The following is a 144179-nucleotide window of genomic DNA, read 5'->3' as shown; positions in this document are numbered from 1 at the left end:
ACAGGAGCAGATCTGTGGTTACAGAGGCTGGCTGGGGGAGAGGGTTTGCTAGAAAGGTAGAGGGATGGGTTTGGGGTGATGGAACTGTTATATGACTTGACTATGGCTATGGATACACAAAACATATAGTCAGAGGGTAAAAATTATTGCGTGTAAATTATACATTAATAAAAATTTTGGGAAAGGAGAAGTGGAAGAAAGGGAACAGGCAATTGATTGTACAAGCTTGGTGGAGATCCAGCATGGTGCCACAAAGAGAAGACATGGCTGTGTGTAGAAGTACGGGCAGCTGGACATGGTGATCTCATAAAGGCCTTTGGTCACCTCCTTTGGAAAGTCTTTCCAGAACCTTTCTTTTGTTTTTGTGACACTTTTCATACCAACTGTTAAACTTACTACATTGTATTCTGATTACCTGGTAGATATGTCAATTCCCCTCCTTATATGATGGATTATTGGAAGATGGGAATTAAGACCTGACTTCTACCTGGTTGTGGGTCCTGAGGTCCACCAGGTACCATGATGCCTCATACTAAGTTGGTGGCCAACAGCAATTCCAAGGGGGAATAATAAGTGAATGAGGTTAAGGGAGGCTGAGGTTAGTGTGAAGCTAGACAATCTACCTGGATACTGACCATGACAGTGTGATGGCCAGTGTGGTCACTCAATTATCTGCACAGACACCCTGGCAATGGTCAAAGTTGGTGGTGCTGGGAGGTAATCACGGGTGCAGGTGCATAAGGCTCAGTGAGAGTAGGGACGTGCCTGGAAGGTATGTAGGTGATCAAAACAAGAGGCAGAACTTTTTGTGTGATGGGGAAGAATCAGGAAAAAAATAAGGAACTTAGAGAATGAACAGTGTAAGAGAAGGAGAAGCTTTGAACTGAGGACAATAAGAGAAACAGTACATGAGAGAAAACCTGCCTGTTAACACACAGATCATCATGAAAAGGTAGTGGTCAGTATTAGGGACTTTTTTCATAATATTGCTAGAGTTCTCTGGAAGCGTATCAATGATGAAATGATTCAAAGGGAAACAACTCAAGTGGAATAAGAATGACCTTGTGGGAAGGTAAAGAAAAAATGTCATGTTGCCTGTTTTTATTTTTCTCCGTATAGAACTTCCACAAATGAAACACCTGCTTTCCTTCCAAATTATACATTTTGAAAAAAAAAATAATTATACATTTTGCTCTTAGAGACAGATGCTTTTTCAAAGATGCAGTTATATTTTGGGTTGAATATAGGAAAATAATAACTCCTTACTCATAAAGGGGAATTGATTAAGGATTTGAAAATTTTCAGCTGTTTTGGTAAGAGGAAGATATAATTTCACCTTGATTTGCATAGCAGTCATTGAGAAAGCACTGCATAAATTATTTATATGCCAAATCATGGTTTCCATGCACGACTGTAATAGTATTTCTTTAAAACCACTTGTGTGTGGGGAGAGTTAAGACGGTGGAGAAGTAGGAGAATCCTGGGCGTTCCTTGTCCCACAAACGCAGTTATATTGAGGTCCAAACACTTGGAACACCCAGGAAATCAATCTGTAGAGGAACAGAAAGATCTTCAAGGTTGGAAGGAGACAGTGTGGCAGGTATGAGGTGCCTGGATGTGAATTGGGGGAGAGAAAAACCAGTGGTGCTGTGGAGGGGAGGGAACTCTTTCCACGGAGAGACAAAAGGGAGAGAAAGACAAAGGGCTTGTGAAAGTGCAGTGTTGGGTTCACAGAGGAGTAAAACCTCTCTGGACCAAGGAGTAGGGAGCAAGAAGTACTGAGTATCAGATTTTTTTTGAAAACAGCGTTTGGAGCTGAAACTGTGAGATTTTGGAAGTGTGTGACTTTCTTCATTGCTGAGCTACAGTTTGCACTCCTGGGCAGGAGAAAAGAGCTGGCCCTGGAGTGCATAGTGTGGTGTAGGATATCTGGGATGCACTAGAGAAAACAGTCCCCATCCTGGAGTACTTTTGGAAGAGGATACATTGCCTCTCCAAGGACAAAAGAGCCTGCAGGTGCCATCAAGGACCTTTCATCAGCAGGGGACAGAGGCACGTACAGAGGACAGATAACCTGGTTGTGTTTTTCTCAGTGCTATGCCAGAGATTCCAAACACTGCTGCAGGTGCAGGACTGTTTTTCTGGGACTAAAGACATCAAACACAGTGAACATCCTACTAAAGAATGAATAAGTTAACCAGGAAATTAAAAGAGAAATCAAAAATATGTGAAAGCAAATGAAAATGAAAACACGACAGTCCAAACCCTTTGGGATGCAGCAAAGGCAGTCCTAAGAGGAAAGTATATTCCAATTCAGACCTAACTCAAGAAGCAAGAAAAGTCCCATGTACACAACCTAATCTTACACCTAAAGGAGCTAGAAAAGGAGCAGCAAATAAAGGCCAAGCCAGAAGAAGGGAAATAATACCAATTAGAGCAGAAATAAATGATACAGAATCCAAAAAAAAAAAAAACAAAAACAAAAAAGTAGAACAGATCAATGAAAGGGCTAGTTCTTTGAAAGAATAAACAAAACTAATAAACTCCTAGCCAGACTAATCAAAAAGAAGAGAGGACCCAAATAGATAAAATTATGAATGAAAGAGGAGAGATCACAACCAACACAACAGAAATACAAACAATTATTAAAGAATACTATGAAAAAATACATGCCAACAAACTGAGCAATCTGGAAGAAACAGACAAATTCCTAGAAACATACAAACTATCAAAACTGAAACAGGAATAAATAGAAAATTTGAATAGACCCATAACCAGCAAATAAATGGAATCAGCTGTCAAAAATCTCCCAACGAACAAGAGTCCTGGGCCAGATGGCTTCCCAGGGGAATTCTACCAGACATTTAAAGAAGAGTTAATACCTATTCTCCTCAAAAACTTCCAAAAAGTATAAATTGAGGGAAAGCTTCCAAATTCATACCATGAAGCTAGCAATACCTTGATTCCCAAACCAAACAAAGACCACACTAAATAGGAGAATTGCAGACCAATATCCCTTATGAAACTGGATGCAAAAATTCTCAACAAGATATGAGAAAATTGAATTTAACAGTACATTAGAAGAATTATTCACCATGATCAAGTGGGATTTATTCCTGGGCTACAGGGGTGATTTAATATCCACAAACCAATCAACATGATATATCACATTAATAAAAGAAAGGATAAGAACCTTATAAACCTGTCAATAGATGTAGAAAAATATATGACAAAATACAGCATCCATTCTTGATAAAAACCCTCAACAAAGTAGGGATAGATGGAGCATACCCTAACATCATAAAGGCCATATAGAAAAGGCACACAGCTAATATCCTTGATGGGGAAAAACTGAGAGCCTTTCTGCTATGGTCAGGAACAGGACAACAGGAACAGGAACAGCAAGGAAGAAGTCAGACTTTCACTATTTGTAGATGACATACTTTATGTAGAGAACCTGAAAGATTCCACCAAAAATTTATTAGAACTAATACATGAATTCAGCAAAGTTGTAGAATATAAAATCAACATGTCAAAATCAGTTGTATTTCTATACACCAATAATGAAGCAGCAGAAAAAGAAATCAAAGAATCTATCCCATTTACCACTGACCCAAAAGTAAGATACCTAGGGATAAACCTAACTGAAGAACTACAAGACCTGTCCTCTGAAAACTATAGAACACTTATAAAGAAATTGAAGAGGACACAAAGAAATGGAAAACCATCTCACGTGTATGGATTGGAAGAACATACATTGTTAAAACGTCAATACTTCTATTTTTAAAAAAATTTTTTAATGTTTTATTTATTTTTAAGACAGAGAGAGCAGAGCATGACTGGGGATGGGGCAGAGAGAGAGGGAGACACAGAATCTGAAGCAGGCTCCAGGCTCCGAGCTGTCAGCACAGAGCCCGAAGTGGGGCTCAAACTCACGAACTGTCAGATCATGACCTGAGCTGAAGTTGGTCGCTCAACCGACTGAGCCACCCAGGCGCCCCAAAATGTCAATACTTCTAAAAGCAATCTACACATTTAATGCAATACCTATCAAAATACCACCAGCATTCTTCACAAGCTAGAACAAACAATCCTAAAATTTTATGGAACCATGAAAGACCCCAAATAGCCAAAGCAATCCTGAAAAAGAAAAAACTGGAGGAATCACGATTCTAGATTTCAAGCTCTACTGCAAAGTTGTAATAACCAAGATAGTATGGTATTGGCACAAAAAACAGACATATAGATCAATGGAATAGAACAGAGACTCCAGAACTGGACCTACAACTATACGGTCAACTCATCTTCAACAAAACAGGAAAGAATATACAATGCAAAAGACGGTCTCTTCAACAAATGGTGTTGAGAAAACTGGAAGGTGACATGCAGAAGAATGAAACTGGACCACTCTCTTACACCATACATAAAAATAAATTCAAAATGGATGAATGACCTAAATGTGAGACAAGAAACTATCAAAATCCTAGAGGAGAACACATGCAGCAACATCTTGGAAATCAGCCAGAGCAACTTGTTACAAGACACATCACCAGAGCCATGGAAACAAAAGCAAACATGAACTACTGGGACCTCATCAACATAAAAACTTCTGCACAGTGAAGGAAACAATCAACAAAACTAAAAGGAAGCCTAAGGAATGGGAGAAGATATTTGCAAATGACATATAGATAAAGGGTTAGTATCCAAAATCTATAAAGAACTATCAAACTCAAGACCCAAAAAAACAAATAACCCAGTTAAGAAAAGGGCAGAAGACATGAATAGACACCTTTCTAAAGAACACATCCAGATGGCTAACAGACACATGAAAAAATGCTCAATATCACTCATCATCAGGGAAATACAAATCAAAACCATGATGAGATACCACCTCACATCTGTCAGAATGGCTAAAATTAACAACTCAGGCAACCACAGATGTTGGTGAGGATGCAAATAAAGAGGAACCCTCTTGTACTGTTGGGAATGAAAATGGGTGCAGCCACTCTGGAAAACAGTATGGAGTTTCCTCAACAAATAAAAAATAGAACTACACTATGATCCAGTAATTGAACTATTAGGTATTTACACAAAAAATCAAACATACTGATTCAAAGGGACACACACACCCCAATGTTTATAGCAGTACTATTTATAAAGGCCAAATTATGGAAAGAGCCTAAATGTCCATCAATTAACAAATGGATAAGAAAGATGTGGAATATTACTCAGCGATCAAAAAGAATGAAATCCTGCCATTTGCAATGATGTGGATGGAACTAGAGTGTATTATGCTAAGCAAAATAAGTCAGAAAAAGATACCATGTGAGTTTACTCATCTGTGGAATTTAAAAAACAAATGAATATATGGAAAGGTTGGGGGGGAGAGGTGAGAGGGGAAAACACCACAAGAGACTCATAATCATAGAGAACAAACTGAGGGTTGGTGGAGGGATGTGGGTGGGGGGTGAGCTATGTGGGGTATGGGCATTGAGGAGGGCACTTGTTATGATGGGCACTGGGTGTTGTATGTAAGTGATGAATCACTGAATTCTACTCCTGAAACCAATATCGCACTGTATGTTAGCTGCCTAAAATTCATATTAAAAAAGTAAAACATAAAGAAAGAAATAAACTCTTTTCTAAACCATTTCATAAAATAAAAAAGGAGATCATTTTGTATCAGATGCTTCCTTCAGATAATAAAGAGAAAATGTAATGTTTCCCCCAAGATATGTTTAACAGGATCATAAAATTAACTTTCACACATCAAATTCTGTTAGGGTGATTCCTGGCAGGATCAAACTAAGGCACAGATCACTGGAACTTGTGCTGCATATTGATATAATTATTCCAAAAGAAGGATTAAGGTGAGGTTTTCTAAAAAAGACAACCTTTGAGCAGACAAGAGAGAAACATTATGGTTGTGTGAACTGGTGTTTTGAAGATCTTCACTCAAATTTCACTTGATTGTATTTTCAAACGAAAAATTGCAGTACTGTTCTGCATAACATTGTTTGGAAATGCACAGGGGTCATGGATTTGGGCTCAGGTCCCTGCACTCATGACCCATGCTTCTACCTGACGTGTATTCTCATCTGATATGAATTTGCAGTTGGATCTGAGTGAGGCTGGAAGGGGACAATCATGGGAATAGTTCTGAAATGTGAGACTAAAGAAAAAATTGTGTTTCTTTAAGTAAAAAATTAGTTTCCAAATCAGCCTTAAAGCAGGATTTAACCATTGGTGATATTTTTGTGTATATATATAAACACTCAAATATGTTAATAAAAGTCAGTAAGTTGGTGGTTTAATTAGAACTTTGAATATAGTGGATCATTGTCACAATAATTGAGTTCATCAGAATAATTAATGGAATGAAATAAGTGAATAAGTGAATGAAGGGTTGCATGGATACACAGAGATGATATGAACAAGGACCAGATCTCCTTCATTCTGGGTATTGAAGATCTTAGAGAAAAACAAATACTCAAGCTTTCTTGTAGTGTCTTCCTTTCCAATCATAAGAACGCTTTCCATGTCACAGGGGAGGGTGTGTTGTGTGCAGTTACTGATCTCTCCTTTCCCTGAGGAGGCCTTAGACTTGGAAGAAAGTTCATGCCAATGTTGTTGGCTAAGTGGCCTGCCCCAGAGGCCTCTTCCAGGAGTCAAATTGGGAAGATGTTAAAACTGTGAGGAAAACTGAATTAGAAGTGCCAATGGCCAAGCAAAGGCAGCTGCTGGGAAACAACCTTGGACACAGTTGGAATGCATGCCTTGATGAGGCGTCTTGCTCTTCAGGGATAAACAATTACATACTTACTGACTTTGTGAAAACATTCACAACATTTTAATAATATAATTATCTGTATGCTTTCCAATGAGCTCCCAAGTGATCTTGGTAAAACAAGACCTTGCTTGACAACAGCAATTTCCAAGGAGACCATTTTAATTGCTTGGAAACTCAAACGGATGGCTTTAGCAGTTGCTGTTTGCTCTGTGTTGAAATGGGTGGGCTCCTTTCTGATACAGGTCCTGATGAGCACACAGATTGAGTACAGATTAGCAGTTTCCATGATCTGGAGTCTCAGAAAGAAGATAAACACTGTCCGGGTCTCCAGAGCTGCTCTAGTTACCTACTGTCTGTATCAGAAGAAAGAATTCAGACTCCCAAATTTCAAATCCTTCTTTGTTTTGTGATTAAGTGAACTGGAATAATCTAATGAAATGCTCCAAACAGAGTGATTCAATCCCTCATTTTTCTTTTTACCTATTTCATGAAAACAATAAACCATGCAGCTAAGTCTCAATGTAGCATGTACATCAGTTAAGAGTACAGCTTTTAAAACTAGATCCTTTGAGTTTCAATTGTTAGATAAGTGACCTCAGAAAGCTTGTTAGCAATTCTGTGGCTCAACTGCTTATCCGTAAAATGGTGGTAATAGTATCTCTCTATGTGGTTGGTGTGAAAATCCAGTAGGTTAATATATGCTTATCCTATTAAATAGTTACACATAATCTTTCTACCACCCAAAAAACAATGTTATTTTCTACAGTTACTTAGTTCAAATATTATTTTTGCAATTATGTTTTTAAAAATTACACTATTTATTGTACAGAAAAAAAATGAAATTAAGAGGGACACCTGGGTGACTCAGTCAGTTAAGTGTCTGACTATTAATTTCCGTTCAGGTCATGATCTCACGGTTTGTGGGTTCAAGCTCTGCAGTAGGCTCCGTGCTGACAGCGTGAAGCCTGCTTGGTATTCTCTCTCTCTCTCTCTCTCTCTCTCTCTCTCAAAATAGATAAATTAAAAAAAAACTTTAAAAAATAAAATTAAGAAAACCATAATGATCTTGACTAAGATTGTACTGGTAGCAGTAATGCCCGACCTCAGACTCCAATCTTTTGACAAGAAGTCTGAGGACACTTCCAGCACCTCACAGCTATTTCCATGCGCAGCCATAATTGCTGCTACAGCCAATTCTTCCAGGGCTGCCAGGGTTGAAACAGAATGGAAAGCTGCATCTGGAAAAAATAAGCATTGACTATTTTGTTTCACTTAATGTTAATCAAATTACAAAATATAGGATCAGGTTCACGGTCTGGCAGCACAAGCCCACTCACCCCATCTCTTCCACTAAATGCTGAGAAAAAAAAAATACCTGACATTTGAGAAGCTATTAAGATAGCTAAAAACTAAATATTAACAGGGGGGTTAGGGAAGAATACTAGAATTCAAAGAACTACCAAATTGGCAGTGTTGACCATATTTTCCTCCAGAATTCCCAATCTGAGTTCAACACAATCAGAAACAGAAGTAACACAGCACCACAGCCCAGTCAGAGAAAGCTCTAGAAGCCCTCTGTCTCTGGCTCAAGGAGGTGAAGAGCAATTCCTAATGCTGACAAGGAGGAATACCAAAAGCTCTCCTAGTCCAGGCTCTTGAGAGAACATAACCAATAGGAAGAACAGAGAGAGAAATTCATTTAAATCCCTGGCAGGCTGGACTCCCAGGGAGAGCTGAGGCTGCAGACCAAGCCTCCCACGACAGCTGAAGTTACAAATGAGCCTGTCCTGATGTGATGCCCAGCCCATTCTGTGGCAGCAGTGGGAACAGAATCCACAAGAGTAAAATTTCTGATAGAGGGGAAGCTACCTCCCCACCCCTCGCACCGGCGGCCCGGTGAGAGCGAAGCCAGCACGCCCCCTCCCTCGCACTGCACCGGCTGTCCCGCGAGAGCGGAGCCAGCCCCCCATGCACCTGCGGTCCTGCAAGAGCCGAGCCAGCCCCCTCGCACTGGCGGTCCCCACGAGAGCTCCGCTGATGTTCTCTCTTCCTGCTGCTCCTCAAGCCAAGTGTAGTGGAGGAAGTTCACGGCAGAGCAGCGTAATTAGAGGTCTAGATCTCCATCCAGAGGACCAAAACGGGACCCCACAGAATCAGATATTACAGGGAGATAAAAGAGAGAGAACAAGTTTTGCATGTGTGAATCTGATACTAAATAGCAGAGCAAAAACTTGGAGAAGTAAACTTGATGGGACACTCAGTGGGACTGATCTGAAGAACACTTACAGTTTTGAAGATTGAACCAACATTACAACCATAGCCCAGAGAGGTGGGCTGGAACCCAAGGCTTGAACTGACCCGGATTAATTGCCTGCTAAGGCATCTGTACTCTCCTAGGATTGAAACAAGACCCAGAGTCTTGTAATATTCAAAACAATTGGAATATAATCCAAAATATTCAGCATACAAAGAACAAAAGAATCTCAACTTCCAGGGAAAGACAATCAACAGATGCCAATACTGAGAAGACAGAGATGTTGGACTATCTGACAAAGAATTTAAAGCAGATGTAAAGATGCTTAAGCAAGCGATTGAAAACACTCATAAAAAAATATGGAGTAATAGAGTGTCTTAGCAAAAAAAAGAAAAGACAAATGGGAATTTTAGAACTGAACTACAATCACGAAAATAAATACTGTTGGATGGACTCAGTGGCAGAATGGAGATGAAAAAACAGAGGGAATAAACTTAAATTTGGGTCAGCAAAAATGATCCAACATGAGGAAAAGACAGAAAATACTAGGAAAAAATTAACAGAGCGTTGGAAATCTGTAAGACAATAACAAAAGGTGGCATTTCTGTCACCAGAGTCCTGGTAGGAAGGAAAAAAAATGTGTGATATTGAAAAAAATATATTGGAATAAATAATAATGAAAAACTTCCTAAGTTTGGTAAAAGATATAATTCTACAGATTCAAGAAGCTGAGACAACTCTAAACAAGATTAATGCTCCCAAAACAATCTACAACCAGAAATAATAATGAAAATTAAAGAGGAAATACTATAAACAGCCAGACAAAAACAAAAGATAAACTATAGACTAGTTTTTGAATAACTGCAGATTACTCAATAGAAATTATGAAGGCAAGGGGTGCCTGGGTGGCTCTGTTGGTTAAGTGTCTGACTTCAGGTCAGGTCATAATCTCATAGTTCATGAGTTCAAGCCTGGTGTCAGGCTCTGTGCTGACCAGAGCCTGGAGACTTCTTCAGATTTTGTGTGTCCCTCTCTCTCTGCCTTTCCTCCACTTGCTTTCCCTCTCGCTCAAAAAAATAAACTTAAAAAAAAAAAGTTAGAAACAATGAAGACCAGAAGAAAGTGGAATGATTGTACAGTGCTTTTGCTTAAGGAATGATGTCAGATAAAAATATTCTCAGATTAGTGAAAACCCAAAGGGGTGATATCCACAAGAACATCACTGAAAGACTTACTAAAGGAAGTTATTCAGACAGAAGGGAAATAATACCAGAGGAAATTTGTAAAATCAGGAGTGAAGGAAGGGGACAGCAATAGTAAACATAGTAGGTTATCTTTCTTCTACAAAGTTTAAAGAATTCTCTTGATCAAAGAGAAAGTCTCAAGGGAAATCAATGAATACTTGAATTAGATCAAAATCAAAATGTAATTGTAAGATGTGTGAAATGTAGCTCAGGTTGTGCTTAAATGCTTCTATTAGAAAATAAGGAAGTTCTCAAATTAATAATTTAAACTTCAACCTTAAGAAAATGGAAAAAGAATAGAAAAGGAACCCAAATCATGTAGATGAATGAAAATAAGAAAGAATAGTAATCAATGAAATTGAAAATAGAAAAGCAAGATAGAAAAATCAATGTAACCAAATGCTAGTTCTTTAAAAAATAATTAAAATAATAGGCCTCTAGCAATATTGACAAAGAAAACTAAAGGGAAGATAGAAATTAGAAATATAAATAATAAAATATCAGAAGCAAAAGATGTCAGCTCTTACCATTTCTATTCAACATTTTATTGACAGTCTTAGTGCAAAAAAGAAAAAAAAAGGTTGAAAAGGAAGAAGTAAAACTTTCTTTATATTTGAAACATAATGTTGCCATAAAAATGCCTTTGGAATCTACCAAAACAAAACAAAACCTACTTGAAATATGCTGTGAGGTAACTCAATCAGAAGACAAATACCATACAATTTCACTCATATGTGGAATTTAAGAAACAAAACAGAAGATATGGAGAGGGGGAAGAGAAATGAGAAGGGAAATAAACCACAAGAGGCTCTTAACAGAGAACAAACTGAAGGTTGATGGAAGAAGGTGTGTGGGGGAGGGGCTAGATGGGGAATGGACATTAAGGAGGGCACCTGTTCAGATGAGAACTAGCTGTTGCATGTAAGTGATGGATCACTGGACTCTATTCCTGAAGCCATACTGCACTGTATGTTACTAACAAGAAATAAAAAGACAAGACAAGAAGGAAAGGAAGGAAGGAAGAAGGAAGGAAGAAAGGAAGAAGGAAGGAAGGAAGGAAGGAAGGAAGGAAGGAAGGAAGGAAGGAAGGGGAAAAGGAAGAAAGGCAGACACTAGTAAGAAAAATTAACAAGAGGACACCCAAAGAAAGTTGCTTAGGTCATACAGACAAACTGTATTTGGAACTGATGTCTTTGAGAGATAAGACTTCCATTGATAGTCTGAAAATTTTGATGTTGGTGAATCTTCACAAGAAGGACAAGTGAAAAGAGCTACATGCACCCTCATGTTAGATGCGTTAACTGATGGATGCCAGGAACTGTGGCATTTCTTAACTGTATGCAGAAAGGCACACATTCTCTATTTCTAAGAGTTGGAGAGGTGTTTTTTTTTTAATCTAACCAGAAAATAAGATGTTCTCATCTTAAAACTCGAGGTTTGGTGAGATAATACACAAATTCATTGATTCCCTTCTTCCAGACCCCACACCTTATGCTGTAGGTAAAGGAGTAGACTATGGGCTCACTTCCAGGAAGTTGTGAACTTGGTTAGGCAAAGAGCCTAAACCCCTGACCAACTAAATAACATATGTTGCATACCTGTATTGTTTTATTTTTTAAACTTTTTTTAACTCATTTTTTGAGAAACAGACACAGAGTGCAAATGGGAGAGGGGGGAAAAGAGGAGAGAGAGAATCCCAAGCAGGCTCCTCACTGACAGCACAGAGCCTGAGGTGGGGCTCGAACCCACAAACCGCCAGATCATGACCTGAGCCAAAGTCAGACACTTAACTGACTGAGCCACTCAGGCACCCCTGTATTGTTATCTTTTAAATGTATGTGCTTGAGACTAATACAAAATTAGTTCATTAAAATATGTTACTGGGGAAAAAAAGAAAAATTAACAAGCTTTCAGTAGATAATATTATTACACAAAATCATTTATGTTCCTATATTTCTATACACCAGCAACAAACAGCTGCGAAATCAAATTTAAAGAAGAGAACCAGAAGCAAGAGCATAAACACAAACCATAAAATATTTTGGAATGAATTTCACCAAAACGACACGGAAGGATCTCCACACTGAAGACTAGAAATCAGTGCTGAAGAATTTAAAAAGCACAAGTAAATGGAGAGATAAAACATGCTAATGTGCATCACGTAACCTAAACTGGGATGACGTGGATCCCAAGGGGGTAGACATTGGCTCTTGGGATACAAAAAAATTCTTAGATGTCACAATGACTCATGTCCCTCCAAAGGCCACAGTCCATGAACAACTACACAGTATATCTGAGATATGAAAATGTCATGGGGATGGGATGATTAGGGGGGAATAGGGTAAAGCCACCTTAGGGGGATAATTTCAAAAGATCAGCAAACACTGCTCTATATAAAGTCTCTCCAAATTGATCTATACTTTCAATGCTTATAAAACTCCAGCAGGCTTTTGAGTAGAAATTGATAAATTGGTTTTAAAATTGATTTGTAAATACAAAGATACTTGGAATGACCCAAACATTCTTGGAAAAGAACAAATTGGAGTATTTAAACACCTACCTCAAGACTAACTACAGAGCTACAGTAAGCCTGACCTGACTATGTGGGGTCAGTAGATGAATAGATCATGGGGCCAAAAATAGAAGAACTTGTGTGGGAGAGAAAGAGTGAAAATCAGCTTGAAATGATGAAGGAGAAAGCAGCCTTGCCATTATTCATGCCGAAGGGCAGACACGGATATGCCACCTGCAAAGTCAGCAGGGCATACAGGAGCATTTCAGGGGACGGCTGCTTTCTTCTCAGGAGCACCCAGATTTACTATGCCATCTCTGGCTGGGGCACCTAACTGCTAAACAGGCCTGGCCACAGGAGAGCACCGAGCCTCTTGTAAATTCCTGCTTCTCCCAAACCCTTCTCCACAGCCACCCCATTTAGAAATCACCCCCGCTTCCCGTAGACCCTGCTCAGATTTCTTCAGATGGGAACCACATCTTACCAATGACACTTGCTTCCTTTCTGTGGTCAAGTGTGATGCATACTGGTTGCTCTGGAGGGCCCTCCCTCACTGCAAATCAGTAAATCTGATTTTTGTCAGACTACAGGTTACACCTGGTGGTCTTTGGCTGGCTAAGCTTAAATAGAACAACATAAAGCATCCACATAGAACAAGATATATGTGCCTGATTAACTTTTACCAAGGTGTCAAGATAATGCAAGGTGGAAATGGTAGTCTTTTCTGCAAGGTGTGTGGCAATAACGCAACAAAACACGGGTATGTTTTCAGAACAAAAATAACCCTCAACATTACATCAACAATTAATTTGAGTTGGATCATAGACCTAAATATAAAAGCTACAGGAAAGTACTTTGTGGTTCTATGGTGGGTGAAGATGTCTTAGAGTACAAAAACCCAAAGAACTAACAGTCAAGGAAAGAAAAATATGATGACCAATTGGAATTCATCAAAAGTAAACATCTTTGCTTTTTAAAAGACACTATAAAGGAAAATGGAAAGCAAGCCATAGATGAGGAATTGGATGAAATAACTGGGAATATGAATCCTGAGCCCTGAGTGGGGAAGGGTTATTCAGAGTTTCTAAAGGAGATAAGGTTGTAAGAAGACAGTTGCTAGAACACCAAACACACAGGCTGCAGACAGTCATCAGATGAAGACAGGGGGTCTGCACAGAGGCTCGGTAGGAGAGGGCCGCAGAAGGGAGAGGTGCGCAGGGACAGGTGGCCAGCACAGGCACTCCACCAACACCAGACAGGACACAGATGGGGAATCAGGACACCGGCTAGAGGCGTGAGCCACTCATAGGAGCAGGAGAAAGGTGAGGGATGGTGGCCCCTCCACCCTGAGCCTCTTCTCCCCACCTGCCAGCCCCCTACTCCCTACGTTGCAAGTGGCTTCTTCTCCCCACCTCCAAGCCTCTGTCCTTATCTGTCATTTTCTCTCCCTTTCCTGTATTTCTTTCCTGCACCATTTTGCCTGCCCACGTGTCTTGCCTTCATGTCTGTCCCCTACGTGGTGATAACACAGAAAAAGCAGAAAGTTAGTACCTTCACTTTTAACACATGTAATTCCTACTCTCTTGTCTAACTATAGCTACTATGCAGCAAAGAGTTTCTATTCCCCCCAAAATCTGCAGTTACCTTTCTGTATACTTTTCTCTGATTCCGTGTTCTAAACTTTAGATAAAGATTTCCTGAATTCAAAGTACCTTACAATATAGCGAACTGCTGTGGGGGCTTATTTCTAGAAAAAATCCTTTAGCATATCCCGCTTCTGGGACAGAGTAAGGAATGTAAACTGGAATTGAGAAACCATGACTATCTTCTTTCCAGCATGAATATGAATGGTCACGGACCCATGCAGCTGGTGGCTCACACAGCACTGTCAAAACCGCTGTAATGTGAACTCGGTGCCCTGGTTACAACGCTTTCTTAAGAAGAACCTAATACAGAAAGAAGAGCCAAAAGCATGACTTAAGTAATAGGAAGGGAAATATAACGAACACATAAGGAGCATTAGGAGAAAGTGTTTCACATTCCTCAACATGTAAGAGGTCGTACCAAAAGGAAGGAAGTAACAGGACGTGATGTCCACCAAGCACATATTGCGTGAAAGAGTGGCATCGTCTTTAGGATGAAGGATTTGGGAATGGACAGTCTCACGAAGAAGAAAAGATCTAAAAAGAGCAACATCTATGTCTCTCCCACAGGACTAGCTGAAGCTCAAGAATATGGTCACTAAGGCTTCAGTGTGTCAGCTGGTCACTCTCTGTCCCCAGGCTGCAGTGAACTTGTAGGTTGAGTTTCAGTACAGACAGCTGCTGGGAAAAGCTAATTATCTGATACAAGAATATTGGTTACAGGTGAGTGAAAGTTACATCTCAAAAGAAGGGATCGGTGGCTTCCACCTTCTCCCCAACACCTTCACGGCCCCTTTGATGTCCTTATTCCTCAGTGTGTAAATTACAGGGTTTAGCATGGGGGTAATGACACTGTATAACACAGAGATTAGTCTGTCTTTCTCCAGTGAGTATGTTGAGATGGGCCGCACGTATGTGAAGATGGCACTGCCATAGTACAGAAGGACAATGACCAGGTGCGAGGCACAGGTGGCAAATGCCTTTTGCCTCCCCTCTGAGGAGCGGATCCTCAAGATGGTAGAGATAATATAGAGGTAGGAGAGGACGATACCCAAGAAAGGCGCCCACCCAATGAAGACCCCAATGGACAGCAATGCCAACTCATTGACAGAAGTGTCCCCACAAGACAACAGCAGCAAAGGGGGGATGTCACAGAAGAAATACTGAATCTGGTTGTTGCCACAGAAGGGCAGGTGGAAGGTCAGTGCTGTGTGCACCACTGAGTTGAGGAAACCCCCAGTCCAACACGAGGCGGCTAAGCGGCCATACTGGGCCCTGTTCATAATCACTGAGTACCGTAGAGGTTTGCAGATTGCAATGTAACGGTCATACGCCATGGCTGCCAGGAGGAGACACTCTGATCCCACGAAGAAAATAAATGCAAAAAGCTGTGCCATGCAACCTAAATAGGAAATGCTCTTCTTCGCTGACAGGAGATGCACCATCATCTGGGGGACGTTGGTGGTGGTGTAGCAGATGTCAAGAAAGGCCAAATTCCTCAGAAAATGATACATGGGGGTGTGTAGATGTGGATCAGCCACAGTCACCAGGATAATGAAGATATTTCCTCCCAAAGTACACATATAGGTCAGAAAGAAGATGGTAAAAAGTAAAAATTGTAAATCAGTTAGATCAGAGAATCCCAAAATGATGAATTCAAAGAGAACTGTTTGATTCTTTCCTTCCATGCCGCTGCCTGGTTTCCTTTTGGGGATTGGGCAAAAAGAAACACTGACTGCAGTAATCATGTACTGCAGCAGCAATGGTCTGCAAAACAAGAGAAGGGTGTTACAGAGGACAGTCAGCCTAATGACTTCAGATTCCAGCCCAGAACGGCAGCGTCCTCCAGAGCTCAAACCTACCACCACACACAGACATAAGTGTATCCAGTGTTTCCCTTGTAAATAAAACCTCAAACATACACAACACAGACAGCATTTAATTAGAAAGAAACACCATAAGGGGCACCATACATCTTAAGAGCCCTGTGTTAACAGTAACGGGTCAGGTCCACCTGCATCGTCTCAGTGAGCTGTGAACACAGTGTGTGCAAGTCTCCAGACAAAACCCTTCATTTCTCCACTAAAACCCTTTACTGGTGATTTGGGTTGTGTCCTCCTAAGCAATTTTCGGTGCATAAATATTTTTTAAAATCATTTATTAATTTTGAGAGACGGAGACAGAGCATGAGTGGGTGAGGGGCAGAGAGAGGGACATAGAATCCAAAGCAGGCTCCAGGCTCTGAGCTTTCAGCACAGAGCCTGATGCGGGGCTCAAACCCACAACCTTGAGATCGTGACCTGAGCCGAAGTCAGACGCCTACCCAACTGAGCCAGCCAGGCGGCCCACGGTGCATAAATATTTAAAACAAGGCTCAGAAAGTACATGTTCTAACCTGCTTTTTCCTCAAACGCCATATTGTCATGACTTCCCAGGAGTATAAATATTGTCCCGAATCATGATATTTGAGTTATATACAGGTCTTCATATAAGTACAGCAAGCTTTTCATATATCCACCCTTATTAATGGATATTTATATTGTTTTCTTTATTTAATTTGTTATGATAAGTTTAGTAATAACCACATTGAATTAGAATCCCTGAATTTTGGGTTAGGTTACCTATATTTTAAAAAACTTTCCAAGAGATTCATTCCAATAAATTAGAGACTGAGTAATCTGAAAATTTGAAGAGCCATTTGGCTAATGCAGGATTCAGCGTCCATATGGACAGTCACCACAGGAGCCACATGGAGAGGGTCTTGTGTCCATGTGGACAGTCACAGCAGAACCCACACAGAGGGGGCACTCGTGTCCACACGGACAGTCACGTTCCAGTTTCTAGATGAAAACACTGAGTCTCAGCGAAATAAATGTCTGACAGAGTTATATAGCCATTGGGTGGAGAAGAAAGACAGTTTTATCTTTCTCGAGCTAATATACTTTCAACTGAGTGTCTAAAAATTAATTTCCCTTAACTGATGAGAACAGAATATTCTCTAAAAATACTTTTAATGTGGTTTATATTCATACACTTGGATTATTTTCATTAGTTTCAAACTTTTTATGGCTTATATCTCTATTAATGGTGATATACTATCTGTAGTGTCTTGATGATTGAATCTAACTGGTACTAATCGTCTGGTCTTTTACTTGAATATGTTTATTTGAACACTGGCTCTCAGTAGAGTTGTTATTTCCTGGCCCAGCTGTACATTAATTGAATGTTTGTAATCATGCTATTAAAGAATACTGTTCTAGACTTTGTCAGTTAATAAAAGCCCTTGGTAAAATTCAAATGGTTACACAAAGAATCCCTTAGTTCAAAAGGCTCAAGTTCTAATTCAAGAATTAGTTTTGCAGTTTGATATCAGAAGCAAATTATAGGATCTAAAGAGAGAAGTAAACTGTTGAGGAGTGAAGGGGGTACTGGGTCTTTATTCAAACAGCACTGCTTTGGCCATCCTGTGCCCGCGTGCCAGGTTGCTGGTGCTATTGTTTTCACTGCAGGCTCCTCTCCCTGTGAACTACTCTGGACATTTCCACAAGAGTGAGAACATGCCGGATAAAGGCTTAAATTTCCCTGAAGTCTCCAGGACAACTTTGTTCCATCAACAAAAGAATCCCTAAGCCCTGGTCCCTAGTCTGTCTTTTCTCTCATCCCTAAACTCTGCCTACACTTATTTTTGTAGCCCTGCCTCCTACTTCTGAGGATAAATTAGGCCAACCTGCTAGGCTAACCCACCCTGCTCATTTTATTCAACAACTATGTTTTGAGAAACTACTCTCTGCCGGGCCTGGTGGTTTGTGCTAAAAATGAAAAGATGAACAAAGCGGAATTTGACCATACCTTCAGGAGAATGCATATTGGGGTTATAAATTTACCAAAGAGTTTTTTTTTAAATATAGTAAAAACTGTAATAATTGATTCAAAGGAAAACAGCATAAGGTCCACCCTGGTCCAGAGATGTCATCAAAAAACTTCCCTGACAAAACATGGATTGAAATGTCAGGTATGAGCAGGGGTTAGGCAGGTCAAGGTGACTTGGGTGTGAAGTCTGGAGGCTGGAGGCAGCATGAAGCTGGGAGGCCCAGGAGCCCAGAATGAGGAGGAGGGCCAGGAGGGCCAGGAGGCGCTCGGGTGGGGTTGGAGTCATTCAGGATCTAACGGCAGAAGGAGAATAATTCAGGGACCAGAGATGTCCATGTTCCGGAAGGCCCTTCTGGCCGCTGAATGGACAATGGACTGGAAGGGGGAGTAGTGGACAGAACAAGGTCACTGTTTCAGTTGTCCAGATAGGAGGTGATAGTATTTCAGACTATAGTGGTAAGGACTGAGTCAGAGGGAAAAGAGGCAATGGAGGGATATTAGGAGACACAATTTGTGAATTTGGGATACAAAGACAGTGAATTAGGAACAATAATCGCCATGGACATACACGGACTGACCAGTGGCTCCACAAGCCTTAAAGCCTCTCATTCTGACACCAAACACAAAAGCCCATGAAATAGCACATCATGCCCATGTTACAAGCCCATATTTTAAAAAAAAATAAGCTTCAGAGAGATTAAATAATTTGCCTAAAGTTACACAGATATACATTTCAGTTAGCGACCTTGAGGACTGTGCTGTGCTGACCTAGGTTCCTGGTTTGAGCGACTACATGGGTGGCAGGGTCAGTGACCAGCACAAGGAAAGCTGGAAGGGGCCTGGCTCCAAGGGAAAATCGTGGGTTCAGTGTCAGCTGTGTGGTGTTTGAGGAAACTTTGAGATAATGCACGGAAATACGTCAGAGAAATAGTGATTGTCTTGGACAAAAGGAAAAGTGGTCCTAGAGGGACAAGCTCTAATAGGTCAGTATGACACGGTTGGTGTGGATGGGACAGCGGGGAGCAGGGAGTGAGCACTGGCTTCCAGAACTCATGGGCTGGATAAAGCAGCAGCAAACCGGGATGGGGAGGAAGGAGGAGAAAGACAGGAAGAAATACAGGCAGTTCCTTGATTTCAGTTAATGCATGACAACGGCACTGCCATCACAGGACCAACTTTCCTGCCAGACCAGCCTTCGAGGAAGGTTTCCCTGCTGGAAACCCACATCCCACACAGCACAGGTCTAGGGAGGGAACAGGAGTCAGCAGACAGAAGGGCTTGCACCACCCCAGCCCCTTCCCCAGGTCTTCTCCCTCACCACCCTGTCATCTGGGTCCCCAGGCTTGTCTGCCCCACAATCATCTGGTCCCCCAACCATGTCCTTCCCAGCCCCATGTGCTGGGTGAGCTGTCCTGCAGGGGCGGGTGACATAATTCACACAGTGCTCCGCCCTGACAGGACCACCTGGAAACCACAGTATCTTTTCTTTAGTTTTTCAGGATCCACCCTTTTCATCATTTGCATCTACTGAGCCCAGCTGTCCTTCCTCCTGCCCCATTTCTATCCGCCAATCTTCATTTCCTCAAAGCTCAGCTCAAAGGTGACTGTTTCCTTCCACTGAAAATTATATTTCCCCCTTCCTGAGAACTACGGGCTTCTGTTAAGATCTCAACTACACCCTGAGTGTATTTGTGTGATTTATGTCATCTACATGGCCATAATCCTGGGGGACACTTGTCCTGTTTTACTCATCTGTTTCCTCACAGGTTACTTGGGGATGCAGTGGTTTCACATTGGGTAATGGATCACCACTGTGGGAATGCCAGGCACTCCAGCAGAATTTCCAAGAAAAAAAAAAGAGAGAGAGAGAGAGTTCCTTCTCTTCCTTACATATTCATAAAGCTGTAGAACTTAGAAAAAAGGTTTCACATCTGCCAAATCATTTTATTCCCATATAGTCATGAGTTATTGTTGAGGAAACTAAAAATGACAGAAGATAACTAATGCTTTTAAGCTCACACAGTTAGCAAACTAGAAAAAAAAAGAATTACCCTTCCTCCAAATCTGGAACAATGTCCCCTGGGTGGCACTCAAGTCACTTTGCAGGTGACACCGTGGGTGTGGATCGGCCCCAGCACGGACGAGACCACGGGTCATAATTCTCCAGGTGGAGCACAGATATTTCACACAGACTTACAGGAAAACATCTCTTCCCTCTCTTATCCAAGACGAAGAAATCTGGCATAATACAAGAAAAAAAAATAAACGTTTCAGGGGTTCACAGCACACCAAGGTCTCAAGGATGACCACTGAGGACCCATAAAGAATTGCCCTCAGAAAATCCATGAGAAAGTCCCGACTCCCTTGCTTCCTTCTAACGGACTCGGTGCGTCTTCATTAGACAGAGTTCTCAAAACAGGAACCTTAGAAATACAGTGTTAACTGGCCAGAATTATCAAAGTATATTATCCGATCCCTTACTTACAACTGATATCACACAGCAAACACAGAAACTGCTGAGCACTGCGAGGGCCTCAGAAATAATACCCAGCACGCAGGGACACGTGAGAGAGTCTGCTTGTGATGAACCCAGGCAGGGCGTGTTTCTGACACTTGTCCACAGTACGTGGCACTTTAGTCTCTTCTCTATTTTCGCAGAATAAAGACACTACCTTTTATTTAATAAGGAAGCAGCAAACCAGTAGAGGGACCTTCTGAGTGATATCAAGTCACCCGAAAGGAAGGAAGCCCCTGGTTCGCACACAGTCAGCCTCTGTCCTCCCTGGGCTCATCACACTCCCCTTTCCACCGTCTCTCACCCCAGAGCAAGGCATGGGGGAGCGTGTCTTCAACAGAAGAGGAGATCTAGGTGGGGAATTAGAGAACACTTACTCGCCCGTGATGGAAAACACGCCAAAGGAGTGAAGGTTACCATTCAGACTCAGAATGTGCCATGGACCTGCTTTTATGAGCACAAGGAGTGGCGATAATGATGGCCCCGGGAGACCGAATGAGGGGTCTTGTACCTGAGTGTCTCCTCGGTCCCCGAGGGCCAGTGCAGCGCGCGGGAGCGGATGCGCAAGCCTGTGACCCTTGATGCAGAAGATCCCATATCTTGCGGGGCCCCTTCCAGAGCCTTGGAGATACACCACCGGGACCTCTGGGCACAAGTCCTGAGACACACTCGCGGTGATTCCTGCCGCGGAGGCTCCATCCAGCAGCTCTGCTTCCGTCATAGGCCTGCTTCAGGACATCTCATGAGGAATCAGAACGCTCCTCTCGGCCCCAGCTGACCAGTGAGAAGTTTCTTGCATCCCTTCCCCACCAGCCGAGGATATGCAGCTCGCTACTTCCTTGTCACTTTGCCACAGCGCAGAATATCAGCCTCGGGCACTAAGATCCCAGGCAGATAATACAATCTTTTTCTCTGCTGACTTAAGGAGAAGCAGCCTCATTTCCTTCTGGAGCTGGGGAGGCTTATACAGCACACCCAGTCTCACCAAGGAAAGTTAACACACAGATGAACTCTGCAGCCACTGAATCAGTTCATTAAATATCCACTTCTTTGCAAGTTGGGCAAAAGTTGGTGATGTAGAACTTTACTTTTGGTAGATTTGCTCGTTGGCTTTGAGATCCCAGCTGAAACAGAGACGTCACACCCTAACATCTTGTAAGACACACAGCACATTGTGCTAAAAAGCTTTTTTAATAAAATTGATTGAGGAACAAAAATGTCTGGAGACCACTTCTCCCTCCCAATCCACATGTTATGATGTTAAGCCATTTTCAAAGCAATTAGGTTCCTGACACCACCATGATGACTGTAGAATATAATCCCATCATTCCGAAATCTGTCCCATCATTATGTATCACACACTTTATCACTCTGGGAAGCTAGAGACCATCATCTGGCCCGGACTCACCTCGTGCGAAGGGAAGTGCCCTGACAGCACAGTGAAGCTTTCAGGAAAGTGTAAATTGCACAGAATTGGTCTTCACAACTCTACCATTTCCCCCAGAGATACGTGTGCCGTCCACAGCAGCACACCAGGCTCCGTACACGTCCTTGTTGTGACCTGCCTTACTCAGGTCACCAGCAGTCTTGAACATCTCCGTGAAGACATTGCTTCCTCAGCCATTCAGGTTTTCTCTCCTCTCAACCTGCCTCTGTTTACCCTTCCTACATATTCTTGATTAAGTTTCCCACCTTTTCTTATTCCCTTGTAGGACTTCCTTATTTGTATAGGACATCATCAGTCACTTATAAATCTTAGTGTTTGCAAATAACTTCTAGTCATCTACTATCTGTGTGTTAACTGTATAATGTCTTTAATAGAAACAAACCTTTGATTGGGTCACGATAAAATCTGTGATTTCTCAGGTTCTGGGTTGTGCATTTTGAGGCTTGTTTAGGAAGTTTTTCCTCATGCTAGGTCACAAATATATTCTCTTATACTTTTATATTAACTTCATAGTTTTCAAATTTAAATTTTTGTTTTTAACCCATTCTTCTTACACAGTTCATCTTTTTTTTACAGACTGGAAGTTAGAAATCTAATTTTAGTTTTCTGCATTTAGTGATCTGGTTTTTCCAAAGTCCTCCCAAACTTTCTCCATTTGTTGTAGTTCCATGATTAGTATTCATTCTGTCTCCACACAGATACCTGGCTGTCTCTGAGATCTCTGCCCCACGGGACTTTTGTTTCTGAACCAAGAACATGATTTTCTATTAATAGGCCTTATAATATGTCTTACTGTCAGGTTGGACAATTCTTCCTTTAATTTTTTTTTTCATATTCAAAAATTACCCTCATACAATATTTAGAAGTTTAAGTTCATTGTATCAACTTATAAATTATGTAGGAGAAAACTGACATATTTTAATGTGTCTCTAGCCAAAGACACATAGTAACTTAATTTATGTAAATATTTTTTAAAGTTTTAATTAGATTCCAGTTAGTTAACATACAGTGTAATATCAGTTTCAGGTATAGAATTTAGTGATTCAACACTTCCATACAACACTCAGTGCTCATCCCAGCAAGCGCTCTCCTTAATCTCCATTACCTATTTCATCCCATCCCCTACCTCCCCTCTGGAAACCACCAGTGTGTTCTCTGTAGTTAAGAATCTCTTTCTTGGTTTCTCTCTTTTTCCCACTTTGCTTGTTTCTTTTGTTTCTTAAATTCAAGATATGAGTGAAATCTTGTGATATTTGGCTTTCTCTGAGTTTTTTCATTTAGCATAATATACTCCAGTTCCATCTACATTGTGGAAAAGATTTCATTCTTTTTCAACACCAAGTAATATTCCATTATATATCTAATGGAATACACACACACACACACACACACACACACATACACACACACCATGTCTTTATCCATTCATCAGTCAATGGGCATTTGGGCTGTTTCCATAATTTGGCTGTTGTCAGTAGTGCTGCTATAAACATTGGGGTGCCTGTGCCCCTCAAACAGGCACTCCTATATCCTTTGGATAAATATATAGTAGTGCAATTGCTGTGTTGTAGGATAGTTCTATTTTAATTTTTTGAGGAACCTCCACACTGTTCTCCAGAGTGGCTGTATCAGTTTGCATTCCCATCAGCAGTGCAAAAGGGTTCCTCTTTCTCCACATCCTTGCTAACATCTGTTGTTGTTTGAGTTGTTAATTTTAGCCACTCTGCCAGGTGTGAGGTGGTATCTCATCCTCGTTTTGATTTGTATTTCCATGATGAGTGATTTTGAGCATTTTTTCATGTTTCTGTTAGCCATCTGGATGTCTTCTTTGGAAAAGTGTCTGTTCATGTCTTCTGCCCATTTCTTAACTGGATATTTGTTTTTTGGGTGTTGAGTTTGGTAAGTTCCTTATAGATTTTGTATACTAACCCTTTATCAGATTTGCTATTTGCAAATATCTTCTCCTATTCCATCGGTTGTATTTTAGTTTTCATTGTTAATTTGCTGTGCAGAAGCTTTTTATCATGATGAGGTCCCAATAGTTAATGTTTGCTTTTGTTTCCCTTGCCTCATAAGAACTATCTAATAAAGCTGCTGTGGCTGAGATCAAAGAAGTTACTGCCTATTTTCTCCTCCAAGATTTTGATGGTTTCCTCTCTCACATTAGGTCTTCATCCATTTTGAATTTATTTTTGTGTATGGTGTAAAAAAAACTGGTCCATTTTTATTCCTTTTATACAAATCTTTCCTCATGCCAGTTCAAACAGTTTAATACTTTGTCCATAGAATTCTATGTATCTCTAATAAATTAATTCTGTATGCTATATAGATTTTATTGCTAATATCAGTTGCATCTTCTCTCTACTATATCATTATCCAGAAATTTTGGTGAACTCTCTTCTTAGTCTATTGATTCTCTTTGATTTCTAGAGAGTTCATGGCACATATAAAGTCTCATCTCTTTTTCATCATTACATAACAAGTTTCTGGATCTCGCCTGATAGGATGGACTAATATTGGCAAAGAAACAGCAATGGTAGTGAACACCTAACCCTACAGGAAAGCATCTGTAGTTTCTCCATTACAGGTGATTGCTCTGGTTTGTTCACATGTAACACTTAGTAACTGTATGAAATTCCCTTTTATTATTACTTTGGTAGAGTTTTGGAGTCATAAACACATGCTGACCTTTATCAAATGCTTTTTGTGTGACAAGTAAAACAACTGTAACTTTTGTTCTTTGCAGGCTACTGATGTGTTGATTGACACTGACAGATTCTAATGTTGAGCACAGATCCCCTCTGCTGAAGTATTACTCTCATTAGAAAGTGAGCCATCCTCTCTTTCCAGAGCAGCCAGAGGCCAGTGACTGACTGACCTAGGATGGCAAAGGCTGGCTCCCTGCCTTGATGTGAAACTGATGCTACCATGAAATTTGTATGCAGGTCTCCTCAGGGACAAGACCAATGCTTGCATCACCCTTGCTTAGCTTTCCTACTCTGCCTTGCCTCCCTCACTCCACTCCTGCTAAGAGCTCATGTCAGAATCTGCTTCTGGGAGACTGACTGAAGATGGTGTATGGGAAGGAGCCAAGATGCAGAACAGCATGGAAGCTTTTTGTCTGTCTTGTGTCCATGAAATACAGCCAGACCAACACTGAACCATCCTACACACCTAGAAAACTGATTGCAGGATTAACACAACAATCTGCACAACCTGAACCACAGAATTCAGCAGGTACGCAGCGTGGAGAGCTGAACTTGAGAAGCGAGAAGCCACGAAAGGTAGGGAACTACTTTTGCAGGTGGAGAGAGGACGGAGACTGGGGGGTGGGAGAAGGAGCATACGGGAAAGGCACCCATCCCCAAAAACAGCTGGAGAGAAAGTGGAAAACTGGAAACAGCTGCAGGGACTAAACTAAAAAGGGACAAAGGAGAACGGAGAAATGAGAGGGTTTAAATTCCATTAAGACTGTAAGCAAGGGGAGGACAAAGGAAGCAATTCCACAGCTCAATACCTGGAGGTGCTCTGGTGGGAAGGGCGAATCCCCAGAAACAGAGTGGGGTCTGGGAGGATATGGGGCCACACGAGGTAAAGCAGTTCCACTGCTGGAAGGACATTTGGTAGAGACTGTTGAAGCCAGCCGGTCCCAGCAGACCCCAGAAGGCGGCCACATTTGCTGGTGCTGGGGCAAGGTAGTTAAGGGTGAAGCCTGGTGCCTGATGTGTGTTATCATTTTCCATAATCCCTGAAACACTGATGCTACACTGTCTCGTGAACATTTTCTGGGATGGGCTGGCACCTGGCTGCAGTCTCAGGGCACCGGCAACAATCCAGGGTGTACCCTGGGTGCAGCCAATATTTGGCCATTGCTCACTCAGCCATTGCTCAGTGAGACCCTCCCACAGAGGGGCAGAATGGGTCAAAGCCGCAGCCCTTCAGAAGTAAGGGGCTGGGGAAAATAGCCACATCTGAGACAAAACTTGGGAGAGAGGTACTACCTGGGGCCTGGTCACAGAGAGTGAAAAAGCAGGAAGTGTATGAGAGCTGAAGACAGAGGATGGGTGCACGATTGCCAATCAGGGAGAACAGACTGGGTAGCAGGGTGGCACCATTTTCACCACTCCCACACATGCGCATACACACCTACGGGCACTGCAACAATCCACCCCAGTGGTCTAGCAGGGCCATATAGTAGAAAGCAGAGCTGTTACACTGAGCCCTGCCCAACTGGGCCAACTTCACTCTTCAAGAACACAAGTCTCACTGCCGACTTAATTTATGGACTATAAAGAGCTACGTAGACTGACTTCTAGAGGAAAAAGAAACAATTTCAGTCCTACTTCAATCTGTTAGCAGGTTCATCTATTCAATTTTCTTTCTTTTTTTTTCTTTTTCTCTTTTACAATTCTTTTCTTTTTCTTGAATACAGAAAGAGAAAAAATTCATTTTTATTTTCAAATTTATTAAAAATATCTTTCTTTAATTTTATTACTATATTTTTTACTTTTGTGTAAATTTTTAAAACTTCTACTTTACTTCCATCATTTTATTTTAGTCTACTTCAGTGTATTCACCTTTTCAAATTTTCAAACAATTTCCTTTTTTTTTTCTTTTCCTTTCTTTTCCTTTTTTTCTCTTTTCCATTTCCTTTCTTTTTTGTGAATACAGTAAGAGAAAAACTTCATTTTTACTTTCAATTTCTATTAAAAATATTATTTAATTTTCATTACTATATTTTTTGCTTTTATGTAATTTTTTTGAAATTCTAATTTACTTCCGTCATTCTATTTTAGTCTACTACAATGTATTCACTTTTTAAAATTTTCAAACAATTTCTTTTTTATTTTTTTATCTTTTTCTCTTTTTCGTTTATTTTTTACTAAATACAGAAAAAGAAAAATTCACATTTATTAACTTTTATTTAAAATGTTTTCCTTTAATTTTTTTCTACTATATTCTTTACTTTTGTGTATATTTTTTCAAGTTCTATTTAATCCCCATAATCACATTTTAGTCTACTTCAGGGTATTCATTTTTTCAAATTCTCAAATGGTTTTCTTTTGTTTTTCTCTGCCTCCGTTTTTTTTTTCTCTAATCTATGAAACCACTTTTACCACCCAGACCAAAACACACCTAGGATCTAGCATCATCTATTCGATTTGTGTGTGTGTGTATGTGTGTGTGTGTGTGTGTTTAATTTTTAATTTTAATATTTTTTCATTTTAATTTTTTTAATTTCAATTTTTCTACCTCATTAATTCCTTTTCTCCCTTCAAAATGACAAAACAAAGGAATTCACCCCAAAAGAAAGAGCATGAAGAAACGACAGCCAGGGATTTAACCAACACAGACACAAGCAAGATGTCTAAACCAGAATTTAGAATCATGGTAATAAGAATACTAGCTGGAGTCGAAAATAGATTAGAATCCCTTTCTGCAGAGATAAAAGAAGTCAAAAATAGCCACAATGAAATTAAAAATGCTATAACTGAGCTGCAATCACAGATGGCTGCAGTGGCAGCAAGGATGGACGAGGCAGAACAGAGAATCAGCGACATAGAGGACAAACTTGTAGAGAATAATGAAGCAGAAAAAAAGAGGGAGATTAAGGCAAAAAGACATGATTTAAGAATTAGAAAAATCAGTGACTCATTAAAAAGGAACAACATCAGAAACATAGGGGTCCCAGAGGAGGAAGAGAGAGAAATAGGGGTAGAAGGGTTATGGGAGCAAATCATAGCAGAAAACTTTCCTAACCTGGGGAAAGACACAGACATCAAAATCCAGGAAGCACAGAGGACCCCCATTAGATTCAACAAAAACCGACATCAACAAGGCATATCATAGTCAAGTTCACAAAATACTCGGGCAAGGAGAGAATCGTGAAAGCAGCAAGGGGAAAAGAGTCCCTAACCTACAAGGGAAGACAGATCAGGTTTGCAGCAGATCTACCCACAGAAACTTGACAGGCCAGAAAGGAGTGGCAGGATATATTCAGTGTGCTGAATCAGAAAAACAGACAGCCAAGAATTCTTTATCCAGTAAGGCTGTCATTCAAAATAGAAGGAGAGATAAAAAAAAGTTTCCCAGACAAACAAAAATTAAAGGAGTTTGTGACCACTAAACCAGCCCTGCAAGAAATTTTAAGGGGGGATTTCTGAGGGGAGAAAAGATGAAAATATAAATATATATATATATATATATACATATATACATATACATAAATAAATAAATATCAGAAGCAACAAAAGATTAGAAAGGACCAGAAAACACCACCAGAAACTCCAACTCTACAAGCATCATAATGGCAATAAATTCATATCTTTCAGTACTCACTCTAAACATCAATGGACTCAATCCTCCAATCAAAAGACATACGGTAACAGAATGGATAAGAAAACAAGATCCATCTATATGCTGTTTACAAGAGACCCACTTTAGACCTAAAGACACCTTCAGATTGAAAATAAGGGGATGGGGAACCATATATCATGCTAATGGTCAACAAAAGAGAGCTGGAGTGGCCATACTTATATCAGACAATCTAGACTTTAAAATAAAGACCATATCAAGAGATGCAGAAGGGCATTATATCATAATCAAGGGGTCTATAGACCAAGAAGACCTAACAATTGTAAGCATTTCTGTGCCAAATGTGGCAGCACCCAAATATATAAATCAATTAATCACAAACATAAAGAAACTCATTGATAGTAATACCATTATAGAAGGAGACTTCAACACCCCACTCACAACAATGGACACATCATCTAATCAAAAAATCAACAAGAAAACAATGGCTTTGAATGACACACTGGATCAGATGGACTTCACAGATATATTCAGAACATTTCATCCTAAAGCAGCAGAATATACATTCTTCTCCAGTGCACATGGAACGTTCTCCAGAATAGACAACGTAGTGGGACACAAATCAGCCCTAAGTAATTACAAAAAGATCGAGATCATACCGTGCATATTTTCAAACCACAATGCTATGAAACTCAAAATCAACCACAAGAAAAAATTTGGAAAGGTAGGAAATACTTGGAGACTGAAGACTATCCCACTAAAGAATGAATGGGCTAACCAAGCAGTTAAAGAGGAAATGAAAAAGTATATGGAAGTCAATGAAAACAATAACACCACAACCCAAAACCTCTGGGACGCAGCAAAGGCGGTCATAAGAGGAAAGTATATACCAATCCAGGCCTTCCTAAAGAAGGAAGAGAGATCTCAGATACACAACCTAACCTTATGCCTTAAGGAGCTGGAAAAAGAACAAATAACACCCAAACCAGCAGAGGACAGGAAATAATACACATTCAAGCAGAAATTAATGCTATCGAAACCAAAAAAAACAGTAAAACAGATCAATGAAACCAGAAGCTGGTTCTTTGAAAGAATTAACAAAATTGATAAACCACTAGCCAGTTTGATCAAGAAGAAAAAGGAAAGGACCCAAATAAGTAAAATCAAGAATGAAAGAGGAGAAATCACAAACAACACAACAGAAATAAAAACAATAATAAGAGAATATTATGAGCAATTATATGCCAATAACATGGGCAATCTGGAAGAAATGGACAAATTCCTAGAAATGTATACACTACCAAAAGTGAAACAGGAAGAAATAGAAAATTTGAACAGACCCATAACCAGTAAGGAAATCGAATTAGTGATCAAGAATCTCTCAAAAAACAAGAGTCCAGGGCCAGACAGCTTTCCAGGGGAATTCTACCAAACATTTAAGGAAGAGTTAACACCTATTCTCTTGAAGGTGTTCCAAAAAATAGAAATGGAAGAAAAACATCCAAACTCTTTCTATGAAGCCAGCATTACCTTGATTCCAAAACCAGACAGAGACCCCACTAAAAAGGAGAACTATAGACCAATTTCCCTGATGAACATGGATGCAAAAATCCTCAACAAGATATTAGCCAACCAGATCCAACAATACATTAAAAAAATTATTCACCATGACGAAGAGGGATTTATACCTGGGATGCAGGGCTGGTTCAATATCCACAAAACAATTAACGAGATTCATCGCATCAAAAAGAAAGGACAAGAACCCTATGATCCTCTCAATAGATGCAGAAAAAGCATTTGACAAAATACAGCACCCTTGCTTGATAAAAACCCTCAAGAAAGTAGGGATAGAAGGATCATACCTCGAGATCATAAAAGCCATATATGAATGACCCAACGCTAATATCATCCTCAATGGGGAAAAACTGAGAGCTTTCCCCCTAAGGTCAGAACAAGACAGGGATGTCCACTCTCGCCACTGATATTCAACATAGTATTGGAAGTCTTAGCCTCTGCAATCAGACAACACAAAGAAATAAAAGGCATCCAAATCAGCCAGGAGGAGGTCAAATTTTCACTCTTTGCAGATGACATGATAACTCTATATGGAAAACCCTAAGATCCCACCAAAAAAAAAAAAAAACCTGCTAGAATTGATTCATGAATTCAGCAAAGTTGCAAGATATAAACTCAATGCACAGAAATCGGTTGCATTCCTATACATCAACAATGAAGTGATAGAAAGAGAAATCAAGGAATCGATCCCATTTACATGCACCAAAAACCACAAAATACCTAGGAATAAATCTAACCAAAGAGGTGAAAAATCTATACACTGAAAACTATAGAAAGCTTATGAAAGAAATGGAAGAAGACACAAAACAATGGAAAAACATTCCATGCTCTTGGGTAGGAAGAACAAATAATATTAAAATGTTGATAGTACCCAAAGCAATCTACATATTCAACTCAATCACTATCAAAGTAACACCAGCATTCTTCACAGAGCTAGAACAAATAATCCTAAAATTTGTATGGAACCAGAAAAGACCCCAAATAGTCAAAGCAATCTGGGGAAAAAAAAAAAAAAAACAAAGCAGGAGGCATCACAATCCCAGACTTTGAGCTATACTAAAAAGCTATAATCATCAAGACAGTATAGTACTGGCACAAGAACAGACACTCAGATCTATGGAACAGAATAGAGAACCCAGAAATGGACCCACAAACGTATGACCAACTAACCTTTGACAAAGCAGGAAAGAATATCCAATGGAATAAAGACAATCTCTTCAACAAGTGGTGCTGGGAAAACTGGACAGCGACATGCAGAAGAATGAACCTGGACCACTTTCTTACACCATACACACACACACACACAAAATTCAAAATGGATGAAAGACTTCAATGTAAGACAAGAAGCCATCCAAATCCTCGAGGAGAAAGCAGGCAAAAACCTCTTTGATCTTGGCTGCAGCAACTTACTAAATATGTCTCCAGAGGCAAGTGAAACAAAAGCAAAAATGAATATTGGGACCTCATGAAAATCACAAGTTTCTGCACAGCAAAGGAAACAGTCAGGAAAACTAAAAGGCACCCGACAGAATAGGAGAAGATATTTGCAAATGGCATATCAGATAAAGGGTTAGTATCCAAAGTCTATAAAGAACTTACCAAACTCAACACCAAAAAAACAAATAATCCAGTGAAGAAATGGGCAAAATACATGAATAGACACTTCTCCAAGGAAGACATCCAGATGGCCAACAGACACAGGAAAAGATGCTCTACATCACTCATCATCAGGGAAATACAAATCAAAACCACAATGAGATAGCACCTCACACCTGTCAGAATGGCTAACATTAACAACTCAGGCAACAACAGATGTTGGTGAGGATGCAGAGAAAGAGGATCTCTTTTGCACTGTTGGTGTCAATGCAAGCTGGTGCAGCCACTCTGGAAAACAGTATGGAAGTTTCTCAAAAAATTAAAAGTAGAACTACCCTACGACCCAGGGATTACACTACTAGGCATTTATCCATGGGATACAGGTGTGCTGTTTTGAAGGGACACATGCATCCCAATGTTCACAGCAGCACTATCAACAATAGCCAAAGTATGGAAAGAGCCCAAATGTCCATCGATGGATGAATGGATAAAGAAAATGTGGTATATGTATACAATGGAGTATTACTCAACAATCAAAAAGAATGAAATCTTGCCATTTGCAACTGCGTGGATAGAACTGGAGGGTATTATGCCAAGTAAAATTAGTCAGTCAGAGAAAGAAAAAAATCATGACTTCACTCACATGAAGACTTTAAGAGACAAAACAGATGAACATAAGGGAAGGGAAACAAAAATAATATAAAAACAGGGAGGAGGACAAAACAGAAGAGACACAAATATGGAGAACAAACTGAGGGTTGCTGGAGGGGTTATGGGAGGGGGGATGGGCTAAATGGGTAAGGGGTATTAAGGTATCTACTCCTGAAATCATTGTTTCACTATATGCTAACTAATTTGGATGTAAATTTAAAAAAACGTTAAATTAAATTAAAAATAATAACAATAAATAAACATTAAAAAAATAGATGGTGTATGGTATGTGCTGGAAGGTTGGCTTGTGCATGCACACCCTGAATGTATTACTCATGACCTTGAAAATGTAGACATCCTGACCTCTCTCTATAGTCCCGTGAAGCAGAATGTGCAGTACTGCTGTTCAGCATTCAAGGTCAGGGTCTGCAGGTGTGTCCAGCCCAGAGGGTCTCCTTTGTAACCATGAGTAAATGAGTGGCCAGCCTTGATCTTCTGGGGGTGCTGGTCATGTGAGGAGAGGACAATCTACAGATGGCTGCTGGGCTAAGTTTCTATGCTATAAAAGTTTGCTGTACATAGATCCCAGCAGCTTGATGTTTTGTCCAGCCAGCTGCTCCTGAACTTCCTGCACAAAAGTTCCCCCAATACACCTGGGTCTCTTCACTGTCTGAGTTTTTTCTGTGGCTTCACCAGACCATCTCCCACCCTAAGTACAGAGTCTGCTGGGATGCAGTTAAACGTGGTAACATTCTATATCCAAGAGTAAGAACAAATTCCAGATATCTCATCCTTATCCTGTGGTTTGACAATTAACACAAAGTCCCCTGATCCCCCCAAGTCAATACCTAGGGCCTCTTGGTCTCATGAGCCCACTGTGTTCTTCTCCTCAAGTATCATTTGGCATTAGTGTAGACCACAATGTTAACACAGCATGTCTCTTTGGGCAGAGCCTGATATTTGTTACTGGAGGAGCAAAGGACAATACAAAGAAGATAGAAGTCACAGCTCCTGCCCTTGGAAAGTTTGAACAGTAATGAGCAGACAGACACAGCAGAAAGCAGCATCATCTATGAAAAACATAGGCAATACTAAAGTGCAATTATATAGACACAGAAAAATGTCTGATTTGATTAAAGTGACTTAAGTCAGGCATCTCTGCATAGAGTTTGTTAACTTACATTTAAGGGCTAACCATGGATATGTAGGCTGAAAGTCTAGAAATTTTCGCTTTCATGGAATTGATATTCAGTTAAATGATTTTTGGTGAATCCAACCACTTTCCCATCACAACTCATCCTATGCATTACTTTGGCCCTGATTAACATAAAATGTCCTTCTACAAATTAATACATTTAGAAAAAAATTAAAGAATCATATAATTTGCCACACAGCATATAACTGGCTTTAACATCCAGTGAGGACTTGAGGATCCTGGCAGCTGGCCACGTGAGCCCAGAGATGGCTGAGCTGTGGCTGACACATCTTTATTGCAGCTGGCTGATTCCCAGGCAGTCAGCTAAGCTGTACTCAGATTTTTGATCCCTAGAAATCTTAAGGTTAATAACTATTTCTTATTTTAAGCTGCTAAATTTTAGGGTAACTTGTTGCTCATGAGTATAACTAATAAAAGTAACATTCGAATCTTTTTTTTAAATTTGAAAAATCTACAATTGAAGGAAGCCATGTTAACCCAGAAAAATTAGTACAGATATAGTTGGCAACTTATGTAATATATATTGTCCATATTTACAAAGTGCATAATTAAGGAACAGTTTGTATGGAAGGTACATGCTCAGCTGTGCCCTAAATGCTTCATAAGAAAATCAACAAATTCAGGGGCACCTGGGTGGCTCAGTCCAGCATCAACTCTTGGTTTAGGCTCAAGTCATGATGTCATGGTTCATGGGATCAAGCCCCATGTTGGGATCTGCACTAACAGTGTGGAGCCTGCTTGGGATTCTCTCTCTCCTTCTCTCTGCCCCTCCCCTGCTTGTGCTCTCTCTCTTTCTCTCTCTCTCAAAATACATAAATAAATGTAATTTTTTTTTGAAAAAGCAAAGAGAAAAAAATTACACAAAAGAATGTTGTTAGTCTCAAATGGAAGTAAAAGCTGGAGAATTATATAAAAGCCAGTGGTATAAATATTTAAGGCATCTAAGTTCACAGGGAAGATAACACCAAAAGAAACCGTGGGTGGCTGAGGAAGGAGCCATGTCTCAGACTCTCGCATTCCCTCTCTCTCTCTCTCTTTCTCTCTCTCTCTCTCTCTCCCCTCTCAAAAATAAATAAACATTAAAAAATTGTAAACATGTAGCTAGTGGATAAGCTTGGAACATGAAATTGTAGACTTAGTAATACGTGGCCATTTGTATTACCACAAATTTTATTTTTTTATTTTTTATTTTTTCCCACACAAATTTTATTTTATTTTCAGATATCACAAAAGTACTGAGACTTCGAATTGAATCTATACAAATTGGGGGGAAGGTGACATCATTAAATATTTCAATGCATAATATGGTTTATCTCTCCATTTTTATCTTTTTAATTTACTCTCAATAATATTTTAGACCTTTTCCCCCTAGATTTTCAAATAATTTTTGAATAATTGCTTACCTAATCTTTAAAAATGTTGTTTTTTTATTTTAATTCACTCGTTAGGATCTTCAGTATAATGTAGAAGTATTGTTAGCAGAAATCCTTCCCTTTCAACATTTCACTATCAAAAACCATGTATTCTGTGGGTATTATGTAGAGATTTTCTATCAGTTTAGGGAGATTCTCTCTTAGTCCTAGATTTCCATGAATTGTGTTTTTTTTATAATGAATAAACATTGGATTTAGTGCATGCTTTTTCTATGCATATCAGTATATATTATATTTCTTTCTTTTGTGTCCATATAATATATCACACTGATGGAGTTTTACTATTAAATCAACTTTAAATACCTGAAGGAAGGCAATGTTAGCCACAATGTGTATTTTCACTGGAATCGATGTGATCCTATTTTGTTCAGGATTTTCACTTTGATGTTCCTGGTTGATATAGGCCTGCAAGTTCTATTTCTTGTACTATTATTGATGGTTTTTACATGAATGTTCTAATAGCTTCATTGAATGCTTAACAGATACTTCTTACTTTTTCTATTCTATGGAAGACTTGGTAAGATTGGCATAATTTTATTTTATTTTTTATGGAATTTGCCAATAAAACCATCTAATAAAACCATCCAGGAAAACCACCTGATTTTTCTTATAGGAAAGTTACAATTACAGAGTGAATTCATCCAAAGCTCTATGATGAATGCATGACTCCAGCTTTTTTTATTCTTGTGTCAACTTTGGTAAGTTAGGTTGTTTTTTTATGCAAATTTTCAAAAGAGTTGACATAAAGTTGTTCATAACAGTGCCTTATATTTTTCAATTGGGGGAAAAGAGCAATTATAATTTGGAAATGACATAAATTTGGTTTTTTTTAATTTTTTAATGTTTATTTATTTTTGAGAGAGACAGACAGAGCATGAGTTGGGGAGGGACAGGCAGAGAGGGAGACACACAGAATCCGAAGCAGGCTCCAGGCTCTGAGCTATCAGTGCAGAGCCCAAAGCAAAGCTCAAACTCATGGACCATGAGATCATGACAAGCTGAGTTCGGACGCTTAACCAACTGAGCCACCCAGGAGCCCCTAAATTTCAGTTTCTTGTTGTTCAGTGCAGATGATGCTAGCCCAACATGGGGTAGGCACACCAGACAAGCTTAAAAATCACCAGTAGTGATAAATGCACACTGACATGTAAAGAAACCACTATACAAAAATTTTGACATTCATTTTTCCCTCAGATCCTAAACTACATTTGTTTCATTTATTTTTAGTGAACCAGATATGAAACTTTATACTAACAAATTAACTCATTTGAATAAGTTTTTTTTTCATTTTCAAATAAAGCTGCCCAACAAGGCACAATTGTTAAATGTGGGCATGACTGTTAGTGGGAATGAAAATTGGTGCAGCCACTCTGGAAAACAGTGTGTGGACGTTCCTCAAAAAATTAAAAATAGACCTACCCTATGACCCAGCAATAACACTGCTAGGAATTTACCCAAGGGATACAGGAGTACTGATGCATAGGGGCACTTGTACCCCAATGTTTATAGCAGCACTCTCAACAATAGCCAAATTATGGAAAGAGCCTAAGTGTCCATCAACTGATGAATGGATAAAGAAATTGTGGTTTATATACACAATTGAGTACTACGTGGCAATGAGAAAGAATGAAATATGGCCCTTTGTAGCAACGTGGATGGAACTGGAGAGTGTTATGCTAAGTAAAATAAGCCATACAGAGAAAGACAGATACCATATGGTTTCACTCTTATGTGGATCCTGAGAAACTTAACAGAAACCCATGGGGGAGGGGAAGAAAAAAAAAAAGAGGTTAGAGTGGAAGAGAGCCAAAGCATAAGAGACTCTTAAAAACTGAGAACAAACTGAGGGTTGATGGGGGGTGGGAGGGAGGGGAGGGTGGGTGATGGGTATTGAGGAGGGCACCTTTTGGAATGAGCACTGGGTGTTGTATGGAAACCAATTTGACAATAAACTTCATATATTGAAAATAAATAAATAAATAAATGTGGGCATGAAAAACGGGCCAGCTCAACAGTGTAATATTTATTGGCAAACATGATTTTAAAGAGTCCACTACATGCTTTCTTATATTTAAAGCTGCATAAGACTCATTTTAGCTTGGTCAGTTGGGGACAGGGCACCAGTCAAATAATTCATGAAGCTAGCTTGTGTGTTTGGAATGAAATTATTTTGTAAGACGTAAGTAAAAGATTGAATTTTATCCTAATGGGAAGGAGGATGAGTTGAAAATACTTTATTTCCAAACCATCATCTCTATTAATTCTTCATTACAGACTTCTGCATTTCCATCAGTCTCTGCCTGTGTGATGATTCCACCACCTTCTTCCAGCAGTAACACTTCCCCTAAGCTTGTCAGTGTGAGATGTGACTCTGCCTTGGTGCCGTCTAACCATTATCGGCCTTGTTGAAAAACTCAGAGTTACCTGTGGATCTGCCTTCACACTCTGTATCTTTCATTTTTATAATCATCATGGTAAAATTTCTGGCAAATCAGTGGTACATTGATTTCTTTCATTACACCTTGTATTTCTTCTGGGTGCCAACTGAGAGAAGGTAGGAAAGCCTCCACTTCCTTTGTTGTAACAACACTGTCGCCATTTTTGAGAGATGGATTCTTCTGTTTGGTCACAGATCAGCCGCCATATGTGCAGAGGAAAGACAAGGGGTCAGACAAGTTCAGGGGGTTGAGTACCTGTGGGTATCCCCCTGCTACTGCTGGGCACACCATTGCCACCCTGGAAGCAACCTGCATGTTCCTTATGTGAGCAGAAGCATTCTTCATTCCTGATATTGATTATCCTGACTTCCCTCACTATCACTGATCAATCTTGCCATGGATTGTAAATTTTATTAGCTTTTTTAAAAAATTTGAGTATAGTTGATACGCAATGTTCCATTATTGTGAGGTGCACAGCACGGTGATTGACAGGCTCACACATGATGCTGTGTCCACCACCTGTCTCCAGATATCACTGTTACAGCATCACACACACATTCCCTACCCTGTGCCTTTTACCCTGTGACTTATTCATTCCTAACTGGATGTCTGAAAAAACCAACACTTCACTTTAATTGTTAGTATTTTTATTCTTATATTCATTCTTTTAAATTTTCTACCTTCTTTAGGTTTGTTTTCCTCTTCCTGTCTAACACATTGAGATGGATATTTACATCATATATTTTCGGTTTTTCTTCAATTCTAATATATGTATGTAAGGCCATAAATTCCTCATGAGCACACCCATAACAGAATCCAGTAACTTGAAATGTCATTTATCTCTCATTCCAAAATGTTTCCTAATTTCCAATGCAATATTATATTAACCCATGCATTGTTTAGAAATGTAGTCCTTAATTCCCAAATAAATATTTTATTTTTGTTGTTGATGACTAACTTGACATATTGAATGCCTTCAATTCTCTGAGTTTGTTAAAACTTTTAATGGTCCAATGTATAGTCAATTTTTACAAATATTCCACGTGCCTTTTGAAAAATACATACTCTGAATCATTGAATTTAATGTCCTATGATGATCATGATGAACTCATCTGTAATTATAGTTCAAATTTTAATCTTTACTCGTTTTAGTCTGCTTGTCTTAACAGTTACTGAGTGAAATGTAACATTTTCACCATGTAATTGTAAATGTATGTGTATTTGATATTGGTGTTGTAGATTGTTTATATATTTTGAGGCCACTTAAAAACAGGAGCATACAACTTTAGAATTGTTTCATTTTACAGATGAATCAATATACATTGATTTTTAGCGATCTTTATCCCTGGGCATGAATCAAGGTTATCCAGAGAATCAGAACAGAGCATATGTGTGTGTGTGTGTGTGTGTGTGTGTGTGTGTGTGTGTGTGTGTTATTATTTTATATGTCTCTATCATCTATCTATCCTGTCACCTATCTACCCATCTATCTATCATCTATCTATTGATAATCTATCACCTATCTATCATCTATCTATTGATAATCTATCACCTCTATAACTATCATCTATCTATCTATCCATCAAGAAATTTTTCATAAGGAATTGGCCAGCGTCATTATGGAGGCCATCAAGTCCACAAGCTGCACCCAGTTCAAGTCTGACAGCCAGCAGTTGGCACTGATGTCCCCATTCAGTGGCTCTCAGGCAGGAGAAGTCTCTTGCTTAGGAAGAGTCAGCCTTTTGTTCTTTTCAGACCTTCAGCTGGTTACATGAGGCCCACCCACATTACAGATGTCAGTCTACTTTACAAGTCTACCAATTTAAATGTGAATCTCATACAAAAACACCTTCATAGAAACATCCAGCATATTTGGATATTTTGCCAGCTATCTGAGAAAACCATGGCCCAGTCAAGTTGACACATAAATATAACCATCACATTCTGATAATACCATTCATCCTAAAAATTGTGTTCTGCTATAAATATAGATATACAACCTTTCCTTTTGTTAATATTTGCATGATATAACTTTCATTGTCTTTTACATTTAGCTTTTCTGCACCTTTCTGGTTGGGATGATGTAGCTCTTGTAAGCAACATCGACTTGTCAGGGATTTTTTCCTACCAGCCTGACACTCTGGCCTTTTAACTGAAGTACGTCATCCATTTAAGTTTAAAGTAAGAACTGGTATTTGGGAGTTTAAATCTCCTATCTCATTTTGTATTTTCTTTCTGTCCCTTGTCCTATGTCCTTTTCTTTCCTTTGTTCCTCTCTTTTTATAGACTTTGAATTATTTACAACCTTTATCAATTTAGAAGCTATACATTCTTTACCTGGTCATTGGTGGTTATGCCTTAAACAAAAAATCGCATCCTTGGTTGATAAAACTCAGTTGTTAGTTGGTATTTTACCCCCCTCCAGCACAATACTTTGGGACCTTCTAATTCCACTTACTTTCTCCCAACAGGAGAAGGCTATTGCTGTAACGGATATTAATTCTATAAGTAATTCAACCTTCACAGCATACTACCTTTATTATTATTTTATGCAGTACACATTCATTTAGATTTACCAACATATTTAAATTCTTGATTCTCTCATCCTACTTAGAAACCATCCACTTGTGATCCTTTTCTGCCCTGTTTGCTACTAGTGAGATGTCAACTTGTATTTATCTGAAATTGTCTTTATTTAACTTTCATTTTTGAGAATACTGCATTATGTAGAAAATTCTAGGATTCTAGTTCTTTTTTTCACCCACTGAAGGTATTATTTTACTCTCTTAAAAATAATCTAGTCTGTTGTTACTGTTGAAAAAAATCATCTTTCAATCTTCCTATGGTTCTTTTGGAGGTTATTGTTCTTGTTTTTAAGTTTTCTTTTGCCACACTCTTCTTCAATCTCAAGATAATATGTTTGTGTATAGAATTTATTATTTGTCATGCCTGGGTTTACTTGGGCTTTTTAAGAACTGATTAATGTTTTCCAGTTTGGAATATTTTTAAGTTTATTTATTTTTGAGACAGAGAGAGAGAGACACAGAATCCAAAGCAGGATCCAGGCTCTGAGCTGTCAACATGAGTCTGGCACGGGGCTTGAACTCACAAAAACTATGAGATCATGATCTGAGCAGAAGTTGGACACTTAACAAACTGAGCCACCCAGGTACCTCCAGTTTGGCATATTTTTAACCACCACGTTCAAATTTTGCTTAAGGCATGTTCTTTGTTCTGTGTGCAGTACGTTCTTTGCGCTTTGTTCTTGGTGACATCCAGTTCCTTGAGTTTTGCTAGAGGCATGTCTAATCTGCTATTAAATCCATCTGCTCAGCTCCTAATTTGAGTTCTTAAAATTTTCCATTCTGGAATTTCTAGTGTTTCTTGTCGTTGTGGTTATTTGTTTGTTTTCCAAATCTGAAATTTTATTTTTTATGGTTTCTAATTCCCTGAATTACTAAATTCTGGAAATGTTCTCCATGAACATTGTATGTTTTTCATATAGTCTGTGGGAGTACAGAGGACAGGAGAGATAAAGTAGGGCAAGAGCAGTGCGTGCTGAATGCAGCACGTGCTGAACACAGTAACTGCTCAACCAAGGGAACACAAGATGTGCTGGAAGAAGCAGAAGGGTTTTTCTTTCCAGGATGAAATGCTCAGGTTACTAAGGAAGGTTGAGTCCACCTTTACCCCTTACTTTGCCCCGTGCATTCTTCGTGAGTTTGCCAATGTATATGCATAGACACTCACATAGTTAAGTCATGGTATGTCTCACATGATTTATTAACTTATGTTTCTCCTTTCATTTCCACATACTATTGTTCACTCCCCAATAAATACAAGAGAGCTACCCAGCCCTCTCTTGCTTAAGGAAGTTTTTCTTGGTGCAGTCCCTCCAGCCTCTCATCATTTCAAACCATCTGGACTCTGAGTAATGCTTTCAGTCTTGTGTCGCACCAAGCAGCGTGACAATAGTCTGTGGCCAGTTGTTCAATAAATACTAATAACTGAGGTTAGGTTTGTTGTCCATTTTCATGCTGATTGTTTTCATTTTTTCTTATCTACTCATACATCTACTTATCCCTGATTTCTTTTTGTTAGTGGGCAGTATGATGACATCACTTTCCAATAATACACTATCAGGTATTCACCTGAATATTGAAGTCCTAGTCTGATCTGAGGATATTATATTTTGTCGAATGCATTTTCTTTATTCACTGAGATGAACATACAGTTTTAAACCTTCATTCTGTTAATGTGGTGCATCACATTTACTGATTTGTGTATTTTGAACCACCCTTTCAATCCAGGGATTGATCCCACTTAATAATGCTGTATGATCCTTTACAAATGCTGTTGAATCCCATTTTCTAGTATTTTACTGAGGAAATCCCTGTATTTATCAGGGATATTGGCCTGTAACTTGTTTGGCTTTGGTTGAGGTTAATGCTTGCCCATGAAATGAGTTTTGAAGTGTTCCCTTCTCTTAGAATAATTTGAGGAGGAATGACTTAATTCTTATTTAAGTGTTTGATAGAAATCTGTAGAGCTGATTGATCTTTTGGGGGAGGGCTTTTAACCCTGCTGTAATCTCCTTAATCATCATTGGTCTGTTCAGATTAGGGTGTGTGTTTTTAGGAATTTTTTCATTTTTTTCTAAGCTATCCAAAGTGAACAACTGTTCATAAGTCTCTGTGTATTTTTGTGGTATCAAGCTTGTCTCCCCTTTAATTTATACTTGTATTTATTTGAATCTTCTCTTTCTTGGTTTATCTAGGTAAAGGATTGTCAACTTTTGGTTACATTTTCAAAAACCCAAAGTTGTTTTGATGAGTTTTATGTTCTCTTGTTAGTGTCTGTCATTTACAGCTGACCTTGGACAACATGGGGCTTAGGAGCACAAACATGTAAATTTTGACTACCCCAAAACTTAACTGAGCAAACTACATAGGAAAGCATAGGAATAATTTTACCTGCTTCATCCCATTACACATCCAGAGCAGCTTGATGCTAAGAAGGATCACCTCAGAGACATTTCACCACTTGGGGAAAAAAGAAGAACCCCCAGGAATCTGTCCTGTGTCCCCCCTTTGGCCCATCCATCATTGGAGCTGCACTGCCATCTGCTACTGCTCTGTACATTTCTGATAAGCTGTTAATATCCAACATGGACAAAGAACTCAGAGAACTGGAGATCCTATGATCCATTTTCCATTACCATCAACCCACACAAGTCAGATGCCCTTAATTTTCATTTCAACCTTGCTGTCTGGTACAGAATCTTGTCTGATGGATACTCTGTTAATTACATATCTAAGGAAATGTGGTGTTTCTACCCACTAAGAATTGGTTAGTTATAATAGCTCAATATCAACATACACCCTTCTTCCATCTTTTCAGTCTAATCAGGACCTCAGTGGATTGTATGATGCCCATCTGCATTCGTGGGGGGGGGGGGGGCTTCTTGGCTCAGCTTCTCAGTTTACCAGTTCAGACACTTATCTCTTTCAGAAGCACCCTCACACAGACACACCCAGAAATAACATTCTACCAGCTCTCTGGGCATCCCTTAGCCCAGTCAGGTTGACACATAAAAATAACCATCACAATGTTCAAAGTGTACAGTGCCAACCAAAGAAGGTTGTTTGGCCATGGTATCCTTTTTATTAAGGTTCTGTTATACAGGTGTGACTGACAGAATCACTGGCCACGTAGCTGAGCTCAGCCTCCAGCCTCCTTCCTCTCTGGAAGTCAGGTTTGTATCACTATGACTCAAAGCTGCAAACCTCTAGCCATATGGTTGGTGTTTCTGGCAGGACCAGCCCCATCCTGAAGCTGTCTTGGGGCCCATATAAGGTCATCTTATGAGCATAACCCCAGGTGTGATCCAAGTGGTTTATGAATAACAAAGACACTGCCACTTGGGGAATTCTGAGAGTTTTAGAAGCTCTATTTCAGAAACTCAGGACAGAGAGCACATAAATTCTTTATTATATCATATGTGCCCATCCCATTTGCTCCTCATCCTTCCTACCTCCTTTTAGTTCTCAATCCCATACTATTATCCTTACATGTTTACTTACAGGTTTGCTTGTTGGGTGGTCCCCATTACACTAAACTGATTTTCACAAGACTGTGGAGTTTTTCTCACTCCTGTATTTTCTGCCCCTACTACATTGTCTGATATAACATACGCTCAATGACCATTTCTTAAGTAAATCAGTGAATAAATACTGAACCAAGAATGATTATACATAAATAAGTGCAGAACACAGTGGCAAGTGCTACAAATCCCTGAGAGAAAAACAAATCAAGTAGACCATTCACCACAACGAAGGGATGACTCTTAATGGACGTCAGACATCTACCCTGTTAGTCCCAGAGGTGCTCCTGGCAGTCTTTCAACAAAACTTCCTCCTGAAGATCTTCTTCAGAGCCAACCACACTTCCTTATTCCTAAGAGTGTATATCAGTGGGTTCAGCACTGGGGTGACTGCGCTGTATATAACAGCCACCATCCGATCCTGAACCATGGAAGTGGCTGAGGCTGGACGGATGTATGTGAAGCCCACAGGCCCATAGAAAAGACACAGCACCATGAGGTGCGAAGCACATGTGGACAGAGCCTTGTGAAGTGTGCTGCAGGACTGATGCTCAAACAGAAGGAAACCAACGACATAGAGGTAAGAGAGAAGAGTCAGGAAGAAGGCACCCATGGAAATACCACCTGTGATGATGGAAATAAGCCATTGATTGACCTGCGTGTCACCACAGGCCAGTTCCAGGAGAGGCTTCACATCGCAGAAGAAGTGGTGGAGTTTCAGAGAGTGGCAGAAGTTCAGGCGTGCAGTCAGGACAGAATGCATCAGAGCATAAAGGAAGCTGGTGAGCCAGGCTACGGCAGCCAAGAGGACACACACCTGGTGGTTCATGAGCACGGCATAGTGAAGTGGGTAGCAGATGGCCACGAATCGGTCAAAGCCCATAATGGCCAGCAAGATGGCCTCAGAACAGCCCAGAAAGTGGAAGAAGTGTAGCTGAGTGATGCAGCCTAGGAAAGATATGACCCTGCGAGTGGACAAGAGGGTTAGAAGCAGCTTGGGCAGTGTCACCGAAGAATAGCAGATGTCCAGACAAGAAAGGTTTCCCAGGAAAAAATACATGGGGGAGTGGAGTTTGGGCTCCAAAATAATGATCACCAATATAGCTCCATTTCCAACCAAGCTTATCAAGTAAATGATTAAGAAAAGCACAAAGAAGAAAGGCTGCAGATCCTGAACACTGGTCAGGCCAAGTAAGAGAAACTCACTCACTGTAGTGACGTTCTCCATTGCCTGGGGAGCAAATGTAACAATAACAGTGAGTTAATTTTTCTGAATTTTTAATTTTACATCATGGATGTTAAGTAAGGCAAGATTACTATTTGGAAGACCCTAGGAGTGAGCTACAATGTAAAGAATATTTAGGAGCAGTAAAGCTAAATTTACTTACAATAAAATTGAAGATTAACATACCTCATAAATTCATATGTAGTAAAATGACATTAGATTAATAAAAGCAGCTATAAAGAGAACTTTTTAAAGTAGGAGATGTGGGACATGACCATAACCTCACAAATATATTAGAATCCAAGGTTGGGCAAATTTAAGACACACAAGTAAGAGGAATTGTTGAGCTTATAATTCCAGGTTCTGGAAGCAATGCAGATATAGCCTTGTGAGGATTTTTTGCCTCTTCTTCTAAGATACATAAAAGCCCCAGGAAACCAGCACCTTCCTGGCCACCCAAACCTTCAGTAAAATTAAGAGATGCAAATCCCAGAAACTTCAAATATTGTGTAAGGAGAGGATAAAAACACACAATTAGGATCAGTAATCACAAGATTGCAGCCTGGCAGTGGGGCTGTTGATGTAGTTGAGAAAAACTGGAAATAGTGAGAAGTCCTAACAGTGGGAGAACTTTGAATATACCCCAAATATTTTAGCTCAAAAAGAAAAGTGCTCCACATTTAGCAGGAATTTCTACAAGGGAAAAAAAACTAGAAGAAGGCAAAGCATAAACCCTGAGGAAGAGAGAAAAGGCACAGGAAGTATAAGAACAAAGAAACCCTTGCTGTTTGTAAAATAAAATAATCACCACCCTGTCAACTGAAAAGTGGGCCCTTGACCTAAGGAATTGGAAAAACTTATACTTACCCACCCACACTGAGAGTCTCCTGCTGATTACTGGTCCAAAATATCATAGTCCAATGTAAGCTCCCAACTTCAAAAGGTGACAGAACTAGTGAAGACAGTCAAATCCACCACAGAATAAGAAGCTTTAACATACCTCTCTGTATGCAGACAGAAGAATTAGCCAACAAGTCAGTAAGAATATAAACATCTGAACAACATCATTTACAAGTTTGATTAACATATATAGAACACTTAACCCAACAAGAAAGAATTTACACACACACACACGCAGAGAAAACACAAACTGAGAGAATTCATCACTACACTAAATATACCCTAAAAGAAGTTCTTGAGGAAGAAGTAAGGGATACTAGACAGAGGAATGGAAATGCAGAAAGATACTGAGAACTGCAGAATGGGTGCACATCTGGCCACACACAAGGGAAAACAGACTCCAGACAGGTGAGAAATACTATATAAAGCAAGAGTGATCATGACCTGTGGATGTTCAAACTGTATAGAGTACAATGCATGAATGAAAAACAAGAAAAGAATTCAAATTATTTTCACACATAACATTTAAAAAATCAAGCATAGGTTGAGTCTTTACCAAAAAAAAAAAAAATGGCTGGCTCTGTTGGTGGAGTGTGCAACTCTTGATCTTGGGGTCGTGAACTTGAGCCCTGCATTGAAGGTAGAGATTACTTTAAAAAATCTTTAAAAAAAAAAAAAGCTTCAAAATTTTCAAAAGATGGAACCATCCAAAGACTGTTCTTTGACTATGGTGGGATTAGAAAACACTAAAAAGATATCTAGAAACTCACTAAATGCTTGAAGTTAGGCAATACACACCAAGTAATTAACAGATAAAAGGAGAAATAGGCATTAGAAAATATTTTTAAGTGAACGATAATGAAGATAAGACATATCAAAGCTCTTGTTCGTCAGCTAAAGGAAGAAATAGAGGGGAATTTTTGGCCTTGGATTCATACACTAGAAAAGAAAAAAATATTGAAAACCAATACCTTAAACTTTCATTTTAAGAAGCCAGGTGGATAAAGGAAGGATACCAGCAACCCAAGTCTGAAGAAAGTAGAAGGAAAGGAATAATGAAAATTACAACATGAATCATTACAGTAGAAAAGAGCACAACAGAGCAAAGTCAATGAAATAAAAACCTAGAAGTTTGAAAAGATTAGTGAAAGTCAATGTCCAATGTAAAAGTCATCATGAACACCTTCATGCCAATGAACTTAACAATGCAGATGTTAATTTACAAATTAATTCAAACCAAAAGTGGATTACAAAAACTTTCAGTAACAAAGAGGAAATGTGATTGATAACTCTATAGGAAACCAGAGCTGCTATTTAAAATCTTCCCCAAAAGGAAACACCAAGTCCATACTGCACGGGCGAATTCTACCAAATAGTTAAGAAAGAAATAATAGCGACTCACACAAATTCTTCCAAATAAAGAAAAGGGTGAAATGTCTCAACTTCCTTTAGAAGGCAGCAAAACTTTGAATATCAACACTTTGAAAAGGACTGAACAGAAAATTGCAACCTCCTGTGTTTCATGAACACAGGTGCAGAGTCCCTTTCTTCCTGTCTGCTTGGTGATCCTGGGTGTGAAGCCACCTCCTCAGGCATCTGGGTTATTGCGCCAGTCTTTCCACTCTTGCCCAACCCGCCATTCTCAGCAGCATCCAGGAGTACTCTGCTAAATATAAGCCTAATGCGCTACACCCTCTAGTGATTCCCATCTTATCAGAGTAAACATTCAAAGTCAGTACCCTAACCTGAGTCTATTTCCACTGCCCTTGTGAGTGTTCAGCTGCCCCGGCTCACTGCTGTTCCTGGAACACACCAATCACACTCAGTTCAGGGTCCGGGCACAGCTGTCCGGGTCTGGACACTCGTACACTTGTGAAATCTGCATAACTAATCCCCACATCTCTTAGTCTTTGCCCCACAGGCACTCCCTCAATGTAGATTGCTCTGATTGCCCTGTGTTAATTTACCAAAAAGTGAGAAAAGCGTACTGTGTCATTCTTCCCTGCTATGGTGTCACCAATGGCACTCGTCCTACACTGGTACATTGGATTTTATCATACATGTTGTCTTTCATCCTCAACTTAAATATAAGCTCCAAAAGCAAACAAACAAATAAACAAACAAAAACTATTGTCCATTTTATTCACTATTGCACCCCCCAGCATCTAAAACTGGAACTTTTTTTGTTTTTGGTGCTGTCTCTATATTGATTGAATTAACTAGTAGATTATTATTACCAGTTCAGTGTTTGTCAACTATTAAAATTACCCCAAAGAGGTCAGATCTGTGCTTTACTAAGTCCATTAATCTACAATGTACCTGCAGTATTCCCCTGAATGTGATGCTATGTCACAAAGGACTCCTCCACCTTATCAGAGCCTCCAGCAACACAGAAAGTCAGGAATGGATATTTGCAATCAAGTAAATGGTTTTTAACTACATAAGGCCAGTTGTTGTTTTAGCAAATCACCTTTATCATAAACTGACTTCAAGGACACTAGTGATTCTTAGTGATTATTTAGCATCAGTAAAAGTTTTAAATTTTAAATAATTATATGATTAGTGAAAGGACACAAAAGTCAAGGAGCTGCTTTCCATGGATGTGGACAATAGGAGAAATATTCTAACTGGAATTATTAGTAGCAGAGGGAAGAGGGTTCATCTCAGGAATCACATATGTGATTGAAGGACATTGTAACCAGGATAAACATCAGGGATTTGAGATGTATCCATGTGAAAACACATGATTATACTATAGTTCTGAAAATTATTTTCCTTTTTCCTGAATGGTCACACCATCCATCCTCCACTAACAATAATACTACTGCAAAGCTATGTAACTATCTGACACAAGGTGCAATGTAGCACTCTAATGCTAGGACTAGAACCTGCCACATACATTAAGACATTACTCAGTTAATTCTTTTCTTTCTCCCTCACTTCCTTCTTCCCTTTACCTTCTCTCTTTGTGAAACACACACTAAGAAATTCTATCAAAACATACACCTATACTTGATAACAATCTACTCTGAAAAACACTGTAACAAAAAAAGTAAAAAATACACACACAAATTGATTAGGGTGTTTGAAGCTTCGCAGCTGATGACTTGTGCTGGGAGCCACCTAGTGTGTCCCACTCTGATTTTCACAGCCTATATTCAAAGAGTTCCCAGTTATCCCCACCCACACCTTCCAGGCACCCTGACCCAACATCAGAAAACCATTCTCTCAGCCAGTTTGCACTGTACTTCTCTCTGCACGTACCTTACAATGACATAATGTCCGCTCAGAATTCAGAGATCAGATGTCTCTCTTATCAGAGACAGTTCTGGCTGCTCAAAACTTCTTATGTCCATTTTTATTACAAACAGCTTATATCTAAAAGATTGAATCTCAGCAAATTTCATCTCTCATTCTAACCAGAGAACAAACAGACTAAATCTTGGAAAACCTCCCCAGTGGCATCCTAGGAATTAATGTCTTGGGGGTTTTTCTCTCCAAAGACTTATTCTCTCCATATTTCTATTCCCATAAATATCAATTTATGCGGGGGGGGGGAGGTGGTGTGATAATGAAGCCACTACATTGATTTTTTTTAATGGCAAAATGCATACGGGATAAGAAGATTTAAGTAACTGCTGCCCTAGCATCATACACCATGGAGACTAGAAAACAGTGGAACTACAATTTCAAAATGTTGGCAGAAAAAAAATTGTCAACTCAGAATTCTATACCTTGTCAAAATATTCTTCAAAAATGAAGGCGAATTAAAACATTTTCACTTAAAAGAACACTAAAAGGATCCATCACCGAGAGACCTGTGATAAAAGCAAAGCTGAAGGATGTACTTCAAGCTAAATGGGCACGTGTCCCAGTGCAAACCTGAACTTCCAGGAAGAAATGAAGGGCAACAGAAATTATAAATATGGAGTAACTATGAAAGACACTTTTCTGTGAAAAATTGAGTCCTTTTCCTCTAAGATTAGGAACAAGAGAAGGATGCCCACTCTCACCACTTCTCTCCAACATAGTACTTGATGTTGTAGCCAGAACAATTAGGCAAGAAAAAGAAATAAAAGGCACCCAAATAAGAAAGGAAGCTATATAATTGTTTCTCTGCACAGATGACATGATCTTGTAAAGCAAAACAAAACAAAACAAAACAAACCTAAAATGCCACCCACAAAAAAGTGTTAGGATTAATAAATGAATTCGATAAACTTGCAGGATACAAAATCAACATACAAAAATAAGTTGTGCTTCTGTACACTAATAAGAAACTATCTGAAAAAGAAATTAAGAAAACAATCTCATTTACAATGGTAAAAGAATAAAATACTCAGCAACAAATTTAACCAAGGAGATGAAAGATCTGCACACTAAATACTATAAAACACTGACAAGAGAAATGGAAGAAGAGACATAAAATGGAGAAATATCCCATGTTCATGCTTTGGAAAAACAAATAATATTAAAATACTCATACTACACAGAATGATATATAGATTCAATGTAATCCCTATTAGAAATCCAATGGCCTTTTTTAAAAGAATAGAAAAAATAATCCTAGAATTCATATGAAATCAAAACAGACTCTTAAGAGTCAAACTGATATTGAGAAATAAAACCAAAGCTAGAGGTACTTCCTGATTTCAAATTACATTACAAAGCTCTTGCAAACACCACGGTGTGGTAGTGGCATGAGAACAGACCCATAGATCAATGGAACAGAATAGAGTGCCCAGAAATAAACCCACACATACATGGTCAACTAATCTACCAAGAATAAAAGCAAATGAGTAAAGGACAGTCTCTGCAATAAAATTGCTGGGAAAACTGGATCTCCACATACAATTGAATGGAGTTGGATCCATATCTTATACCATATACAAAAATCAACTCAAAATGGATTGAAATTTAAACACAAAACCTAAAACCATAAAATTGCTACTAGAAAAATAGGGGAAAACCCCTTGACATTGGCCTTGGAAATGATTTTTTTGGATGTGACACCAAAGCACAAAAACAAAAGCAAAACTAAACAAGTGGGACTATGTTGAACTAAAAAGCTTCTACCCAGCAAAGGAGACAATCAAGAAAAGGAAGAGGCAACCTACAGAGCAGAAGAAAATATGTGCAAATCCTGTATATGATAAGGGGTTAATATCCGAACTATATAAGGAATCCCTACAACCCAGTACCAAAAAAAAAAAAATTAAAAATTAAAAATTAGCAAAGGACTTGAATGACATTTTTTTCAGAGAAGACATACAAATGACCCACAGGTATATGATAAGATATCTAATCTACTAACCATCAGGAAAATGCAAATCAAACCAGACTGAAATATCACCTCACATCTGAATTAAAATCCATGCAATTGCCTTTCTTTATAGATGTATGTTGTGTTCCCTGTTTTAAATTTAAATAGCATGTGAACCAAATATTTTATATCTTAAAAAAAATAAGATATTTTTTCCCTTCTGAATTTTATTGTGTGTACAAGGCTGTTTTTGTAAAAATGTGTCTCAACCTAAGAAGCACAGAAGCATCAGATCATACAAAGTAGAGTTATTTTCAGGGGCAGCTGGGGGGCTCCAGTCACTTAAGTGTCTGACTTCTGCTCAGGTCATCATCTCAGGGTTTGTAAGTTTAAGCCCTACATCGGGCTCTCTGCTGTCAATACAAACCCTGTTTAGGATCCTTTGCCTCCCTCTCTCTCTGCCCCTCTGCCACTCGCATGTGTGTGTTCTCTCACTTTCAAAAATAAACATTTTTTAAAGTTAAAAAGAAGTAGAGTTATTTACAGAGATTCCTTAAAGAAGATGGGAACATGCCACATATTTAGAGGTGAAGAATACAGACAAGAGTATAGAGACTATGGCATGGTCTTTTCCAAATGGAGTTAAATCAGAATTTGTTCTACACAGTCAGCGAAAAATCTGAAATGTCCCTTCAGAGCTGAACTTAAGAGAACCCACTTCATACTGATGTACACATTTCTGTGGAGGTCTACATCCCTCAGGCATAATGCAGAATTTAAGATGTTTATTAAATTGCTGTCCAAATTGAAGTGAATGAGTCATTTTATGGAAACTAAATTAAGACATAATTATTTGTGTAGTCTCAATAGAAAAATGTATTGGCAGTGATGAAAACAAGGAGAACTTCTACATCCTTAGAGAGAAAATTTTCTCAAGATTTTGAAAGCACAGTGAAAATAAGAAGGAAGGTGACAAAAGAAAATGACTTTGAGACAAATGTAGCAAACCAGAAATGCAGGCCAACAGATAGTTCACCATAGGACAAAAGCAAAATGGAAGAACAGTAGAGTAACTAAAGAATATATTTGACACAGATGTTAAATAATCAAAAATCATGTACATGTGGAGACAAGCATTATATTTGTAGTTATATCCATGAGCTTCAAACCAACTTTTTAAACTATTTAGAAAAACTTTCAAACATACAGAAAAGACACGAGTGTTTCAAGAATAGGAAGGGGACAAAAATATATAGTAACCCTTTACTTTGCCCCTTTGTTTAATCATTGAAACTAACTTTTAATTAGCAATGTTGGCAAGAAGCAATGAGATTGTATCACTAAGAAGCTAATTTTCTATTATTAATCATCACAGAAAAGTAAACACTACAGTTCAAGGGAAATGAGATTTAAAGGTTGCAACCTTTTCTCCCACCGCTTTCAAGGCCTTTCTGATGTCCTTATTCTTCAAAGTACAGATGACAGGATTTAACATGGGAGTGACAACACTGCAGAGGACAGAGACCAGCTGGTCTCTCTCCAGCGACCATGTTGAGACGGGCCACACGTATGTGAAGATGGCACTACCGTAGTACAGAAGGACAATGACCAGGTGCGAGGCACAGGTAGAAAATACCTTTTGCCTCTCCTCTGAGGAGCGGATCCTCAAGATAGCAGAGATAATATAGAAGTAGGAAAGGATGATACCCAAGAAAGGAGCCCACGCAATGAAGACCCCAATGGACAGCAATGCCAACTCATTGACGGAAGTGCCCCCACAAGACAACAGCAGCAAAGGGGAGATGTCACAGAAGAAATACTGAATCTGGTTGTTGCCACAGAAGGGCAGGTAGAAGGTCAGAAGTGTGCACTCCCTTGTTGAGGAACCCCCCCAGTCCAGCATGAGGTGGCTAACTGGCCATACAGGGCTCTGTTCATAATCACTGAGTACTGTAGAGGTTTGCAGATTGCAATGTAACGGTCATACGCCATGGCCCCAGGAGGAGACAATCTGATCCTACTAAGAAAATACATGCAAACAGTTGTGCCCCACATCCCCCATAGGACCTGCTCTTCTTCTCTGACAGGAGATGCACCATCATCTGGGGGATGTTGGTGGTGGTGTAGCAGATGTCAAGAAAGGCCAAATTTCTCAGAAAATGATACATGGGGGTGTGTAGATGTGGATCAGCGACAGACACCAGGATAATGAAGATATTTCCTCCCAAAGTACAGATATAGGTCAGAAAGAAGACAGTGAAGAATAAAAATTGCGAATCATTTAGGTTGGAGAATCCCAAGATAATGAATTTGAACAGAGTTTGGTTTTATCTTTCTTCCTCTTGAGAATGAGAAGCCTACAAATTGTGTTATTCCAATAGTACAAGAGTGAAATCTATAAAACAAGAAAATATAGCTTGATAGGTAAAACAATCATCTCTATCAGCATAAACACTAAGCATTTAGCATCCACAACAAATCACAGAGGCATGCAACAATCATCACCAGAAACCCCCATACTCAAAATTTCCTATGAGACATATCTCTTCAGGACATTAGGAACATCTTTACAGAAATAAGTAAATATTTAAAAGCCCACATGGGAAGAGGCAGGCCCCTTTCCTCACTCTCCACCATGTCCTGGAGATGGTTGGTGAATATCCATCAGACAGTCTGTATGAGCTGTGGGGTCATTTGAGTCTCTTCCTGAGAAGCTTCCTTGTCCTTCTTATCCACTTAATCCTTCATGTCACTGAGTGCTAATTTTTTGTATATATCTTTCCAACATTTTCCTATGCACATACATTCAAAATAGAGATAAGATTATAGTTTTGTATCCTACACCATATTATGACATTCCTCCTGTCATTAACACTCTTCTACAATATGGTTTCTAATGGCCACATTTACATCCATCATATGGATGCACCAGACTTGCACAGAGCCAAACATTCATGACCCAAATAAATTAAGTATTATAATAATGATTGCAGCATATTATGACTCAGAGAGGAAATAAGAAATAAAACACTGAGTAAAGTAAATAATGCTTGGTACAGGGTTGGTGCTCATAAAACCAAAATCCATTGGTCTTTCTCATTCCTAAATTTCTCCAGATCCATGAAAAGTTTGAATTACTCTGATTCAAATGTTGGAATTTATAAGCATTCACACACAAAATAAAGGAGAATGTTAAACCTGGATTTCTTAGATGTAAGATAAAACTTTATTTACACTACATACTTAAAATTGTCAAAATAATAAACAGTAAAAAAACTGGGTAGGATATTTGTTTTCGAGGAAACAAAGCAGTATCTAAAATGATCATTGGTAGTTCAAGGCCAAATAATAAATTTTATTTGACTTTTTATTTGTAATTGTTTAGTTTTTTTTTCCTAAGTTAACCAAACTATTTGCTTCCATAACACACACTATAAACAATTGAAGGCAGGAAGAACATCATAAGAAATATTGTTGAAATTGAGGTTCAGGGAGAGGAATCAATGTGGCAGAGCAGCATGGAGACCTTGAGCTGCTCTTGTCCCTGAGACACAGCTATATCAGCACCAAACCATTTTGTACACCTAGGAAACTGATCTGAGGATTAACACAACAATCTACATAACTTGAGCCACAGAACTTGGCAGGTATGTGGTGTAGAGAGGTGAACTGGGGAGAGAAAAGCCATGGAAGGTAGGGAGCTTTTTTTTGCAGACAGAGGACAGAGAAAGAAAAAGGAAAGGGGAGAGTGTGGTGCATCAATCATGCAAGAAAAACACCCCCCTGAAAGAAGGTGGGGAGACATTGAGAGAAAGAGTGAAAACACTCATAGGGGACTGAACAAGAAATCTTTTCCCCAAAACCAGAGATAGGAAAGAAAAGAGAGGGTGTCAATACCACCAGGATTCTATAAACAATGGAATCTGAAGTTTCAGAGCTCAGTGCCTGGTGATGCTCTGGTGAGGAAGCAGGGTGAATCCCCAGGAGCAGATAGCAGGGTCTTAAGGGTCTGTATGCCACAAGGGGAGAAGTGGTTCCCCTGCTTTGAGAGCATCTGGTAGAGGCCATATGGCCTCCCCACAGGCAAAGGTCCCAGTGGACCCCAGAGAATGGCCACATTTACTGGTATCAGGGCAAAGATACCAGAGTGTGGTGAAACCTGGTGCCAACTGTGTGTTGTGATTTGCCAAAATCTCTGAACCTCTGCTGCTGTGCGATCTCATGAACATTTTCTGGGGGGAGCCAGCACCAAGCCATTGCTCAGCGAGACCCTCCCCCAGAGACTAAGCACAGGTCTAAGCCACAGGCGTCTCTGAAGTGTGGAGTTTTGAAACAACCCCATCTGAGATAGAACTCTGGCAGGCAGCTTGGACATGGACAGGGTAGAGGTGAGGAGCGGATGGAGGCCTGAGACAAAGGAGGGGTGCTTGATCACAGGTGGGTGAGAGTTTGAAGTTCCTGTGACAGAGACTAAGGACCTGGGTGAAGCCATTACCACGTCTCCTACACACACACATGCACATACACACACATGCATGCCACACTGGCCACTCCAGTAAGCTAAGCAGTACCACATGGTGGAGAACGCAGCCATTATACCAAGTCCCACCCAAATGCACCCTCCAAGCACATCCCTAGGAGACCAGCACAAGTCACTCCACCTGCCTAGGGTATGGACTACAGAGTGGCTCATAGTTTCAGTTCTAGAGGAAACTAGACGTAATTTCATTCAGGTTTCACTTTGTTTGCTGGTTTATATATTAGTTCGCTTTCTTTGCTTCTGTTTATGCTGTTTCCTTTTTTCTTTCTTTTTTTCCTCTTGGTTGGATACAGAAAGAGAAAAATTTATTTTGATTTACTATTTTTTATTTTATTTTTAATTTTTAAATTTTTTATTCTATTTCATTTTATCTTATTTTATTCAGTTATATATACTTTTTTAATTTTTAAATATTTGTTACCTTTTTTTCCCTTTCCCTTTTTTCTCTATTCTATCAAGCTTCTTTCAACAAGTGGAGTAAAACACACCTAGGATCTAGCTTTCTTTATTTAATTTTTTGGTTTTTTAAAATTCTTTTAATTTTTTTTTAAATTTTTTTTTCAACATTTATTTTTTTTGGGACAGAGAGAGACAGAGCATGAACGGGGGAGGGGCAGAGAGAGAGGGAGACACAGAATCGGAAACAGGCTCCAGGCTCTGAGCCATCAGCCCAGAGCCTGACGCGGGGCTCGAACTCACGGACTGCGAGATTGTGACCTGGCTGAAGTCGGACACTTAACCGACTGCGCCACCCAGGCGCCCCAAAATTCTTTTAATTTTTATTTTTTCTTTTATTGATTTCTTATTTCCCCAAAATGTCAAAATGAAGCAATTCACCCCAAAAGAAAGAACAGAAAGAAATGGCAGCCAGAGAATTCATCAACACAGATATAAGCAAGATGTCTGATGTAGAATTAAACCAAAATTATACGAATACTAGCCAAGCTTGACAAAAGCATAGAAAATAGCAGAGAATCCCTACTACAGAGTTAAAAGAAGTAAAATCTCACTAGGCCAAAATTAAAAATGCTATAACTGAGATGCAATCTCAAATGGATGCTATGACAGCAAGGGTGGACAAAGCAAAGAAGTGAATCAGCGATATAAAAGATAAAGTTATGGAGAACAATGAATCAGAAAAAAAGTGTGAAACAAAGGCCAAAGATCACTATACAAGACTTAGAGCACTAAGTGGCTTATTAAAAAGGAATAACATCTGAATCATAGGAGTCCCAGAAGATGAAGAGAGAGAAAAAGGGGCAGGTTTATGTGAGCAAATTATAGCTGAAAACTTTCCTAATCTGAGGAAGGATGCAGACATCAAAATCGAGGAAGCACAGAGAACTCCCATTAGATTCAACAAAAATGACCATCACCAAGTATATCATAGTCAAATTCACAAATTACAAACACACACACACACACACACACACACACACACACACACACACAGAAAGAATCATGAAAGCAGCAAGAGTAAAAAAGTCCTTAACCTGCAAGGGAAGACAGAATAGGTTCACAGCAGACCTATCCACAGAAACTTCGCAGGCCAGAAAGGAGTGGCAGGATATACTCAAGATGCTGAATCAGAAAAATGTTATCCAGTAAGGCTATCATTCAGAATAGAAGGAGAGGTAAAGAGTTTCCCAAACAAACAAAAACCAAAGGAGTTCGTGACCACTAAACCAGCCCTGCAAGAAATTTTAAGGGGGATTCTTTGAGTGGAGAAAAGGCAAAACAAAATAAAAAAGACAAAAAGCAACAAAAACTAAAAAGAACCAGAAACACCAAGTCTACAGGCAACACAATGGCACTAAATTCATCTTTCAGTATTCACTCTAAATTTAAAAGTTTTTAATATTTTTTATTATTTATTTTTGAAAGAGGTAGGGAATGTGACTGGGGGAAAGACAGAGAGCCTCCGAAGGAGACTTCAGGCTCTGAGATATCAGCATAGAACCTGATGTGGGGATCAAACATACGAGCTGTGAGATCATGAGCTAAGCCAAAGTCCAACACTTAATCAATTGAGCCATCCAGGGGCCCCTTTCAGGACTCACTCTGAATGTAAATGGACTAAGTGCTCCAAACAAAAGACACAGGGTATCAGAATGATTAAGAAAACAAGACCTATTATATGCTGCCTACAAGAGACTCATTTTAGATTTAAAGACACCTGCAGATTGAAAATAAAGGGATGGAGAACCATCTATCACACTAATGGTCATCAAAAGAAAGCTAGAGTAGCCATACTTATATCAGACAAACTAGATTTTAAAACAAAGACTGTTAAAAGAGATGGAGAAAGCATTGTATCATAATTAAAGGGTCTACCCAAAAGAAGATCTAATTGTGAATATTTATGCTCCCAACGTGGAGGAACCCAAATATAAAAATCAGTTAATCACAAACATAAAGAAACTCATTGACAATAATACCATAATAGTAGGGAATTTCAACACCCCACTTACAACAATGGACAGATAATCTAAACAGCAAATCAACAAGGAACAATGGCTTTTATACAGGATGGACTTAACAGATATACTCAGAACAGTTCATCCTAAAGCAGCAGAATACACATTTTTCTCGAGTACACATGGAATATTCTCCAGAATAGCTCACATAATGGGTCACAAATCAGTGTTCAGCAAGTACAAAAAGACAGAGATCATACCATGCATACTTTCAGACCACAACATTATGAAACTCAAAATCAACCACAAGAAAAAATTTAGAAAGACCATGAATACTTGGCGATTAAAGAATATCCTACTAAAGAATGATGGGTTAGCCAAGGAATTAAAGAGGAAATTAAAAACTCCATGGAAAAAAATAAATGAAAACACGACAGTCCAAAACCTCTGAGATGCAGCAAACGCAGTCATAAGAGGGAAGTATATAGCAATCCAGGCATTCCTAAATAAGGAAGAAAGGTCTCGGATATAGAACCTAACCTTACACCTAAAGGAGCTGGAAAAAGAACAGCAAATACAACCCAAAACCAGCAGAAGGGAAATAATAAAGATTATAGCAGAAATCAATGATATAAAAAAAAATAAATGAAACAACAAAACAAAACAAAACAAAACAAAAAACAGTAGAACAGATCAATGAAACCAGGAGCTGGTTCTTTAAAAGAATTATCAAAATGATAACCCCCTTGCCAGAATGATCAAAAAGAAAAAGGAAAGGACCCAAATAAATAAAATCAAGAAAGAAAGAAAGAGGAGAGATCACAACCAACACAGCAGAAATAAAAACAGTAATAAGAGAATATTATGAGCAACTAAATGCCAACAATTTGGGCAATCTGGAAGAAATGGACAAATTTCTCGAAACATATAAACTACCAAAACTGAAACAAGAAGAAACAGAAAATTTGAACACACCCATACCAGTAAAGAAATTGAATCAGTAATCAAAAATCTCCAAACAATAGTCCAGGGCCACATGGCTGCCCAGAGGAATTCTACCAGATGTTTAAAGAAGAATTAATACCTATAGTTTTGAAGCTGTTTCAAAAAATAGAAATGGAAGGAAAACTTCCAAATTCTATGAAGCCAGCATTACCTTGAATCCAAAATCAGACAAAGACACCACTAAAAAGATAATTACAGACCAATGTCCCTGATAAAAATCGATGCAAAAATCCTCAACAAGATATTAGCAAACTGGATCCAACAATACTTAAAAGAATTATTCACCACAATAAAGCCAGATTTATTTCTTGGATGCAAGGTGGGTTCAATAGTTATAAATCAATCAATGTGTTACATAACATTAATACAAGTAAAGATAAAAACCACATGATCCTCTCAATAGATGCAGAAAAAGCACTTAACAAAATACAGCATCCTCGTGTGATAAAAACCCTCAAGAAAGTAGGAATAAAAGGAACATACCTCAATATCATAAAGGCCATATATGAAAGACCCATAGTTAATATCATTGTCAATGTGGAAAAACTGAGAGCCTTCCCCATATGGTCAGGAACATGACAGGGATGTCCACATTCATCACTATGATTCAACATTGTGTTGTAAGTCCTAGCCTCTGCAACCAAACAACAAAAAGAAATAAAAGGCATCCAAATTGGCAAGGAGGAATTTGAACCTTCACTCTTCGCAAATGACATGATATTCTATGTGGAAAACCCAAAAAACTCCACCAAAAAACTGGAGAAATGACATGAATTCATCAAAGTTGCAGCATATAGAATCCACATACAGAAATTGATTACATTTCTATGCACCATTAATGAAGCAGCAGAAAGAGAAATCAAGGAATTTATCCCATTTAAAATTGTACCCAAAACCATAAAATATCTAGGAATAAACCTAACCAAAGAGGTGAAAAATCTATACACTGAAAACTACAGAAAGCTTATGAAATAAATTGAAGAAGACACCAAGAAATGGAAAAACATTCCATGCTCATGGATTGAAAGAACAAATATTGTTAAAATGTCGATACTACCCAAAGCAATCTACACATTCAATGCAATCCCAATCAAAGTAACACCTGCATTCTTCATAGAACAAACAATCCTAAAATTTGTATCAAACCAGAAATTACCTTGAATAGTCAAAGTAATGTTGAAAAAGAAAACCAAAGCTGGAGGCATCACACTATTCCAAACTTTGACCTGTATTACAAAGCTATAGTTTTCAAGACAGTATGGTACTGGCACAAAAACAGATCAGATCAATGGAACAGGATAGAAAACCCAGAAATGGACCCACAAACATATGGCCAACTAATCTTTGACAAAGCAGGAAAGAATATACAATGGAAAAAAAGACAGTTTCTTTAGCAAATGATGCTGGGAAAACTGGACAGCAACATGCAGAATGAAGCTGGACCACTTTCTTACACCATACACAAAAATAAACTCAAAATGGATGAAAGACCTAAACATAAGACAGGAAACCATCCATATTCTGGAGGAGAAAACAGACAACAACCTCTTTGACCTCAGCCACAGCAACTTCTTACTTCACATGTTTCTGGAGGCAAGGGAAACAAAAGCAAAAATGAACTATTGGGACCTCATCAAGAAAAACGGTTCTGCACTGTGAAGGAAACAATTAGCAATACTAAAAGGCAGCAACCAACAGAATGGGAGAAGATATTTGCAAATGACATATCAGATAAAGGGTTAGTATCCAAAACCTATAAAGAACTTAGCAAACTCCACACCCAAAAAAAAAACCAAATAATCCAGTGAAGAAATGGGCAGAAGACATGAACAGACACTTTCCCAAAGAAGACATCCAGATTGCTAACAGACACATGAAAAGACATTCATCATCACTCATCATCAGGGAAATACAAATCAAAACCACAATGAGATACCACTTCACACCTGTCAGAATGGCTAAAATTAACAATTCAGGAAATGACAGATGTTGGTGAGGATGCAGAGAAAGGGGAACCCCCCCTCTTGCACTGCTGGTGGTAATGCAAAGTGGTGTAGCCAGTCTGGAAAACAGTATGGAGGTTCTTCAAAAAACTAAAAATAGAACTACCCTATGACTCAGCAATTGCACTACTAGGTGTTTATACAAAGGATACAAAAATGCTGATTCTAAGGGGCACATGTACCCTAATGTTTATAGCAGTGCTATCAACAATAGCCAAAGTATTATGGGGCTCTGTGCTGACATTGTGGAACCTGCTTGGGATCTTTTATGCCTTCCTCTCTCTCTGCCCCTCCTCTACTCATGCTGCCTCTCTCTTTCTCCCTCTCTCTCTCTTTCTCTCTCTCTCTCTCTCTCTTTCTCTCTCTCTCACAAAATAAATAAGTAAAACTTAAAAACAATAAGAAATTTACATAATGTGTCCAGATACACGGTAAATAAACAAATATCAAGAGCCTTTTAATATATCAGAAATTAGTTGGGAAATAGGATTTTTAAAATAACCCTTTGACAATAGCAACCACATATAAAATATACCCTAAAATAATGTCATAAAAATGTGTATGGCCTACATATGTGATACATGACAAACTTTGACAAAATGACAAAAGTTTATCAAAGAAGGCTTGAATAAATGAAGAAATACATCCTCTTTGTGGATGGAAAGTCTTAATTATATAGAAATGCCAGTTGTACCCTCATATTAATAAATACATTTCACACAGACACACACACACACACACAGACAATAACCAAAGAATGGGAAAAGTCCAAATGTCCATCTACTGATGAATGGACAAAGAAGATGTGATATATATACACAGTGGACTATTACTCGGTGATGAAAAAGAATGAAATCTTGCCATTTGGAAGAATGTAGGTGGAACTAGAGTATATTATGCTAAGCAAAATAAGTCAGTCAGATAAATACAAATATCATGATTTCATTCACATGTGTAATTTAAGAAACAAACAATATAAACATAGGGGAAGGTGAGCAAAAATAAGATAAAAACAGAGAGGGAGGCAAACCATAAAAGACTCTTAGAGAACAAATTGAGGGTTGCTGGAGGGGAGGTGGCAGGGGATGGGCTAAATGGGTGATGGGCATTAGGGAGGCCACCTGTTGGGATGAGCACTGGGTGTTATATGTAAGTGATGAATCACTAAATTCTATCCCTGAAATCATTATTACACTATATGGTTAACATAACTTGGATTTAAATTTAAAAAAGAAATTTGAAAAAACAAATTAATATTAGGTCTGATAGTCTTGTGTTTTAAAATTACGGGACAATAGGGGCGCCTGGGTGGCGCAGTCGGTTGAGCGTCCGACTTCAGCCAGGTCACGATCTCGCGGTCCGTGAGTTCGAGCCCCGCGTCAGGCTCTGGGCTGATGGCTCGGAGCCTGGAGCCTGTTTCCGATTCTGTGTCTCCCTCTCTCTCTGCCCCTCCCCCGTTCATGCTCTGTCTCTCTCTGTCCCAAAAATGAATAAACATTGAAAAAAAAATTTAAAAAAATAAAATTACGGGACAATAAAAAACACAATGAATCAATATGAATTATTTTATTTCTACTTAACTTCATGGATGCCATGCATTGTTTAAGTGTTATGAAAAATAAGCTTTTTATAAAGGAAATCTCTCATGAGTTAATCTACAGGGGACAGTGCTTGGCTGAATTCCATCTCATTGGAGAACTGAATGGACAATAAAGAAACAGCAATCCCAAAGCTCTGGCCTAGAGCTAAGGAAAGATAAAAACTGGTTTCCAGAATTTCTATCAGTATTAAAATAACATATCTCATCTGAATTCATTTACACAACAAATTTTCCTTTGCATCATCTGAATGTTCTGTCCTGTATACAAACAAGAAACTACCATCTTGAAAGAATCCCATTGTGAGAAGTCTTTTGGTGGTAATCACTAATCAGTGATTTCTCTAGGACAAACAGCACTGCACTCATCACCTGAAAAAAAACAAAGGAGGCAGAAATCCTAGCGAACCTAGTCTCTACACTTCCATATGGTGTACTCCCTCCACCCCTTCCCACACTGAACTGTATGTGCTAACCTGTGGCTGTGTGTGCAGTTGGACAGCATTTAGAATACTGGGCATCATGCTTGGTGTTGGAAATCAACAACATACCTGGACCAGCTTTCGTGGACCACCTTTCACGAGCAGAATCTGTACTTCCAGTTTAGAAGGAGGTTTAAAAGTCCTTTAGTCTGGCCACTAGAATACCCTGCACAATTATTTTCTAGGTGATAATCCAGCCTAAGATTGAGCTCTGCATGGATGGAGCACACCTAGTGCTAGAAAGGGTGTGGGTCACTGGCTTTAATCTCCATCGCTGGCAGGACAGCTGAGCTCAGGCACCTCCAGCTCCTAGCTATGTGAACACTAACAAGTTATAACCTCCTGAGGGAAAATAACAATACCTTCCTCAAAATAAAATTGTGAGCATTGAGTGAAGTGATGCATTGAGCCCCTAAGGAAGTGTAGAGTACATCATTATAACAAGAAATTGTAGACATTACTATTTCTGTTGTTATGTCACGTATTTGGTCCTAGGTCTGCCCTTGGAAACCACAGGTAAAGTTTGCTCCCTCTTCTATATAAAAGACTTGACTGCGTGAAACAGTGACTCTCCAGACTACACTGGTACATTTCACTTCTTTGATTTTCATATAATATGGACTTGATAACAGTCATTTAGGTGCTAGCAAGTCAGTGTGCCCTACCATCCAGTAGGATTTTGTCCTTTCACTGTCATGGACTGAGAGACTTCTCTCGTTAAAAGAACTCAGAAAATCAGCATCACAGGTGAAGCAAACACCTCTCCTGCAGTGATCAAATTAACTGCTAAAGGAAGCTTCACAGTTTACGTGTGCTTGGGCTGCCCCCACCCCAAGCGAGGACACAACCTTGTCTGCCTCCCTAAAATAGAGCTCCATGAAATCCTTAATTTCTTATCTTCCCAACTGTTGCCTACAGCTTTCCAAAAGCTTTAGTTGAAGAAGATCATAAATCTATGAGTTAAGAGAAAAGAAGAGAAGCAGTAGGAAGGGGAACAAGGAGAAGAAAACCAATACTTGCCTGTAGTAGAACAGAAAGTACAGGAGTAGATGTCAAAACTCAAATCCCTGACCCCTATATGACACTGCTTTTCCTTTGCCTTCAGAATTTATGTTCAAGAAAATCCTGCTGAGGTTCCTTGAATCAATTTTATTAGTATAGTAGGATTTCCCCCCACATTTCTCTTTTAATTTAAACTCTTAGCTTATTCCCTATGGTTTCATTTCTTAGACTGAAATTTTGTCTTCCATGATCTGTATTCATGCAGATTGATGGCTGTTTTTCAGATAAAGTGACAAGGAAGTTTCATGTAAGTAGGAGGCCTTTGTGATAGCTGTCATCACAATTCAACTCATAAGCACCAGTGAGGAGCTGTACTCCCCTGCATCCCACTCTGAGAACCAGATTTCGCAGTTTAGGCAAAATTATGCATTTCATTTATTTAGAATAAGAACTTTAATAATATAGATCTAAAATATGTAAGCTATTACTTGATAGACATGAACCTGTCCATATTGGTTCATTGACACTGACTGACAATGAGATCAATGGGAAAAGCAAAGGCCTAAAGTGTCATCAGTTCAATATTTTACAGTGTCTCTACCATGTGCTGTGCACTATTCTATGTGCTGGGGAGACATTAGCGAACAAAACAAGCAAGCATCTCTACTCCCATACAGTTTACATTATGGGGAGAGAAGAGAGATAATGAATAAATAAATTACAATTATACAATTATAAGTATGTTAGAAAGTAGACTAGGATCAGGGAAACTGGGAATGTTGGATGTAGTTTATAGCATAAACTAGGGTCACCAGAATAAGTCTCATTGAAAAATGACATTAAGCAAAGACATGAAGGAAATGAAGGGTTGGGGAGAAATGGACTGTGTTCAAGGTAAGGAAGCAGGGGGAGCAATGCAGCTAAAGAAGGAGAATGGCTGGTGGAATTCAGTCCTAACAAGGAGGTTGGTCGAGCTATTTCAGAGCTAGTGGAGAAGAATGTAGGAGGAGAGGATGTTATCAGAGAGTTAATAGGAGTACAAATCATACTGGATCTCCCATGCCATTGTAAAAACTTTGGCTTTTTCTTCAGAAAATACTTTCAGATTTCCCACTAATAAGTATCTCTGGGAATAAGTCTCTGAGGTCAAGAAAGCTTCGTTCTTCAGCCCAGCCACTTGTAGTCCCAAGAGAAATGCAGATTAATAATGTTCATTTCCCAAGCTGTATCTTCTCTACCTTCAGACACAGTATCACCAATGCAGTCAAAGGGTCTGGATCCTCTAGAATGTCATACTTTCTCAGTAAGAGCATTGGGGAGAATACATATTTTTAAGGGCAACACTCATGGGGTGGAGATGAGGGAATCTAGGTGGTAAATATGGAAGGTAGCACCTGACAGAGTAAGGGGCTCAGATTTCAGAGAGGAACATAGTGGATGGAAACTCTGTCCTTGGGTCCAGATCTGTACTTGTTTCCAAAGCAGTATGTCAATCAGTCCCATTGTAAGAAATACCTTACGTGGTAAAGCTACCAACAGACACTCATAAGGACATATCTGGCAGGAAGTTAAATAGATGAGTCTAGAGGATTGAAAAGATGGTGGAATTGAAAACACAATTTAGGAGCTATGTGTTTATAGATATTTAAAGCCTGGAACTGTAAGAAAGTGGCCAGAGGAGGCCCAAAAGTGAATAAGGAAACAGAGGAGGAGTCAACCAAGGAAGCTAAGAGAGAGTTCATCAGTGATAGCAATGGGAGAGTGTGGCAGGTCCTGGGAGCAAGGGGAAGAATGCGTTTGGAGTAAGAAAAGAGGAATCAACCATTCTAAATCTTGCTGAGAGGTCAAGTAACTTAAGGACTGAGGGCTGAATGTTGGTATAGATGAGAGTATTTTCAGTGGCATGATTAGGGCAAAAGCATGATTGAGATTTCAAAAGAGCATGGACCATAATGGACAGTGAGTGATGGAGGCAATTAACTTTTTGAAGGATTTGCCATAAAGCATAGAAAACTAGAGGAATAGTTGCAGAAGGCTGTGGGGACAGGTTAGTTTATTAGGGATATCATCCATCTGAGGCTAAGGTTTTAGAAGGCTGAGACCTCACAATTTTAGATAGTTAGGATCTTACATATTTTAGATGCCCAAATATTATTCAGATAACCCAAGATGAACTGGGATATCTGAGATTCAACATGAACTATATATTTTCCAGAAGAATTACTCAAAGTGGCTATAGTAGCACTGAGATTATTCAAGCAAAATCATCAAGAAGATCCAACCTGGGGAAAGATATGGAAACATTGAGAGGTATGGCCATATCTGGACAAAAGATGTGCTGTTTGTAACAGAAAAAAGAGTAAGGGAAGACTTAATCTTGTAAGAGAAGGACATCTTCCAGTTTTCATTTTTTTAAAAAGAGTTGAAAAAAATAGAAAAACTCATATAAGTATGGAGAATAGGATGCCCCACATTTTGAATTCAATTCATCAGACAGGCAGGGTCAGCATTGCCTGAGGTTTGAGTGAGACAGAAATGCAAATTCTCATGTTTCACTCCAAAACTAGACAGTCTCTGGGGTGGAGCCCAGAAACCTGTGACTTACCTGGCTCTCCAGGTGACCCTTAACCATGTGAAAGTTTCAGAAACTCAAGTCTCAAGTACATAAAAAATGCTCTACATAAAGAGGGAAAAGATTTGTCCCTTTACACTAGACCACTCACCTATCAGAATACTTTACGATTAGTAGAAACAAGGAGGTAATTAGCACATACACGGAAAATGAAAAGGACACTGTAGCAAACACTTAGAGAGCAGTCATGAAGCAATAATCTTGAGACAGACCACGCGCTCAGATGTGGGCTGGTGCTATACAGAACTACTAAAAAGAAAACATCATTTCTACTCCCAAGGTATTTACAATTGGTAAGAGAAAATATGTCATAAAAAGTAGAAAACACCTTAAGACAATATCCACTTAAAGGCTAGATCATCCTGTTTATATATTTCAGAAGATATAAAATAATGAGTGTTAGAATACTTGAGAAATGTGGTGGTGAAGGCAGTATATTTTCCACTGAGACCTGGAGATATTTGGACAAGAAGGAAAGACATCAGGAGAGAAAAGGCCTGGGGCTTTAGGTCAAGGAAAGGACATGTAAGAAGGCAGAAGTGACCACGAGGTGGGGGGCCCAGGAGAGAGGGCACCGGGTGCTGGTGAGCAGTGGGAGCCCTGTTTTATAGGTGGGAGGGTCCTGCTGTGGAAGTTCTTGATAAGCAGGCACAGATGGACAGATGTGATGCAGTAGGAAATAAGGTGTTAGAGGAGCCTGAGCATGGCAGGGCCAGGCCCAGTGCAGATGCTTTCAGCATGAATCACAGCAATCAGAGGGGGAGGTAAGGTGCTGATGGAATAAGCTGTTGATGGAATAAGCTGGGAGTGAGCTGACAGAAGTCCATAGAAGGTAACTGTGAAGATGGGGAAGACAGAAAGGAGCAAGACTTTGTAAGAAAATAAGTGTCAGAGCCCTTGGTCTGGATTTGCAGGATGAAGGAAGCAGATACATCAATGTTTTCAGCCCACATCCTAGGAGGATACTGGAAGAAAGAACTTTTATTCACAAAGTGTTGACATGGAAGGGAACCACTTGGGAAGGACAGCATATTGCCCTCTCTGGCCTTCACCCTCCAATAATTAATATACTTGTTCACTTTGAGGCAAACTCAGCCTTTCGTATGACAAACACTGGGCATTCAACAGAGAAGACAACTAGATGTGGTCTCTGCCACAAGGCACCGTCTGGTCTTAAGATGACTCCACCATCAACTAAATACCTTCAATAAATATTTACACAAGATGAATGTGATCACACCTCCTACATCACAACTGTAGTGAATTCTACAAAGATGCTATCACAGGAAATAAAAGGTAGGTTTGGTTTAATCAAAGAAGCAAAGGAAATCTCCCAAAGAAAGTTACCAACCGCTTTGAGGTAGGGAGATGAGCACAGGGACTCAGGGAAGGGAGGCCACGCAGCTGGGGTGGCAGGGAGCAGAAAATGAGTGATTCAAGGTGAAGTTGGTGAGATGCCACAAAAATCCCAAATTCGGGATTTCTGAATTTTCCTAATACCACTGTCCTCCAGACACTTATTTGTAAACAAGGAAGTGATATAATCAGATTTTCTTTTTTGACAAGATCACTCTGGCTGCGGTGTGGAGAACACACTGATGGGGCAAGGGTGGGCATATTAAACTCTTTAGAGGCTCACTGTGCCTCAGTCACGACTGTGTAGATGGGCAGGAGCATTTACTGAGCTCCCACTGTGTGCGAAGCCCTAAACTAAGAGATGCAGCCTCTGCCTTCAAAGACTCATGCTTTTGTGATACAGATTCACAAACAAGTATTTCTACCATCCCACAATACCAAGTTTCTCTTTTACATGCAAAGAACTCCAGGAAGCCTTGCCGTTCCCTGCCTTCTCTCATCTCTGTGTCTCACACTGTGACCCTTTTTGACGTCCAGCTCTTGTACCTCCCATTGCTGTTCTAGGTTTTCACTCATTCTCCATATCGATTGCTCAGGGGAACCCACTGGCAAGAGACAGGGTCCAGCGCTCTGTCTTCCTCGGCTCCCGATAGTGAGCAACTCCCCCTCATGATGGCCCCTCTCTTACAGCACACCAGGACCTAGAATGAACTGCAGCAGGACCCCGGACTTTGTCCTGGCAGGGCTGTCCAGGGGCCCAGGGAACAGGCCAGTCCTCTTCGGTGTCTTCCTAGTACTCTACCTGGTAAGCCTCTTAGGAAACGCACTCCTTCTGCTGGCCATCGGAGCTGACGTGCGCCTCCACACTCCCATGTACTTCTTCCTCAGCCAGCTCTCCCTGGTGGATCTCTGCTTCACTTCCACCACAGCCCCCAAAATGCTTGAGGATCTATGGACCAGCCACGGATCCATCTCTTTCTCTGGATGTCTGTCCCAATTATATTTCTTTGCTGTTTTTGCCGATATGGACAACCTGCTTTTGACTGCCATGGCTATCGACCGCTATGCTTCCATCTGCCATCCTCTGCACTACCCACTGCTAATGACACCTTGTAGATGTGGGCTGCTGGTGGGTGGGTTGTGGGGGGTGGCCCATTTTGTCTCTCTGGTGCACATCTTGTTTCTATCCCAGTTGTATTTCTATACTAACCAAGAGATTCCCCACTTTTTCTGTGATTTTGGTCCACTTTTTCGTCTTTCTTGCTCAGATACCCACCCTAATGAGATCCTAATGATGCTTCTGACTGGGTTGTTAGGAATCGGCCCTCTCCTCTGCATCATAAGCTCTTATACCCATATCTTCCAGGCTGTGGCTAGGGTTCCATCGGCACAGGGGAAAAAGAAAGCCCTGGCCACATGCAGCTCCCACCTCTCCATGGTCATCCTCTTCTACAGCACAGTCTTTGCCACCTACCTGAAGCCACCATCAACCTCTCGCTCTGTGGGGGCGCTGGCTGCTGCTGTCATGTATACCCTGGTAACTCCCACTCTCAACCCTTTCATTTATAGTCTGAGAAACAAGGATGTGAAGAGTTCACTGAAAAGGGTTCTGGGCATAGAGGGTTCATGGGATTATGACTAATCCCCATAAACAAGCACTTTGGAGAAAATCACTCTCCATATCATATTTACAAAGCAAGTCAGTTAACACTAAGGCTGGAATAGAGCATTACATAGTCTATGGGAAAGAACACTGAACTAGAAGTAAAGAGAACTAAAATCTAGTTCCACCCCAGGGCGGGGGGTGGGGAGGTTGTTTGTTTCTTTCTTTGTCTAGATAGATAGATATAATGGTAAGGATCTTCATTATTAATCTGTTGATAGAAATGGCAATGATAAAAAAAATAGCAGTAGGGATGGCAACAGATGATCAATTTTTGATAGTATTAGTGTTAGAAAGCAATTTAAAGAACAGTTAATCCAAGATAGATAGATAAATAGATAGACAGATAAATGCTTATATGAATACAGCATTTTTCTTTCTCTGAATGTCTACCCTTCAGCTGGATACTGGCTGCCACTGAACAACAGCATATTGAGGGTAATACACATACACATACAACATAATAATATATATATATATATTTAGGTGTATTATATAGATATGCTATACCTAAAGGGGTTTTCCCCATATAAGTTTTATTCATGACTTTAGTTCTGTAAAAATAAAGTTGTCTACAAATTAGTCAATGAATAGATTCTTCTTTCTCTCATAGACGGTCATAGTTGCTGCAGAAAAAGGGTTATTACATCATGTGATAAGAGATGACCCTCTAGGGGTGCCTGGGTGACTCAGTCAGTTGAGCATATGACTTCAACTCAGGTCATGATCTCACAGTTCATGAATCCGAGCCTCATGTCGGGCTCAGTGCTGAGAGCTCAGAACCTAGAGCCTGCTCCAGATTCTGTGTCTTCCCCTCTCTCTATCCCTACCCCAGTCACACTCTGTCTCCCTCTCTCAAAAATAAATTAATGTTAAAAAAAGAGAGAGAATACACTCCAGTTCAGTCACTATGACATGTCCGCTGGTCTCTCTCTACATACCATGCACGTTAAGGAAGAGAATACATGTTACATCTCTTTGTGGTGCTCCTGTGATCATGTGGTTGCACATTATGCACTGTGTAGTGCCTGATGATTAATTCTGTTCAGAAGAACAACTCAAGCTACAATGGATTAGAAAGAACCCTAAATTGGGAAGACTAAACTTGACATTCTCAGGCTGGGGTTTCTGTTCAGCAATGAAGATGACCAATTCTTAGCCTGGACTTACTTCCTGGATCATCTAGAAGTCAATCCTTTGTTTTCATATCCAACCTAATGACCTGTCATGGCATACATTCAGAAGTTATTTTGAAATGAATGAATAGACAATCTGAGTTCACATCCCTTCTGGCTTCCCAAGCAGTTTCTCCTGGTCCCCAGGATCTGTGAATACAGGCTTTTTTCTTTCCCTGAATATCCCCCCTTCAGCAGGATATTAGATGGCACTGAACAATAACTTATCAGAGGAAATCCAACCACTGGATGTTGTGAAGGTGAACAACAGAGGTCAAAAGTCCACTAAAGGATCAGAAAGACAGTAAGGGTAACAATAATCCAGGGACTCAGTAGTAAAATATAACACCAAGTTCATTCAGTGCTTAATTGGAGGACATATTATAGGATTCCTGAGAACCAGAACCAAAGCTGAAATCTGGCCTGGGAATATTAAGTGAAGATAAAGGAGAATAGATGGATACAGAGAAACTTTACATCATAAGAATTGGTTTCTGAAAGCTAATAGAACCCCCTTTCTGAACTGGCTTTTGATTGTTATTGATAGTATATAACCTTGGCTAAAGGTAAGATGGGAAGAATAGAATTATGTCTCCTAAATTAAAAAACAAAACAAAACACAGACATATGACTTGTGCACCTTCCTCCATGAGTTGTGCATTGGTAAAGATCCACACTTGTGACCAGGGACTTTGGAACAAGGAGTTGACAGTAGCTGTCACTAGTCACTTCTCATGCCTGTCCAGCACCACACCACCCATTACTATCCACCACCATCATTTCCCTTATTACCTTTCAACAAAATATAAGCTAATTCTACACCATCTATTGAGCAATTTACTATGAAGAAGTTATTGTGAGAAGCACTGAAAAGGGTGATCCACTGGCACCAATGAACCTTGATAGAGGTGCACTCTTTATTATCATAACAGTCTAGTAAATTGTTTTCCAGAGCTCTTCCAGAGCTATTTTGGTCAGTCTGTAGTTGCTTATTGTTTCTGATGTGTTTTGGCGGGGGCTGAGCATTGGGACCATCTAGCCCTCCATCTAACTGACATTATACCTTTTCTTTACATTGTATAAAAGAATATCCTATGTGATATAATGTATAATGTATTGACCTCATTTTTAATGATGAATATTATTAATATTTCCATTGTTAGAGGCACTCCAAAGAAACCTTCAAAAGTTGTAAATCAAGGTTAAATTCATGTCCTGATAATGTCAGTACTACTATATTTATCCATCCAAATGTTAATTGTAACTCTGCATGCCTAAGTTTCCTCTGAGGCTTCCTTTTCTATGTGTTCAGTTTAGGTTAAGTATATATCAATAAGGATTGTTCTCCCTTAAAAGAACTTAATGTATTCCCAAATTCCCAACTAGGAATCCCAGATAAAATTCACTACTTCACTACAAAATATGTTCCCTCCTTATTCCTTCATTGGGCAAGATCTCATCTACTCTGCCTCAGATAATGAGAACACAGAAGTCTCCTTGCAATGCCTCTCCCATGCTGTGTTCGAACCTGTGCAAAGGGAAACACATTCAATCCTCACTTTCTGTGATCTGATGGCATAATAGAGTACTAATCCAGAATCATTTGTCCAGAACAGGCAAATAGAACAGTGAAACTCCACATCTGCAGGCTGGAAGGTTAAGAATCTCACGATCAGAGACAGCTCAAGGATACACACTAAATTATCTTTAAAGGTTTTATGTTAAATAATAAGAAATTATTGGATTTGAGGACAAAAGACAGTTAAATATTAACATTACATATGGTTCAACCTATACATGGGCACAGATTATACTAAATGTTTCATTCTAACTACAGCCATATGCTGAGTCCCTAACTGTTTTGAAAAGAATTCTTAGAAAATGTGATCTTTTAGGAATTATTTCAGTGAGTGCTCTTCCATAAACCACCCGCCCCATTTCCAGGGCATCAGCATTCACTAAAGCTTTTCCATCAGGCTTCTCTTCTTTGGCAATCTGAAAGCGACTTTGTAGCATCCTCAAAGAAAAGGTTTCTGTGAAGCAGCAAATCCTAATCTCTGAGTGTCCCAACTTCTTCAAACTGAGTTCCCTTTACATGAAAAACATAAAGGCCAGGCCTTGCTTTCATGAATTTTCAGAATGAAAAGACCTGAGGTGTTCTTTCAGTTTGGGTGTCATATATCTGTTCCTAATAATTTTCCACCCTAAAGCCTGAGACACACCTTGTTAAAAGTGTGGGGCCCACCCACACAGCCTTTGCAGATACATCTGGGCTGCCTGTCTGGCAGCAGTCCTCCAGGTCTCAATTAGCAAGTACAACACTGTATATCTTCTTAAAATACACCACACATCCGCCAGGGACCAAACACTATCCAAAACAGGAAAAGAGAGCCACTGCAGACAACTGAATTGAAGGAAAAAGAGGCAATAATGCGACAGAGCACATGGAACTCACACCAGAGACACTCCATGGAAGTGCCAGCTCCTGGGAAACAGGAAACACTGCGCTGCGGGCACTTCAGGACTTCCTCATAAGGTAAGTGCCTACAAGAGCAGGAAATGCTTTGACTTTACTAACACACAGAAATAGACACAGAAAGTTAGAAAAAAATGAGATGACAGAAAAAAAGATCCCAAATGAAAGAATAGAACCAAACCACAGCAAAATATCTAAGCAAAATAGATACAAGTAATATGCCTGATAGATAATTTACAGTAATGCTCATAAAGATACTCACCGGACAGGGTGGGAGCCAAGATGGTGGAACAGCATGGAAGTTTTTTGTGTGTCTCGCATCCATGAAATGCAGCCAGACCAACACTAAACCATCCTACACACCTAGAAAAGTGATCTGAGGATTACCACAACAAACTGCACAACCTGAACCACGGAATTCAGCAGGTCCATGGCGAAGAGAGGTGAAGTGGGGAAGAGAGAAGCTGAGGCAGGCAGGAAGGTGCTTTCGTGTGCAGAGATAGGACGGAGATGGTGGGAGAATACGGAAAAACACGCATCCCCAAAAGCAGCTGGAGAGAAAGTGGAAAATTGGAAACAGCCACAGGGACCAAGCTAAAAAGGGAGAAAGGAGAAAGGAGAAAAGAGACGGTTTAAATTCCATTAAGACCATAAACAGGGGGAGTGCAGAGTCTGCAACACCGCAGCTCAATACCTGGTGGTGCTCTGGTGGGAAGGGTGAAGCCCAGGAGCAGAGTGGGGTCTGGGAGGTTCTCAGGCCACACAGGGAGAAGCAGTTCCACTGCTGGAAGGCAATTTGGTAGAGACTGTTGAAGCCACCTGGTCCCAGCAGACCCCAAAGAATGCCCACATTTGCTGGTACTGGAACAAGGTCTTTAAGGGTGAAGCCTGGTGCCAGAAGTGTGTTGTGATTTTCCATAATCCTTGAAATGCTGCTACTACACTATCTCGCAAACTTTTTTGGGGGTGGGCTGGCACCTGGCTGCTGTGTTGCATCCACACGACTCCTGAAACAATACTACGGGCACCAGTGACAGTCACAACAAAGTTTATTACAATGAGAGGCAAGGCCGACTGATTGGGACCAACACTCTTGATAAGCATGTGGCCTCAAACAGCCGGGGTACGGAGTTTTTAAAGCCAATCACATCGTTTTATCATTATCTGGGAACAGAAGAGAGAAACAGTTCCCAGATTAGTTAGAAACAGTTGCCAGATGAGTCAGAAACAGTTATTGAATGAGGTGATTATTTTAGACTTTCTGCCGCTAAGTTGCAACCAGTGGATCTCCTTGACCTTGTCTTTGATGCTCTTTTTTTGAGCTTTTGTTTCCTTCATTGGTAAAGCCCGATTCACAAGAGTATGAAGTATGATTTACAAGAGTAAAAGCAAGGCTGTTATCTTTTGACCTTCAGTGTCAAAACAAAGTTGTTGTTTTTCAAGCTAAGTGTTAGCCTTACACTACAATTTAACCCTTACAGCAGGCTCGGGGCACTGGCAGCAGCAGGGACCAGCAAATGTCCCTGGGTGCAGCCAGCATTCAGCCATTGCTTGGTGAGAGCCTCCCACGGAGGGGCTGAACGGGTCCAAGCCAGAGTCCTTAAGAAGTAAGGTGCAGAGGAGGAGCCAAGATGGCAGAACAGCATGGAAGCTTTTTGTGTGTCTCTTTTGTGTGAAGCTTTTTGTGTGTCCCACGAAGAGCTGAACGTGGGGAACAAGAAGCCATGAAAGGTAGGGAACCCCTTTTGTGGGAGGAGAGAGGCCAGAGACTGGGGAGGGGGAAGCATAGGGGAAAAACACCCATCCCCAAAGCAGCTGGAGAGAAAGTAGAAAATTGGAAACAGCCACAGGAACTAAACCAAAAAGGGAGAAAGAAGAAAAGAGAGGGTTTAAATTCCATTAAGACAGTAAACAAGGGGAGCACAAAGGCTGCAACTCCGCAGCTCGATACCTGGTGGTGATCTGGTGGGAAAGGTGAATCCCCAAAAACAGAGTGGGGTCTGGGAGGTTCTCAGACCACACGGGGAAAAGCGGTTCCACTGCTGGAAGGACGTTTGGTAGACACTGTTGAAGCCACCTGGTCCCAGCAGACCCCAGAAGGTGGCCACATTAGCTGGTGCTGGGGCAAGGTCATTAAGGGTGAAGCCTGGTGCCTGATGTGTGTTGTGATTTTCCATAATCCCTAAAATGCTGCTGCCACACTGTCTTGTGAACATTTTCTGGGAAGGGTTGCCACCTGGCTGCAGTCTCGGGCACCGGCAACAAAAGGGTCCAGTGGGCATTCCTGGGTGCAGCCGACATTCGGCCATTGCTCGGTGAGACCCTCCCACAGAGGGGCAGACCGGGTCAAAGCCTCAGTCCTTCAGAAGTAAGGGGCTGGGAAAAACAGCCACATCTGAGACAAAACGTGGGAGAGAGGTGCTGCCTGGGGCCTGGTCACAGAGAGTGAAAACACGGGGAATGGACGAGAGCTGAAGACAGGACAGATGCATCATTGCTGCTCTGGGAGAACAGACTGGGTAGCTGGGTGGCACCATTTTCACCATTCCCGCGCATGCCCACCTACAAGCGCCACAACAATCCACCCCCGTAGGCTAGCAGCGCCATCTAGGGGAGAGAGGAGAGGTTACACCGAGCCCTACCCAACTGGGCCAAATTTGCTCTTCAAGAACACAAGTCTCACCGCCAGCTTAGTTTATTGACTATGAAGAGCTACACAGACTGACTTCTAGGGGAAAAGGAAGCAATTTCAGTCCTACTTCAATCTGTTAGCAGGTTCATCTATTCAATTTCTTTCTTTTTTTTCTCCTCTTTTTCCTTTTTCTCTTTTACACTTCTTTTCTTTTTCTTGAATACAGAAAGAGAAGCAACTCATTTTTATTTTCAATTTTTATTAAAAATATCTGTCTTTAATTTTTATTACTATTTTTATTACTATCACGTGTAAATTTTTTCAAATTCTACTTTACTTCCATCATTTTATTTTAGTCTACTTCAGTGTACTCATTTTTTCAAATTTTCAAACATTTTTTCTTTTTTTTCTTTTTTTCTTTCTTTTTCTTTTTTCTTTTTCCTTTCTTTACTTTTTCTTGAATAAAGAGAAAAACTTCATTTTTACTTTCAATTTCTTTTAAAAATATTTTTATTTAATTTTTATTATCATATACTTTTTTCTTTTATGTAATTTTGTTTTCAAATTCTATCTTTTTTTAAATTTTTTTTAAATTTTTTTTCAACGTTTATTTATTTTTGGGACAGAGAGAGATAGAGCATGAACGGGGGAGGGGCAGAGAGAGAGGGAGACACAGAATCGGAAACAGGCTCCAGGCTCCGAGCCATCAGCCCAGAGCCCGACGTGGGGCTCGAACTCACGGACCGCAAGATCGTGACCTGGCTGAAGTCGGACGCTTAACCAACTGCGCCACCCAGGCACCCCTCAAATTCTATCTTACTATCACTTTATTTCAGTCTACTACAGTGTATTCACTGTTTCAAATTTTCAAACGATTTCTTTTTTCATTTTTTCTTTTTTATCTTTTTTCTTTTTCATTTCTTTTCATTTTTCTTAAATATAGAAAATGAAAAAAATCATGTTTCCTTTTAATTTTTATTAAAAATATTTTTCTTTCATTTTTTTCTCCTATATTCTCTAATTTTGGGTATATTTTTTCAAATTCTATTTTACCCACATCATCTCATTTTAGTCTACCTTAGTGTATCCATTTTTTCAAATTCTCAAACAATTTCCTTTTTTTTCTCTCCCCCCCCTTTTTTTTCATTTCTCTAATCTGTCAAACTACTTTCAACACCCAGACCAAAACACACCTAGGATCTAGCATCATCTATTCGACTTGTGTGTGTGTTTCTAATTTTTAATTTTAATGTTTTTAAATTTTAATTTCTGAAATTTCAACTTTTCTACCTCATTAACTCCTTTTCTCCCTTCAAAATGACAAAGTGAAGGAATTCAACCCAAAAGAAAGAGCATGAAGACACGACAGCCAGGGATGTAACCAACACAGACACAAGCAAGAGGTCTGAATCAGAATTTAGAATCCTGATAATAAGAATACTAGCTAGAGTCGAAAATAGATTAGAATCCCTTTCTACAGAGATAAAAGAAGTCAAAAATAGCCACAATGAAATTAAAAATGCTATAACTGAGCTGCAATTATGGATGGATGCAGCAGCAGCAAGGATGGATGAGGCAGAACAGAGAATCAGCCATATAGAGAACAAACTTATACAGAATAATGAAGCAGAAAAAAAGAGGGAGATTGAGGCAAAAGAGCACTAGTTAAGAATTAGAGAAATCGGTGACTCCTTAAAAAGGAACATCAGAATCATAGGGGTCCCAGAGGAGGAAGAGAGAGAAATAGGGTTGAAGTGTTATGTGAGCTAATCATAGCAGAAAACTTTCCTAACCTGGGGAAAGACACAGACATCAAAACCCAGAAAGCACAGAGGACCCCCATTAGATTCAACAAAAAGCGACCATCTACAAGGCATATCATAGTCAAATTCACAAAATACTCAGGCAAGGAGAGAATCATGAAAGCAGCAAGGGAAAAAAAAAAAGTCCCTAACCTACAAGGGAAGACAGATCAGGTTTGCAGCAGACCTATCCACAGAAACTTGGCAGGCCAGAAAGGAGTGGTGGGATATATTCAGTGTGCTGAATCAGAAAAATAGGAGCCAAGAATTCTTTATCCAGCAAGGCTGTCATACAAAAGATAAAGGGTGATAAAAAAGTTTCCCACAAACAAAAATTAAAGGAGTTTGTGACCACTAAACCAGCCCTGCAAGAAATTTTAAGGGGGACTCTCTGAGGGGAGAAAATATGAAAAAAAAAATACACACACACACACACACACACACACACACACACACACACATACATAAACATACACACCAAAAGCAACAAAAGATTAGAAAGGACGAGAGAACACCACCAGAAACTCCACCTCTACAAACATCATAATGGCAATAGATTCATATCCTTCAGTACTCATTCTAAACAACAATGGACTCAATGCTCCAATCAAAAGACATAGGGTAACAGAATAGATAAGAAAACAAGATCCATCTATATGCTGCCTACAAGAGACCCACTTTAGACCTAAAGACACCTACAGATTGAAAATAAGGGGATGGAGTGCCATCTATCATGCTAATGTTCAACAAAAGAAACCTGGAGTGGCCATACTTACATAAGACAATCTAGACTTCATTTTTTTAATTTTTTTTCATTGTTTAATGTTTTTTAATCTAGACATTAAAATAAAGAATGTATTAAGAGATGCAGAAGGGCATTATATCATAATCAAGGGGTCTATCCACCAACAAGACCTAACAATTGTAAACATTTATGTGCCAAATGTGAAAGCACACAAATATATAAATCAACCACACACATAAAGAAACTCATCGATAGTAATACCATAATAGTAGGAGACTTCAACACCCCACTCACAACAATGGACACATCATCTAATCAAAAAATCAACAAGGAAACAATGGCTTTGAATGACACACTGGACCAGATGGACTTCACAGATATATTCAGAACATTTCATCCTAAAGCAGTAGAATATACATTCTTCTCCAGTGCACACGGAACGTTCTCCAGAATAGACCATATACTGGGACACAAATCAGCCCTAAGTAAGTACAAAAAGATCGAGATCATACCATGCATATTTTCAGACCACAATGCTATGAAACTCGAAATGAACCACAAAAAAATTTGGAAAGGTAGGAAATACTTGGAGACTGAAGAACATCCTACTAAAGAATGAATGGGCTAACCAAGCAGTTAAAGAGGAAATTAAAAAGTACATGGAAGTCAATGAAATTGACACCACCACAACCCAAAACCTCTGGGACAGAGCAAAGGCCATCATAAGAGGAAAGTATATAGCAATCCAGGCCTTACTAAAGAAGGAAGAAAGATCTCAGATACACAACCTAACCTTACGCCTTAAGGAGCTGGAAAAAGAACAGCAAATAAAACCCAAAACCAGCAGAAGACAGGAAATAATAAAGATTAGAGCAGAAATTAATGCTATTAAAACCAACCAACCAACCAACCAACAAACAAAAAACGGTAGAACAGATCAATGAAACCAGAAGCTGGTTCTTTGAAAGAATTAACAAAATTGATAAACCACTAGCCAGTTTGATCAAGAAGAAAAAGGAAAGGACCCAAATAAGTAAAATCAAGAATGAAAGAGGAGAAATCACAAACAACACAACAGAAATAAAAACAATAATAAGAGAATATTATGAGCAATTATATGCCAATAACATGGGCAATCTGGAAGAAATGGACAAATTCCTAGAAATGTATACACTACCAAAAGTGAAACAGGAAGAAATAGAAAATTTGAACAGACCCATAACCAGTAAGGAAATCGAATTAGTGATCAAGAATCTCTCAAAAAACAAGAGTCCAGGGCCAGACAGCTTTCCAGGGGAATTCTACCAAACATTTAAGGAAGAGTGAACACCTATTCTCTTGAAGGTGTTCCAAAAAATAGAAATGGAAGAAAAACATCCAAACTCTTTCTATGAAGCCAGCATTACCTTGATTCCAAAACCAGACAGAGACCCCACTAAAAAGGAGAACTATAGACCAATTTCCCTGATGAACATGGATGCAAAAATCCTCAACAAGATATTAGCCAACCGGATCCAACAATACATTTAAAAAAATTATTCACCATGACCAAGTGGGATTTATACCTGGGATGCAGGGCTGGTTCAATATCCACAAAACAATTAACAGGATTCATCACATCAATAAAAGAAAGGACAAGAACCCTATGATCCTCTGAATAGATGCAGAGGAAGCATTTGACAAAATACAACATCCTTTCTTGATAAAAGCCCTCAAGAAAGTAGGGATAAAAGGATCATACCTCGAGATCGTAAAAGCCATATATGAACGACCCAACACTAATATCATCCTCAATGGGGAAAAACTGAGAGCTTTCCGCCTAAGGTCAGGGACAAGACAGGGATGTCCACTCTCACCACTGTTACTCAACATAGTATTGGAAGTCTTAGCCTCTGCAATCAGACAACACAAAGAAATGAAAGGCATCCAAACTAGCCAGGAGGAGGTAAAATTTTCATAGTAGCTATCAAGACAGTATGGTACTGGCACAAGAACAGACACTCAGATCAATGGAATAGAATAGAGAACCCAGAAATGGACTCACAAACGTATGGCCAACTAATCTTTGACAAAGCAGGAAAGAATATCCAATGGAATAAAGACAATCTCTTCAGCAAGTGGTGCTGGGAAAACTGGACAGTGACATGCAGAAGAATGAACCTGGACCACTTTCTTACACCATACACAAAAATAAACTCAAAATGGATGAAAGACCTAAACGTAAGACAGGAAGCCATCAAAATCCTCAAGGAAAAAGCAGGCAAAAACCTCTTTAATCATGACCTCAGCAATTTCTTACTCAACACGTCTCCAGAGGCAAGGAAAACAAAAGCAAAAATGAACTACTGGGACCTCATCAAAATAAAAAGCTTCTGCACAGTGAAGGAAACAATCAGCAAAACTAAAAGGCAACCAACAGAATGGGATAAGATATTTGCAAATGACATATCAGATAAAGGGTTAGTATCCAAAGTCTGTAAAGAACTTACCAAACTCAACACCGAAAAAACAAATAATCCAGTGAAGAAATGGGCAAAAGACATGAATAGACACTTCTCCAAGGAAGACATCCAGATGGCCAACTGACACAGGAAAAAATGTTCTACGTCACTCATTATCAGGGAAATACAAATCAAAACCACAATGAGATACCACCACACACCTGTCAGAATGGCTAACATTAACAACTCAGGCAACAACAGATGTTGGTGAGGATGCGGAGAAAGAGGATCTCTTTTGCATTGTTGGTGGCAGTGCAAGCTGGTGCGGCCACTCTGGAAAAAAGTATGGAGGTTCCTCAAAAAACTAAAAATAGAACTACCCTACGACCCAGCAATTGCACTACTAGGCATTTATCCACGGGAAACAGGTGTGCTGTTTCAAAGGGACACATGCACCCCCATGTTCATAGCAGCACTATCAACAATAGCCAAAGTATGGAAAGAGCCCAAATGTCCATAGATGGATGAATGAATAAAGAAGATGTGGTATATATGTATACACAATGAAGTATTAGCAGTCAAAAAGAATGAAATCCTGCCATTTGCAACTGTGTGGATAGAACTGGAGGGTATTATGCTAAGTGAAATTAGTCAGTCAGAGAAAGACAGATATCATATGACTTCGCTCATATGAGGACTTTAAGGGACAAAACATATGAACATAAGGGAAGGGAAATGAAAATAATATAAAAACAGGGAGGGGGACAAAACATAAGAGACTCATACATATGGAGTACAAACTGAGGGTTAATGGATGGGTTATGGGAGGGGGGTTGGCTAAATGGGTGAGGGGCATTAAGGAATCTACTCCTGAAATCATTGTTGTACTATATGGTAATTAATTTGGATGTAATTTTAAAAAATAATAATAACATAAAAGCAAAAAAAAAAAGAATCAATTTAATTCTATTTCATGTCAGGAGAAGGGAGAAGGCAGAAAGGAAAATGAAAGACAATTTTTTCCTTGATTTCTCTAATGTATATGGGTAGTATATGTGAAATACAGAAAGAAACATACACAAGTAAATTCCGGAATAAAATACATAAATGAATTCTGGAATGGCTTTGGAAAAAATAAAAATTAAAAAATTAATTAACCTTTGAAAAGCAGGAAAGAACATCCAATGGGGAAAACACAGTAACTTCAAAAACTGCTTTTTAGAAAATTGGACGGCTATACACAAGAGAAGGAAAGTAGGCCACATTCTTACACCATACACAAAAATAAATTCAAAAGGCACTAAAGACATAAATATGAGGCCTGAAATCATAAAGGTCCTAGAACAGAGGACAAGCAGTAATTATTCTGACATCAGCTGTAGCAGTTTCTTACTAGATATGTCTTCTGAGGCAAGGGAAATAAGAGAAAATATAAACTATTGGGACACCATCAAAATAAAAAGCTTCTGCACAGTAAAGAAAAAAATCAACAAAACTAAAAGGCAACCTATGTAATGGAAGAAGATATTTGAAAATGACATATCTGATAAAGGAATTGTGTCCAAAATATATAAAGAACTTATAAAACCCAACACCTAGGGGTGCCTGTATAGCTCAGTTAGTTAAGTGCCAACTTCGACTCAGGTCATGATCTCGTGGTTCATGAGTTCAAGCCCCATGTCAGGCTTTGTGTTGACAGTTCAGAGCCTGGAGCCTGCTCGGATCCTGTGTCTCCTCTCCCTTCCCCTCCCCTGCTCTTGCTCTGTCTCTCTCTCTCAAAAATAAAAATAAACATTAAAAAATTTATAAAACTCAACACCCAAAACACATATAAAACAACCTAAAAATGGGCAGCAAATATGAACATACATTTCTCCAAAGACATCCAGATGGCCAAGAAACACATGAAAAGATGGTCAACACTACTCAAACTCAAGGAATACAAATCAAAACTACGATGAGATATGACTTCACACCTGTCAGAATGGCTAAAATTAATGACACAGGAAACAACAGATGTTGGCCAGGTTGCAGACAAAGAGAACCCTTTTGCACTGTTGGTGGAGATGCAAACTGGTGCAGCCACTCTGGGAAACAGTATGGAGGTTCCTCAAATAGTTAAAAATACAACTACCCTATTATCCAGTAATCACACTATTTTTATCCAGAAGTTTTTAAAAGCATTAATTCAAAGAAATACATGCACACCTATACTTATAGCCAACATTATTTACAATAGCCAAATTATGGAAACAGCATCTTTCTGTAGTGGGTAGGCTTTTGTCTATTACACACCCTTTCACTACAATTTCACCTTTCAAGATTCCTGGCTTTACCCGAGTATCTCCATTTTAACTCATTACATGTGATGACCTTAGCTTTTTCTTCTATAAACAAAGTTGCCTAGAACATTGAAATCACTTGGGAAGTGATCAAAGGTCCTCATTTTTATATTTTATTTTTTAAATATAATTTATTGTCAAATTGGCTTACATACAACACTCAGTTCTCATCCCAAAAGTGCCCTCCTCAATGCCCATCACCCACTTTTCCCTCTCCCCCACACCCCATCAACCCTCAGTTTGTTCTCTGTATTTAAGAATCTCTTATGGTTTGCCTCCCTCCTTTTCTGTTTGTAACTATTTTTCCCCCTTCCCATCCCCCATAGTCTTCTGTTAACTTTCTTAAGATCCACATATGAGTGAAAACATATGATATCTGTCTTTCTCTGACTGATTTATTTCACTTAGCATAATACCCTCCAGTTCCATCTACATTGGTGCAAATGGCATGATTTTATTCTTTCTCATTGCCAAGTAGTATTCCATTGTATATATAAACCACATCTTCTTTTTTCTTTCAATATATGAAATTTATTGTCAAATTGGTTTCCATACAACACCCAGTGCTCATCCCAAAAGGTGCTCTCCTCAATACCCATCACCCACCCTCCCCTCCCTCCCACCCCCCATCAACCCTCAGTTTGTTCTCAGTTTTTAAGAGTCTCTTATGCTTTGGCTCTCTCCCACTCTAACCTCTTTTTTTTTTTCCTTCCCCTCCTCCATGGGTTTCTGTTAAGTTTCTCAGGATCCACATAAGAGTGAAAACATATGGTATCTGTCTTTCTCTGTATGGCTTATTTTACTTAGCATCACACTCTCCAGTTCCATCCACGTTGCTACAAAGGGCCATATTTCATTCTTTCTCATTGCCATGTAGTACTCCATTGTGTATATAAACCACAATTTCTTTATCCATTCATCAGTTGATGGACATTTAGGCTCTTTCCATAATTTGGCTATTGTTGAGAGTGCTGCTATAAACATTGGGGTACAAGTGCCCCTATGCATCAGTACTCCTGTATCCCTTGGGTAAATTCCTAGCAGTGTTATTGCTGGGTCATAGGGTAGGTCTATTTTTAATTTTCTGAGGAACCTCCACACTGCTTTCCAGAGTGGCTGCACCAATTTACATTCCCACCAACAGTGCAAGAGGGTTCCCATTTCTCCACATCCTCACCAGCATCTATAGTCTCCTGATTTGTTCATTTTGGCCACTCTGACTGGCGTGAGGTGATATCTGAATGTGGACAAACCACATCTTCTTTATCCATTCATCAGTTGATGGACATTTAGACTCTTTCCATAATTTGGCTATTGTTGAAAGCACTGCTATAAACATTGGGGTACATGTGTTCCTATGAATCAGCACTCCTGTACCACTTGGGTAAATTCCTAGCAGTGCTATTGCTGGGTTATAGGGTAGTTCTATTTTTAATTTTTTGAGGAATCTCCACACTGTTTTCCAGCCTCAAGACATTTTTTAAAAGAACATTCTATAAGATAAGAAGACCTAAAATAAAACAATATTAATTAATATATAGTTTGTTCAATGGGGGGAAAGTGGAAGAATAGGTCATGTATAGGAGGGAACTTTGAATTTTTGGAGCTGGTATCACATTTGTGAAGAAAGGATTACTAGTGTGTCTGCAGAGACGCAAAGTAGAGCCAGGTCTGACTGATACTCTCACAGCATGTAAACAGTCTATAGTTCCATGTTGAATAACAGTGGTGAGAGTGGACATCCCTGCTGTGTATCCAACCTTAGGGGTACAGCTCACAGTTTTTCCACATTGAGGATGATATTAGCTGTGGGTCTTTTGTATATGGCCTTTATGATCTTGAGTTAAGTTCTTCTATCCCTACTTACTGGAGGTTTTTATCAAGAAAGAATGCTGTATTTTCTCAAATGTTTTTCTTGCATCTATTGAGAGAACCATATGGTTCTTATTCTCTCTTTTCTCATTGTGGTGCACCACAGTGATTGATTTGCTAATATTGTACAAGCCCTGCATCCCAGGAATAAATCCCACTTGATTGTGGTGAATAATTCTTTTAATGTACTCTTGAATTCAATTAGCTGTATAGAGTTCAGAACTTTTTGTGTCGATGTTCAAAAGGGATATTGCTCTGTGGTTCTCCTTTTTAGTGGGGTCTTTGTCTGTTTTTGGAATCAAGGTATTTCTGGCCTCATAGAATTAGTTTGGAAGTTTTCCTTCCATTTCTATTTTTTGGAACAGTTTCAAAACTATAGGTATTAATTCTTCTTTAAATGTCTGGTAGAATTCCCCTGGGAGGCCATTTGGCCCTGGACTCTTGTTTGTTTGGAGATTTTTGTTTACTAATTCAATTTCTTTAACAACTATGAATCTGTTCAAATTTTCTATTTTTTCCTGTTTAAGTTTCAGTAGTTTATATGTTTCTATGAATTTATCCATCTCTTCCAGATTTCCCAAATTGACATTAATTGCTTATAATATTCTCTTACAATTTTTTTGTATTTCCGTAGTGTTGGGTGTGATCTATCCTCTTTCATTCATGATTTCATCTATTTGGGTTCTTTCTATTTTCTTTTGAGAAGACTGGCTAGGGGGTTATCAGTTTTGTTAATTCTTTCAAAAAATTCCTAGTTTTGTTTATCTCTTCTACTATTATTTTGATTTCCATGTCATTTATTTCAGCTTTAATGTTTATTATTTCCCTCCTTCTGCTGGTTTTTGCCCTTTATTTGTTGTTCTTTTTCCAGCTTCTTTAGATGTAAGGTTAGGTTGTACATTTCAGACTTTTATTCCTTCTTGAGGAAGATCTGAATTGCTATATACTTCCTTCTTATAACTGCTTTTGCTGCAGCCCAGAGGTTGAGGACTATGACATTTTCATTTTCATTGGCTTCCATGTATTTTTTTTTTATTTCTTCTTCAATTTCCTGGTTAACCCATACATCATTTAATAGGATGTTCTTTAACCTCAATGTATTGGTTATATTTCCAAGTGTTTTTTTTTTCATGTAGTTGACTTTGAGTTTCATAAGGTCTAAATATGCATGGGATGATCTCAGTCCTTTTGCACTCATTGAGGCCTGATTTGTGACCCAGTATGTGATCTGTTCTATAGAAAGTTCCATGGGCACTTCAAAAGAATGTGTACCTTACTGCTTTAGGATGAAATGTTCTGATATATCTGTTAAGTCCATCTGGTCCAATGTGTCATTCAAAGTCATTGCTTCTTTGTTGATTTTATGCTTAGATGATCTGTCCATTGCTACAAGTAGGGCGTTAAAATTCCTTACTATTATTGTATTATCATCAATGAGTTTCTGTAAATTTGTTCTTAACTGATTTATGTAATTAGATTCCTTCAAGTTGGGGACATAAATATTTACCATTGTTAGATCTTGTTGTTGGATAGTCCTAGCCTCAGCAATCAGAAACAAAAAAATAAATAAATAAAAGGCATCCAAATTGGCAAGGAAGAAGTCAAGCTTTTGCTCTTTGCATACAACATGATCTCTATGTGGAAAACTCAAAAGATTGCACCAAAAAATTCCTAGAACTGATACATGAATTCAGCAAAGTTGCAGGATATAAAATCAACATACAGAAACTGTTGCATTTCTATACACCAATAATGAACCAGCAGAAAGAGAAATCAAGGAATCAATTCCATTCACAATTACACCAAAAACTATGAGATACCTAGGAATAAACCTAACTAAAAAGGTAAAAGAGCTGTACTCTGAAAACTACAGAATACATCTGAAAGAAATTGAAGAAGACACAATGAAATAGAAAAACATTCTATGTGGGGCGCCTGGGTGGCTCAGTCGCTAAAGCATCCAACTTCGGCTCAGGTCATGATCTCATGGTTTTTGAGTTCAAACCCCGCGTCGGGCTCTGTGCTGACAACTCAGAGCCTGGAGCCCACCATGGATTCTGTGTCTCCCTTTCTCTCTGATCCTCCCCTGCTCATGTTCTGTCTCTCTCTCTCTTTCAAAAATAAATATTCAAAAATTTTTTAAAAAAAGAAAAACATTCCATGCTCATAGATTTGAAGAACAATTGTTGTTAAAATGTTGATACTACCCAAAGCAATCTACACATGAAATCCAATCCCTATCAAAGTAACACCAGAATTCTTGACAGAGCTAGAACAAACAATCCTAAAATTTGTATGGAACCACAAAAGACCCTGAAGAGCCAAAGCAATCTTGAAAAAGAAAACCAAAGCTGGAAACATCACTATCCCAGACTTCAAGATGTATTACAAAGCTGTTATCATCAAAATAGTATGTTACTGGCACAAAAACGGACACTCAGATAGATGAAACAGAATAGAAAACCCAGAAATGGACCTACAAACGTAGGGCAAACCAATCTTTGACAAAGAAGGAAAGAATATCCAATGGAATAAAGACCATCTCCTCAGCAAATGGTGCTGGGAAAACTGGACAGTGACATACAGAATAAACCTGGACCACTTTCTTACATTTTGTTAACTCAAAATGGGTGAAATACCTAAATGTGAGACAGAAAGCATCAAAATCATAGAGAAGGAAACAGGCAGGAACCTCTCTGACCTCAGTTGTAGCAACTTCTTACTAGATACATCCACGGAGTTAAGGAAAAGAAAAACAAAAATGAACTACTGGGTCTCATCAAGATAAAAAGCAAAGAAAACAACAAAACTAAAAGTCAGCTGATGGAATGGGAGAAGATATTTGCAAATGACATATCAGATAAAGGGCTGGTATCCAAAATCTATAAAGATCTTATCAAACTCAACACCCAAAGAACACATAATCCAGTTAAACTGTGCAGAAGACATAAACACACACTTCTCCAAAGAAGACATCCATATGGCTAACACATGAAAATATGTTCAACATCATTCATCATCAGGGAAACACAAATCAAAACTACAATGAGATATCATTTCATGCCAGTCAGAATGGCTAACATTAACAACACAGGAAACAACAGGTGTTGGTGAGAATATTGAGAAAGGGGAACACTTTTGCACTGTTGGTAGAAATGTAAACTGGTGCAGCCATTCTGGGAAACAGTATGGATGTTCCTGAAAAAGTTAAAAATAGAACTAGCCTACGACTCAACAATTGCACTATTAGGTGTTTATACAAAGGATACAAAGATGCTGATTTGAAGGAGCACATGCACCCCAATGTTTATAGCAGCACTATCAACAATAATCAAATTATGGAAAGAGCAAAAATGTCCACTGACTGATGAATGGATAAAGAAGATGTGGTATATATACAATAGAATATTACTCAGCAATAAAAATTAATGAAACTTTGCCATTTATAAAGACATAGATAGGACTAGAGTGTATAACGCTAAGCAAAATAAGTCAGTCAGAGAAAGAAAAATACCATATGATTTCACTCATATGTGGATTTTGAGAAACAAACAGATGAGCATAGGGAAAAGGAAGGCAAAATAAGATAATAACAGTAAATAAAATCTTAAAAGACTCTTAAATACAGAGAACAAACTGAGGGTTGATGGAGGGGAGGTGGGGGAAAGGCTGGGTGGGGGATGGGTACTAGGAGGGCATTTGTTGGGATGAGAAATGGAGGTTGTATACAAGTGATGAATCACTAAATTCTAGTACACTATATGTAAACTACCTTAAATTTAAATAAAGTCTTGGAAGAAAAAAATAAAAGACTATAGTTCTAAACAGCAAATGTAAAACTCTAATAAACAAATGAGTTACATAATGTGTGGGGCTCACAGCAAAATAAAAATACAGAATTCTGGGGCACCTGGGTGGCTCAATTAGTTGAGTGTCCGACTTTGGCTCAGGTCATGATCTCATGGCTTGTGAGTTCAAGCCCCGCATCAAGCTCTGTGCTGACAGCTCAGAGCCTGGAGCCTGCTTCAGATTCTGTGTCTCCCTCTCTCTCTGCCCACACTCGCTCACTCGCTCTCTCTCTCTCTCTCAAAAATAGATAAGAATTTAAAAAATTCAGAGCTCCTCGTTCAAAGTTACTGAGACTTTCAAGATGGTGAAACAGAGCATCAAATCAGGCACAGAGCCCATGGTGACTGCAGCATGTCTATGAAGCTTCCATACAATCAAAGAATGTTCAAGACTATTTCATTTTGACTTGAAAATAATTTCTAAACAAGACCTCAGAGAGACAACACATAACGAGGAAAATCGTTCCTCGTTACTTCATCAAAATGCCGGATTTCTTGACATCTGTAGGAACTTCAGATAAAGTTGATGTGGGTGGTATTTTGAAAGAAATTAGACCACACTGCAGTTAGCTGAAGAACTGGAGTCTTGGTTTAAATCCCAGCTTCACAATTGATTGTAACACAGGCACATTTAACGGCAGTGAAATTTACTGACAGTAGACCCTGAGCATTCTCTCCACACACAAGCATCAACATGTGAAACAATGGATGAGTTCATTGCCTTCATGGTGGTGGTCATACGACAATACAGGGAAGCCAAATCATCACATGCACACTTGACACATATACAGATATACTTGTCGATGATTCCTCAACAACATGGGGAAACAGCAAAACTACTTAAATCATTTGAGCCCCCATTTTCTTATAATGAGAGATGATTTTACTACTTCTCTTGCTGGGTGTTTGTAAGAAAAAAAATGAGCTAACACCTGTAAGGAACTCAGAATAAGAACTAATACAATAAGCGCACAATAAAAGTTATTTCCCTTCTATTTATAGCATATATGTGAACAAGGAATTTAAATGTGATAAATCTACAATGAATTCCTGCAAAGCAACAATAATGGATCTCAACACAAAGATGGACAGGGTACGTGGTGTTTATAATTGTTATAAGAAAATTTGCATAGATGGCATTGTATATATTCTTTGGATGAGGCTCACAGAATATTTTCACCTAAAGGATTCAGAAAGAAGTAGGGATACACATGGGAGAGACCAGCCTCATTCCTTAGAGAGATATGTGACCTTTGGAATCCCGATTTTAAAGAAACTAATTTAGTGCTAACACCAACAGTGAAGAATTGGGTTTAGAATAAACAGAAGCAATCACACTTTTCCTCATTCCTCTGTTTTCCATAGAATCAGAGTAATAAATACGTAGAATTTTAAAGGATATCATCATTCTATATGGATCAATGGAACATAACCGGCCCCCATTCCTTAATAAAATTTGCCAGATTTCTTTCATTTTATACAAAGTTTTTCAGGGAAGTGCCCATGATGACAAAGGAAGAAACAGTAATTGAACTAAGAAAACAGAGGAGGCCCCTGACAATTGTCCTGTCCATGACGCTGCAAATAAGGAAGAAACATAGAAAAGAAAATTTTAGGCTGGGGAGGGGGAGGGGGAACACTGGAACTCAAGATAGTAACACCCAAGAGGAACTGTCTTGAATTGCATGTATGGGAAAATACCCTGTTTATTCTCACAGCGATCCTGCTCACACCCAGGGGACACTCTCTCCGTGTTTATATGTCTAAGGTCTGTGGCTCCTGAGAGGCAGGAAGAATGTCAGAAGGAGACAAAGACGTTTCTGAACATGAAGAGCTCATGCTGCAATCCCAATATGAACAGTCACTTCAAATATCTTCCTGCCATTTTCAGGTGTTGGGAGTGTAAACCTGCAAAGCTGGGCAGGCTGTGAATCCGACAATCAGGTAAGAGAATGCCTTAGGACTCGGGCTGAGAGGACCCCATATTTTCTGTATGCTTGTTTACATGCAACGAAGCGCCCAGATCTAGAGCTGGTTTCCTATTTCATGATGGATTCGTGATTGCATTTGTGGATTGTGAAGGCTCTTTATACACTTTTATTTCCATATCTCATTCGCACCTCAGGAGGCCTGGTTCTCTAAATATTCTCCAGAGTAAATATGTAATCTCTCAGCATTAAAATTGCAGTGAAATAAATGACTGAGTAAGGACAAGTCTGATTAGAAATTGTCTTTAATGTTAGAAAAAGGTTTCTTCCCCAAATGAATTTTTGATCTAATTTTGTTTGGTGAGTCAGAGAACCCAAAATGATATTTGCCATACCATTTGTTTCTTACACAGGAGAGGTAGGATTAACAGTGTGAAAACATACTGTCAAAGAAAGCTAGTCTGACCTGCATGAAGCCAGCCTTTTACAGAGGTACAGCACAGATCAGGTATGTTCTCTAAATTCCTTCAACTCTACAGCGTAGAATCCCCCAGGCTATGGAGAAGTACTGCCTCATCAACCCACTCCTTTTTTCCTCTCACATCAAATCTTTCTGTTCTCCTCTCAGGGATTTCCCAAGCTTAGAAAAAAAAATCCCCTTTTTGTAGGAGGCACCCCATGTCTGCATCTCCATTCAGATTTCCTTCCATTGTTTTCATTCTCTCCTTCACTATATTCCTTAGTTAAAACCCTTCAGGGGCTTTTTTACACAGTCTGGAGGTAGCAGTCTGGACACCCATTAAAGTTTTCTCAGAAGGTAGATGGTAGGTTGGCTACGTGCTCTGAGTCTCTGGGAGAAAGAAACATATTAATGACAATCAAATAAGGGGAAAAAATGGTGGACCAATGGCCGAAAACCAACAGTTCACCATAATATCTAATAGTCTAATGAGGCAAAGCCTATAAAAGGTCTGATGTGGGAACTGTGTAAACAACAAGCTCTCCCTCAAGGAGGGAAAATCCTCAAAGAGGGAAAACTGTGTAGACGGGAAAATCCTCAGCTGCGAAGTCTCTGATTCTCAACAGAGGTACGCTCCATAGAGTAATTCATCCTTTCTCTTAAGCGATGCTGAATCAAACCTCAGTCACTGCATTTCTCCTCCTGGGAGTCACAGACATCCAAGCACTGCAGCCTTATCTCTTCGTGGTTTTCCTTGCAATTTACATGGTCAGTGTGGTTGGCAATGGAGCAGTCCTCCTGGTTGTCGTCTCTGATCCAAGACTCCATTTACCCATGTATTTCTTCCTGGGAAATCTGTCGTGTCTAGATATCTGCTACTCCACGGTGACACTGCCAAAGATGCTGGAGAACTTCTTCTCTACACGCAAGGCAATTTCCTTCTTGGGATGCATAAGCCAGCTTCACTTCTTCCACTTCCTGGGCAGCACGGAGGCCATGCTGTTGGCCGTGATGGCCTTTGACCGCTTTGTGGCCATCTGCAGGCCACTGCATTACTCTGTCATCATGAATTACCAGCTCTGCACCCGGATGGCTGTCACAGTCTGGACCATTGGTTTTTTCCATGCCCTGTTGCACTCCATGATGACCTCCCGCTTGAACTTCTGTGGTTCTCATCAGATCCATCACTTCTTCTGTGATGTCAAGCCTTTGCTGGAGTTGGCCTGCGGGAACACGGAGCTCAACCAGTGGCTTCTCAACACGGTTACCGGGACCATTGCCATGGGCCCCTTCTTCCTAACACTTCTTTCCTACTTCACCATAATCATCTCTCTTTTCTCCAAGACCCACTCCTGTAGTGCGCTCCGCAAAGCACTGTCCACGTGTGCCTCTCACTTCATGGTGGTCATTGTTTTCTATGCTCCTGTTACCTTCATTTACATATCTCCTACCTCAGGCAGCTCCATGCAGGACCAGGTCGCCGCTATCATGTACACTGTGGTCACTCCTATGCTGAACCCACTGATCTATACACTGAGGAACAAGGACGTGAAGGCTGCCTTGAGTAGGGTCTTCAGAAGGAGGGACGACCTGAGCAAATTCAGAGCACACTTCTAAGAAAGGAATCAACAGGAGATGATAAAGTTGGTGTGTGAGGTTAGACTGCTTCTCAGATCATGTACAATATGTGTAATAGGTGGAGCTGTCCAAAGATAAATGAGAAAGTCCAGCCTGATTGTGTTAAATAAAGCATTCCTAGGTACCATAATGGAAACATGAACCCATGGGACACCAGCCATAGAATCCTAATGTTCAATTTGTGTTCAGGATATGAGTTCATAAAAATGATTTTTAATGTATTTTTAGGGATTCTCTAATGACATCAGGGATAGAAATATGCCTATATACTCATATATTAGGTACATGAATACTACTTATGGCTCTTTGTGTGGCCCATCTACTTAACATATTTTATGTGAGTAAAAAAAAAATTCTTATATTGTTACATTTTGAGGATGAATTTTGAGCCACATTTACTGAATAGGATAAGAAATGGTAATTCTCAGGGGCACCTGGGTGGCTCAGTCGGTTAAGCCTCCGACTTCGGATCTGGTCATGATCTCACAGTTTGTGAGTTCAAGCCCTGCGTCAGGCTCTGTGCTAACAGCTCAGAGCCTGGAGCCTGCTGTGGATTCTGTGTGTGTGTGTGTGTGTGTGTGTGTGTGTGTGTGTGTGTGTGTGTGTCTTTCTTCCACTCCCTTGCTCACACCTTGTCTTTCTCTCTCTCAAAAATACATAAATATTAAAAACAAATTTTTAAAGAAATGGTAATTCACAAATGAGCTAAAGGAATTTTTAGTCAGTATGTATCTCCCTAAGCAGGAGGCAAGTAAGTGATTAAAACAAATGATTTAAGCACTAATAAACATGGACAAATTAGCCAATGTTTATCTAATGAGTTTTGGAAACCTTATCTCTAGAGATGTCTTAAAATCAACTGGAAAAACTGTAATTGAATACTGTTAAATATTACCGAAAGTGGAGACGGACTGGAAAAAAAATCTCAAAATCCCTCCCCAGCTAATCAGTATATTATTTTTCCCTCAATCTTTGGACACAAGAATGATGAGTTTCAAAAACCTACCTGTTTTTCTATTTTCTTTTCCTATTTCTATGCTTTCTTCATAGATTATAAATTATACCATACATTGTAACACTGGAGAAAAGTTCAGAATTCATCAAAATGTTGTCTGTTTCCCCTACTTGTCACCAAACCCATACATAGTGAAAGATACTATGTCATAATTGTATGAACTGAGGCATTTCTGGAGCTAATGTCAGGAGGCACTATATTCCCTACTTTCTAAGTCTTGGGAGTGGGCCTGAACGATGGTGGGGCAGCATTTTTGACTAGAGATGCAGATAAAGACTATGACAGGTCTTGATGAGCTCAGGGACTGACTGTTCAAATTCTCTGCATCCACCTTTGTGAACACAAACAATGTGGTTTCATCTCATCCACTGTTTTTCGTCCCCCAATTCTACTTTTGTTTATAAAAAAAAAATAAAATGTGTCTGTGGAGAAGACATTTCTACCCTGAACTGTCTCAGCCCCTCATTTCTGTTGATCAGAATTGTTTACAAAATCCAAGCTCCACACAGGCCATGAACAAGAGAAGAACACGTCATTATCTGGTTGGCTACTGTGGCCTAACACACTAGCATCCCCAAACACAGAAGCTGAAGACACCTATACCAGGAAGTTGCATTCTTCTGAGGCTCGGGAATTGGCAAGAACAGAGCAGGGCAGGGCTGGTTCTCCTCGATCATGCTTGTGCCATGGCTGAGCTGACGTGAGCATCCTCACGTGGAAGAGTTGAGAGCTGGCAAAGTCTCTGTCTGGGTCTCCCTTGGTCCACTCTCTCCAAGTGGCTATTCTGTGCTTTTGCAGCATGGAGGCCTCGGGCTTGACACTCTATGTAGGGGCCAACAGACCAGGACAAAGGCTGCCAGTCATCTCTCCAACAAACCCAAGAACCAGTATTGACATCACCTCTGTCACCTTGGACAAAATAGACACAGGCCAACCAAACTGCAGAAAGAGGAAATCCCCACCTTTAACTGGAAAGAATATCAAAAAATTTTGTGGACATCCTTAATCCACCATAGTCCCAACTCTGTCTACTAATAATTAACATTGTCCCCACATACCTTCCCTCCCTCCAAATGATCTTAAAATCTCTTCCCATTACAACATCAGTCAGAATTTACATCTTTTCACCTACACTGGGTCAAGGTATACATGGGGCTTGTTGGGTACAGTTCCTCAAATATGGTTCTTTTTGATCTAAAGAACTTCAAATTAAAGGATCAAGTTATCTGCCCTAGGTAGAGACAGACATAGATTTAGGTATATTATAGAATATTTTTCAGTTGTGCAAAAAAGAGGAAGTGCTGGCATTTGTGACAATGTGGACAGACCTTCAGGGTATAATGCCAAATGAAATAAGTCAGTCAGAGAAAGATAAATACCATATCTTTCACTTATATGTGGAACCTGAAAACACAAAATAAAGGAAAACAAACAAACAGACATACACATAAACAAAGAGAACAAACTGGTGTTTGCCAGAGGGCAGGGAGGTGGGTGGATGGGTGCAATAGGAGAAGTGGATTAAGGGATACACACTCCCAATTATAGAGAAAATAAGTCACAGAGATTTAAAGTACAGTAGAAGGAATACAGTCAACAGTATTACAATAACTTCGTATGGTGACATATAGTAACTGCAATAATCATGGTAGGAAATTCCATAATGCATATATATGTTGAATCACAGTGTGATTTCACAGCGTGAAAGGTATGAGGTACATAGAAGTGAATTGGGGTAGAAAAAATGCAGTTCCTCAGAGGTGGGGGAACCCATTCCGGGGAGAGACAAAGGGGAGAGAAAGTGAGAGGGGTTGAAAAAGTGTTGCATTGAGGTCATACCAGAAGAAAACCTCTCTGGATACACACTGGGGAGTGAGAAGTACTGAGTGTCCCAGTTTTTTGTTTGTTTGTTTGTTTGTTTGTTTGTTAGTTTTACAGTATGTGGAGCTCAAATTCTGAAATTTTGGAAGTGGGTGACTTTCTCAGGAGAGGAATTGTGGTGTGTGCTCCTGGGGAGAAGGGAGTGGGCCCAGAGTGCATAGTGTGGTGTAGCAATCTCTGGGGTGAACCAGAAGAGAACAGTCCCCTTCCTGGAGTGCTTGGGAAGAGGGTATATTGCCTCATCAGGGAAAAAGACCCTGCAAGTGCCAGTAAAAAGTCTTTCATCAGCAGGGGACAGAGACTCACCCAGAAGGAATATAACCTTTTCTGCATTTAGCGGTGCTACACCACAGATTCCGTGCAATGCACAGGTGTAGGACAGTTTTTCAGGGACAAAGGACTTCACATAGCATGGAGAGTCTCTACTCTAAGGTAGAGAAGCGGGTCCATGCAGTGCAAGGTCCTTTAAAACTTCAAATTGTGAATCCCAGCTTTGCACCAAAGAACGCACGAAAGCTCTGGTGTAGGGTGAGTTATTGGCCCTCGTTATTATGTGAACGCTGGCTGAACAGCAGGGGTCGACATCCCCAATCCAAGGAAGAGAGATTGGGTTGGGGCCATTTTCCCCCAAACACCAAAATGGTGGGACTTCAGAGAGCATCACAACGACCCCCAGTGGAGGCAGGACCTGCTTAGACAAAACCGCATTCCTTTGTGCCTGGCAACTGTTTATTCACTGGGGCAGGACTGACTGAGCCATCAGGCCTCTCCTTCAGACCAACACGGCCACACCCCACATGCACCAAGTAAACTAAAAGGACAATGCATCAAAATGACACCTGCAGTTCTGCCGGAGAGAGAACCATGCTTACATTTTGTTCTTTTTTTTTTTTTTCAATTCTTTTTTTTTTACTTCTGTAATCAGCCTCATAATTTCTTATCTTTTTTTTTTTCAAATTCTTTTCTACTTTTTGGGGACCTCAGGCTTCATTACTCTTTTCTATTTCTTTCTTCTCTCTCTCTCTCTCTCTCTTTTTTTCTTTTCATTGTCTTTGAAATCAACCTTATAGGTTTTTTTTTTTTTTTTTGATTCTCTGGGGGTTTTCTTGTTGCCTTCCTTATTCTCTTTTTTAGGGGACCAGCATTTGTTCCCTTTATCCAGGCCCACCTAGTTAAAGCTCCAAACACTCCCCACAGCAAGCAAGGAGGAGCTCTGCAGAGAACTGACCAGTGGGAAAGAGCAGCCAAAACGCAACAGCAGAAGGCATACAGCATACACCAGAAACACTGCCTGAAGTGCGAGGCCCTAGACAGCATATGACCCCTTTTTACTATTGCACTACTCTCAGGTGCAGGAAACATAACAAAGCTTTTAAAACACACGAGACAGAAACTTAGCCAAAAGGACAAGAGGGAGGAATTCTCCCCAAAAGAAAGGTCAAGAGTAAATCACAGTCATTAACTTGCTCCAAACAGATATAAGCAATAGATCTGAACAAGAATTTAAAACACTCATATGACTACTAGCTGGTCTTGAGTAAAGCATAAAAGACACCAGAGAAACACTTGCTGCAGAGACCAAAGACCTAAGACTAGTCAGGATGAAATAAAAAACGCTATAACTCACAGGCAATACTGACTGGATACAGTCACCATGAGGACTGAAAGAGCAGAGTAGACACAGGTGATACAGAATATAAAATTATGGAAAACAATGAAACTGAAATGAAGAGGAAAGGAAACTATTAGATCATGAGGGAAGACTTAGAGAACTTAGTGATTTCATGAAATAAAACAATATCCATATCTTACAGGTCTCATTAGAAGAGCAGAAAAGGGGGACAAAAAATTTATTTGAACAAATTATAGCTGAGAAGGGAGTGGCAGGAAATATTCAATGTGCTGAATAAGAAAAAAATGCAGCCAAGAAATCTTTATCCAGCAAGGCTGTCATTCAAAATAGGAGAGAGAGTATCCCAGACAAAAAAGATAATGATGATTATGATGATGATGATGATGATAAGGAAGTTTGTGACCACTAAAACAGCCCTAAAAGAATTTTTAAAAGGTCTTTCTGAGTGTAAAAAAAGAAGAGAAAAAAAAAAAAAAAAAAAGACCAAAACAACAAAGACTACAACAGAGAGAAAACATCACCAGAAACACCAACTCTACAGGTAACACAGTGGCACTAAATTCATATCTTTCTATAATCAATCTGCATGTAAATGGACTAAATACTCCAATTAAAGACATAGAATGGATTAAAAAAAAAACAAGATGCATCTATATGCTGTCTACAAGAGACTCACTTTATAACTAAGGACATCTGCACATTGAAAGTGAGGGGATGGAGAACCATCCATCATGCTAATAGACATCAAAGGAAAGCTGGAATACTCATACCTATATCAGACAAACCAGATTTTATTTTTTTAATGTTTCTATATTTATTTTGAGGGAGAGAGAGCACAAGCAGAGGGGTGGGGCAGAGAGACGGGGGAGACACAATCTGAAGCAGGCTCCAGGCTTTGAGCTGTCAGCACAGAGCCCAGTGTGGGGTTCAAACCCACGGACTGTAAGATCATGACCCCAGCTGAAGTCAGATGCCCAATCAACTGGGCCACCCAGGAGCCTAAAACAAACAAGATTTTAAAACAACCGTAACAAGAGATGAAGAAGGGCCTTAGATCATAATTAAGGGGACTATCCAGCAAGAAGATCTGACAATTATAAATATTTATGTCTCCAACTTGGTACACCTAAATATATAAATCAATTAATCACAAACATAAAGAAACTCATTGATAATAATACAAAAAAGTAGGGACCTTAATACCACACTTACATCAATGGACAGAATATCTAAGCAGATAACCAACAAAGAAACAATGCCTTTGAATGACCTATTGAGCCAGATGGACTTAACATACATATTCAGAACATTTCATCCTAAAGCAGCAGAATACAATTCTTCTCAAGGGCACATGGATAGATGACATACTGGGTCACAAATCAGCCCTCAACAGGTATAAAAAGATCAAGATCATACCATGCATTTTTTAAGAACACAGTGCCATGAAACTTGAGATCAACCACAAGTAAAAAATTGGAAACAAGCCCTCAAATACATGTAGGTTAAACAACATCCCACTAAAGAATGAATAGGTTACTTAGGAAATTAAAGAAGAAATTTAAAAAATACGTGGTAGCATATGAAAATGAAAACGCAACAGCCCAAATTCTTGGGATGCATCAAAGGCAGTCCTAAGAGGAAAGTATACTGCAATTCAGGCCCATATCAAGAAGCAACAAAGGTTCCAAACACACAACCTAACATTACATCTAAAGGAGCTAGAAAAGGAGCAGCAAATAAAGCCTAAAGCCAGCAGGAAAAGGGAACAATAAAGATTAGAGCATAAATGAATGATACACAACAAATAAAAGAAATAGTAGAACAAATCAATGAAACTAAGTGCAGGTTCTTTAAAAGAATTTTAAAAAATTGATAAACCCCTAGCAACACTTATCAAAAAGAAAAAAGGGAGAGAATCCAAATAGATAAAATCATGAATAAAAGAGGAGAGATCACAACCAACACCACAGAAATACAAGAAATTAGAATAATATGAAAATTTAGATGCCAACAAACTAGGCAGTCTGGAAGAAATGGAAAAAAAATTTCTAGAAAATGATGCAACATCAAAACTCAAACAGGAAGTAATAGAAAACTTTACCATAACAAGTAAAGAAATTGAATTGGTTATTAAAAATCTCCCAACAAACAAGAGTCCTGGGCCAGATGGCTTCCTGGGGTATTATTACCAGACTGTTAAAGAATAGTTCATACCTATTCTGCTCAAACTGTTACAAATATAGAAATGGAAGGAAAGCTTCCAAACTCATTCTATGAGGCCAGCATTACCTTGATTCAAAAATCAGATGAATACCCCACTAAAAAAGAGACTTATAGGCCAATACCCCTGATGAAACTGGATGCAAAAATTTTCAAGATACTAGCAAATCAATTCCAACAGACCATCAAAAGAATTATTCATCATAATCAAGTAGGGTTTATTCCTGGTAAGCAGCAATGGTTCAATATTTGCAAATCTACACCACGTTAATAAAAGCAAGGAGAAAAATCATATGATCTTTTCAATAGATGCAGAAAAAGCATTTGACAAATACAGCACCTTTCTTGATAAAAAAAAAACCCTCAAGGAAGTAGGGATATAAGGAACATACCTCAACAACATAAAAGGCAATATAGGAAAGACCTAGATCTAATATCATCCTCACAGGGGAAAAGTTCTCCAGATGAGAAACATGACAGGTATGTTCACTCTCACCATTGTTGTTCAACAATGTACTGGAAATCCTAACCTCAGCAATCAGGCAACAAAAAGAAATAAAAGGCATTCAAATCAGCAATGAAGAAGTCAACTTTCACTCTTTGCAAATGACGTGATACTCTACTTGGAAAACCCTAAAGACTCCACCAAAAAACTGCTAGAACTGATACGTTAATTCAGCAAGATCGCAGGATATAAAATCAATATACATAAACTGGTTGTATTTCCAAACACCAATGATGAAGAAGCAGAAAGAGAAAGTAAGAAATTGATCCCATTGGCAATTGCAGAAAACCCATGAGATGCAGAGGAATAACCTAACCAAAGAGGTACAAGATGTGTATGCTGAAAACTATGGAAGCTTATGAAAAATTGAAAACACAAATAAGTGGGAAACATTCCTTGTTCATAGATTGGAAGAACAAATATTGTTAAAATGTCAATACTACCCAAAGCAAGCTACACAGTCAATGAAATCCCTATCAATATAACACTAGCATTCTTCACAGAATTAGAACAATCTTAAAATTTGTATCAAACCAGAAAAGACCCCAAATAGCCAAAGAAATGTTAAAAAAAGAAACCAAAGCTGGAAGCTTCACAATTCCAGACTTCAAGCTATGTTACAAAACAGTAATCATCAAAAAAGTTTGGTACTGGCACAAGAACAGACACATAGATCAATGGAACAGAATAGAGAACCCAGAAATGGACCAACAAGTATATGATCAACTTTTCTTGACAAAACAGGAAAGAATATCCAATGGAAAAAAAAGACAGTCTCTACAAAAAATGGTGTTGGGAAAACTAGACATGATAGACAGAAGAATGAAACTGGACCACTTTCCTACATCATAATCAAAAGTATTTCAGAAATCCTTAAAAACCTAAAAGTGAGTCAGGAAACCACCAAAATCCTAGAGGAGAAAATATAAAGAAACTCTTTGGCATCAGCCACAAGAGCTTCCTACTCAACTTGTCTCCAGAGGTTGGGATCTCAGCAAGATAAAAGGCTTCTTCACAGCAAAGGAAACAATCAATAAAACTGAAAGGTAAATGATGAAATGGGAGAAGACATTTGCAAATGACCTATCAGATAAAGGGCAAGTATCCAAAATCTATAAACAACTTACCAAACTCAACACCGCCCAAAAAAAACAAATAATCCAGTGAAGAAATGGGCAAAAGACATGAACAGACACGTTTCAAAAGACATCCAGATGTCTAACAGACACATGAAAAGATGCTCAACATCATCATCAGAGAAATACAAATCGAAACCACAATGAGATACCACCTCACACCTGTCAGAATGGCTAAAATTAACAACTCAGGAAATGACAGATGTTGGCAAGGATGCCGAGAAAGGGGGAACACTTATGCATGTTAGTGGAAACGAAAAACGGTGAAGCCACTCTGGAAGAGAGTATGGGGGTTCCTCAAAAAATTAGAAATAGAACTACCCAGCAATTACACTGCTGGGTATTAACCCAAAGGATACAAAAATGCTGATTCAAAGGGGCCCGTGCACCCCAACATTTACAGCACCACTATTGACAATAGCCAAATTATGGAAAGAACCCAAATGTCCATCGATTTTGAATGGATAAAGAAGATGTGGTTTATATATACAATAGAATACTACTCGATGATCAAAAAGAATGAAACTTTGCCATTTGCAACAATGTGGATGAAACTGGAGTATATTATGCTAAGCAAATCAGAGAAATACATATACCATATCACCTGACTTATATGTGGAATTTAAGAAACAAAACAGGTGAGCATAGGGGAAGGAAAGGAAAAATAAGGAGGAATGCATGGGTGGCTCAGTTGATTGGGCATCCGACTTCAGCTCAGGTCATGATCTCATAGCTCCTGAGTTCAAGCCCCACATCAGAGTCTCTGCTGTCAGCACAGTCACTGCTTTGGACCCTCTGTCTCCTTTCTCTCTCTCTCTCTCTCTCTCTCTCTCTCCATCTCTCTGCTGCTCCCCAGCTCATTCTCTCTCTCTCTCCCTCAAATAAATAAGTAAGCTTTAAAAAAAGAGAGAGGGAAACAATTCATAAGAGACTCTTATATACAGAAAACAAACTGAGGGTTGTTGGAAGGGAGGTTTGTAAGGGGGTTGGCTATAATGGGTGGTGGGCATTAAGGAGGACACTTGTTGGGATGAGCACTGGATGTTGTATGTAAGTGATGAATCACTAGGTTCTACTCCTCAAACCAATACCACATTGTATGTTAACTAACTTGAATTTAAATGAATACATTAAAATACCAAAAAAAAAAAAACAACTTACTGAGAATTTCAAGATGATAAAAAAGCTTTAAATGAGGTGCACAGCCCTGTGTGGGGGCTCCAGTCACATGCACATGAAGCTAACCATATAATAAAAGAATATTGAAGACAATTTCATTTTGACTCGAGAAGAAAAATGACTTATAAACAAGACCTCAGAGAGACAAAACATAAAGAGAAAATGTACTGGTCATGACTTCATCAAAATATCAGATTTCTAGACATCTGTGGGAACTGTAGATACAATTGAGGTGGGTGGTATTCTGAAAGGATGGAGACCACACTGCAGTTAGCTGTAGAACCGGACCCTTCGTTTGAACACGAGTCGCACAATTTATTGTAAAGCAGGAACATTTAATGGCAGTGAAATAAGCTGACAGTACACTCTGAGTATTTTCTCCACACACAGGTGTCAACAATGTGAGACAATGGAAGCATTCATAAACTGCATGGTGGTGGTCATTCCAATACATATATGGAAGTAAAATCACACTGTACACTTGAAACATATACAACTGTATTTGTCAATGATTCCTCAGTAACACTGAGGGGGAAACAGAAAAATTACATAAATCCTTTGAGCTCCTGTTATATTGAAAAGTAAATGTGATATCAGTATATCCCTCACTGAATGTTTGGAAAAATTAAATGAACATTTCATGTAAGAAACTCAAAACAATAGCTTCCACAATTAGAACATAATAAATGTTATTTCCGTTCTATTTTAACATATGCTTGAATGAGGAATATTTTTAAGTTTATTTTTTTTTATATTGAGAGACAGAGAAAGAATGTGAGCACAGGAAAGGGAGAGAACGAGGAGAGAGCAAGAAGCCAAAGCAGGCTTCCTGTGTGGGCCCAGAACCCAATGTCAGGCTCCATCTCACAAACCATGAGTAAGCGACCTGAGCCAAAATCAACAGTCAGCTGCTTATCTGAATGGCCCACCCAAGCATGCCCTGAAAGAGGAATTTTTATCGTGATTAATATACAATGCATTCACGCAAAGCAATGATAATGGATCTCAACACAAAGATGGACAGGGTACATGGTGTTTATAACTGTTATGAGAAAGTTTGCATGGATGTCAGATTGCATATATTCCTGGGAAGAGACTCACAGAATATACTCACCTAAAGGTTGCAGCAACGAGAGGATACACAAGGAGAGACCAGCCTCATTCCTTAGAGAAAGAAGTGAGCCTTGGGATGTCTATTTTAAACAAATTTAACGCTACTACCAGCAATGAAGAATCTAATTTGGAATAAATAAAAGCAATCCTACTTCTCCTTGTTCCTCTGTCTTGTTTTCCACAGGACCATAGTAAAAACTATGTGGAATGTTAAAGATTATCATCATCTGTACAGGTCAGTGGAACATAACTGGCCTCTATTACTTACCAAACATTACCAATTTTCTTTCATTTTCTCACAGTTTTTCAGGGAAGTACCCATGATGAAAAAGGAAGAAAATGTAATTGCACTAAGAAAACAGAGGAGGCCCCTGACAATTGTGCTGTCCACAATTCTGCAATTAAGGAGGAAAAGTAAAAAAGAAAAATTTAGGTCAGTGGGGAAAACAAAAAAAAAAAAAAAAAAGATGGAACTCAAGATAGCAACACCCAAGAGGAATTGTCTTGAATTGCATGTATGGGAAAATACCCTGTTTATTCTCACAGCGATCCTGCTCACACCCAGGGGACACTCTCTCCGTGTTTATATGTCTAAGGTCTGTGGCTCCTGAGAGGCAGGAAGAATGTCAGAAGGAGACAAAGACGTTTCTGAACATGAAGAGCTCATGCTGCAATCCCAATATGAACAGTCACTTCAAATATCTTCCTGCCATTCTCAGCTGTTGGGAGTGTAAACCTGCAAAGCTGGGCAGGCTGTGAATCTGACAATTAGGTAAGAGAATGCCTTAGGACTCGGGCTGAGAGGACCCCATATTTTCTGCATCCTTGTTTATATGCAACTAAGCGCCCAGATCTAGAGCTGGTTTCCTATTTTATGATGGATTCCTGATTGAATTTGTAGATTGTGAAGGCTCTTCATACACTTTTATTGCCATATCTCATTCTCAACTCAGCAGGCCTGGTTCTCTAAATATTCTCCAGAGTAAATATGTAATCTCTCAGCATTAAAATTGCAGTGAAATAAATGACTGAGTAAGGACAAGTCTGATTAGAAATTGTCTTTAAATGTTAGAAAAAGGTTTCTTCCCCAAGTGAATTTTTGATCCAATTTTGTTTGGTGAGTCAGAGAACCCAAAATGATATTTGCCATACCATTTGTTTCTTACACAGGAGAGGTAGGATTAACAGTGTGAAAACATACTGTCAAAGAAAGCTAGTCTGACCTGCATGAAGCCAGCCTTTTACAGAGGTACAGCACAGATTGGGTATGTTCTCTAAATTTCCTCCAGCTCTATGGACTAGAAACCCCTTCAGGCTATGGAGAAATACTGCCTGATCAACCCACTCCTTTATTCCTCTCACATTAAATCTTTCTATTCTCCTCTCAGGGATTTCCCAAACTTAGAAAGATGTGCCTTTTTAAAAATGTTTACTTATTTTTGAGACAGAGCAGGAGGGAGACAGAGTATGAGGGACAGAGAGAGAGGGAGACACAGAATCTGAAGCAGGCTCCAGGCTTTGAGCTGTCACCACAGAGCCCCACATGGGACTTGAACTCACAAGCCATGAGATCATGACCTGAGCCAAAGTCGGATCCCAACCAACTGAGCCACCCAGGCACCCAAGATTTGCCTTTTTACAAGAGGTAATCCTACACCTGGATTTTAATTCAGACCTCCTTGCATTGGTGTCATTCTTCCCTTGTCTATTTTTCTTAATTAAAAATCCTTCAGGTGCTTTCTTACAAGGTCTGGATATAGCAGTCTGGGCAAGTAGTTAATTAGAGTTCATTAGAACCCCCATTAGAGTTCATTAAGGAGATGAGAGGACACTTGTATCAGAAGGTAGATGTGCACAGCCAGAGAAGATGGTAGGTTGGCTATGTGCTCAGAGTCTCTGGGAGAAAGAAACATATTAATGATAATCAAATGAGGGGGAAAAATGGTGGACCAATGGCCCATAACCAACAGTTCACCATAATATCTAATAGTCTAAGGAGGCAAAGCCTATAAAAGGTCTGATGTGGGAACTGTGTAAAACAACAATGCCCTCTCTCAAAGTACCATTGTGTAGACAGGAAAATCCTCAACTACAAAGTCTCTGATTCTCAACAGAGGTACACTCCATAGAGTAATTCATCCTTTCTCTTAAGCAATGCTGAATCAATCCTCAGTCACTGCATTTCTCCTCCTGGGAGTCACAGACATCCAAGCACTGCAGCCTTATCTCTTCGTGGTTTTCCTTGCAATCTACATGGTCAGTGTGGTTGGCAATGGAGCAGTCCTCCTGGTTGTCGTCTCTGATCCAAGACTCCATTTACCCATGTATTTCTTCCTGGGAAATCTGTCGTGTCTAGATATCTGCTACTCCACGGTGACACTGCCAAAGATGCTGGAGAACTTCTTCTCTACACGCAAGGCAATTTCCTTCTTGGGATGCATAAGCCAGCTTCACTTCTTCCACTTCCTGGGCAGCACGGAGGCCATGCTGTTGGCCGTGATGGCCTTTGACCGCTTTGTGGCCATCTGCAGGCCACTGCATTACTCTGTCATCATGAATTACCAGCTCTGCACCCGGATGGCTGTCACAGTCTGGACCATTGGTTTTTTCCATGCCCTGTTGCACTCCATGATGACCTCTCGCTTGAACTTCTGTGGTTCTCATCAGATCCATCACTTCTTCTGTGATGTCAAGCCTTTGCTGGAGTTGGCCTGCGGGAACACGGAGCTCAACCAGTGGCTTCTCAACACGGTTACCGGGACCATTGCCATGGGCCCCTTCTTCCTAACACTTCTCTCCTACTTCTCCATAATCATCTCTCTTTTCTCCAAGACCCACTCCTGTAGTGCGCTCCGCAAAGCACTGTCCACGTGTGCCTCTCACTTCATGGTGGTCATTCTTCTCTATGTTCCTGTTATCTTCACTTACATATCTCCTACCTCAGGCAGCTCCATGGACCAGGACCAGGTCGCTGCCATCATGTACACTGTGGTCACTCCTATGCTGAACCCACTGATCTATACACTGAGGAACAAGGACGTGAAGGCTGCCTTGAGTAGTATCTTCACAAGGAGGGGCGACCTGAACACATCTAGAGCACACTTCTAAGACAGGAAGCAATAGGCAATGATAAAGTTGGTGTGTGAGGTTAGACTGCTTCTCAGATCATGTACAATATGTATAACAGGTCGAGCTGTCCAAAGAAAAGATAAATGGGAAGTCCAGCCTGATTGTGTTAACCAAAGCATTCCTAGGTAACATAATGGAAACATGAGCCCATTGGACACCACCCATGGAATCCTAATGTTCAATTTGTGTTTGGAATATCAGTTAATGAAACTTATTTTTTTTTATGTATTCTTATGGATTCTCTAAAGAAGTCAGGAATAGAAATATGCCTATATTAACTGTATGTCAGTACACAAATACTACCCAGGGATGTTTATCTTTTTTTCTTTTTAAGTTTTTATTTATACATGAGAGAGAGACAGAGAGAGAGAGACACAGAGCTTGAGAAGGGGAGAGGCAATGAGGCGGAGACAGAATCTGAAGCATGCTACAGGCTCTGAGTTGTCAGCACAGAGCCCGATGGGGGGCTTGAACATAGGAACAGTGGGATCATGACCTGAGCGGAAGTCAGAGTCTTAATGGATTGAACCACCCAGGTGCCCCAGGGCTATTTATCTTTGTGGTCCTTCTCAGTTAATGTATTTAAATGTGAGCAATAAAATTCTTATGCTGTTATATTTTGAGGAGTTGAATTTAACCACTGATAATAAGAAATGGTAATTTACAAATGAGTTAAGAGGAAGTTTTAATCAGTACATCATGACTTCTTTTTTCCCTAACCTAGAGACAAGTAAGTCATTAAAACAAATGATTTAAGCACTAACTGACAGGGAGAAAATAGACAATTGTTTATCTAAAGTGTTGTGGATCCTCTATCTCCAGAGATTTTTTAAAGTCAACTAGATAAAAGGGGCGCCTGGGTGGCTCAGTCGGTTAAGCGTCCGACTTCAGCCCGGGTCACGATCTCACGGTCCGTGAATTCGAGCCCCGCGTCAGGCTCTGGGCTGACGGCTCAGAGCCTGGAGCCTGCTTCACATTCTGTGTCTCCCTCTCTCTCTGCCCCTCCCCCATTCATGCTCTGTCTCTCTATGTCCCAAAAAAATACATAAACGTTAAAAAAAAAAAAAAAAACTTTAAAGTCAACTAGATAAACTGTACAGGATGGCTATTAAACATTGTTGAAAGTGGGGACAGAATGAAATTAAAATTTCTGAATCCCTCACTAGCTAATCAGTTGGTAATTTTTCCCTCAGTGTTTGCTCATGGAAAATGTTGAGTTTCAAAACACTTCCTATTTTTTTTTTTTTTGGTTTTACTATTTCTATGACAATTTCCAGTGACTGTCATGATGCAATATGACATAATACTGATGAAATGTGCAGAATTTATCAAAATGTTGTCTTGTTTTCCTTACTTGTCACCAAACCCAAATGTAACAAAAGCAACTAAGTCATAATTGCTGAGACATTTCTAGAGCTAATGTCCGGAGGCACTGTGTTCCCTATTTTCTAAATCCCAGGGGTGATTTCTGTGCATGAGGGATGGTGGGAGAAGCATTTATGACTATTTATAGATGCAGGTGAAGACTGTGACAGGCCTTGATGAGTTCAGGGACTGACTGTTAAATTCTCTGCATCCACTTTTGTGAACACAAACACTGTGGTTTGATCTCATCCACTGTTTTTCATCCCCCAATTCTACTTTTGTTTATAAAAAAAAAATAAAATGTGTCTGTGGAGAAGACATTTCTACCCTGAACTGTCTCCAGCCCATCATTTCTGTTGATCAGAATTGTTTACAAAATCCAAGCTCCACGCAGGCCGTGAACCAGAGAAGAACACGTCATTATCTGGTTGGCTACTGCTGCCTAACACACTAGCATCCCCAAACACAGAAGCTGAAGACACCTATACCAGGAAGTTGCATTCTTCTGAGGCTCAGGAATTGGGAAGAACAGAGCAGGGCAGGGCTGGTTCTCCTCGATCATGCTTGTGCCGTGGCTGAGCTGACGTGAGCATCCTCGCATGGAAGAGCTGAGAGCTGGCAAAGTCTCTGTCTGGGTCTCCCTTGGTCCGCTCTCTCCATGTGGCTGTTCTGTGTTTTTGCAGCATGGAGGCCTCAGGCTTGACACTCTACGTGGGGGCCAACAGACCACAGCAAAAGCTGCCAGTCATCTCTCCAACAAACCCAAGAACCAGTATTGACATCACCTGTACTATTCTCTCTTGAACAAAATGGTCACAGGCCTAACAAACTTTATAGAGAAGAAATCCCTACCTTTCATGGGAAAGAACATCAAAAAAATTTTGTGGACATCTTTAATCCACTCTATTCCAACTCTAATAATTAACATTGTCCCCACATACAAATCACACTTACTCTCCCTCCAAATAATACTAAAATCTCATCCCGTTGCAGTATTAGTCAGAGTCTATGTCTTTTCACCTACATTGGGTCAAGGTACAGATGAGGCTTGTTGGGTCCAGTTTCTCAAGCTTGGTTCCTTTTTATCTCAAGAACTTCAAACTGATGCGTCCAGTTATCTGCCCTAGGTAGACACAGACATACATTTGGGTATGTTATGGAATGTTTTTCAGTCGTGAGAAAAAAAGGAAATCTCACCATTTGTGAGAATAAAGATGGACCTTGAAGCTCCTTGCTAAATGAAATAAGTCAGGCAGAGAAAGACAAATACCATGTATTTCACGTATACGTGGAATCTAAAAATGGAAAACAAAGAACTGAAACACAAACTGAAAGAGACTCATAGCCACGGAGAACAAACTGGTGGTTGCCAGAGGGCAGGAAGGTGTGTGGATGGGTGCAATAGAAGAAGGGGATTAAGGATACAAACTTCCAGTATAAAACAAATAAATCACAGAGGTTAAAAGTACAGCAGAGGGAATATAGTCAATCATATTTAATAATGTTGTATAGTGACTATACTAACTGTGGTAAACATTCCAAAATGTATATAAATGTTGAATCACAGTGTGACTCCACAGCATGAAATGAATGAGGTATGTGGAAGTGAATTGTGAGGGAGAAAAACAGCAGTGCCTTGGAAGGGAGGGAACCCATTCCATGGAGAGACAAAAGGGAGAGAAAGAGAGAGGGGTTGAGAAAGTGCAGCAGTGAGTTCACACTAGAGCAAAGCCTCTCCAGAGCACACACTGGGGAGCGACAAATACTGAGTGTCCCAGTTCTTTTTTGCAAACAGCTGTGGAGCTCAAATTCTGAGGTTTTTAAAGTGGGTGACTTTCTCAGGAGCTGAGCTGTGGTACGTGCTCCTGGGGAGAGGGGAGCTGGCCCCGGAGTGCACAGTGTGGTGTAGGGATCACCAAAGAGCACTGGGAGAGAACAGTCCCCCTCCTGGAGTTTCTGAGAAGAGGGTATGTTGCCTCCCCATGGACAAAAGACCCTGGAAGTGCTACTAAAATGTCTTTCATCAGCAGGGGACAGAGGCACATGCAGAGGGAACATAAACTTTTCTGTGTTTAGTGGTACTACACCACAGATCCCCTGCACTGTGCAGGCGTGGAACAGTTTTCCAGGGACAAAGGACTTCGTGCAGTGAGGAGAATCTCTATTCCAGTGGAGAGAAACAGGTCTGTGCAGTGCAGGGTCCTTTAAAACTTGAAATAATGAATCCCAGCTCCACGCCAAAAAAACAACATAGGGGAATTGTGGTGCAGGGTGAACTGAAGGCTCTCGCTATTCTGTGAAGGCTTTCCGAAGGCTCTCCGGTCTAATACCGGAGATTGGTGTGGCACCATTTTCCCCACAAAACCAAAAGGGTGGAACTTCAGAGTGCAGCACAGTAACCCCATGGAGGTAGGACCCACCTACCCAACACCACCCGTCTCCTTTCCAGGTGCCTGCTAACTGCTTATTTACTGTGGCAGGACTGAGTCTGAGCCAACACTGCCAGCCTCTATCCAGAACGGCATGGGCAGGACTTCACATGCACCAAGTGGACTACAAATAGTGAGTCAAAATGACACTTGCAGTTATGGTGGAGATATGACTATCCTTAGCTTTTTTTCTTTCTTATTTTTTACTTTTGTAATCATGCTCATAATTTCTTGTTTGTTTGTTTTTTATTTGCTTTTCTATATTTTGTACAATGAGCCTTATTCTTTTCTATTTCTTTCTTTTTTCTTGACTTCTTTTGTTTTTTACTTTTGTTTTCTTTGGAATCAGCCTTATAATTTTCTGATTATTGGTTCGTTGTTTTCTTTAGGTTTTTCAGTGTGTGTGTGTGTGTGTGTGTGTGTGTGTGTGTGTGTGTGTGTTCCCTTTCTTGTTTTCTTTTTTTAGGGGATGAAGGTTTCTTTATTTTTCCCTTTGTCCAGACTTATTATGAAAACCAAAGCAAAGCACATCTAGTTAAAGTTCCAAACACTCCCCACTGCAAGCAAGGAAGATCTCTGCACAAGGCTGACCAATGGGAAGGAGCAGCCAAAACACAACAGCAGAGAGCACACAGCATACACCAAGAACACTTCCTAAAGGACAGGTCCTGGACAGTGTATGATCCTTTTTAATATAATAGTACACTAGGGGAGAAAACATAACAAGCTTTTAAAACATGCAAGACAAAAACATGGCCAAAATGACAAGACAGAAGTATTCATCCCAAAACACAGGTCAAAAATAAATCACAGCAAGGGACTTGCTCAAAAGAGATATAAATAATATATCTGAACAGAAATTTAGAAGAACAGTCATAAGACCACTAACTCAGCTTTTAAAAAGCATAGAAAACACCAGAGAATCCTTTGCTGCAGATCAAAGACCTAGGAATAATCAGGATGAATTTTTAAAATGCTATAACAGTATAGAGGTCCCTCAAAAAACTACAACTAGCGCTTCATAGTTTCACTTCTAGAGGAAACTGGATTTAATTTCAATTGTATTTCATTCTATTTGCAAGTCCATCTATTCATTTTTTTCCTTTTTCTTCATGAATACAGAAAAAGAAAAAAATTATTTTCCGTTTTAACAAAAAAGATTTTTGTTTTTTTCTCCTATATTTTTCACTTTTTTGTAAACTTTTAAAATTTTATTTTACTTCCATCATTTCATTTTATTCTTTCTTGTATACACTTTTTTTTTAATTTTCAAACACTTTCCTTATTTTTTTCTATCCTTTTTTTCTCTATTTGTCAAGCTTCTTTCAACAACATGAACAAAACATATCTAAGATCTAGAATCCTTTATTTGTTTTTTGTGTTGTTATTAATTTTTATTTTCATTTTTTTTACTTTTAAATTCCTTTTCTTCCTTGAAAATGGTAAAATGAAGGAATTCACCCCAAAAGAAAGAAAAGGAAGCAATGACAGAAAGGGACTTAGTCAACAAAGATACAAGCCAGATGTCTGAACCAGAACTTAGAATCCAATCGTAAGAATACTAGCTGGGGTTGAAAATACAAAAGAATCCCTTTCTGCAGAAATAAAAGAAATAAAACATAGTCAGAATGAAATAAAAAATGTTGTAATTGAGCTGCAATCTCAAATGTATGCCACAGCAGAAAGGATGACTGAGGCAGAGGAGTGAATCAAGTGACAGAGAAGACAAACTTATGGAGAAAAATGAAGCAGAAAAAAAGAGGGACATTAAGGCAAAAGAGCACAATATAAAATTAGAGAACTCAGTGACTCATTAAAAAAGGAATAACATCCAAATCATAGGGGTCCCAGGAGATGAAGAGAGAGAAAAGGGCATAGAACGTTTATGTCAACAAAACAGAGTAGAAAACTCTCCTAACCTGGGGAAAGACACGGACATCAAAATCCAGGAAGCACAGAGAACTCCCATTAGATTCAACAAAAAACAACCATCAACAAAGCATATTATACTGAAATTCACAAAATACTCAGCCTAGGAAAGAATTGTAAAAGCAGCAAGGGAAAAAAAAGTCCTTAAACTATAAGAGAAGACAGATCAGGTTTGCAGCAGACCTATTCCCATGAACTTGGCAAGCCAAAAAGGAGTGGCAGGATATATCCACTGTGCTAAATCAGAAAACTATGCAGCCAAGAATTCTTTATCCAGCAAGGTTATCATTCAAAATAGAAGGAGAGGTAAAAAGTTTCCCAAACAAATAAAAATTACATGAGTTTGTGACCACTAAACCAGCCCTGCAAGAAATTTTAAGGGGGGGCTTTATGAGGCGACAAAAGATGAAAAAATAAAAATAAAAAAGATCAAAAGCAACAAAGACTGTAAAGGACCAGAGAACACCGCCAGAAGTTCCAATCTACAGGCAACATAATGGCAATAAATTCACACCTTTCAGGACTCACTCTAAATATCAATGGACTAAACGCTCCAATCAAAAGACACCGGATAACAGAATGGATAAGAAAACAAGACCCATCTATATGCTGTTTACAACAGACCCACTTTAGATCTAAAGGCACCTACGGATTGAAAGTAAGGGATGGAGAACCATCTATCATGCTAATCGTCTCCAAAAGAAAGCCAGAGTAGCCATACTTCTCTCAGAAAATCTAGATTTTAAAATAAACACTGTAACAAGAGATGAGGAAGGGCATTATATCATAATTAAAGGGTCTATCCAATAAGAAGATCTAACAATTGTAAAAATTTATGCTCCAAAAATGGCAGTGGCCAAATATATAAATCGATTAATCACAAACATAAAGAAACTCATCAATAGTAATACCATAATAGGAGGGTATTTCAACAACCCACTTACAACAATGGGCAGATCATCTAAACAGAAAATCAACAAGGAAATAATAGCTTTGAATGACACACTGGACCACATGGACTTCACAGATATATTCAGAACATTTCATCCTAAAGCAGAATACATATTCTTCTCCAGTGCACATGGAACATTCTCCAAAATAGGTCACATACTGGGACACAAAACAGTCCTCAAGAAGTACCAAAGATCGAGATCATACTGTGCATATTTTCAGACCAAAACGCTATGAAACTCGAAATCAAACATAAGAAAAAATTTGGAAAGAAAACAAATACTTGGAGACTAAATAACATCCTACTAAGGAATGAATGACTAACCAGGAAGTTAAAGAGGAAATTAAAAAGTACGTGGAAGCCAAAGGAAATGATAACACCACAGCCTAAAATCTCTGGGATGCAGCAAAGATGGTCATAAGAGGGAAGTATATACCAATCGAGGCCATCCTAAAGAAGAAAGAAAGGTCACAGATATACAACCTAACCATACACCTCAAACACCTGGGAAAAAAACAGCAGATAAAACCCCCAACCAGCAGAAGACATGAAATAATAAGATTAAAGCAGAAATCAATACTATTAAAAAAAAAAACAGCAGAAGGGATCAATCAAACCAGGAGCTGGTTCTTTCAAAGAATTAACAAAAATTGATAAACCCCTAGCCAGTTTGATCAAAAAGAAAAGGGAAGGACCCAAATAAATAAAATCAAGAAGGAAAGAAGAGAGATTACAACCAACACTGCAGAAACACAAACAATAATAGGAGAATATTATGAGAAATTATACACCAAAAAAATTAGCAATCTGGAAAAAATAGACAAATTCCTAGAAACATAAACTGCCAAAACTGAAACAAAAATAGAAAAGTGGAACAGACCCATACCAGTAAAGGAATCGAATCAGTAATCAAAAATCTCCCAACAAGCAAGAGTCAAGGGCCAGATAGCTTTCCAGGGCAATTCTACCAAACATTTAAAGAGTTAACACACCTATTCTTTTGGGGCTGTTTCAATAAATAGACATGGAAGGAAACTCATTCTACGAGGCCAGCATTACCTTGATTCCAAAGCCGGACAGAGACCCCACTAAAACGGAGAACTACAGACCAATTTCCCTGATGAACATGGAGGCAAGAATCCTTAACAAGTTACTAGCCAATCGGATCCAACAATACATTAAAAGAATTATTCACAATGACCAAGTGGGATTTATGCCTGGGATGCAGGGCTGGTTCAATATCCGCAAAACAATCAACATGATACATCACATTAATAAAAGAAAGGACAAGAACCACATGATCCTCTCAATAGATGCAGAGAAAGCATTGGACAAAATACAGCATCTTTTCTTGATAAAAACCCTCAAGAAAGTACGGTTAGAAGGATCATACCTCAAGATCATAAAGCCATATATGAAAGACCCACCACTAATATCTTCATCAAAAACTGAGAGCTTTCCCTGTAAGGTCAGGAACACGACAGGGATGCCCTCTCTCACCACTGTTATTCAGCATAGTATTGGAAATCCTAGCCTCAGCAGTCAGACAACACAAAGGAATAAAAGGCATCCAAATAGGCAAGGAGGAATTCAGACTTGCACTCTTCGCAGACGACATGATACTCTATGGAAAACCCAAAAGATCCCACTTAAAAAAAAACTGCTAGAGTGGATCCATGAATTTAGCAAAGTCATAGGATATAAAATCAATGCACAGAAATCAGTTGCATTCTTACACACCATAATGAAGCAACAGAAAGAGAAATCAAGGAATTGACCCCATTGACAATTGAACCAAAAACCATAAAATACCTAGGAATAAATCTAACCAAAGAGGTGAAAAATCTATAAACTGAAACCTATAGAAAGCTTTGAAATAAATTGAAAACACCAAAAAATGGAAAAATATTCCATGCTCCTGGATTGTAGAACAAATTTTGTTAAAATGTCAATGCTACCGAAAATAATCTATGTACTCAATGCAATACCTATCAAAATAACACCAGTATTCTTCACAGAGCTAGAAAAAACAATCCTAAAATTTGTATCAAACTAGAAAAGACCCTGAATAGCCAAAGCAATCTTGAAAAAGAAAACGAAAGCAGGAGGCATCACAATCCTGGACGTCAAGATGTATTAGAAAGCTGCAATCAAGACAGTATGGTATTGGCAAAAAAACAGACACTCAGATCAATGGAGCAGAATAGAGAACCCAGAAATGGACCCACAAACATATGGCCAACTAATTTTGTCAAAGAAAGAAAGAATATCCAATGGAATAAAGACAGTCTCTTCAGCAAGTGGTGCTGGGAAAAATTGACAGTGACAAGCAGAAAAATGAACCTGGACCACTTTCGTACACCAGACACAAAAATAAATTCAAAATAGATGAAACGCCTAAACATAAGACAGGAAGACATCAAAATCCAAGAAAATAAAGCAGGCAAAAACCTCTTTGACCTTGGCTGCAGCAACTTCTTACTCAACACATCTCCAGAGGCAAGGGAAACAAAAGCAAAAATGAACTATTGGGACCTCATCAAATAAAAAGGTTCTGCACAGCAAGGGAAACAATCAGCAAAACCTAAAGGCAACCAACAGTATGGGAGAAGATATTTGCAAATGACATATCAGATAAAGGGTTAGTATCCAAAATATATAAAGAACTTATCAAACTCAACTCCCAAAAAACAAATAACCCAGTTAAGAAAATGGCAGAAGACATAAATAGACACTTCTTCAAAGAAGACATCCAGATGACTAACAGACCCATGAAAAAATATTCAACATCACTCATCATAAAGGGAAATACAAACTAAACCCACAATGAGATACCACCTCACACCAGTCAGAATGACTGAAATAACAACTCAGGCAACAACAGATGTTGGCAAGGATGTGGAGAAAGAGGATCCCTTTTGCACTGCTCATGAGAATGCAGACTGGTGCATCCGCTCTGGAAAACAGTATGGAGGTTCCTCAAAAAATTAAAAATAGAACTATCCAATGACCCAGCAATTGTATTACTAGGTATTTATCAAAGGGATATAGGTGTGCTGTTTCAAAGGAGCACATTCACTCCAAGGTTTTTGGCAGCGGTATAGACAATAGCCAATGTGTGGAAAGAGCACAAAGCCCATCAACAGATGAATGGATAAAGAAGATGTGGTATATATACACAATGGAGTATTACTAGGCAATGAAAAAGAATGAAATCTTGCTATTTGCAGCTATGTGGATGGAACTAGAGGGTATTATGCTAAATGAAATTAGTCACTCAGAGAAACACAAATATCATATGAATTCAGTCATATGAGGAATTTAAGATACAAAACAGAGGAACATAAGGGATGGGAAGCAAAAATAACATAAAAAGAGGGTGGGGGGCAAAACATAAGAGACTCTTACATATAGAGAACAAACAGAGGGTTGTTGGAGGAGTTGTGGGGGCAGAGGCAGGCTACATGGTTAAGGGGCATTAAGGAAGACATTTGTTGGGAGGAGCATTGGGTGTTATAAACAGAGGATGAATCACTGGAATCTACTCCTGAAATCATTGTCACACTATATGCTAACTACATTGGATGTAAATTTAATTAATTAATTAATTAATTAATTAAAATATATATAGGTGCAATTGTAATAATGGTACTGTCAAATTGCCTTCCATAAATATTGGAGGGCAATTCCTACCAGAAACATATGAATGCCTTTGTCATTGTCTTGCCAATATGTCAACCTTTGATATTTGTCAAGCTGATAGCTGAAAAATAGTATTTAATTTTATTTTTAATTTACATTTCCCTTAGTAGGAAGTTTTAAAATTTTTCATGTTTAAGACACATTTGTATTTTTATTTTTTGTGAATTGTTTACTCATAAATTACGTTGATTCTTAAAAAAACAAACAAAAAACTACAACTAGAACGACCCTATCACCCAGCAAATGCAACACTAGGTATTTATCCTAAGGATACAAAAATGCTACTTAAGTGGGGTAATTGCACCCCAATGTTTATAGCAGCACTACCAACAATAGCCAAATTATGGCAAGAACCCAAAAGTCCATCGAATGTCGAATGAATAAAGAAGATGTGGTATATATATGCAAGGGAATATTACTCGGCGATCCAAAAGAATGAAATCTTGCCATTTGCAACAAGGTGGATGGAATTAGAGGGTATTATACTAAGCAAACTAAGTCAGAGAAAGACGAACATCATATGATTTCACTCATAAGTGGGTTTTCAGGGTAAAATGGTGACCATATGGGAAGGAAAAAAAATAGAAAGGGAAACACACGACAAGAGACTCCTAATGATAGAGAACAAACTGAGGGTTACTGGAGGGGAGGTTTGTGGAGGTATGGGCTAATTGGGCAAGGGGCATTAAGAACGGCACTTGTTAGGCTGAGCACTGGGTGTTGTATACAGGTGATGAATCACTAAATTCTACTCCTGAAATCGTTATTACACTGTATGTTAACTAACTTCTATTTAAATAAATATAAAATAAAAATCAGACAGGGAGGCAAACCATAAAAGCCTCTTAACTACAGTAACAAACTGAGGAGGTGGGTAGGGGATGGGCTAAATGGGGGATGGGAATTAAGGAGGTTACTTTTGGGATGAGCACCGTGTATTATACGTAAGTGATGTATCACTGGGTTCTACTCATGAAACCAATACTACACTGTATGTTAACAAACTTGAATTTAAATGAATACATTAAAATATATTTTAAAAAATCCAAAGTTACTGAGAATTTCAAGATGATAAGAAAAAGCTTTAAATGTGTGGGGACTGCAGTCACATGCCCATGAAGCTGACCATATAATAAAAGAATATTGAGGACAATTTTGTTTTGACTTGAGGAGGAAAATGACTTATAAACAAGACCTCAGAGAGACAAAACATAAAGAGAAAATGTGCTAGGCATGACTTCATCAAAATATCAGATTTCTAGACATCTGTGGGAACTGTAGATAAAATTGAGGTGGGCAGTATTTTGAAAGAATAGACCACACTGCAGTCAGCTGCAGAACTGGACTCTTAGTTTGAACACCAGTCGCACAATTTATTACAAAGCAGGGACATTCAATGGCAGGGAAATAAGTTGACAGTACACTCTGAGCATTCTCTCCACACTCAAGTGTCAACAATGTGAGACAATGGAAGCATTCATGATATTCATAGTGGTGGTCATCCCACCACATATATGAAAGTCAAATCACACTGTACACTTGAAACATATACAACTATACTTGTCAATGATTCCTCAGTAACATTGGGAGGAAACAGCAAAATTACTTAAATCATTTGAGCTCCCCTTTTCTTATAACTAGGAATGATTTTAGTACTTCTCATGCTGGGTGATTGGAAGAAAAAAATGAGCTAATGCCTGTAAGAAACTCAGAAAAACGAGCACAAAGTAAGTGTTTTTTTCCATTCTATTTATAGCATATACTTGAACAAGGAATATTATTTTTTAAGTTTATTTGTTTATTTTGAAAGTGAGAGAAAGAACATGAGCATGGGGAGGGCAGAGACAGAGGAGAGAGAGAGAATTGAGAGTGGGCTTTGATCTGTTACTGTAGAGCTCAAAGCTGGGCTCCATCTCAAAAACTATGAGTTAGGGACCTCAGTCAAATTCAGGAGACGATTGCTTTCACAAATACACACAGGCATTCTTTGAACAAGGAATTTTTAACGTGTGAGACATACGATGAATTCCTTCAAAGAAACAATAATGGATCTCAACACAAAGACAGGCAAGGTACAGGGTGTTTATAACTATTATAAGAAAGTTTGCATGGATGTCAGATTGCATATATTCCTGGGATGAGGCTCACAGAATATTCTCACCTAAAGGTTGCAGCAACAAGAGAGGATACACAAGGAGAGACCAGCCTCATTCCTTAGAGAAGGATGTGAGCCTTGGGATGTCTATTTTAAACAAACAAATTTAACGTTATTACCAACAATGAAGACTCTAATTTGGAATAAATAAAAGCAATCCTACTTCTCCTTGTTCCTCTGTCTTGTTTTCCACAGGACCATAGTAACAATTACGTGGAATGTTAAAGATTATCATCATCTATACAGGTCAATGGAACTGGCCTCCATTCCTTACCAAACATTGCCAGTTTTTTTTCAATTTTTCACAGTAGTTTTTTTAATTTTTTTAATGTTTATTTATTTTTGAGACAGAGAGAGACAGAGCATGAACGGGAGAGGGTCAGAGAGAGGGAGACACAGAATCCCAAGCAGACTCCAGACTCCAAGCTGTCAGCACAGAGCCGGAGGCGGAGCTCGAACTCACGGACCGCGAGATCATGACCTGAGCTGAAGTCGGATGCTTAACCCACGGAACCACCCAGGCGCCCCTCTCACAAAGTTTTTCAGGGAAGTACCCATGATGACAAAGAAAGAAAAGGTAGTTGAACTAAGAAAACATAGGAGGCCCCTGACAATCGTGCTGTCCACGACTCTGCAAATAACGAAGAAACATAGAAAAGAAAAACTTGGAGCAGTGGGGGCAAAAAAAAAAAAAAAAAAAAGATGGAACTCAAGATAGCAACACCCAAGAGGAATTGTCTTGAATCGCAAGTATGGGTAAATATCCTGTTTATTCTCACAGCGATCCTGCTCACACCCAGGGGACACTCTCTCCGTGTTTTTATGTCTAACGTCTGTGGCTCCTGAGGCAGGAAGAATGTCAGAAGGAGACAAAGACATTTCTGAACATGATGAGCTCATGCTGCAATCCCAATATGAACAGTCACTTCAAATATCTTCCTGCCATTCTCAGCTGTTGGGAGTGTAAACCTGCAAAGCTGGGCAGGCTGTGAATCCGACAATTAGGTAAGAGAATGCCTTAGGACTCGGGCTGAGAGGACCCCATATTTTCGGCATCCTTGTTTATATGCAACTAAGCGCCCAGATCTAGAGCTGGTTTCCTATTTTATGATGGATTCCTGATTGCTTTGTGGATTGTGAAGGCTCTTTATACACTTCTTTGCCATATCTCATTCTCAACTCAGCAGGCCTGGTTCTCTAAATATTCTCCAGAGTAAATATGTAATCTCTCAGCATTAAAATTGCAGTGAAATAAATGACTAAGGACAAGTCTGATTAGAAATTGTCTTTAAATGTTAGAAAAAGGTTTCTTCCTCAAATGAATTTTTGATCCAATTTTGTTTGGTGAGTCAGAGAACCCAAAATGATATTTGCCATAACATTTGTATCTTACATAGGAAAGGTAGGATTAACAGGGTGCAAAACATACTGTCAAAGAAAGCTACTCTGACCTGTATGGAGCCAGCCTTTTACGGAGGTACAGCACAGATCGGGTATGTTCTCTAAATTCCTTCAACTCTATGGCCTAGAATCCTCCAAGCTATGGAGAAGTACTGCCTCATCAACCCACTCCTTTTTTCCTCTCACATCAAATCTTTCTATTCTCCTCTCAGGGATTTCCCAAGCTGAGAAAAAAAAATTCCCCTTTTTGTAGGAGGCACCCCATGTCTGCATCTCCATTCAGATTTCCTTCCATTGTTTTCATTCTCTCCTCGTCTATATTCCTTAGTTAAAACCCTTCAGGGGCTTTCTTACAAGGTCTGGAGGTAGCAGTCTGGACACCCATTAAAGTTTTCTCAGAAGGTAGATGTGCACAACGAGAGAAGATGGTAGGTTGGCTACGTGCTCTGAGTCTCTGGGAGAAAGAAACATATTAATGACAATCAAATAAGGGGAAAAAATGGTGGACCAATGACCCATAATCAACAGTTCACCATAATATCTAATAGTCTAATGAGGCAAATCCTATAAAAGGTCTGATGTGGGAACTGTGTAAAACAACAATGCTCTCCCTCAAAGTACCATTGTGTAGACAGGAAAATCCTCAACTACAAAGTCTCTGATTCTCAACAGAGGTATGCTCCATAGAGTAATTCATCCTTTCTCTTAAGTGATGCTGAATCAAACCTCAGTCACTGCATTTCTCCTCCTGGGAGTCACAGACATCCAAGCACTGCAGCCTTATCTCTTCGTGGTTTTCCTTGCAATTTACATGGTCAGTGTGGTTGGCAATGGAGCAGTCTTCCTGGTTGTCGTCTCTGATCCAAGACTCCATTTACCCATGTATTTCTTCCTGGGAAATCTGTCGTGTCTAGATATCTGCTACTCCACGGTGACACTGCCAAAGATGCTGGAGAACTTCTTCTCTACACACAAGGCAATTTCCTTCTTGGGATGCATAAGCCAGCTTCACTTCTTCCACTTCCTGGGCAGCACGGAGGCCATGCTGTTGGCCGTGATGGCCTTTGACCGCTTTGTGGCCATCTGCAGGCCACTGCATTACTCTGTCATCATGAATTACCAGCTCTGTACCCGGATGGCTGTCACAGTCTGGACCATTGGTTTTTTCCACGCCCTGTTGCACTCCATGATGACCTCCCGCTTGAACTTCTGTGGTTCTCATCAGATCCATCACTTCTTCTGTGATGTCAAGCCTTTGCTGGAGTTGGCCTGCGGGAACACGGAGCTCAACCAGTGGCTTCTCAACATGGTTACCGGGACCATTGCCATGGGCCCCTTCTTCCTAACACTTCTCTCCTACTTCACCATAATCATCTCTCTTTTCTCCAAGACCCACTCCTGTAGTGCACTCCGCAAAGCACTGTCCACGTGTGCCTCTCATTTCATGGTGGTCATTCTTTTCTATGCTCCTGTTATCTTCATTTACATCCGCCCAGTCTCAAGCAGCTCCATGGACCAGGACCAGGTCGCTGCCATCATGTACACTGTGGTCACTCCTATGCTGAACCCACTGATCTATACACTGAGGAACAAGGACGTGAAGGCTGCCTTGAGTAGTATCTTCACAAGGAGGGGTGACCTGAACACATCTAGAGCACACTTCTAAGACAGGAAGCAATAGGCAATGATAAATTGGTGTGTGAGGTTAGACTGCTTCTCAGATCATGTACACTATGTATAACAGGTTGAGCTGTCCAAAGAAAAAATAATGGGAAAATCTAGCCTGATTATGTTAAATAAAGCATGCTTAGGTAGTGTAATGGAAACATGAAACCATGGGACACCAGCCATAGAATCCTCATGTTCAATTTGTTTTCAGGATGTCACTTCTAAAACTGATTTATGTATTCTTATGAATTCCCTAATAAAATCAAGGATAGAAATACGTCTACATTACCCATATATTGGGTACATGACTACTACTTAGAGCTGTTTATCTGTTTAGTTCTTCTAAGTTAATGTATTTTAACGTGAGGAATAAAATTCTTATCCTGTTGTATTTTGAGGTATTGAATTTGAACCACAGTTAATAGGATGAGCAATGGTAATTTACAAAAGAATTAAGGGAATTTTTAGTCAGTATGTATCTCTCTAAGCAGGAGGCAAGTAAGTGGTTAAAACAAATTATTTAAGCACTGATAAACATGGATAAATTAGCCAATGGTTTTTCTAATGAGTTTTGGAACCTCTATCTCCAGAGATGTTTTTAAGTCAACTGGACAAATGATAAAGGAATGCTCTTAAATATTTCTGAGTGTGGGAACAGACTAGAAAAAAAAAAACTCAGAATCCCTCTCTAGCTAATTAGTATTTTATTTTTACCACAATCTTAGTCACAACAAAGGATGAGTTTCAAAATCCTACCTATTTTTCTATTTTCTTTTCCTGTTTCTATGATTTTTTCACGGATTATAAATAATGCCGTATGATGTAATACTGGGGAAATGTTCAGAATTCATCAAAATGTTGTGTTTTCCTTACTTGTCACCAAGCCAATACATAGCAAAAGACACTAAGTCATAATTGCTGAGGCATTTCTGGAGTTAATGTTGGGAGGCACTATGTTCCCTACTTTCTAAGTCCTGGGAGCGGCCACTGGGCCTGGGGGATGGTGGGAGAAGCATTTATGACCCTATAGAGATGCAGATAAAGACTATGACCGGCCTTTATGAGCTCAGGGACTGACTGTTCAAATTCTCTGCATCCACTTTTGTGAACACAATGTGGTTTGATCTCATCCACTGTTTTTGGTCCCTCAATTCTACTTTTGTTTATTAAAAAAAAAAATGTGTCTGTGGAGAAGACATTTCTACCCTGAACTGTCTCCAGCCCATCATTTCTGTTGATCAGAATTGTTTACAAAATCCAAGCTCCACACAGGCCATGAACCAGAGAAGAACACGTCATTATCTGGTTGGCTACTGCTGCCTAACACACTAGCATCCCCAAACACAGAAGCTGAAGACACCTATACCAGGAAGTTGCATTCTTCTGAGGCTCGGGAATTGGCAAGAACACAGCAGGGAAGGGCTGGTTCTCCTCGATCATGTTTGTGATGTGGCTGAGCTGATGTGAACATCCTCGCGTGGAAGAGCTGAGAGCTGGCAAAGTCTCTGTCTGGGTCTCCCTTGGTCCACTCTCTCCATGTGGCTATTCTGTTCTTTTGCAGCATGGAGGCCTCAGGCTTGACACTCTACGTGGGGGCCAACAGACCAGGACAAAAGCTGCCAGTCATCTCTCGAACAAACCCAAGAACCAGTATTGACATCACCTCTACTATTCTCTCTTGGACAAAATAGTCACAGGCCTAACAAATCAGCAAGAGGAAATCCCCACCTTTAACTGGAAAAAACAAGAAAGATTTTGCAGATATTCTTAATCCACCATAGTCCCAACTCTGACCTCTAATAATTAACATTGTCCCCACATACTTACCCTCCCTCCAAATAATCCTAAAATCTCTTCCCATTACAACATCAGTCAGAATCTATGTCTTTTCACCTACACTGGGTCAAGGTATAGATGGGGCTTTTCGGGTACAGTTCCTCAAGTATGTTTGCTTTTGATCTAAAGAACTTCACACTAAAGGGTCAAATTATCTGCCCTAGGTAGAGACAGACATAGATTTAGGTATATTATAGAATATTTTTCAGTTGTGCAAAAAAGAGGAAGTGCTGGCATTTGTGACAATGTGGACAGACCTTCAGGGTATAATGCCAAATGAAATAAGTCAGTCAGAGAAAGATAAATACCATATCTTTCACTTATATGTGGAATCTGAAAGCACAAAATAAAGAAAAACAAACAAACAGACATACACATAAACAAAGAGAACAAACTGGTGTTTGCCAGAGGGCAGGGAGGTGGGTGGATGGGTGCAATAGGAGAAGTGGATTAAGGGATACACACTCCCAATTATAGAGAAAATAAGTCACAGAGATTTAAAGTACAGCAGAGAATATTGTCAATATTCTAAAGTACAGTCAAGAATATTATAATAACTTCATATGGTGACATATAATAACTGCAGTAATCATGATAGGAAATTCCATAATGCATATTTATGTTGAATCACAGTGTAATTCCACAGCGTGAAAGGTATGAGGTATATGGAAATAAACTGAGGGAGGAAAAACAGCAGTGCTTTGGAGGGGAGGGAACCCATTCTGTGGAGAGACAAAGGGGAGAGAAAGTGAGAGGGGTTGAGAAATTGTTGCATTTAGTTCATACTAGAAGAAAACCTCTCTGGATACACACTGGGGAGTGAGAAGTACTGGGTGTCCCAGTTCTTTTTTTGCAGTATGTGGATTTCAAATTCTGAGATTTTGGAAGTGGGTGAGTTTCTCAGCAGCGGAGTTGTGGCGTCTGCTCCTGGGGAGAAGGAAACTGGCTTATAGTGCATAGTGTGGTGTAGCAATCTCTGGGGTGAACCGGAAAAGAGTAGTCCTCTTCCTGGAGTGCTTGGAAAGAGGGTATATTGCCTCACCAAGGACAAAAGTCTCTGCAAGTGCCAGTAAAAGGTCTTTCATCAGAAGAGGACAGAGGCTCACCTTGGAGGGAAATAACCTTTGCTGCATTTAGCAGTGCTATCCCCAAATATTCCATGCAATGCACAGGTGTGAGACAGTTTTTCAGGGACAAAGGAATTCATATAGTGTGGACAGTCTCTACTCCAAGGTAGAGAAGTGTGTCCGTGCAGTGCAAGGTCCTTTAAAACTTCAAATATTGAATCCCAGCTGTACAGGTAACACAATGGCACGAAATTCATATCTTTCTATAATCACTCTGCATGTAAATGGACTAAATACTCCAATTAAAGACATAGCGTTGAATGGATGAAAAAACAAAAACAACATGCATCTATATGCTGCCTACAAAAGACTCACTTTAGCCCTAAGGACATCTGCAGATTGAAAGTGAGGGGATGGAGAACCATCCATCATGCTAAGGACAACAAAAGAAATTTGGAGTAGCCATATCTGTATCAGAAAAAACAGACCTTATTTTTTTTAATGTTTCTATATTAATTTTTGAGAGAGAGGGAGCACAAGCAGAGGGGTGGGACAGAAAAAGAGACACACAGAAATTGAAGCAGGCTCCAGGCTTTGAGCTGTCAGCACAGAGCCCAGTGTGGGGTTCAAACCCACGGACTGTAAGATCATGACCCCAGCTGAAGTCAGATGCCCAATCAACTGGGCCACCCAGGAGCCTAAAACAAACAAGATTTTAAAACAACCGTAACAAGAGATGAAGAAGGGCCTTAGATCATAATTAAGGGGACTATCCAGCAAGAAGATCTGACAATTATAAATATTTATGTCTCCAACTTGGTACACCTAAATATATAAATCAATTAATCACAAACATAAAGAAACTCATTGATAATAATACAAAAAAGTAGGGACCTTAATACCACACTTACATCAATGGACAGAATATCTAAGCAGATAACCAACAAAGAAACAATGCCTTTGAATGACCTATTGAGCCAGATGGACTTAACATACATATTCAGAACATTTCATCCTAAAGCAGCAGAATACAATTCTTCTCAAGGGCACATGGATAGATCACATACTGGGTCACAAATCAGCCCTCAATAGGTACAAAAAGATCAATATCATACTATGCATTTTTTAAGAATACAGTACTATGAATCTTGAGATCAACCACAAGTAAAAAATTGGAAACAAGCCCTTAAATACATGGAGGTTAAACAACATCCCACTAAAGAATGAATAGGTTACTTAGGAAATTAAAGAAGAAATTTAAAAAATACATGGTAGCAAATAAAAATGAAAACACAACAGTCCAAACCCTTGGGATAGCTCAAAGGCAGTCCTAAGAGGAAAGTATATTGCAATTCAGGCCTATATCAAGAAGCAAGAAAGGTCCCAAATACACAAAGTAACATTACATCTAAAGGAGCTAGAAAAGGAGCAGCAAATGAAGTCTAGAGTCAGCAGAAAAAGGGAAACAATAAAGATTAGAGCAGAAATAAGTGATATACATCAAACAAAAAGAAATATAACAGATAAATGAAACTAACTGCTGCTTCATTAAAAGAATAAAATTGATAAACCCCTAGTCAACTTTTCAAAAAGAAAAAAAAGAACACAAATAGATAAAATCACGCATAAAAGAGGAGAGATCACAACCAGCACAGCAGAACAAGCAATCATAAGAGAACACTATGAAAATTTAGATGCCAATAAACTACGCAGTCTGGAAGAAATGGACAAATTTCTAGAAACTCATACAACACCAAAACTCAAACAGGAAAAAATAGAAAATTTGAAGGGACCAATAATCAGTAAATAAATTGAACTGGTTATCAAAAATCACACAACAAACAAGAGTCCTGGGCCAGATGGCTTCCCAGGGTATTTCTACAAGACACTTAAAAAAGAGTTCACACCCATGGTGGAACAGCATGGAAGGTTTTTGTTTTTGTTTTTGTTTTTTGGCATCTCTCATCCCTAACATGCAGCCAGATCAACACTAAACCATCTTCCACACCTAGAAAACTGATATGAGGATTCACACACAATCTGCACAACCTGAACCACAGATCTTGGCAGGTACTCAGCACAGAGAGGTGAACTGGGGGAGAGAGAAGCCATAGAGGGCAAGGAGCACCCCCCCACCCAAAGCAACTGGAGAAAAAGTGGAAAAGTGGAAACAGCTGCAGGGAATGACCTAAAAAGGGAGAAAGGAGAAAGTAGAGGGTTTAAATTCCAGTAAGACTCTATAAACAGGGGGAGCGCAGAGACTGAAACTCCACAGCTTGATACCTGGCAGTACTCTAGGCAGTACTCTAGTGGGAAGGGCAAATCGCCAGGAGAAGGATGGAGTACAAGGGTTTTCAGGTCACATGGGGAGAGGCAGTTCCCGTGCTGGGAGGACACTGGGTAGAGGCTGTGCAGTCACCCCACAGGAAAAGGTCCCAGCAGACCCCAGAGAACATCCACATTCACTTGTGCTGGAACAAGGTTGTTAAGGGTGAATCCTGGTGCCAGATTTGTATTGTGATTTATTATAAACGCTGAAACACTACTGCTACACAATGACGTGAACTTTTTCTGGGGCGGGCGGACATCCAGTCACAATCTCCGGGCATTAGCAGTAGCATGGTCCTGTGAACATTCCTGGGGGCAGGCCACACATGGCCATTGCTCGTGAAACCCTCTTCTACAGGATTTAAGTGGGTAAAAGCCTCAGTCACTCAGAAGTGAGGGGTTGGGAATCATAGCTGCATCCGAGATAAAACTCAGGAGGGAGATGCCGTGTGTCAGCCTTATGGTTTGATCACGAATAGTGCAGAAGCAGGGAGAGACAGAAGCCTGAGACAAAGGAGGGGTGCTTGACTGCTGGTCAGGGAAAGCACAGAGTTCTGATACTAGAGACTGGATAGCTGGGTGATGCCTACAAGCACCACAAAATTCCACCCCAGCAAGCTAAACAATGCCATCTAGTGGAGAATGGAGCCTTTACACTAAGCCCCACCCAACTGGGCCAACTGCGCTCTTTAGGAACAAAACAAGTCAACCCACCTGCAGTTTTATTCAGACTATGAACCTCTTCATAGTTTGACTTCTAGGGGAAACCAGAGGTAATTTCAATAGTATTTCATTCTCTTCACAGGTCCATCTATATATTTTTTTCTTTTTCTTTTCTCATTCTTGAATACAGAATGAGAAAAAATTATTTTTATTTTCCATTTTAATAAAAAAGATTTTTCTATAATTTTTCTACTATAGTTTTTACATTATTGTAATTTTTTAAAATTCTATCTACTATCATTTCATTTTATTCTATTTTATTGCATTCATTTTTCAAATTTTCAAAAGTTTTCTTTTTCTCTTTTTTTCTTTTCTATCTGTCCCTTTTTTCTCTAATCTATCAAGTTTCCTTCGACAACCAGACCAAACACACCTAGGATCCATCATTTGATTTTTTTGTGTTTTTAATTTCTTTTTTTTTTTTACTGTTTTCTTTCCCTTTCTTTCTTCAAAATGATAAAACAAAGGAATTCATCCCAAAAGAAAGAACAAGAGAAAATGACAATCAATGACTTAATCAAAAAAGATACAAGCAAGATGTCTGAACCAGAATTTAGAATCACAATAGTAAGAATACTAGCTAGGGTTGAAAATGTATTAGAATCCCTTTCTGCAGAGATAAAAGTAAAAGCTAGTCAGAATGAAATAAAAAATGCTATAACTAGCTGCATTTTCAAGTGGGTGCCACAGCGGCAAGGATGGATGAAACAGAGGAGTGAATCAATGATAGAGAAGACAAACTTATGGAGAATAATGAAGCAGGAAAAAAAGAGGCACACTAAGGCAAAAGAGCACAATATACAATTAGAGAACTCAGTGACTCATTAAAAAAGGAATAACATCTGAATCATAGGGGTCCCAGGAGATGAAGAGAGAGAAAAGGGTGTAGAAGGTTTATGTGAACAAATCATAGTAGAAAACTTTGCTAACCTGGGGAAAGAACAGACCTCAAAATCCAGGAAACACAGAGGACTCCCATTAGATTCAACAAAAACCAACCATCAACAAGGCATATCATAGTCAAATTCACAAAATACTAAGGCTAGCAAAAAATCATGAAGCATAAAGGGAAAAGGAGTCCTTAAACTACAAGTGAAGACAGATTAGGTTTGCAGCAGACCTATCCACAGACTCTAAGCATGCCAGAAAGAAGTGGCAGGGGGGCGCCTGGGTGGCGCAGTCGGTTAAGCGTCCGACTTCAGCCAGGTCATGATCTCACGGTCCGTGAGTTTGAGCCCCGCGTCAGGCTCTGGGCTGATGGCTCAGAGCCTGGAGCCTGTTTCCGATTCTGTGTCTCCCTCTCTCTCTGCCCCTCCCCCGTTCATGCTCTGTCTCTCTCTGTCCCAAAAATAAATAAACGTTGAAAAAAAAATTTTTTTAAAAAAAAAAAGAAAGAAGTGGCAGGATATATTCAATGTACTGAATCAGAAAAATGTACAACCAAGAATTCTTTATCCAGGCAGGCTGTCATTCAAAATACAAGAAGAGATTAAAAAAAAAAGTTTCTCAAACAAATAAAAATTAAAGGAGTTAATGACCACTAATACAGCCCTGCAAGAAATTTTAAGGGTAACTCTATGAGGGGAGAAAAGATGAAAAATAAAAAGAGGGGCGCCTGGGTGGCTCAGTTGGTTGGACATCCAACTTCAGCTCAGGTCATGATCTCACAGTCCATGAGTTCAAGCCCCACGTCGGGCTTTCTGCTGACAGTTCAGAGCCTGGAGCCTGCTTCAGATTCTGTGTCTCCCTCTCTCTCTGCCCCTCCCCTGCTCATGCTCTGTGTCTCTCTGTCTCAAAAATAAATAAAAACATTTAAAAAATTTTTAATAAAAAATAAATAAAAAGACCAAAAGCAACAAAGAATATAAAGGACCAGAGAAGACCACCAAAAACTCAAAACCTACAGGTAACATAATGGCAATAAATTCATATCATTCAGGACTCACTCTAAACATCAATGGACTGAACACTCCAAGCAAAAGACATAGGATAACAGAATTGATAAGAAAATAAGACCCATCTTCATGCTGTTTACAAGATACCCGTTTTAGACCTAAAGACACTTACAGATTGAAAGTAAGGGGATGGAGAACCATCTTTCATGATAATGATTTCCAAAACAAAGCCAGAGTAGCCATACTTTTGTCAAAGAATCTAGATTTTAAAAGAAAGGCTATAACAAGAGATGAGGAAGGGCATTATATCATAATTAAGGGGTCTATCCACCAAGAAGACCTAACAATTGTAAACATTTATGCTCCAAACATGAGACACCAAAACATATAAATCACTTAATCAAAACCATAAACTCACTGACAATAATACCATAACAATAGGGGTCTCAACACCCCACTTATAGCACTGGACAGATCATCTAAACAACAAGGAAATAATGGGTTTGAATGACACACTGGGCCAGATGGACTTCACAGATATATTCAGAATATTTCATCCTAAAGCAGAATACACATTCTTCTCGAGTGCACATGAAACATTCTCCACAATAGATCACATACTGGGACACAAATAAGCCCTCAACAAGTACTAAAAGATCGAGATCATACCATGCATATTTTCAGAACAAAACGCCATTAAACTCGAAATCAAACCACAAGAAAAACTTAGAAAGATAAAATACTTGGAGACTAAAGAACATCCTACTAAAGAATGAATGACTAACCAAGAAGTTAAAGAGGAAATTAAAAAGTACACGGAAGTCAATGGAAATGACTTCCCAATGGAAATGACAGCCCAAAACCTAGGGGACACAACAAAGTTGGTCATAAGAGGTAAATATATAGCAATCTGGGCCTTCCTATAGAAGGAAGAAAGATTTCAAATACACAACCTAACCTTACATCTTAAAAGCTGGAAAAAGAACAGCAAATAAAACACCAAACCAGTAGAAGACAGGAAATAATAAAGATTAGAGCAGAAATCAATGCTATTTTAAAAAACAACAAACGGTAGAATGGGTCAATGAAACCAGAAGTTGGTTCTTTGAAAGAATTAACAAAATTGATAAACCCCTAGCCAGTTTGACCAAAACGAAAAAGGGAAGGACCCAAATAAGTAAAATCAAGAAGGAAAGAAGAGAAATTGCAACCAATACTGCAGAAACACAAACAATAATAGGAGAATATTATGAGAAATTATACACCAAAAAAATTAGCAATCTGGAAGAAATGGACAAATTCCTGGAAACATATAAACTACCAAAACTGAAACAAAAATAGAAAAGTGGAACAGACCCATACCAGTAAAGGAATCGAATCAGTAATCAAAAATCTCCCAACAAACAAGAGTCCAGGGCCAGATAGCTTTCCAGGGGAATTCTACCAAACATTTAAAGAGAGTTAACACCTATTATTTTGGAGCTGTTTCAATAAATAGACATGGAAGGAAACGCATTTTACAAGGCCAGCATTACCTTGATTCCAAAGCCGGACAGAGACCCCACTAAAACGGAGAACTACAGACCAATTTCCCTGATGGATGCAAGAATCCTTAAGTTACTAGCCAACCGGATCCAACAATACATTAAAACAATTATTCACAATGACTAAGTGGGATTTATGCCTGGGATGCAGGGCTGGTTCAATATCCACAAAATAATCAATGTGATACATCGCATTAATAAAAGAAAGGACAAGAACCACATGATCCTCTCAATAGATGCAGAGAAAGCATTAGACAAAATACAGCATCTTTTCTTGATAAAAACCCTCAAGAAAGTACGGTTAGAAGGGTATCTCAAGATCATAAAGCCATATATGAAAGACCCACCACTAATATCTTCATCAAAAACTGAGAGCTTTCCCTGTAAGGTCAGGAACACGACAGGGATGCCCTCTCTCACCACTGTTATTCAGCATAGTATTGGAAATCCTAGCCTCAGCAGTCAGACAACACAAAGGAATAAAAGGCATCCAAATAGGCAAGGAGGAATTCAGACTTGCACTCTTCGCAGACGACATGATACTCTATGGAAAACCCAAAAGATCCCACCAAAAAAACAAAACTGCTAGAGTGGATCCATGAATTTAGCAAAGTCATAGGATATAAAATCAATGCACAGAAATCAGTTGCATTCCTACCCACCACAATGAAGCAACAGAAAGAGAAATCAAGGAATTGACCCCATTGACAATTGAACCAAAAACCATAAAATACCTAGGAATAAATCTAACCAAAGAGGTGAAAAATCTATAAACTGAAAACTATACAAAGCTTTGAAATAAATTGAAAACACCAAAAAATGGAAAAATATTCCATGCTCCTCAATTGGAAGAACAAATTTTGTTTAATGTCACTACTACCCAAAGCAATCTATATATTCAAAGCAATCACTGTCAAAATAACACCAGCATTCTTCACAGAGCTAGAGCAAACAATCCTAAAAGTTGTATGGAACCACAAAAGACCCCAAATAGCCAAAGTATTCATGAAAAAGAAGACAAAAGCTGAAGGCATCACAATCCCAGACACCAAGACATATTACAAAGCTGTAATCATCAAGACAGTATGGTATTGACACAAAAACAGACACTCAGATCAATGGAATAGAACAGAGAACCCAGAGATGGACCCACAAATGTATGGCCAACTAATGTTTGACAAAGCAGGAAGAATATCCAATAGAATAAAGATTCTCTTCAGCAAGTGGTGCTGGGAAAACTGGACAGTGACACACAGAAGAATGAACCTGGACCTCTTTCTTACACCATACACAAAAATAAACTCAAAATGGATGAAACACCTAAAGAAAGCCTTCAAAATCCTAGAGGAGAAAGCAGACAAAAACCTCTGACCTCAGCTGCACCAACTTCTCACTCAACACGTCTCTGAGGGAAAGGAAAGCAAAAGCAAAAATGAACTATTGGGACCTCATAAAAATAAAAAAAACTTCTTCACAGCGAAGGAAACAATCAGCAAAAGTAAAAGGCAACCGACAGAATGGGAGAACATATTTGCAAATGACATATCAGATAAACGGTTAGTATCCAAAATATATAAAGAACTTATCAAACTCAACACCCCTCAAAAGAACAAATAATCCAGTGAAGAAATGGGCAAAAGACATGAATAGACACTTCTCCAAAGACATCCAGATGGCTAACAGACACATAAGAAAATGCTCAACATCACTCATCATCAGGGAAATATAAATCAAAACCACACTGAGATACCACCTCACACCTGTCAGAATGGCTAACATTAACAACTCAGGCAACAACAAATATTGGCAGGGATGTGGAGAGAGAAGATCTCTTTTGCACTGCTGGTGGGAATGCAGACTAGTGCATCCACTCTGGAAAACAGTATGGAGGTTCCTCAAAAAATTAAAAATAGAACTACCCTATGATGCAGCAATTGCACTATTAGGTATTTATCCAAGGAATACAGGTGTGATGTTTCAAAGGAGCACATGCACCCCAATGTATATAGCACCACCATCAACAATAGCCAAAGTATGGAAAGAGCCAAAATGTCCTCTGATAGATGAATGGATAAAGAAGATGTGGTATATATATACAATGGAGTATTACTCAGCAATAAAAAAAATGAAATCTTGCCATTTGCAACAATGTGGATGGAACTAGAGGGCATTATGCTAAGCAAAATTAGTCAGAGGAAGACAAATATTATATGACTTCACTCATATGAGGAATTTGAGATACAAAACCGATGAACATATGGGAAGGGAAGCAAAAATAATATAAAAACAGAAAGGGGGACAAAACATAAGAGACTCTTAAATACAGAGGACAAACGGAGGGTGCCTGGAGGGGTTGTGAGTAGGGGGGATGGGCTAAATGAATAAGAGGCATTAAGGACGACACATGTTGGAATGAGTACTGGGTGTTATACATAAGGGATGAATCACTGTTATCTACTCCTGAAATCATTGTTGTACTATACGCTAGTGAACTTGGATGTAAATTTAAAAATAAAATAATTAAAAATTTAAAATATGAAACATATACAAATATACTGGTCAATTATTCCTCAATAACACTAGGGGAAACAGCCAAATTACTTAAATCCTTTTAGCTGCCATTATCTTGTAAAGTAAATATGATGTTAGTTCATCCCTCCCTGGATATTTGGAAGAAATAAATGAGTATTTGCACATAAGGAACTCAGAACAATAGTTTCTACAATGAGATTATTTTTATTTCTATAATATGTTTAGCATATGCTTGAACAAGGAATATTTTTCTGAAGCTTATTTGTTTATTTTGAAAGAGAGGAAAGAAAGTGGGTACAGGAAGGGGAGAGAGAGGAGAGAGTGAGAATCCAAAGCAGGCTTCCTGTGTGGGTCCGGAGCCCATTGCCAGGCTCCATCCACAAACCATAAGTAAGCTACCTGAGCCAAAATCAAGAGCCGGCTGCTTATCTGAAGGGCCCACCCAGGCACGCCCTGAAAGAGGAATTTTTATCGTGATTAATATACAATGCATTCGTGCAAAGCAACAATAATGGATCTCAACACAAAGATGGACAGGGTACATGGTGTTTATAACTGTTATGAGAAAGTTTGCATGTATGTCAGATTGCATATATTCCTGGGATGAGGCTCACAGAATATTCTCACCTAAAGGTTGCAGCAACAAGAGAGGATACACAAGGAGAGACCAGCCTCATTCCTTAGAGAAAGATGTGAGCCTTGGGATGTCTATTATAAACAAACAAATTTAACGTTATCACCAACAATGAAGAATCTAATTTGGAATAAATAAAAGCAATCCTACTTCTCCTTGTTCCTCTGTCTTGTTTTCCACAGGACCATAGTAAAAACTATGTGGAATGTTAAAGATTATCATCATCTGTACAGGTCAATGGAACACAACTGGCCTCCATTCCTTACCAAACATTGCCAGTTTTTTTTTTTTTCAGTTTTTCACAGTTTTTTATTTTTTTTAATGTTTATTTATTTTTCAGACAGAGAGAGACAGAGTATGAACAGGGAAGGGTCAGAGAGAGAGAGAGAAACACAAAGTCCAAAACAGGCTCCAGGCTCCAGGCTGTCAGCACAGAGCCCGACGTGGGGCTCGAACTCACCTACCGTTGTATCACGACTTGAGCCGAAGTCGGATGCTTAACCGACAGAGCCACCCAGGCGCCCCTCTCACAAAGTTTTTCAGGGAAGTTCCCATGATGACAAGGGAAGAAAAGGTAATTGAACTAAGAAAACATAGAAGGCCCCTGACAATCCTGCTGTCCACGACTCTGCAAATAAGGAAGAAACATAGAAATGAAAAACTTGGAGCAGTGGGGGGAAAAAAAAAAAAAAAAAAAAAAGATGGAACTCAAGATAGCAACACCCAAGAGGAATTGTCTTGAATTGCACGTATGGGAAAATATCCTGTTTATTCTCACAGCGATCCTGCTCACACCCAGGGGACATTCTCTCCGTGTTTATATGTCTAAGGTCTGTGGCTCCTGAGAGGCAGGAAGAATGTCAGAAGGAGACAAAGACGTTTCTGAACATGAAGAGCTCATGCTGCAATCCCAATATGAACAGTCACTTCAAATATCTTCCTGCCATTCTCAGCTGTTGGGAGTGTAAACTTGAAAAGCTGGGCAGGCTGTGAATCCGACAATCAGGTAAGAGAATGCCTTAAGAGTCGGGCTGAGAGGACCCCATATTTTCTGCATGCTTGTTTATATGCAAGTAAGCGCCCAGATCTAGAGCTGGTTTCCTATTTTATGATGGATTCCCCATTGCATTTGTGGATTGTGAAGGTTCTTTATGTACTTTTATTGCTATATACATTCTGAATTCAGCATGCCTGGTTTCCTAAATTTTCTCCAGATAAATATGCAATCTCTCACTATTAAAATTGCAGTGAAATAAATCACTGAATAAGAACAAGTCTGATTGGAAATTTGCCTTAAATATTAGACACAGGTATCTTCCCTAAATGAAGTTTTGATACAATTTAGTTTGATGAGTCAGAGAACTCAAAATGATATTTGCCATATCATATGTATCTTACACAGGAGAGGTAGGATTAACACTGCAGAACACACATGGTCATCAAAGCAAACTACTCTGACCTGCATGGAGCCAGCCTTTCACAGAGGCCCAGCACAGATTGGGTATATTCTCTAAATTCCTCCATCTCTATGGCCTAGAATCCCAAAGGCTATGGAGAAGTGGTCCCTCATTAACCCACTCCAATTCCTCTCACATCAAACCTTTCTATGCTCCTCTAGGGATTTCCCCAAAACTTAGAAAGATGTGCCTTTTTAAAAATTTGTTTAATGTGTATTTATTTTTGAGACACAGAGAGACACAGTGAGAGTAGGGGAGGGGTAGAGAGAGAGGGAGACACAGAATCTGAAGCAGGCTCCAGGCTCTGAGCGGTAGAACACAGCCCCACATGGGACTTGAGCTCACAAGCCATGAGATCATGACCTGAGCCAAAGTTGGACCCCAACCAACTGAGCCACTCAGGTGCTCCAAGATTTGCCTTTTTATAAGAGGTAATCCCACACCTGGATATTAATTCAGACCTCCTTGCATTGGTGTCATTCTATCCTTGTCTATTTTTCTTAATTAAAAATCCCTCAGGTGCTTTCTTACAAGGTCTGGATATAGCAATCTGGGCAAGTAGTTAATTAGAGTTCATTAGAACCCCCATTAGAGTTCATTAAGGAGATGAGAGGACACTTGTATCAGAAGGTAGATGTGCAGACCCAGAGAAGATGGTAGGTTGGCTATGTGCTCAGAGTCTCTGGGAGAAAGAAACATATTAATGATAATCAAATGAGGGGGAAAAATGGTGGACCAATGGCCCATAATCAACAGTTCACCATAATATCTAATAGTCTAATGAGGCAAAGCCTAAAAAAGGTCTGATGTGGGAACTGTGTAAAACAACAATGCCCTCCCTCAAAGTACCATTGTGTAGACAGGAAAATCCTCAACTACAAAGTCTCTGATTCTCAACAGAGGTATGCTCCATAGAGTAATTCATCCTTTCTCTTAAGCGATGCTGAATCAAACCTCAGTCACTGCATTTCTCCTCCTGGGAGTCACAGACATCCAAGCACTGCAGCCTTATCTCTTCGTGGTTTTCCTTGCAATTTACATGGTCAGTGTGGTTGGCAATGGAGCAGTCCTCCTGGTTGTCGTCTCTGATCCAAGACTCCATTTACCCATGTATTTCTTCCTGGGAAATCTGTCGTGTCTAGATATCTGCTACTCCACGGTGACACTGCCAAAGATGCTGGAGAACTTCTTCTCTACACGCAAGGCAATTTCCTTCTTGGGATGCATAAGCCAGCTTCACTTCTTCCACTTCCTGGGCAGCACGGAGGCCATGCTGTTGGCTGTGATGGCCTTTGACCGCTTTGTGGCCATCTGCAGGCCACTGCATTACTCTGTCATCATGAATTACCAGCTCTGCACCCGGATGGCTGTCACAGTCTGGACCATTGGTTTTTTCCATGCCCTGTTGCACTCCATGATGACCTCCCGCTTGAACTTCTGTGGTTCTCATCAGATCCATCACTTCTTCTGTGATGTCAAGCCTTTGCTGGAGTTGGCCTGCGGGAACACGGAGCTCAACCAGTGGCTTCTCAACACGGTTACCGGGACCATTGCCATGGGCCCCTTCTTCCTAACACTTCTCTCCTACTTCTCCATAATCATCTCTCTTTTCTCCAAGACCCACTCCTGTAGTGCGCTCCGCAAAGCACTGTCCACGTGTGCCTCTCACTTCATGGTGGTCATTCTTCTCTATGCTCCTGTTATCTTCACTTACATATCTCCTACCTCAGGCAGCTCCATGGACCAGGACCAGGTCGCTGCCATCATGTACACTGTGGTCACTCCTATGCTGAACCCACTGATCTATACACTGAGGAACAAGGACGTGAAGGCTGCCTTGAGTAGTGTCTTCACAAGGAGGGGCGACCTGAACACATCTAGAGCACACTTCTAAGACAGGAAGCAATAGGCGATGATGAAGTTGGTGTGTGAGGTTAGACTGCTTCTGAGATCATGTACAATATGTATAACAGGTGTAGTCTGAAGAAAAGATAAATGAGAAAGTCCAGATTGTGTTAAATAATGCATTCTTAGGTAGCAAAATGGAAACCTGAACCCATGGGACATCAGCCATAGAATCCTAATGTTCGGTTTTTGTTCAGGATATCGCTTCATAAAACTGATTTTTTATGTATTCTTATGGATTCTCTAATGACATCAGGGATAGAAATATGCCTATATCACTCACATATTGGGTACATGAATACTACTTAGGGCTGTTTATCTGTGTGCTTCTTCTAAGTTAATGTATTTTAAGGTGAGCAATAAAATTCTTATGCTGTTATATTTTGAGGAATTGAATTTGAACATTTAATAGGATAAGAAATGGTAATTCATAAATGAGAATGAGTTAAGAGGAATTTTTAACCGTTACGTTATGATTTCTTTTTTCCCTAAGCTGGAGGCAAATAAATGATTGAAACAAATGATTTAAGCACTAATTGACAGGGATAAAATAGCCAATGATTTATCTAAGTGCTGTGGATCCTCTATCTCCAGAGATTTTTTTTAAAGTCAACCAGATGAATGGTAAAAGAGTCCTGTTAAATCTTGTTGAAAGTGGGGACAGAATGAAATTAAAATCTCAGAGTCCCTCTCTAGGTAATTAATAGGTAATTTTTCCCTCAGTGTTTGGTCATGGAAAATGTTGAGTTTCAAAATACTTGCTATTTTTTGTTTGGTTTTACTATTTCTATGATAATTTCCAGTGACTGTCATGATGCAATATGACATAATACTGATGAAATGTGCAGAATTTATCAAAATATTGTCTTTTTTTCCTTACTTGTCACCAAACCCAAATGTAACAAAAGCAACTAAGTCATAATTGCTGAGACATTTCTGGAGCTAATGTTGGGAGGCACTGTGTTCCCTATTTTCTAAATCCCAGGGGTGGTTTCTGTGCATGAGGGATGGTGGGAGAAACATTTATGACTATTTATAGATGCAGGTGAAGACTGTGACAGGCCTTGATGAGCTCAAGGACTGACTGTTCAAATTCTCTGCATCCACTTTTGTGAACACAAACACTGTGGTTTGATCTCATCCACTGTTTTTGGTCCCCCAATTCTACTTTTGTTTATAAAAAAAAATAAAATGTGTCTGTGGAGAAGACATTTCTACCCTGAACTGTCTCAGCTCCTCATTTCTGTTGATCAGAATTGTTTACAAAATCCAAGCTCCACGCAGGCCGTGAACCAGAGAAGAACACGTCATTATCTGGTTGGCTACTGCTGCCTAACACACTAGCATCCCCAAACACAGAAGCTGAAGACACCTATACCAGGAAGTTGCATTCTTCTGAGGCTCGGGAATTGGCAAGAACACAGCAGGGCAGGGCTGGTTCTCCTCGATCATGCTTGTGCCGTGGCTGAGCTGACGTGAGCATCCTCGCATGGAAGAGCTGAGAGCTGGCAAAGTCTCTGTCTGGGTCTCCCTTGGTCCACTCTCTCCCTGTGGCTGTTCTGTGCTTTTGCAGCATGGAGGCCTCAGGCTTGACACTCTATGTGGGGGCCAACAGACCACAGCAAAAGCTGCCAGTCATCTCTCCAACAAACCCAAGAACCAGTATTGACATCACCTGTACTATTCTCTCTTGGACAAAATGGTCACAGGCCTAACAAACTTTATAGAGAAGAAATCCCTACCTTTCATGGGAAAGAACATCAAAAAAAATTTTGTGGACATCTTTAATCCACTCTAGTCCAACTCTAATAATTAACATTGTCTCCACATACAAATCACACTTACTCTCCCTCCAAATAATACTAAAATCTCATCCCGTTGCAGTATTAGTCAGAGTCTATGTCTTTTCACCTACATTGGGTCAAGGTATAGATGAGGCTTGTTGGGTCCAGTTTCTCAAGCTTGGTTCCTTTTTATCTCAAGAACTTCAAACTGATGCGTCCAGTTATCTGCCCTAGGTAGACACAGACATACATTTGGGTTTATATATGGAATATTTTTCAGTCGTGAGAAAAAAAGGAAATCCTGCCATTTGTGACTATGTGAATGGACCTGGAGGATATAATGCTAAATGAAATAAATCAGATAAAGACAAATACCATATTATTTTTTTTATTTGTATAATTTAAGAAACCAAACAAATGAACAAACAAAGAGAAGAAAAGACAAAAAAACAGACTCTTAGGTACAGAAAATGAGCTGGTAGTTGACAGAGGGGACGTGGGTAGGAGATGGTGGAAATTGGTGAAAATGATTAAGAGTACACTTATCCTCCCAAAATAAAATAAAAAAAAAAAAGAGTATACTTATCCTGATGAGCACTGAGTCACTTATAGAATTATTCAATCGTTATACTGTACACCTGAAACTAATATAACACTATGTGTTAATTAATCATAATTTTCCAAAGGGAATTATGCTTAAAGAATTAAATAATTTTAGGCATACATCATGAATGGATTGTAAAATTATTAGGTGAGGGGAGCCCGGGTAACATTCGGTTGAGCATCCAACTTCGGCTCAGGTCATGATCTTGCAGTTTGCAGTTCAAACCCTGCATCAGGCTTTGTGCTGACAGCTTGGAGCCTGGAGCCTGCTTCAGATTCTGTGTCTCCCTCTCTCTCTGCCCCTCCCCTGTTTGCTCACTCTCTCTCTGTCTCTCTTAAAAATAAATAAAAACATTAAAAAATAAAATTATAATAAAATATAACAAATAAACTAATATAATATGGTTAAAGATGATTGGAAATTGAATAATACATGGAACAGACTGACACCACCTGACCCCACTGGTCAATAATATAAATAGCATCACTAAAAGTAGGACAAGCACTGTCTCATGAGATGCTATAACAGAAACAAAACAGCAACTTTGAGATATTCTGCCTCAAAGTTATCAAAGATCTAATCAAGCTTCTATCTCAGTATCAGTTGTAGTTTAAGTGCTAACAGGTTTTTTTTATTGTAAGGTAGGTGCCTGACATTAAGCTTTTTGTTGCTGAGACATCCATTTCAAAGTTAGCCACCTGGAATAAACGTATCGCCAAATACATAACTACATAAGGAGCAGAGCGCCCCACCCATGCAGTTCCCCTTTGAGAGAGCCCTGGTGACACAAATAGCTGGTCACTTGAGTGACCCTGCTTTTCCCTTCCTGTGCTTTAATTACTGCTCTTATGTTTTAAATTCAGCAAAGAAGAGTAAATGCCCAATACCCTACACACTCCTCCCCTGATCCCAACACAGGCAGAGCCCCAGGCCCCTGTGCTCTCTCCCTTTCCCCAAGCCCTGTGTGGCCTCAGCAGTACTGTGTACCCACAGGACTGAGTGATAAATCTTGCCTTTTCAAAGCTCCCTGATGGTTGTTGCTGGAGTGTGTCTTGCAATTATAATAACAATCATAACAGGTGGTCTAGCCACAACATTGACTCCCAACAGGGAAATGTCAATGAGGGCCCAGGAGAGTGCCCCAGCCATTCCTAGCTGAATGTATCACTCAACAGGTGGAGACCAATCAAAACGAGTCTATACAGGATATAGGAATAGAAGTTAAGACTATAAATAAGCAGTAAGTCTAATTTAGAATATGGAACACATATAGGACAGATAATCAGATTTCTCCAGTAGGTCAATGACATGATAAAAAGGGGAGGGGGGGTGCTATGAAATAAGGGAATAAGAAACATAAAACAAGATACATTGTAAGAACCTTTCTCAAATCCTAAGTCTAAGAATTTACTGAAAGATAATTGGAAAAATTGAACATGGCTTGTGTATTAAATGACATTGAGGAGATTCTGATCATAGTGTAAGTGTCATAATGGCACTGTCAGTGTGTTTGTTTTTGTTAATTTATATTCTAGTTACAACAGTGTAGTCTTGGCTTCAGAAGTAGAAGCCGGTGATTCATCACTTACATATGACACCCAGTGCTCATCCTAACAAGTGCCCTCCTAATACCTATCACCCTTTTGGCCCGCCCCCACCCACCACCCTCCATAACCCTCGGTTTGTTCTCTTGCTGTGGTTTGGTCCTGTTACTTCATTTGAGACATATTTCTCTCGCGCCACATTTTTTCTAACTCTACCTGTGTCTGTCTCTGTGTGTTAGAGAAGGCAGTTATGTCTCTTGTTCTTGACGGTAATGGCCTTATGAAGAAAAGGTCTTGAAATGCCCTGCAGTGCTGTGTCCTCTTTGCCCGGGACCTGGCACTTCAGGGAGTGTCTCTGTCGTGTTCTTTTCTGCTTTCCCCTTCAGTCCCGTTATCTGCAGTGGCCTTTTTTCCTATGTGGGCAATGTTTGGTCCCTGCCAGGTGTAGGTGGGTATTAACAGGTACACATTGGTGGTGTGCTTGCTAATTGACACCTGTGGATGCCACTGCCAGGATGGCCAACTTAAGGGGATCTGCAATGGGCGTATGAGTGGGTCCCTCATTTTTAATAAGGTGGGCCTCAGGCTTCTGTTGCCACAGTGCGTCCCCCGCCACAGCAACCAAGACTGAGGCCCCACACAAGGTGAAGGTCAAGAGATACAGTGCTTGTGAGGTTCACGTTGGTGTACTGGGGGAGGAGCCTGCAGTTCTAGGACTGAGGCAAGTGTGACTGGAAAGGCTGGATCCGGAAGCACGTGGGGGTGGGGCTTGGTGCAAGCAAGTTAGGAAGCAAGTGTGGAGGCAGTGTTGGTTCCCACAAGTGGCCACGTACTTATGCATGGGTGTGGGGGAGGGAAATAACACTGGCCAGTTCCTTTGTTCCTGGAGGACTCTTTTTGAGATCCATATCTCTCCAAACATGCTCTGTGATGAGTAAATCCTGCTGTCTCTCCTGGTGTTTTTCAAACTACTGGCTCTATGCTGTATCTGCTAGAGCTGTTTGTTGTGCTGTAGCTTTAAGGGCTCAGACTCTGCTTCCTAATGACTTCAGGGCTCTCCCAGAGACAGGCAGGCTGATTTTAAGAATTCCAGGCTGTAAGTCCAGGCTGTTTGTGAGACCTCATGAAATTTGACTCCTTTGGCTTTCAAAGCCAAATGTTTTGGGGGTTCATCTTCCCGGTGCAGGTCCCCAGTGGGATCATCTGTTTTTTGACCTTCACCGTGCTCTTGGTTTCTTCTGGTCCACAGATGGCCACAGTCCTTTTAGGTCTCAAATTGCATCTCTGCCTTTCCAACCTTCTTCCTTGTGGCCTCTTCTCTACCCTTGGTTGTGGCGTTTGTTCTGCCAGTCATTGGGTCTTTTTCTGGGATATTTAAGCTGATGTGAGTGTTATCTCATTGTATCTGTGCATTGAGGTGAGTTTAGAATCCTGACAATCCACCATCTTCTCAGCCTCATCCATAAAGACATTTTTTTTATATATGAAATTTATTGACAAATTGGTTTCCATACAACACCCAGTGCTCATCCCAAAAGGTGCCCTCCTCAATACCCATCACCCTCCCTCTCCTCCCTCCCACCCCCCATCAACCCTCAGTTTGTTCTCAGTTTTTAACAGTCTCTTATGCTTTGGCTCTCTCCCACTCTAACCTCTTTTTTTTTTTTCCTTCCCCTCCCCCATGGGTTCCTGTTAAGTTTCTCAGGATCCACATAAGAGTGAAACCATATGGTATCTGTCTTTCTCTGTATGGCTTATTTCACTTAGCATCACACTCTCCAGTTCCATCCACGTTGCTACAAAAGGCCATATTTCATTTTTTCTCATTGCCACGTAGTATTCCATTGTGTATATAAACCACAATTTCT

At 39.5% G+C, this 144179-nt stretch overlaps 7 protein-coding genes and 1 pseudogene across 13 annotated transcripts; 5 read left to right on the top strand and 3 right to left on the bottom strand.

Moving 5' to 3' along the window:
- Positions 1-12017: 12017 nt before the first annotated feature.
- On the bottom strand, positions 12018-16299 carry LOC101080711 (olfactory receptor 5V1-like). The gene has a single exon (XM_045057019.1). The coding sequence runs from the start codon at positions 16189-16191 to the stop codon at positions 15178-15180; it is 1014 nt and encodes a 337-aa protein (XP_044912954.1). The 5' UTR covers positions 16192-16299; the 3' UTR covers positions 12018-15177.
- A 22214-nt stretch (positions 16300-38513) lies between these two features.
- Positions 38514-46312, bottom strand: LOC101080455 (olfactory receptor 12D3). Its single transcript, XM_045057029.1, has one exon. The coding sequence runs from the start codon at positions 44828-44830 to the stop codon at positions 43901-43903; it is 930 nt and encodes a 309-aa protein (XP_044912964.1). The 5' UTR covers positions 44831-46312; the 3' UTR covers positions 38514-43900.
- Positions 46313-51407: 5095 nt separating this feature from the next.
- Positions 51408-68600, bottom strand: LOC101101639 (annotated as a pseudogene).
- Positions 68601-68730: 130 nt separating this feature from the next.
- LOC101101385 (olfactory receptor 24-like) lies at positions 68731-69666 on the top strand. Its single transcript, XM_003985630.2, has one exon. The coding sequence runs from the start codon at positions 68731-68733 to the stop codon at positions 69664-69666; it is 936 nt and encodes a 311-aa protein (XP_003985679.2).
- A 5145-nt stretch (positions 69667-74811) lies between these two features.
- LOC101101134 (olfactory receptor 12D2-like) lies at positions 74812-93592 on the top strand. 7 transcript variants are annotated; one of them, XM_045057026.1, is made up of 5 exons: positions 74812-75069; positions 89269-89548; positions 90023-90113; positions 90912-90964; positions 91362-93592. In XM_045057026.1, the coding sequence occupies exon 5, from the start codon at positions 92075-92077 to the stop codon at positions 93023-93025; it is 951 nt and encodes a 316-aa protein (XP_044912961.1). In that variant the 5' UTR covers positions 74812-75069; positions 89269-89548; positions 90023-90113; positions 90912-90964; positions 91362-92074; the 3' UTR covers positions 93026-93592. The 7 variants fall into 7 exon arrangements, with proteins under 7 accessions (XP_044912961.1, XP_044912958.1, XP_044912956.1 ...); XM_045057023.1 differs by having other exon boundaries at positions 90789-90964; XM_045057021.1 differs by having other exon boundaries at positions 90739-90964.
- Positions 93593-105579: 11987 nt separating this feature from the next.
- Positions 105580-107284, top strand: LOC101100889 (olfactory receptor 12D2-like). The gene has a single exon (XM_011282043.4). The coding sequence runs from the start codon at positions 105883-105885 to the stop codon at positions 106834-106836; it is 954 nt and encodes a 317-aa protein (XP_011280345.3). The 5' UTR covers positions 105580-105882; the 3' UTR covers positions 106837-107284.
- Positions 107285-121486: 14202 nt separating this feature from the next.
- Positions 121487-122550, top strand: LOC123385264 (olfactory receptor 12D2-like). The gene has a single exon (XM_045057020.1). It carries the CDS (start codon positions 121503-121505, stop codon positions 122454-122456), a length of 954 nt encoding a protein of 317 aa, XP_044912955.1. The 5' UTR covers positions 121487-121502; the 3' UTR covers positions 122457-122550.
- Positions 122551-137342: 14792 nt separating this feature from the next.
- LOC105260533 (olfactory receptor 12D2) lies at positions 137343-138871 on the top strand. The gene has a single exon (XM_011282042.4). It carries the CDS (start codon positions 137415-137417, stop codon positions 138366-138368), a length of 954 nt encoding a protein of 317 aa, XP_011280344.2. The 5' UTR covers positions 137343-137414; the 3' UTR covers positions 138369-138871.
- Positions 138872-144179: the final 5308 nt, after the last annotated feature.

The sequence above is a fragment of the Felis catus genome, chromosome B2 (genome assembly GCF_018350175.1).
Source record: "Felis catus isolate Fca126 chromosome B2, F.catus_Fca126_mat1.0, whole genome shotgun sequence".
NCBI lineage: Eukaryota > Metazoa > Chordata > Mammalia > Carnivora > Felidae > Felis > Felis catus.
Note: the sequence above shows the minus strand (reverse complement) of the source record. Positions and strands in the feature narration are given on the sequence as shown.

Coding starts and splice junctions, on each gene's coding strand:
- LOC101080711 (XM_045057019.1), bottom strand. CDS start 16,191: ATGATTACTGCAGTCAGTGTTTCTTTTTGCCCAATCCCCAAAAGGAAA.
- LOC101080455 (XM_045057029.1), bottom strand. CDS start 44,830: ATGGAGAACGTCACTACAGTGAGTGAGTTTCTCTTACTTGGCCTGACC.
- LOC101101385 (XM_003985630.2), top strand. CDS start 68,731: ATGAACTGCAGCAGGACCCCGGACTTTGTCCTGGCAGGGCTGTCCAGG.
- LOC101101134 (XM_045057027.1), top strand. CDS start 92,075: ATGCTGAATCAAACCTCAGTCACTGCATTTCTCCTCCTGGGAGTCACA.
- LOC101100889 (XM_011282043.4), top strand. CDS start 105,883: ATGCTGAATCAATCCTCAGTCACTGCATTTCTCCTCCTGGGAGTCACA.
- LOC123385264 (XM_045057020.1), top strand. CDS start 121,503: ATGCTGAATCAAACCTCAGTCACTGCATTTCTCCTCCTGGGAGTCACA.
- LOC105260533 (XM_011282042.4), top strand. CDS start 137,415: ATGCTGAATCAAACCTCAGTCACTGCATTTCTCCTCCTGGGAGTCACA.